Source organism: Dendrobates tinctorius, unplaced genomic scaffold, assembly GCF_039654945.1.
Source record: "Dendrobates tinctorius isolate UK_male_01 unplaced genomic scaffold, ASM3965494v1 ptg000187l, whole genome shotgun sequence".
Classification (NCBI taxonomy): domain Eukaryota; kingdom Metazoa; phylum Chordata; class Amphibia; order Anura; family Dendrobatidae; genus Dendrobates; species Dendrobates tinctorius.
This window is the reverse complement of record NW_027361854.1, coordinates 461,504-605,682: the sequence shown is the minus strand read 5'-3', so window position 1 is coordinate 605,682 and position 144,179 is coordinate 461,504. Positions and strand designations below refer to the sequence as shown.

General features: G+C 45.8%; 2 protein-coding genes across 12 annotated transcripts; both read left to right on the top strand.

Annotated features, from left to right (window-relative positions):
* The first annotated feature begins 28,570 nt into the window (after window positions 1–28,570).
* Window positions 28,571–82,621, top strand: IKZF4 (IKAROS family zinc finger 4). 11 transcript variants are annotated; one of them, XM_073552198.1, is made up of 8 exons: window positions 28,571–28,768; window positions 48,676–48,730; window positions 60,370–60,471; window positions 62,715–62,975; window positions 63,483–63,566; window positions 64,981–65,112; window positions 70,692–70,823; window positions 73,312–82,621. In XM_073552198.1, the coding sequence occupies exons 1-8, from the start codon at window positions 28,736–28,738 to the stop codon at window positions 74,013–74,015; spliced, it is 1,503 nt and encodes a 500-aa protein (XP_073408299.1). In that variant the 5' UTR covers window positions 28,571–28,735; the 3' UTR covers window positions 74,016–82,621. The 11 variants fall into 11 exon arrangements, with proteins under 11 accessions (XP_073408299.1, XP_073408297.1, XP_073408294.1 ...); XM_073552196.1 differs by having other exon boundaries at window positions 64,966–65,112; XM_073552193.1 differs by having other exon boundaries at window positions 63,483–63,650.
* Window positions 82,622–85,695: 3,074 nt separating this feature from the next.
* RPS26 (ribosomal protein S26) lies at window positions 85,696–90,475 on the top strand. The gene is made up of 4 exons (XM_073552189.1): window positions 85,696–85,848; window positions 86,390–86,567; window positions 86,647–86,777; window positions 90,332–90,475. The coding sequence occupies exons 1-4, from the start codon at window positions 85,801–85,803 to the stop codon at window positions 90,365–90,367; spliced, it is 393 nt and encodes a 130-aa protein (XP_073408290.1). The 5' UTR covers window positions 85,696–85,800; the 3' UTR covers window positions 90,368–90,475.
* Window positions 90,476–144,179: the final 53,704 nt, after the last annotated feature.

Genomic DNA, 144,179 nt, shown 5'->3' with positions numbered 1-144,179 from the left:
AAAATAATGTCCAACACTTCTGATAGCAAAATTAACCCTGAAGTCACTAGACTTCTCCCACTATATCAGCACTCTGAAATATTCTGAGACAGAGCAAAAAGAGACCAAACTAGTAAGGGACAAAAAGCAAATTGACAAAATACTGATAAATAAGAGTGGAAATTCAGCACAGCCCCCAGCCGGGGCTGGCTGGCCACACAAAAAACTGAATAGACCAACAAAATCAAGTATGAACATTAGCAGAAAAAGTTAGCTTTAGATGACTGGAACAGAGCTGAAAACCAAGAACTGACAAGCCAGAAGGAATCACCAGCAACTGAATAGGGCGTCGGCTGTCTTAAATCCAATCTGAGACTCCTGAGGTCCAATCGTCATCCTCATTCTCAGGTGGCAGATCTTCATCAATCAAATCAGCCTCACTACCTCCTGTTACCACCAGAGGGAGTCTGGAAGGAGAACTCACAACTGGTGAACCAGAGAATGAGCTCAAAACACAGGGGCTAATTAATGTATATATTTATTAGGTGGGAAAATGGCTATTTGTAGTTGGTGGGGGCGCAGTGGTGGATTATAATTTATATTTGGAATGGCAGATTCCATAATAACTAATTATATATTAATGGTGCGTGCACGCCTGTATTCAGATGTGTAGTGTAGAAGAAATGGAAAAAATGGGGAATGTGCTCTGGAAGCCGGGCTCTAGGTAACTTTATTTTATGCAGAGACAAGTCCTGGCTGGAAGAAATTATGGCGGTCTGCGCTGCATGAAAAAGACAAGCAAAGATGATGGACTTCAGGTAGAGATGTCACTGGTGAGTCAGTGTGTTACCTGTACAGAGACACTATACACTCTATTACCTATTCTCTGTACACTATATACAGAGCTCCTGTATATAAAGTCACTGGTGATCACTGTATTACCTGTACACTATATATTATATACAGCGCTCCTGTGTATAATCTCAATGGTGATCACTGTATTATCTGTACACTGACATTATATACAGAGCTCCTGTGTATAGTGGCATTAGTTTTGTGTTTTTTATTAATGATTAGTATTGTAGTATTCGGTCACTATGTGGTGGTAATATGTGATCTGGTCATGGAATGGAGGTCTTTGTTCCTTGTATGTGGTATTATTTGGTCACTATGTGGTGGTAATATATGGTCTGGTCATGGTGTGACAGTTTTTGTCCCCTGTATGTGGTATTAATGATCATTCTAAAAAATATATATGACTAATTCCATTAAAGAAAAATAAATGAAAATAGACCTAAAAAGAGTTTTGGATATTTTAAGAAATGTTTAATAGGTTAGAGTAGGGTCCCGCCAAAAGAGTCTACCTTGTCGAGGTGGCTGCTTAAAAATTCTTTTGGCCTAAACAAAAGTTGCTGGCTATGTATGTGATCTGGTGTCTGCTGGGAACTGTTAATATCAGATTGGTGAGAACTTGGTGCAGAAGATGAGTTTTTGCAAGAGCGAGCGGTAGGACTGTGGAAGGTTTTGTTGTGTGGAGGCGGAGCTGGGGTGGAGACTGGGTGGGATCTTAAGGGGGCATGAAAATTTTGCGAGTATGGGGCCCTGAAATTCCTAGTGGCAGCCCTGTGGCCCAGACCGACACAACAACTCCTTCCAGCCACGACTCGGCTGCAGAGATTACAATAAAGACTCATTTCACTTCTCATATTTTCAGCACCGTCCCCATCTATTCCCAACCTGCACAAACTCCTCATCCTGCTGATACCCCAATAACTGAACTGCTGCTGCCGTATGTGTCCCTATTACTGCACCTGCTGTGTGGTTCTCTGTGCCCTCTAGATGGAAAACAACCTCTAGAATATAGTAATGCCGGTTCAAGTGCCCTAGAAAACAGTGCCCACATTTTGCCTCCTAGAAAGTAATATTGCCCTCTATGTGCCCCTTTGACAGTCACAGTTTCCGGAGTTCCCCTATAATGTCCCGAGTCTCCCCCATGTACAGCTCCCCTATATACAGTATGATGCTCTCTTATACACAGCATAATGGGGGAACGGTTAAGGGAAGACCACACAATTTTAAAGTCTGTATTCAGTGAAGACCGACTTTCCCATTTTCTCTAGTTAAGAGGAGGAGCTCTGCCTCTGGCTCCTTCCTCCAGTCGATATAGAATTGTATCAACAGCAGCCACCATCTCCAATCTCAGTAATGGGAAAGTCGGTTTTCACTGAATATACATTTTACCTCAGAATTTAGACTTTTGCTAATGATTGTTACTTTTTAAGAGTATCTGCAATGTAAACTCAAGTTTATTCCTAGGCAGAAGTATAGTGTATTAACTTTTTGCTGTGTCAATAGTCTGCAGTTGCCTGGAGCAAAATACAAACCTACTAAATATGTTGTGTACACTCTATTTCTAGTAATAATTCTGCCATCTAGAGTTTTCTCACTGCACGTAAAAGCCTGTTAGACCTGCGGGCAGCAGCGTATATTAACTATGTCCTTTGGATGGAAGGGGCCTGCATTGATGGCAGATATGTGGCACAAGAGCGCCTCTTTGGTGGATGACCCAAGGACGTCCTTTATTAAGTGGTTGGATTTTGTAGTTTTAGTTAAAGAAGCACTGCTCCCATTCAGGGCTACATTATATTCTATGGGGGGGCTGTATTATATTTATTATATTCTATGGGGGGTGATTGCACCATACTCACTGATGGGGCTACATTATACTTTATGAGGAGGCTACATTGTATTCTATGGGGGGTGCATTATATTCTATGGGGGCTAGATTATATTGTATGGGGATTATATTATATTTTATTGGGGCTACATTATACTATATGAGGAGGGCTATATTGTGTTCTATGGAGGCGCTACATTATACTATATAAGGGGCTGCATTATATTCTGTGGGGGCTGCATTATACTCTATGAGTGGGCTGCCATATATTCTAAGGAGGGGCTGCAATATACTATATGAGGTGGGCTGCATTATATTCTATGGGAGGGTTACATTATATTCTGTGGGGTGGCTGCATTATGCTCTAAGGGTTGGCTGCATTATACTGTAAGAGAGGGGGCTAATTATATTCTATGGGGGTTACATTATATTGAATGGCGGGGCTGCATTATACTCTGTGATGTGGCTGCATTATGCTCTATGGGGTGGCTGCATTATACTATATGTGGGCTGCATTATACTGAATCAAGGACTATGGGGAATGCATTATACTATATGAAGAACTATGGGGTGCTTTATACTATGGGAAGTGAATTGTACTACATGGATGACTGGCGGTGCATTATACTATATGGAGCACTATGAGGAGTGTATTATACTATATGGAGGACTGAGCAGTGTATTTTATTATTTGGAGGACTATGAGGAGTGTATTATATTAAATGGAGGACTGAGTAGTGTATTATACTATATGGAGGACTGAGTGTATTTTAATATATGGAGGGCTATGAGGAGTGTATTATACTATATGGAGGACTATGGGGAGTGTATTATATTATATGGAGGACTATGGGGCACATTATATTATATGAAGGACTATGGGGAGTGTATTATACTATATGGAGGACTGAGGAGTGTATTATACTATATGGAGGACTATGGGGCACATTATATTATATGGAGGACTATGGGGTGTAAACTGTAGATGTGCTGCTGATAACATGATACTGTATGGGGACAGATTGATCCATTAGTGATCGTTCTGTCCCCACCGTTCTTTCTCAGACGGTGGAAAGAGGTCGGGAAACAAATGTTGAACGACTTCAATATTGTCGATCACACTCATTTAGCGGCCTGAACTCAGCGCATGTAAATACAATTGAAATGTTTCTGTGTGATGTGCAATATGTTAGCATTTGGGGCCCCATTTTAAACTTTGCCTAGGACCCCACTTTGCCAAAAACCGGCCCTGGTGATAACTCTGGAACGCTTCAACAAACCCCTGTGATTTTGAGAATGTTTTTATTGTGGCACATTGTAATTTATGATAATGGTAAATTTAGGTTGATATGTTTTGTGATTATTTATAAAAAAAAGATCAGAAATTTGACAAAAATGTAAAAAAAATTGCAACATTCAAACTTTGAATGATTATCCCTTTAATTCTAATAGTCATACCACACATAATAAATAACATTTCCCACATGTCTGCTTTACATCAGCACCATTTTTAAAATGCTAATTTATTTTGTTAGCCGTTTAGGAATTTTAAAAATTTTGCAGTAATTTTTATTTTTTTCAAGGAAATTTACAAAATATATTTTTGTGAAGGACCTATCCAGGTTTGAAGTGACTTTGGGGTTGCTATATATTCAAAAACCCCAAAAGTGATACCATTTTAAAAACAGCACCCCCTGACATATTGAAAACTTCTGTCAGATAGTTTATTAACCCTTCAGGTTATTTTCAAGAATTAATGCAAAGTGGTATAGCAGGAATGAAAAAGTGTTTTTTTTACCGCCTAAATGTCGCTAACTTCTGAACTGACCGCTAAAGCGGGAGACTCTAAGGCTGAGTGCAGACGGACTTTTTGGCCCTGCGGATTTTTCCGCGCAGAATTGATTAAATCCGCAGGTCAAATGACCTGCATTTTTCCTGCGGATTTCTTCCATTTTTCCTGCGGTTTTTGTGCGGTTTTCCACTGCGGATTTGGTGACAGGGGAGATGGAAAACCGCACAAAAGAAGCAACATGCTGCGCATTTTGTACCGCAGGAAAACTGCACAGAAAAACCTGCAGCGTCTGCACAGCTTTCAATACTACTGTACATAACAATGCGGATATGCGTTTCTACGCGGAAAAATCTGCTGCGGATCCGCCTGAAAATGTTCAGGTTTACTTCACCATGTTGATATAGTCTTAAAGGCCTACTACAAAAGTGTTAGTGGCCTTAGCTGGAATTTTTATGACTAGAATTTTATACAAAAAATTAGCAGTTTACCCTTTGCTTCAATGGGGGCTTAAAGATGTGAATCTTTGGTTGAATTTAATGCTACCGACAAAGTAGAGCAGATGTTTGCATCTGACGTACGTTTTGCCATAGCTTCATCAGGGCCCAGATACTATTTTACTATGTTTACTGCATGTAGAGTTATATAAGGCTCTGGCAAAATTAAGAGACTACCACATCAAAGCCCTGTCATGGGCAGCCCATTCTCCAGACCTGAACCCCACTGAAAACCTCTGGAATGTAATCAAGAGGATGATGGATGGTTACAAGTAGAGTTGAGCGAAACGGGTGGAAAAATTTCAAAAGTCGGGTTTCATGAAACGAAACCCGACCCTAGGATGAGGTCGGCCACGAGGTCGGCGACTTACGCGCCAAAGTCGCATTTCAAAAGTTTGTTTTGCGCTCTTTTTCAGCCAATCAGGATCCACGGACACTGTGGGCAACGTGATGACATAGGCAGGGGTCACCACCATCTTTCAGAAGGGCATGCCAAGGATTGGCTTGCTTTGGTGGGCGTCACAGGGGTTATAAAAGGGCGTGCACGCTGACCGCCATCTTACTTCTGCCGATCTTAGCATAGGGAGAGGTTACTGATTCTGTAGGGAGAGCGTTAGGCAGGGAAGAAGAAAAAAAAACTGCTTCTGCTGCTAGCGATTTTGCCTGTACAACACACCAGTCACTGTGTGTGCAGTGCAAGGGGAGGCTATATTGTGGTGGATCAGCGGTGTTGGTTGTTAGGCTGCCTTCTAAGGCTTCCTGACAGCTGCATTGCTGTTTACCCACTGCTCTGCAAACTGCTTTTTTAAAAGCAATCCCAATTTTTTTTTTTTGTCCTGCTGAGGTACTGAGCGTGCATTTATTCACACCATACAGCGGTGTACGCTCCTCACACAGTACCGTGTAACGGCTGTTATCACAGCCACAATGAAGCTATCTGTGTGTCACTGTGGAAGGATAAGTGGAGGACTTGTTCCGTTCTTACAGACCTACACTCTAGGGAGATTCCTATTCTGCCTAATTCTACATACCCCTTGTAGTTTGTGATACATTAGCCAATTTCTGCCTGTGACATAGCGCTCTGATATTCAGTGGGCCTCACACAATCCAAAAGTGTCCAGTGTCCACTAGTGTCTGCAGAAATTCAAAATCTCCGTTATCCTCTAGTGACATTTTTCACACCTGTGCCATCGAGCATGTGACATAGCGCTCTGATATTCAGTAGGCCTCACACAATCCAGAAGTGTCCAGTGTCCACTAGTGTGTGCAGAAATTCAAAATCTCCCTTATCCTGTAGTCACTTTTTTCACACCTGTGCCATCGAGCCTGTGACATAGCGCTCTGATATTCAGTGGGCCTCACACAATCCAAAAGTGTCCAGTGTCCACTAGTGTGTGCAGAAATTCAAAATCTCCCTTATCCTGTAGTCACTTTTTTCACACCTGTGCCATCAAGCCTGTGACATAGCGCTCTGATATTCAGTTGGCCTCACACAATCCAAAAGTGTCCAGTGTCCACTAGTGTGTGCAGAAATTCAAAATCTCCCTTATCCTGTAGTCACTTTTTTCACACCTGTGCCATCGAGCCTGTGACATAGCGCTCTGATATTCAGTGGGCCTCACACAATCCAAAAGTGTCCAGTGTCCACTAGTGTGTGCAGAAATTCAAAATCTCCCTTATCCTGTAGTCACTTTTTTCACACCTGTGCCATCGAGCCTGTGACATAGCGCTCTGATATTCAGTGGGCCTCACACAATCCAAAAGTGTCCAGTGTCCACTAGTGTGTGCAGAAATTCAAAATCTCCCTTATCCTGTAGTCACTTTTTTCACACCTGTGCCATCGAGCCTGTGACATAGCGCTCTGATATTCAGTGGGCCTCACACAATCCAAAAGTGTCCAGTGTCCACTAGTGTGTGCAGAAATTCAAAATCTCCCTTATCCTGTAGTCACTTTTTTCACACCTGTGCCATCGAGCCTGTGACATAGCGCTCTGATATTCAGTGGGCCTCACACAATCCAAAAGTGTCCAGTGTCCACTAGTGTCTGCAGAAATTCAAAATCTCTGTTATCCTCTAGTGACATTTTTCACACCTGTGCCACCGAGCCTGTGACATAGCGCTCTGATATTCAGTGGGCCTCACACAATCCAAAAGTGTCCATTGTCCACTAGTGTCTGCAGAAATTCAAAATCTCCCTTATCCTCTAGTGACATTTTTCACACCTGTGCCATCGAGCCTGTGACATAGCGCTCTGATATTCAGTGGGCCTCACACAATCCAAAAGTGTCCAGTGTCCACTAGTGTGTGCAGAAATTCAAAATCTCCGTTATCCTCTAGTGACATTTTTCACACCTGTGCCATCGAGCCTGTGACATAGCGCTCTGATATTCAGTGGGCCTCACACAATCCAAAAGTGTCCAGTGTCCACTAGTGTGTGCAGAAATTCAAAATCTCCCTTATCCTGTAGTCACTTTTTTCACACCTGTGCCATTGAGCCTGTGACATAGCGCTCTGATATTCAGTGGGCCTCACACAATCCAAAAGTGTCCAGTGTCCACTAGTGTGTGCAGAAATTCAAAATCTCCGTTATCCTCTAGTGACATTTTTCACACTTGTGCCATCGAGCCTGTGACATAGCGCTCTGATATTCAGTGGGCCTCACACAATCCAAAAGTGTCCAGTGTCCACTAGTGTGTGCAGTTATTCAAAATCTCCCTTATCCTGTAGTCACTTTTTTCACACCTGTGCCATCGAGCCTGTGACATAGCACTCTGATATTCAGTGGGCCTCACACAATCCAAAAGTGTCCAGTGTCCACAAGTGTCTGCAGAAATTCAAAATCTCCCCTGTCCTATAGACACCTTGTACCTTGTTTTTCATTACTATATAGTTTGTTGGATTTTGTCTACATTTCTACCAAAAATGAGGAAGGCTGGTGGAAGAGGCCGTGGAATTGGGCGGGGGTTGGCAGCTGGTAATGATGGTGTTGGTGGTGGATCTGATGGTAATGGCAAAAGCAAAATAGGACCGAATGCAGGAGGTGTTGAGCCTGCGTCATCGTCTGGCTCCACAAGGCCTCGAAGGCTTAGTTTTCTAGGAGTTGGCAAACCGCTTTTAAAGCCAGAGCTTCAGGAAAAAGTTTTGTCTTACATTGCTGACTCAGCCTCCAGCTCTATCGCCTCCTCTTCTGAAGTTGTAAAAAATAAAAGCACTGAGTCGTCATTGGAGGCTCATGTTCATGAACCACACCTTTCCTTGTGTCCTTCACCCCAACCAAGATTGAAGGATGACGCAGGCCATACCACAGATTTTTCCATGGAGCTGTTTTCACATACCATGCCTGGATTATCAAGTGAAATGGTGAATTACCCAGGCCAAGATGAATCTGACATGGAGTGCACTGATGCACAGCCGCTGATAGATGATTCTGCTGGTACATTCACTCAGAGCACTACATTATCCTCGCAGTGTACAGAGCCAGATTCTGACCCTGATGAGACTCAGGTGCCCCTTCCTGCACACTATACCACCATACACGGTGACACAGAGGAAGGTGCACATGACATTGAAGAGGAGGTGATGGATGACCCAGTTGTTGACCCAGATTGGCATCCATTGGGGGAAGAGGGTGCTGCTTCCAATAGCTCAGATGAGAAGCATCCACAGCAGACATCGACATCGCAACAGCTGTTATCTGGCAGGCCCGGAGCACTCCAAAGACAGGTTCTAAAAATCAAAAGAGTTGCTGGACAGCTTGTCCAGAGGGTCAAAAGATCACAGCGTGCTAGGCTGCAAAATGTCTGCCAAAGTAGGAAGAGTGCAGTGTGGCACTTTTTTGAACAAAATCCTCATGATCAGGCCAAGCTTATCTGTAAGAAGTGCGCAAAGACCTTTAGCCGAGGGAAAAATCTGAAAAATTTGAATACCAGTTGCATGCTTAGAAATTTAACCAGCATTCACTTGCAAGCGTGGACACAACACCAAACCTCAAGTGCCACATGTGCAACTGATCACAAAGAAGGTAGTCAGCAACGCTACATTGTTTCCCCCACTGTAAGCCCACCGGTTAGCACAGCAGCAAATGTTGAGGTGTCGTTGCAAGGCCACAGCAGTCAGGGAATCCCACTGTTATATCAACGAAATACTGAATCTAGGCCATCAGAAAGAACACCAACTCCATCACCATCATCAACCCTCTCTCAGTCCGCCCTGTCCACCGCTACTTCCACCATATGCAGCTCTCAAGTCCAGCTCATCCTCCCAGACACTATGAGTAGGTCAAGAAAGTACTCAGTTTCTCATCCTCGTACACTGGGATTGAACGCCCACATTGCCAAACTAATCTCGTTTGAGATGATGCCCTATCGGTTGGTGGAAAGCGCAGCTTTCTGCGAACTCATGGCCTATGCAGTACCACGCTATGACCTACCCAGTCACCACTTCTCTCGCAAAGCCATCCCAGCCCTCCACCATCATGTAAAAGACCGCATTGTCCATGCACTCAAGCAGTCAGTGAGTGGAAAGGTGCACCTCACAACTGATGCATGGTCCAGTGGGCATGGCCAGGGCCGTTACGTGTCCATCACTGCGCACTGGGTTAATGTGGTGGATGCAGGGTCCACAAGGGACAGCGGTGGTGGGACAGTGCTGCCTAGCCCACGGTATAGGAAACATTTGGCTGTAGGCGTTCGACCCTCCTCCTCCTCCAGAAGCGAAAGCTCGTCCACAGAGCGCAGTCGTACGAGCACTCCATCTGCAGCTGCCACTGTTGCACACGAGGTGTCCCCCTATCGAGCAGCTAGTGGAAAGCGTCAGCAGGCTGTGTTGCAGATGATGTGTTTGGGCAACAGACACACCGCCGAGGTGCTGGCCGAGTACTTGAAGCGACAAACTGAGTCATGGCTGGGCAGTGTACATCTTGAGGCAGGCAAGGTAGTTAGTGATAACGGCCGTAATTTTGTGGCAGCCATAGCCCTTTCAAAACTCAGCCACATACCTTGCTTGGCTCACACCTTGAACCTGGTGGTGCAGTGCTTCCTCAAAAATTATCTGGAGTTAACAGCCCTGCTCCAGAAGGTGCGAAGACTGTACGCGCACATCCGCCGGTCGCCTGTACACTCCGTTCGTATGCAGAAGCTGCAGCGATTGCTCCACCTTCCCAACCACCGCCTCATTATCGACATTGCAACAAGGTGGAACTCCACCCTGCACATGGTGGAGCGGCTGTGCGAGCAGAGGCAGGCCATAATGCATTTGTGGGAGGATACACGGCCAGGCACTTTGAGAGCAGACATGGAGTTGACAGGTGTGCAGTGGTCGAAGCTGAAAGACCTCTGTAAAGTCCTTCAGTGTTTTGAGGAATGCACACGGCTGGTAAGCGCAGACGACGCCATCCTAAGCATGAGCATCCCACTTATGCGTCTGCTCATGCAAACTTTGACGCACCTTAAGGAGCAGGCGTCTGCAGCCAATGTTGATGAGGAGGAAGAGGAGGAGGGAGTCCTTGATGACTTTCAGCCATTGTCTGCTCAGGGACCTCTCCTGGACGAGGTGGAGGAAGATGATGATGGGGATGATTACTTAGGGGAGGAGGATGCATCTCGTGGGGCAAGTGAAAATGTTGGCGTGGCAAGATCTGGTACAGGGTTTGTGCGTGACTGGAGGGATGTGGATTTGCCAGAAAGTGCTCCTCCAACCAGCACTCGCAGTGCATCATTGACACCGGGAACATTGGCCCACATGTCAGATTATGCCTTGCAGATCCTAAAAAGGGACCCCCGCATTGCCAAAATGATGAACGATGACGACTACTGATTGGCCAGCATCCTGGATCCACGCTATAAAGGCAAATTACAAAACATCATGCCACAGGAGAACCTTGACCTAATATTGGCTAATAAACAAGCAACTCTGGTAAATCGGTTGCTTGAGGCATTCCCAGCACACAGCAGCGGTGATGGTTCTCACACGAGCCGTACGGGCCGGGGGCAGTTTGGCAGAGGTGTTCATGGTGCACACAGCAGAAGTGGCATTGGAGACAGGGGTTTCATGACAATGTTGTGGACTGATTTTCCAAGTACCGCTCACACAACTGGTAATACTGCATCGATGGAAAGTGACAGGAGACAGCAGTTGTCAACTATGGTTACAAACTACTTTTCCTCCCATATCGATGTTCTCCCACACAGGTCATTCCCCTTTGACTATTGGGCCGCTAAACTGGACACCTGGCCTGAATTGGCACAATATGCCTTACAGGAGCTCGCTTGCCCAGCTGCAAGTGTGCTATCGGAAAGAGTCTTCAGTGCAGCTGGATCAATCCTGACAGAAAAAAGGACCCGTCTGTCAACCCAAAATGTGGATGATCTAACCTTCATTAAAATGAACCATGCATGGGTTTCCAAGGATTTTGTCCCACCTTCCCCTGATGACACATAGGGTGACAGAAAAATGGCTTGCTTTGGTCCACCTCTTCCTGGGACTTGACCTATTTCGCCTTTTGCATCAGCTGAATGTCCAACATCAACATATGCCACTTTCTAAAACTCCCTGTGCTGCCTCCCTCCCCCATGGCCGGGGTCACCACCTAGCGCACGACACCGTGCGAGTGCCGTTGCCCTGGACAGGTGGGTAGGCCGACTCTTGGGCGCGGGCACTGGCACAGGGTCCCTCATAGTGCAATCAAGTGTCTCTGACGGTGGTGGTGCACACCCGCCGTCAGACACACCGCCGTACTATGAGGGGCCCAGTGCCAGTACCGACGCCCACGAGTGGGCCCCCCTTGCTTGGGCAGGGCCCCAGCATTTGCAATCTTTACCTCTCCCTGCTCCTCCGCTGTGTAGTCTGAGCCGTCAAATCCATACTGTGCCTGACACCGTCTGAGCCTGCCTCCTGATGTATAGACATATATTTTGAATGTGTACGCTATCCATACATGTTATCCGGGGATACGGTACCCTTTCTCACCTTTGTGCAATCCATACTGGGCCTAACACCGTCTGAGCCTGCCTCCTGATGTATAGACATATATTTTGAATGTGTACGCTATCCATACATGTTATCCGGGGATACGGTACCCTTTCTCACCTTTGTGCAATCACGTGCAAGCCATACTGGGCCTAACACCGTCTGAGCCTGCCTCCTGATGTATAGACATATATTTTGAATGTGTACGCTATCCATACATGTTATCCGGGGATACGGTACCCTTTCTCACCTTTGTGCAATCACGTGCAAGCCATACTGGGCCTAACACCGTCTGAGCCTGCCTCCTGATGTATAGACATATTTTGAATGTGTACGCTATCCATACATGTTATCCGGGGATACGGTACCCTTTCTCACCTTTGTGCAATCACGTGCAAGCCATACTGGGCGTGAGAACGGCTGGCGAGCTGTTAAGCAAGCTACAGCACCTGTGGTTTGCACACGTAAGTTTTTCATTTTTTCAGGAATGACGGTTAGGCCTAATTCCAGAACTGCGGTTGACCTGCACTTACTGGGAAATCATCGTTCGCGGGTAATAATTGTAATCAGTGATCCCCATCACTAACGTTGTTCAGCAGGTTATCTGCACCTGTAAGCGACAAACGCTGGCCTTTTCAGTGTAGCGCACATGCAGCCATGGACATGTAAGGGCATGACACACCAGTTATTGGCCAATCTCATGTGCCAGAGCCTCACGTGTCCCTCTAGTAAGCCGGACTCGGACCGCGGGGCATGACGGAGTCTCGTTCGTTAACAGAATTAAGCTTGCAATGTGTGCATCTGTTCTGTAGCTGGCATGGTTGAGGTTTCCCAGGTGGAGTCGAATTTAACCGTAGGCTCCACTCCTGGTGGTGCCCTTCTGGACATTCCGTTAAGGTTCAGCTTTGCAACCATACTGCCCATGTAAAACAAACACTTTGCCTTCATGAACGCTGTTTGGAGGGTCATGACTCATGGGAATAACGCCGCCCAATCAGTTAACCTGCTAGAGAGATCCTTCGTTGCTCCCAAGCATGACATCACACTCCCTAGGAGGAAGGTAATGCCACTGTGGCGACCATACTCCTGGGGGCGACACAAGTGCACTGATGCCCAGCCACTGCTCGATGAATCTGCTGGTACATTGACCCAGACCACTACATTCCCCTCGCACGCTACACGGCCTGAATCTGACCCTGATGAAACTCAGGTTACCCTTCCCATATACAGTTCCATCTTACACGGTGACAAAGAGGAAGCTGCAGATGAAAGTGCAGGTTCGGCCCACCCGCCATCAGACACACCACCGTACTATCAGGGGCCCTGTGCCAGTGCCGTCGCCAACGAGTGGGCCCCCCCTGCTTGCTCAGGATCACAGCACTTGCATGGTTGAAATACTGTGCAGTGAGATGGAAGATGGGAACGACGAGGAGTCCAGACTAGTACAGGGATTCCCTAGCGAGGAGACTTATTTGATTGTTTTCAATGTTGGGACAGCAATTTTTGGGGAGCACTATACTCTGGAGAATGATAGATGGGGCCCACCATACACTGGAACATTCCAAAGGTGGACATCAGACACTGGAGCAGCATTTACAGGGCCCATTATACACTAGAGCATTAGAAATGGGGCCCATTATGTTTGGAGCATTATTTGGGCCCATAAGACAGTGGAGCTTCATCCATGGGGACCAACATATACTGTAGCATTATGTGGAGCTCATCATATACTGTTTCAAACATTATATGGGACCAATGATTCTGTATGGAGAAATAGATGGGCCTCGTCATGAGATGTAAAAAGTGAAGTATTTTTCATTGTACTATACCGCTATTTCTCTGCCGTATCGGAGCATGATGAGTTGTGGTATGTGTTAAAGGGGCGCTCTTTCGCCCAGGGCACATGAAAACCTGGAGCCAGCCCTACCCCCCCCACAACTTTAGCCAAATAACCCCCATTTTTCAGTGCGTAACTTGTATTATGAAGTTAATTAAGGTTGACAAGCTTAAGTAAGAAGAATTGATGCTTTTGGCATTCAAATGAGCACTGTAGGTGTGTTTCCTGTGCTCCTCTCACTGCCGACTTTTATGCCCCATTGACTTACATTGGGTTTCGTGTTTCGGGACGACCCCGACTTTTCCCTATAATCGGCCGATCTTGCTCGACCCGACTTTTGGAAAAGTCGGGTTTCACGAAACGAAACTCGACCCTAAAAAACCAAAAGTCGCTCAACTCTAGTTACAAGCCATCAAACAAAGAAGAACTGCTTAAATTTTTTGCGCCACAAGCAGTGTGAAAGACTGGTGGCAAGCATGCCAAGACGCATGAAAGCTGTTTTTAAAATTCATGGTTATTCCACAAAATATTGATTTCTGAACTCTTCCTGAGTTAAAACATTAGTATTGTTGTTTGTAAATGATTATGAACTTGTTTTCTTTGCGTTATTTGAGGTCTGAAAGCACTGTTTGTGTTTTTTTTTTTTCCTTACATTTTGACCATTTCTCCTTTTCAGAAAAAAAACAACAACATTTATTGCTTGGAAATTCGGAGACATGTTGTCAGAAGTTTGTAGACTAAAACAACAATTTACATTTTTCTCAAAAATATACCTATAAAGAGAAAAATCAGACAAACTGAACATTTGGAAGTGCTCTCTAAATTTTTGCCAGAGCTGTATATATTTTTCATTATCAATCCAAATAAGTTTTTATGCGCAAAGCACTTTTTTAAAAACATAACTACCTCTGTAAGTGGTGAAACTGTGATATTGCAGAATTAAATGTATATATGACGAACATTTATTATATTTAGGGAAGTCATCATCCCCCTAGTCTACTATCATATCTATTTTAGTTTGTCCTCTAGCACTATATCAATTGTTGCATTTTGGAGCCATTTTTTAGATATATTTTGAATCATTGGATTAATGTAACCGTAACCACACATTTCTTTATTGCTATCTATAAGACCATCTCCACGGACAGCTTTTAAATGCTTTTATATGTTACTAATAAAATGATGTCTTTGAATTATTTATGGTATGTGTGGTCTTTCTTTATAGGTTTAATAGCTGAATAATTGACTACAACCAGGATTTTTGGTTTACCTCTGGCTCAGTGATTTTGGACAAATTGTGCAAGTTTTCAAAAGTAATTATAACCTAAAACCAGAAAAGGCTTCAAAACACAGAACAGGAACAAATCAGGTGAAACTGTTTTCAACTTGTTTAAACTATCAAAGGTGTGAGTCCAAAAATGATGTAAAACACACATGGTTTCGCCATGCAGCAAAATCCTAATGCCACATAAGTACAATGAAAAAAATCAGAGTAAGGTTATGTTCAGTATTTTACATCAGTATGTGTAAGCCAAAACCAGTAGTGGAACAATCATAGGAGAAGTATAATAGAAACATGTCACCACTTCTGGATTTATCACCCACTCCTGGTTTTGGCTTACACATACTGAGGTAAAATACTGAACGTGTGACCATGATTTTACGGTATTATTGACAATTCGTTTGCATTCAAAGTTTTTTGTATGCACTGGAAATAATTTCTGCACATATGCTGAATGTGCCAGGGAGTCGGGACCGTTCATCTTTCATACATGTGGCTGGTATGCATGCAGGGCAGTTTCTAGGGAATTTTGCCAACAGGACGAACATCGAAAAAGCGCCCCCCCCGCCGAACATTAACATGCTGAATACTTTAGATAAACGTGTCCTCATGTCACTGTTATTAGCGGCAGCAGGTGTAGGTTGATAGGAGTAATAGTCCCAAAAGCCTCCACTTGCTGTCATTGTTCTCACCTTAATATAATGCTCATCATTCTCCCCTGCTCGCGCCGATCGCCGGCAGAGCAGGGGAGAATGATGAGAGCCGTCTTCAGCACCCGCTGCCGGGGAACAGTGCTTACTGTAGCGCTTCTTCCCCAGCGGCCTCCTGTGTTGTACTGATGTGGCACACGGGCAGCACACGGTTGCCACACGTGTGCCGCAAGTATTACACACTCAGTCACGGATATCTCTGGTACCGGTTTTTCCGGTACCAGAAATATCAGGACGTGTGAAACCGGCCTCACACACAGTGACTCACAGACCCTGCACTATCAATGTGCAAATTGCAAAGATTGCAGTGTGTGAACAATGTATGTAAGACATCCATCTCTATTCTAGGAAACAATGGTTTTCATTTGGGATGATAACGTATGAAAATAATGAGAGTGGCTCCCGTCCTCACCGAACATCTGTGAGCCGGTAATGGTCCATCATCATCTATAGGAGCCGGCACAGACTTCTGTGTGCAGCCTCCGACCCTCTCCTGTGCCATTACATCACTCACCCCCCCACCAACCAGGACATGACAAGTGACATCAGCAAAGCCTCCCAAAATCACTGGGGCAGGCACTGGGGTATATACACATCACTGGGGCAGGCACTGGGGTATATACAGATCCCTGGGGCAGACACTGGGGTATATACAGATCCCTGGGGCAGACACTGGGGTATATACACATCCCTGGGGCAGACACTGGGGTATATACACATCACCGGGGTATATACACATCACCGGGGCAGACACCGGGGTATATACACATCACCGGGGCAGACACCGGGGTATATACACATCACCGGGGCAGACACCGGGGTATATACACATCACCGGGGCAGACACCGGGGTATATACACATCACCGGGGCAGACACCGGGGTATATACACATCACTGGGGCAGACACCGGGGTATATACACATCACTGAGGCAGACATTGGGGTGTTTACATCACTGAGGCAGACATTGGGGTGTTTACATCACTGAGGCAGACACTGGGGTATATACACATCATTGGGGAAGACACTGGGATACATAAAGATCACTGGGGTATACACACATCCCTGGGGCAGACACTGGGGTATATACACATCAATGGGGCAGACACTGGGGTATATACAGACACTGGGGTATATACACATCACTGGGGCAGACACTGGGGTATATACACATCACTGGGGCAGACAATGGGGTATATACAGACACTGGGGCAGACACTGAGGTATATACAGACATTGGGGCAGACACTGAGGTATATACACATCACTGGGGCATATACAGACACTGGGGTATATACACATCACTGGGGCCGGGACTGTGCATACAGTAACAGATGCTCCATGTCTGGACTCACCCAGATCCTGATGAGGGGAAGATGAAAGGACGCAGAGCAGATTCCATAGACAATACAGGCACAGAGCAGACTCCATAGAGACAACGGGAGAGAGCACAAACTCCGCCCACAGAAAAACTTCCTTGCCGGAGTCAGACATGTGACACAGCAGGGGTTACAGGGAGAGTCGGCACCACGTTATCTGACAAGGGGCCGCTCTGCCGCCCCCTGTCTTCAGGAAGCACTGCCGCCTGAGGCAAATAGCTCAACTTGGCTCATGATAGGTGCGGCCCTGCAGGCGCCCCCTGGCTTGGGTGGCGCCCCGGGCGATCGCACCCCCGTCCCTCCCTAAAAATGGCCTTGTATGCATGAACAGATGCTGGAATACTTTGCAGACGTCTGCTGGAGGTATAGCACTGGGAGGAAAAGAAAAATTTAGTTTAGAAAAAGAGACCATTTCCCATGTGGAAATGTGCTCAGTGCTCTGTGTGTGACGGGGACGGGCTAACTGGCACTCTTCATTAGCTGGGCATCAGCTTCATAGATCATTCTACAATCCCTCCTGTCTAGGCTTATCTGACATATCTGATGCCTTCTGTGTAATCCACTGCAATGGCATCGATCATGCCAATATGGAAGCGGTTGCTTCCGAGGTCACAGTACACTTACCTGCTAAAGAAAGGCCCAGCAGACACTTAAAAGTAATATGCATAACACACAACGCCAGGTGAAGAAAAAAGGTGACATAGTGCCGCCCTGCACAGTAACATCACCTCCTTTTGGTTCCCCCCATGGAAAACAGTATTCTATAAAGTAAATTATATTACATCAGTAATATAAGTAATATAGTAAGTTCCCTAAATGACCCCTACAGTTATTATGTCGGTTTCCTTGCCACCATAAACTAATATGGGTCCCTCATTTTTGCCTCCATACAGTAATTAAGTCCCTCAACCTGGGCCCTTTAATTAATAATGAACCCCATCTTGGGCCCCTATGTTCCTGGTGCTGACCCCTATGTCCCTTGTGCTAGCCCTTATGTCACTTGTACTGACCCCTTTGTCCCTGGTCCTGGCTCTAAGTCCCTTGTACTAGCCCCAAGTCCCTTGTACTGGCCCCATATCATGCGGCATCCACAGAAGACGACAAAAAAAAAAAAGATTTTTCTTACCTGCCTGTGCTCCCAATGCCACGCGGCATCCTCTCTCTTCAGAATCGGCGTGGTGGTGTTAAAATGGCTGACGCCAGTGCGTCCGTCAGGTCACTTTTATGCACCACTTGCGACGGGCGCCCTGACATCAGTCGCCAGTCTCTGATAAATTGGCGGCCATGTTAACTCTTGCAGTGCAGACTGTCAGCACTGCAATACATTTCAACTGAATGTATGCCCTCGTTGCACCCGAGAATTGTTCAATGTCCCGGTGCTCCAGTCCGACCCTGATTGTACACATGTATCTGTTTGGACTTAAAGGGATTTTTCACTACTCAGACAACACCTTCTCTTAATCGCTAAATTTTCCAGCATATTAAAACCAGCCGATACTCACCTCCGGTGACAGTCCACTGACATCGGCGCCTGTTCTCCCGTGAGATTGTTATGCCGCAAGAGCCCTACAGCAAATAAGCTGCCGGTTCACTCTCACGTCCCTCAGATGCAATGGACATTTGTAGGAGGTGAGAGATCAGCAGCAGCTCTCTCTTCTTTAGGTGTCAGTTTTGTACAAAGGAAGTGTGGGTAAAGCAGCTGCTGATTGGCTGCAGGGCTCCTGTGACATAATGTTATCTATGCCCCACAGCTTATGTCGCTGGCACCTGAGGCAAGTGTAGGCTGTTGGGACAATATAGCAATTGAGAAGAGGTTGTCCAAGTCGTGGAAAACCCCTTTAAGGACTCACACTCATCAGTGTAAATAAAATCTGTCCGATGTTGTTCCTGAAAAGTAGGACGAGCGTCATACGACTGTCATGCCAGTACAATGCGATTTTTCTCACCTAGCATCCGTATGACATGCATATGCAACCCATATGCAATGCGTTTTTAACATCATCTGTTACAGCAATTCTCTGTTATTTTAAATCTAGTTGTCTATGTAATAAAACAATCTTAAATACAGATATAGATAGATGTCAGTGAGATTTATAATTAATGCTTTGCGTGTGTAGATTATTGTACATGTGCTTAGCTAATTGATAAGGACAATACCCAAGCCCATTTCCTTCACAGAGGAATTGGCCACACTTAAAATATCAATAGAACATACTGATCCTTGTAGAAATTAAACTACATCCAGATCAAAAAAGTGTGATAGAAACACTAGTTAAAAATACCCAATTTTTATTTCAACATATAAATATAAAACAAGGTGCCTCATACCATAGAAAAATCAGAGTTTAGCGGATGCACACGTTTAGGACACATAGAAACAATAAATAACATATTTCATTAAATATATATCTGTCAGAATTTTATATATATGATAATCACAATAAGCCGGATTACTTACCGGTAATGCTCTTTTAAAGAGTCCACGACAGCACCCACTGGAGGTATCGGATCCGCCCCATTTGGAACAGGAAACCCTACAGGAAAGATAAAAGGGGCGGTCCGCCTTTCCTCCTCAGTTTTGCATTTCAGAGTACCAGGAGGACCGCCAAGGATTAGGCATTGTTTTTGTATATCTAAATTTTACTTATCCATCTTTAGCAGATATACTTTATTATCGATATCTTTATCAGGGAGGGAAGTGAGCGGGTGCTGTCGTGGACTCTTTAAAAGAGCATTACCGGTAAGTAATCCGGCTTTTTACCCTTCGCCACGACAGCACCCACTGGAGAGATTCCAGAGACCATCACCTGGGTGGGACCACCGTGCCAAGGACCGTCCTGCCAAAGCTTAGGTCAGAAGTTGATTTAGTGATTATAGAAGGTGGAAGGGGATGACCAAATTGCCGCCTTACATATGGTTTCAATTGGAACGTCTCCCCTCTCGGCCCAGGAGGTCGCCATTGCTCTAGTGGAATGCGTTCTGATGCCTTCCAGAGGATTTTCATTTTTTGCGGAGTAGGCTAAACGAATGGCATCCCTGATCCATCGGGAAATGGTGCTCTTCGTGACTCCGTACCCTTTTTTATAGCCCTGAAAAGAAACGAACAGAGCCCTACACTGCCTCCAGCTTCTAGACCTCTCAATATACTTTAGGACAGTTCTTCTGACGTCCAAAGTGTGGAATTTCTGCTCCTCTGGAGTGGAGGGATCTTCAAAGAAGGTTGGGAGGAGTATCTCTTGAGATCTATGGTATTTTGTTGATACCTTAGGCAGGTACGAGGGGTCTGGCTTTAATATTAATCTATCTTGGTATACTTGAAAAAAGGGTGGATCTATGGACAGGGCCTGGATATCACCCACTCTCCTAGCAGATGTCAGTGCTACCAAGAGGGCAGTCTTGAGTGACAAGTATTTGAGGGATATCGTGTCTATCGGCTCAAAGGGTTCCTCCGTCAGGGCCTCTAAGACCAGATTTAAGTCCCATGCGGGGATTGTAGGTATGTGGACTGGAGTTGTTCGTTCGCAGGCTGTGATAAATCGTGATATCCACTTATTTCCTGCTATATTATGGCAGTACAGTGCCCCTAACGCGGACACCTGTACTTTCAGTGTGTTTACTGCCAGGCCCAAGTCCTTCCCTCTCTGTAGAAATTCTAAGATAGGAACTATCGGGACTTCTGCTGTATGGGGTGCTATATGAAACTGTAGGAATTTTTTCCATATTCTCATATAAATCTGGGTCGTGGACTCCTTCCTGCTCTGTAGGAGCGTAGCAATCAGTGTTTCAGAAAACCCTCTTGATCTTAGTAGCTGCCTTTCAAATTCCATGCCATCAAGTGTAAGCTGTCCACTTGGGGGTGGATGAAAGGGCCTTGGGAGAGTAGGTTGGGAATCGAAGGGAGGACCCAATGATCTGTCACTGACATAATTCGTAGCCACGAGAACCACGGCCTCTTGGGCCAGAATGGTGCTATCAGGATTACTCTCGCCCTGTCCTCTCTGATCTTCCAAATCACTTGTGGCAGGAGAATCAACGGAGGGAAGGCATATGCCAGCTTGAACTTCCATGAGGCTTGGAGGGCATCCACTATGTCTGGGTGATCTGATGGAGACAGGGAAGCAAACGTCTTTATCTGTCTGTTCTCCCTCGTGGCAAAGAGGTCCACCTGAGGTTGTCCCCATAAAGTTACTATATCCTTGAAGATTCGGCGGTTGAGGCACCACTCCCCTTGCCGAAGTGTGTGTCGGCTTAAGAAGTCCGCCTCTTGGTTGTTCTCTCCCTTGATATGAAGAGCCGAGAGGGACAACAAACAGCTTTCGGCTAAGCTTAAGATTCTTGCCGCAGAAGACATCAGAGTCTCTGATCGAGTACCTCCCTGTCTGTTTATGTAGGCCACTGTAGTGGTGTTGTCCGATAGGATCCTGACATGTTTCTGTTGGAGCTGTGGAAGGAAATGGTGTAGAGCATAGTATACCGCTGTCAGCTCTTTTAAATTGGACGAGTATTCCCCTTCCTCTCTATTCCACCTTCCTTGACAAAAGCTATTCCCCATATGGGCTCCCCAGCCATGGGGGCTAGCATCGGTGGTTAGGATGCAGGATGGTACTATGACCCATGGGACTCCTGAGGATAGATGGTCATCATCTAGCCACCACTTTAGAGAAGTCAAGACCTCCTGAGTTAAGGTTATCTTGCTCTCGAGGTGACCACCATGTCGCCTGTCCTCTTGGAGGATCTGATGCTGAAGTGTGCGGACATGATAATGGGCCCACCGGACTGCTGGGGCACAGGAATTTAGCGACCCCAATAGCGACATTGCCCCTCTCAGAGACATGCGTGGTCTATCTACACCACTGCGACCCTTAGGTATTTTTGGTATCTATCATGGATAGGAAGATGATAGTAAGCATCTTTTAAGTCAATTCCTGCCATTACACAGTTTGGAAAGAGAAGCTTTATGGTGGATCTGATTGATTCCATCTTAAACTTATATTCTTATAAACGTATTAAGCTTCCTTAAATTAATAATCGTTCTAAATGTACCGTCTGGTTTGGAAATTAAAAATAAAGGAGAGTAGAATCCTCTACCTTCCTGTCCCACTGGGACCTCCACTAAAACCCCCTTAGATAGTAGGCTCCGAATTTCTTATTCGAGGGTCTTTTGTTGAACTAAAGAGTTAAGGCGGGTTATGATAAAGAAATCATTAGGGGTTTGAAGGAATTCTATTTTCATTCCCTCTTTAATTATACCTAAGATCCATTGGCTCGAAGTTATTTTTTGCCATTTTGAAAAAAAAAAAGTTTAATCTACCCCCTACTGGTGGGTCTGATTTTTTAATTTTTATTTTCCCTCCGGAATGTTGAACCCCTAAACATGCTACCCTTTTGTTTTTCTTCCTTTTGGGCCATCTATTTGATCTATCCGTTTGCCTCCTTCTTCCAAACGGTCGTCTTTTAAGGGTTCTCCTATAGAAAGGAATAGAAGAGTCAGGGAACGCCTTCTTCCTCTCCTTTGCTTTGGCGAGTATGTCGTCTAGGGCTTTCCCGAAGAGAAACTCACCCTCACATGGGGTTGCACAAATCTTAGATTTTGATTGTGCGTCCCCCTTCCAGCTCTTCATCCACAGTGCCCGCCTGGCGTTGTTCACAAGAGCTGCCGATCTTGCTGCCAGCCGCAGAGTGTCCGCCGAAGCATCAGCCATAAAGGCAGCTGCCCCTCTGATTAATGGAATAGTGGCCCGTAGCTTTTCTCTTGACACCTTCTGCTCGATTTATTGATCCAATTGGTCCAACCACACAAGCATAGATCTGGCGGTGCACGTGCTGGCTACTGCTGGCTTAAAAATACCCGTGGCAGATTCCCAAGACCTTTTCAATGATGACTCTGCCTTACGATCTAGCGGGTCTGCCAATAAGCCTGCGTCCTCTACCGGAATAGTAGATTGTTTTGAGGTAGAGGCTACAACGGCATCAACCTTTGGCACCTTGGTCCATTTTAACAGCTCGTCATCGCTAAAAGGATATTTCCTCTTTGAGGCCGATGGGAGAAAACTTCTTTGATCATGTTTTTCCCATTCTCTTTTTATTAGGGCCTTAACTGCCGGTATCACTGGGAACGTTCTCCTTTTCTTTTCCGCCAACCCCGCAAACATTATTTCTTGTGCGGTCTGGGCACCCCTTGGTTCCTCACACCCCATAGTGCTCCTCACAGATTTGACCAGGTTATCCACACTATCCAGGGGAAAACATGACCGTCCCTCCATGTCTGATGATGATGACGAGGATGTGAGTGAGGAGTCGGAGATTAACCCCTGTTCTTCCTCTGACTCTGAGCTGAGGGTCACCTGTTTTTTGCTTCTAGTCTCTGAGGGTGAGGGAGTACTGGCACGGTTGATAGCCTGTATTTCCTCCCTGATTATGGCTCGAATGTCTTTTGACGACACTGCGGACCCCTGCCTAGTCTCTCTGGTGCACTGCTTGCAGAGCTTTTTGGGGTAGGAGTCAGGGAGAGGTTCAGAGCATAATGCGCATTCCTTATGCTTAGATTTTTCTTTTTTCTTTGTCTGGAAAGTGGAGCCGAAAGGGGGTGGTAGGAAGAGGTCAGCTTAATAGGTAGAGTATATACTTTGCACACTCACCCAGTGAAGCATTATATTACCGGATCGGATGGCTGAGATCCCGTCCTAGGTCTTGACTCTCCTGTCTCGCTCCTGCGGCCGGTGTCTGTCCTAGCGTTGCGGTCCCTGGTGGAGTTGCTCCCCGCAGAGTCTCCTGCTGGAGCGTGCGCTTCCGTTGGGGACGACATGGCTCACCACCGCACAGCTGCGGCACTGTTTAAATAGATTGCTCGTCTTTTTTTTTTTTTTTTTCTGCCCCCGGAAGTCGCTCCTCCTCCCCGGGATCACTGCGCATGCGCAGTCGCGCTCTCAGCCACCCTGCCCCGGAAGTTCAATCATTACTTCCGGGGGTCAGGAGCCTCTGCACCGGCCGGCTACCGCGCCCCCGCTTCTGTATGCGGCCCGCGCTCTCCATGCCACCGCCCGTTTCTATTCGCGCCACTGGCGCACTTACCGCTCCTAGCAGCGGCGGTCTGCGCATCTTGGTGCCACCGACGCGCTCCTGGGTGAGACCGAGCGGCCCACCCCGGACCCGGCCATCACCCTCCATACACCAGACGAGGGGGGAGCCGTCTAACGGAGTCTCCCCTGACGCTGCCTCCGGACCACAGCCCCTGCCGTTCGCGTGGAGACCGCACGGGCGGCATGCATGGCCCAGGTATGCTTTCCTGAAGGAACGTGGCTCCGTTTGGAACAGGAAACCAAAACTGAGGAGGAAAGGCGGACCGCCCCTTTTATCTTTCCTGTAGGGTTTCCTGTTCCAAATGGGGCGGATCCGATACCTCCAGTGGGTGCTGTCGTGGCGAAGGGTAAAAATAGGAATATTTCCTTTTAGCGCTCAAAAAAGTTGTTGTAAAAAATATATCACTATAACCTCATATGGCACTGAATAGTTAGAGTAACATTTATATAAGGTATAATACTGCGAAAAAAACGCAGCGTTTCACACACATTTGCATAATTTTGCACGTGATTGAAGGCGCACTATTTAGCTACAATTGCAAATAAAAATTACCAGAAAAAATTATCCTCCTTTATTTTGTTATATATATTGCAACATGCCACATAGCCTCATTAATTATAATTTGCATGACATGCACTTAAATAAATGCTCCAATACAAAGACATAATACTGCGGTAAAAAGCATAGCTTAATGAATTGCATGCTTTGGACATGAGAAAGACGATTGCGAATACTGCTGTGTGCTTCACATGATACTGAACCCTATCACCGACATGGGGAGAGAGCGCATAAAGACGGCTGCAAATGCTGCCGTGTGCTATACATGAAACTGAACCCTATCATGGCTCACCAACAGATATATAACACTGTCATATCTCATAAATACGTTACCTGTTCCTAACTCTTGCTGCGTATAAATGCCAAATGGCCCGCTTAAACTCCTGGACCCCGACGCGCGTTTCACTGTCAATGCTTCCTCCAGGGGGTGTGTTTATGTGATGGACCATCACCATACTTGTATCACCCAATGACCAATCATGATAAGGGGGAGGGATTTGGCCATAATGACTCATCCATTCATATAGCCTTCACTAGCCTTGTGTGGCCCTTCTGCAGAGCCCTTTCCAGCTTCACTAGCCCTGTGTGGCCCCTCTGCAGAGCCCTTTCCAGCTTCACTAGCCCTGTGTGGCCCCTCTGCAGAGCCCTTTCCAGCTTCACTAGCCCTGTGTGGCCCCTCTGCAGAGAACTGTCCAGCTTCACTAGCCCTGTGTGGCCCCTCTGCAGAGAACTGTCCAGCTTCACTAGCCCTGTGTGGCACCTCTGCAGAGCCCTTTCCAGCATCCCTAGCCCTGTGTGGCCCCTCTACAGAACCCTTTCCAGCATCCCTAGCCCTGTGTGGCCCCTCTACAGAGCCCTTTCCAGCTTCCCTAGCCCTGTGTGGCTCCTCTGCAGAGCCCTTTCCAGCTTCACTAGCCCTGTGTGGCACCTCTGCAGAGAACTGTCCAACTTCACTAGCCCTGTGTGGCACCTCTGCAGAGCCCTTTCCAGCATCCCTAGCCCTGTGTGGCCCCTCTACAGAGCCCTTTCCAGCATCCCTAGCCCTGTGTGGCCCCTCTACAGAGCCCTTTCCAGCATCCCTAGCCCTGTGTGGCCCCTCTACAGAGCCCTTTCCTGCTTCCCTAGCCCTGTGTGGCCCCTCTACAGAGCCCTTTCCTGCTTCCCTAGCCCTGTGTGGCCCCTCTGCAGAGCCCTTTCCAGCTTCACTAGCCCTGTGTGGCCCTTCTGCAAAGCCCTTTCCAGCTTCCCTAGCCCTGTGTGGCCCCTCTGCAGAGCCCTTTCCAGCTTCACTAGCCCTGTGTGGCCCTTCTGCAGAGCCCTTTCCAGCTTCACTAGCCCTGTGTGGCCCCTCTGCAGAGCCCTTTCCAGCTTCCCTAGCCCTGTGTGGCCCCTCTGCAGAGCCCTTTCCAGCATCCCTAGCCCTGTGTGGCCCCTCTACAGAGCCCTTTCCAGCTTCCCTAGCCCTGTGTGGCCCTTCTGCAGAGCCCTTTCCAGCTTCACTAGCCCTGTGTGGCCCCTCTGCAGAGCCCTTTCCAGCTTCCCTAGCCCTGTGTGGCTCCTCTGCAGAGCCCTTTCCAGCTTCCCTAGCCCTGTGTGGCCCCTCTGCAGAGCGCTTTCCAGCTTCCCTAGCCTTGTATGGCCCCTCTGCAGAGCCCTTTCCAGCATCCCTAGCCCTGTGTGGCCCCTCTACAGAGCCTTTTCCAGCTTCACTAGCCCTGTGTGGCCCCTCTACAGAGCCCTTTCCAGCTTCACTAGCCCTGTGTGGCCCCTCTACAGAGCCCTTTCCAGCTTCACTAGCCCTGTGTGGCCCCTCTACAGAGCCCTTTCCAGCTTCACTAGCCCTGTGTGGCCCCTCTGCAGAGCCCTTTCCAGCTTCCCTAGCCCTGTGTGGCCCCTCTACAGAGCCCTTTCCAGCTTCACTAGCCCTGTGTGGCCCCTCTACAGAGCGCTTTCCAGCTTCCCTAGCCCTGTGTGGCCCCTCTACAGAGCGCTTTCCAGCTTCACTAGCCCTGTGTGGCCCCTCTACAGAGCGCTTTCCAGCTTCACTAGCCCTGTGTGGCCCCTCTACAGAGCCCTTTCCAGCTTCCCTAGTCCTGTGTGGCCCCTCACAGAGCCCTTTCCAGCTTCACTAGCCCTGTGTGGCCCCTCTGCAGAGCCGTTTCCAGCATCCCTAGCCCTGTGTGGCCCTTCTGCAGAGCCCTTTCCAGCTTCACTAGCCCTGTGTGGCCCCTCTGCAGAGGCCTTTCCAGCATCCCTAGCCCTGTGTGGCCCTTCTGCAGAGCCCTTTCCAGCTTCCCTAGCCCTGTGTGGCCCCTCTGCAGAGCCCTTTCCAGCATCCCTAGCCCTGTGTGGCTCCTCTGCAGAGCCCTTTCCAGCATCCCTAGCCCTGTGTGGCCCTTCTGCAGAGCCCTTTCCAGCATCCCTAGCCCTGTGTGGCTCCTCTGCAGAGCCCTTTCCAGCATCCCTAGCCCTGTGTGGCCCCTCTGCAGAGCGCTTTCCAGCTTCCCTAGCCTTGTATGGCCCCTCTGCAGAGCCCTTTCCAGCATCCCTAGCCCTGTGTGGCCCCTCTACAGAGCCTTTTCCAGCTTCACTAGCCCTGTGTGGCCCCTCTACAGAGCCCTTTCCAGCTTCACTAGCCCTGTGTGGCCCCTCTACAGAGCCCTTTCCAGCTTCCCTAGCCCTGTGTGGCCCCTCTACAGAGCCCTTTCCAGCTTCACTAGCCCTGTGTGGCCCCTCTACAGAGCGCTTTCCAGCTTCACTAGCCCTGTGTGGCCCCTCTACAGAGCCCTTTCCAGCTTCCCTAGTCCTGTGTGGCCCCTCACAGAGCCCTTTCCAGCTTCACTAGCCCTGTGTGGCCCCTCTGCAGAGCCGTTTCCAGCATCCCTAGCCCTGTGTGGCCCCTCTGCCGAGCCCTTTCCAGCTTCACTAGCCCTGTGTGGCCCCTCTGCAGAGGCCTTTCCAGCATCCCTAGCCCTGTGTGGCCCTTCTGCAGAGAACTGTCCAGCATCCCTAGCCCTGTGTGGCCCCTCTGCAGAGCCCTTTCCAGCTTCACTAGCCCTGTGTGGCCCCTCTACAGAGCCCTTTCCAGCTTCACTAGCCCTGTGTGGCCCCTCTACAGAGCCCTTTCCAGCTTCCCTAGCCCTGTGTGGCCCCTCTACAGAGCCCTTTCCAGCTTCACTAGCCCTGTGTGGCCCCTCTACAGAGCCCTTTCCAGCTTCACTAGCCCTGTGTGGCCCCTCTACAGAGCCCTTTCCAGCTTCCCTAGCCCTGTGTGGCCCCTCTACAGAGCCCTTTCCAGCTTCACTAGCCCTGTGTGGCCCCTCTACAGAGCGCTTTCCAGCTTCACTAGCCCTGTGTGGCCCCTCTACAGAGCCCTTTCCAGCTTCCCTAGTCCTGTGTGGCCCCTCACAGAGCCCTTTCCAGCTTCACTAGCCCTGTGTGGCCCCTCTGCAGAGCCGTTTCCAGCATCCCTAGCCCTGTGTGGCCCCTCTGCCGAGCCCTTTCCAGCTTCACTAGCCCTGTGTGGCCCCTCTGCAGAGGCCTTTCCAGCATCCCTAGCCCTGTGTGGCCCTTCTGCAGAGCCCTTTCCAGCATCCCTAGCCCTGTGTGGCCCCTCTGCAGAGCCCTTTCCAGCTTCACTAGCCCTGTGTGGCCCCTCTACAGAGCCTCGTTCAGCTTCACTGTCCGGCCTCACTAGTTATGTGCAGCTCGGAGCCGCCAAACACGACCAGACCACCACCTGCGGCCGCGCGCTATTTCACGCGGATCTGCCGCTCGATCAGTTCCACGCTCGTCTGCTCCTGTCTGACCAGCAGTTTTTGCTCTGCGCTCGTCTTCCTTCCCTGTCGCCTGGCAGCTGCCCCGGAAGTTGTCGCCGGGGCCGGTTCAGCTCCGGTAAAGTCGCCGCCGGACACCGCGGGCCCCGTAGCGGGCGGCACGAAGACTCCACGGCTCAGCGTTGGTAGAGTAACAGAGCGTGAATGAAGCTCCTGGAAAAGGAGAAGCCCCGGAAGGTGAGCGGAGCGCACGGGCAGCCAAGACATCAGTCTATCGATTAACCCATTCGCTGTGTGTGACTGCTGAGCCGGCCCTCGGCGTGCGATCTGGGATCGGTGGTAGTCGGCAGCTGTGCTGTTGTGTCTGTGGCAGTCCTGGATGGTGCGGTGCCATGATGTCTGACCTTATACTGGGGGCACCTAGCAGGCAGCAATCTGTGGCCCTGAGCCTGTCCTCACATGACCCGCACACACCAGCGCCCCCTCTACAGACGGCACAGGGTGGTACTGCAGGGAGTGAGGCGGCTGCTGCCCCTCTTGGAGCATTGGGCTCTGTCCTCTCTTAGTTCTGTGGTGTCGGCGTCTGATGAGACGTTCTGCATGTTTGACAGAGAATAGAACCCCTGGCAGCGCCTGCCGCCATCCATCCGGCCCAATCTGCCATTACACATACGTCATAGAGGTGGGCAGTGTTCTGGCTGGGACCCCATTATAGAATACATGTTCACTTTTGCCCCTTTACTCTGTGCTAGCACATGATCCCCGGTGGGGGGAGAAGTCGGCTCTGTGGCAACTTATTTTAGAAAGGGGTCGTCTCCATGCTGTACACGCCATCTGGGCAACGCTGCACCCATGCCTGCACCCAGGGGTCCCCGCAGGCTCATTCTGTATGCCGAAATCTGTCCGACACTTATCAGTGTTTTTCATCAGAGTTTGGGCAATGTTCCCCCATCTTTTCTTGGATGAAAATAAAAATAATAATGGCGGTTTCTCAAGCTTCCCGTGCCAGTCAGTGAAAATCGGACAACAGACAGCTGTCATCCGAGTGCTGTAGGATCTTTATTTTTTTTCACGGACCCATAGATTTGTATTGGAGAGTTTGATTCGAGACTGGGATCAAAATTGAACATATCTCCGACTCTGTGACCCCTTGGTCTGCAGAAGTACCCGATGTACCAAACATCAGCGCACCCCTAGTGTGTGGAGGACTTGTAGCTTGCACGGACATCGGCCTGGACCCTCAGACTTCTGCATAGATGGTCCCATAAGACTCATCATGGAATCATCATGCTTGGAACAAGGTATTTAGGTACGATGCCTATCCGTGAAAAACTCCTCACTCGTATGAGGAGACACTGTCTCCTGTACGAGCCCTCCACCCAGAAGGTGCATTCCCACCTTGGGCTACGATCACACATCTGTGTGCTCTTTTTTTATTTGGCAGCACACGGACGCGGAGATTCATTGATGCATACACACCTTTGTCTCCAGTCCGCAAGACTCAGAGCATGAACTCTTCTTATCCGTTTTGCTTCTCAGACTCGGCCATTAGTCTATGAAGAGATGTAAAATTAATTAAAGGGAACCTTTCACCAAGAAATAATGTGATTATTCTGCAGGTTACCAGCGTTATGATGCTTTCTGGCGCCTGCGCGCAGCCAAATGATTCTGGGAGAAAATAATCTTTATTCTCTCCGCCACCGGCCCTGACTGACACTGGCTCTACGTTGCAGCTCAGCCGTCAGTCAGGGCCGGGGGCACAGTTACAGCGGCAACTCTGTATTCTCAGAGCAGTGACTGAACTGGCGCTGCCCCGACCCCTATGACTGAATATCGAATGCTGGCGGGGAGAATAAAGATAATTTTCGGCTGCGTGCAGACGCCAGACAGCATAATAACACCATTAACCTGCAGATTAACAGCATTATTTCTGGTGACAGGTTCCCTTTAAACACGGCAGAGTTACTGTGTTCCATTTGTGTTTCACACTTTTTTTTTCTCATTCCGTATTAGAGTCAATGGATGTATAAAGTTCGGGCAGTCAATCTATTTCAGTTTTTAAACACATATGGGAAAAAAAACCAAACAGATGCAACTTGAAGACATGAAGTGACACATTAGAGAAATATGGTCAGTTTCTCACAAATGTGTGACTGCAGCCTTAGAAGTTATCTATCCATAGCTTAGTGATCTGTGGGGGTCTGACAGGTGTAGCCCCCACTGATCCAGAGAGCAGAGGTCGCACTACATATTTTTCAGAGGAGTAAAAATACTCCTCCCAATATTTTTGAGAAGTATTTTTCACCACGGAGGAGTATGCAATTTGTATGAATTAAAATTGGCCATAATCTAGACAAAAAAAGGGAGAATGCAAAATGCTATCAGGATTTCTCTAGCATAACTATGCCCCGCACCCCACTATGCGTATACTGCACCCCCATCTCCATAATAGTGCTGACCACCGTACGAGTAACACCCACGTCACATGCCGCCAATAACGCACAGCCAGCAAGCCCTGCCCCCGGCTGCCATTGGCCGCGGAGAGGCCGACTGATGCTACACACGCTGAGATGCACAGAGAGAGCGCGCCGCGATGACATCAGTCGCGCGGGTCACGTGTCCGTACGGTCGCTGCTGCACGCTACCACCCGCTGAGACAAGCACAGAGTAGGGAGTGCCACGATGACGTAGTCGCGCGGGTCACGTGTCCGTACGGCCGCTGCTGCACGCTACCACCCGCTGAGACAAGCACAGAGTAGGGAGTGCCACGATGACGTAGTCGCGCGGGTCACGTGTCCGTACGGCCGCTGCTGCACGCTACCACCCGCTGAGAGACAAGCACAGAGGGCATGCCGCGATGACGTGAGTCACTCCGCAACATCTGATACTGCCCTTTCCCCAGCTCCGTTCAACTCGCTGCCACTGTAGCTTTGAACGATGCGTCCCGTGGACGTATTGTACTAATCTGAAGGCGTTTTTTCGCCTGCCTGTGCGTCATAGACGCCCAGACAGGCGTTAATGTGACCTCTGCCAGAGAGTGAGCTCTGCACTACTGCTCCATTCATCGTCTAAGTACTGCACTTGGTTTTTATGTGTTGGGTTATTTGTGCTGCGTTCCCATTGAACAGCAAACTATCTATCCTATGGATCGGTGATAACTTGTACATGTGAGAGGAAACCTTTAATGATCTTTGTACAGTTAGGATTGTTTTGGCCAATTTATTCATGCTGACCAAACCACAGCATGGTTCAGAGCCTGGCTGCACTCAGGTACACTTTCTCTGTAACACCCTGACGTTTTTGAGAAAATACTTTGTAAAGATCCGTCCAAGTGCAGACCATAGCCGGAGAAAGTCTAGTCCGGTCCCTCCCTCTTCTTGCTTCTCCCAATGCTGCTTTAGGTGATTGACAGGTCTCTCACTGTTCACACCTGCGGGGGAAACCTGTCAGTCACCTCTAGCTCCACTGCGAAGAGATCATTAAGGAATATATTTTCTGAAACGCTGCAATCATGCAGCCAGACCCTGATTCTTGCTTGCTGCCTGTGGTTTGGCCGGCATGACTCGGGTGACAGGTTCCCTTTAAGCAGGAATATCCATTTTAGTTTTGATGACTTGATGTCTGATATGTGGAACTCCCTCCAATCCTGAAGAAGAATTTTGTTATTTTTACCTCTTCACAAAACCTTTTGTACATATATGGCTCAATGATGGCAGAGCCAGTACCATCATCTGCGGAAATGCAGAAAAATGTGAGTAAGACAGACCTTCTTTTACCTTTGCAGTCCCTTTTCCCCCTACTGATTATCGTTAACAAAAAAATTATGGGAAATGAGTATCCCTTTTAATAGTCTCACTGCCTTACTGATGCTGCTGGCCTTCGGCAAGGGTAATGACTACGGCCACAAATCTCTGTGCTACCATGGTCTTCCCTGCTGCTTTATCTACACTTGCTCCAAAAAATTGTATTGATTTATTTATTTTTTTTGCAAACTCACAGTCCACGAAAAACTACGGCCATTAGAACTGCTTTATAGATTGCATTTGGTACGCGTTTGATCCTTGGACACATATAAGAAACACTGACTACTGAATGAGGCCTTACTCAGGGAAAAGAGCATGTAACTGAAATGGGATCTTTGTCATAACTTGGTCTTTGACAGGGAACCCCATTGTGCGTTTTCTTTTACATCACCACGATGCACATTACATACTTTTTTTTTTTTTTTGTGGGGTTGCAGTTATGCGTTTTCACTGTTTTGTTGTTGTTTCAATTATTATTATTTATTATAGTGGCATTTATTCCATGGAGCTTTACATGTGAGGACGGGTATACGTAATAACGAGTACAGTAATCTTAAACAATAAAAGTCACAACTGGCACAGGAGGAGAGAGGACCCTGCCCACGAGGGCTCACAATCTACAAGGGATGGGTGAGGATACCGTAGGTGAGGGTAGAGCTGGTCGTGCAGCGGTTTGGTGGATCGGTTGTTACTGCAGGTTGTAGGTTTGTCGCTAGAGATGGGTCTTCAGGTTCCTTTTGAAGGTTTCGATGGTAGGCGAGAGTCTGATATGTTGGGTGGAGAGTTCCAGAGGATGGGAGATGCACGGGAGAAATCTAATATGCGATTGTGGGAAGAGGGGAGTAGAGAAGGAGATCTTGTGAGGATCGGAGGTTGCGTGCAGGTAAGTAATGGGAGACTAGGTCACAGATGTATGGAGAACTCAGGTTGTGGATGGCTTTGTAAGCCATGATTAGGGTTTTGAACTGGAGTGTCTAGGTAATGGGGAGCCAGTGAAGGGAATAGCAGGGGGATAAGTGGATTAGTTGGGCATCAGAGTTTAGAATAGATTGGAAGGGTGTGAGAGTGTTAGAAGGGAGGCCACAAAAAAGGAGGTTGCAGTAGTCAAGGCGGGAGATGAGTGCATGGACTATGGTTTATTGTTTGAGGAATGTACGGATCCGGGAAATATTTCTGAGTTGAAGTCGGCAGGAAGTGGAAAGGGCTTTTATGTGTGGTTTAAAGGAGAGGATTACCCCAAGGCACTGAGCTTGTGGGACTGGGGAAAGTGAGCAGCCATTTACTTTAATGGATAGGTCCATTGGGGGGGGAGGTTGAGTGGGATGAGGGAAAGATAATGAATGTAATGAATGCTATTTTGTCCATATTAAGTTTGTTCTATTTGTTTAGCAGAGAAGAAGGATGAAATAGCGGACAGACATTGTGGGATTCTGGTTAGTAGAGAGGTGTTATTGGGTCCAGAGAGGTAAATCTGTGTGTCATCAGCATAGAGGTGGTACTGAAAGCTGTGAGATTCTGTCATCTGCCCCAGGCCGAAGGTGTAAATGGAGAAGAGCAGGGGTCCTAGAACTGAACTTTGGGGGACACCGACAGATAGGGGGCGAGGTGAGGAGGTGGTAGACACTTAATAGCCCGTCTGTTAGGTAGAAGATCCAACATAGGGTCAAGTCTGTGATGCTAAGGCCTCTTTCACACTTCAGTTTTTTGCATCAGTTCAAATCCGCCAAAAAGTCAGACAAGCGGATCCGTTCTCAACTGATGTGAACGGATGGCACAGGATCAGTTTTCAGACGGATCCTGAAAATGAGGAAATTTAAAGGAACCGCTGGCGAGAGAGAGAGAGACTGAAGTACCGTATATACTCGAATATAAGCCGAGATTTTCAGCCCATTTTTTTGGGCTGAAAGTCCCCCTCTCGGCTTATATTCGAGTCATATACACCGGGGGGTCAGAGGGGGAGGGGGGCGGGGGTGTCAGGTCATACTTACCCGTCCTGACGCTGTGTCTTGAGCCCCCAGCTTCTCCCCGTGCTCTCTCTTCCTGCCTTCAGCGGTCACGTGGTGCCGCTCATTAAAACTCATGAATATGCGCATATCATGAGTTTTAATGAGCGGCACCACGTGACAGCTGAAGGCAGGAAGAGAGAGCACGGGGAGAAGCTGGGGCCTCAAGACACAGCATCAGGACGGGTAAGTATAGCGATACTCACCTGTCCTGCGTCCATGGCTGCTTGCTGCTGTCTGTCATCGGTCAGTGACTTCAGACAGCAGAGGGCGCGGTGACGTGGTTAGTGCGCGCCGCGCCCCCTGCAGTCTGAACGTCACTGACTGATGACGTGGCAGATAGCGGTGAGCAGCCATGGACGCAGGACAGGTGAGTATCTGACACCCAGCGACGGAGAGGTGAGTATGTCATTTTTTTTATTTTTACATGCTGCAGCAGCGGCAGCACATGGGGAAATAATCTTAAGGAGCTTCTAATGGGGGCAGCACATGGGGAAATAATCTTAAGGAGCTTCTAATGGGGGCAGTATATGGGGGAACAATATGGAGCTTCTAATGGGGGCAGCATATGGGGGAACAATATGGAGCTTCTAATGGGGGCAGCATATGGGGGAACAATATGGAGCTTCTAATGGGGGCAGTATATGGGGGAACAATATGGAGCTTCTAATGGGGGCAGCATATGGGGGAACAATATGGAGCTTCTAATGGGGGCAGTATATGGGGGAACAATATGGAGCTTCTAATGGGGGCAGTATATGGGGGAACAATATGGAGCTTCTAATGGGGGCAGCATATGGGGGAACAATATGGAGCTTCTAATGGGGGCAGTATATGGGGGAATAATCTATGGAGCATTTCCCACCCTAGGCTTATACTCGAGTCAATAAGTTTTCCCAGTTTTTTGTGGCAAAATTAGGGGGGTCGGCTTATACTCGGGTCGGCTTATTCTCGAGTATATCATAGAATCATAGAATCGTAGAGTTGGAAGGGACCTCCTGGGCCATCTGGTCCAACCCCCTGCTCAAAGCAGGATTCGCTAAATCATCCCAGTCAGATGTCTGTCCAGCCTCTGTTTGAAGACTTCCATTGAAGGAGAACTCACCACTTCTCGTGGCAGCCTGTTCCACTCATTGATCACTCTAACTGTCAAAAAGTTTTTTCTAATATCTAATCTGTGTCTCCTCCCATTCAGTTTCATCCCATTGCTTCTAGTCTTTCGGTAATAGGGATTGGTCCACTGTGTCAAAGACAGAGAACAGATCCAGGAGGAGGAGGACAGAGTAGTGTGGCTTTGGCGGTTAGTAGTTCATTGATGACTTTAGTCAGTGCAGCTTCAGTGGAGTGATGTGGTCAAAAGAGGGAGTGGGAGGACAGTTCAAAATGAACGTGTTGTTCTATTCAATAAGTGGCATTTAACCCCTTAGTGACCAGGCCAATTTTTACAGTTCTGACCACTGTCACTTTATGATATAACTCTGGAACGCTTCAGCGTATCCCACTGATTGAGATTGTGTTTTTTCGTGATATGTTGTAATTCATGGTAGTGGTAAAACGTCTTTGATATGACTTGTGTTTATGAAAAAAACGGAAATTTGGCAAAAATGTTGAAAATTTAGCAATTTTCAAACGTTTAATTTCCAGGTCATCAATCCTGACAGCATGGAGGACCTCCTCCTTATCCTAACTTGGACAGGAAACAACGAGAGGTTAAAAGGACCCTCCCATCTTCACCCCTCAGTGTTGTTCCCGTCCCAGTGAGGATAGGAACGACGAGAGAAGAGCTCCGGCGTATCACTGGCTGGACCTGGCAGACCCAGCGTGGATCGGGTGGTCCAGCCTCTTCCTTCCTGCTGTCAAGTGGTCGGTGGCCGACACACCCCAATGGGGGGGTCCCTCAGCCTACCTGGTGAGCACTGCTCCTGGGTGGTCAGGCACTTCTTCCGTCCGGGAGGCTCTCTGCTCCGGAGTCTGCCTCTGGCATGCTGAATCCCCTGTGGGCGCGCTTCCGGCGACGTCATCTCTGCGGGCTAGACAGATAACTTCTGCGTCATGGCCAGTATGTGTTCCACGATGGAACGCAGGAAGAAATCCAGTGAAGCAGTGATCCGAACAAAGCCATGGATATGGGTATCGTATAAATAGGGTCCTAGATGTCTATAGGCTGCCCTACTGTATGCTTGGACATGGAGAAAGCCTCAGCTTTGGCAGATATCTGTGAACAGAGCCAGGGGCACGAGGGAACACCCGCCTCGGCAACACCCAAAATGGATGGCAAGGAAGGGAAGGGTAGAAGATGTTCTATCTATAACGTCAAGCTACTGGACACCTGGCAGAAGCATCTGTGCGAACCCTGCACCTCAAAAGTCATCAGAGAAGAGCAGTTGTCTCTACTATCGGATGTGAGATTCATAATTAGAGATGAGGTCCAGGTCTTGATCTCAAGGCTGGTCCAAATGCATGCTTTGCAGCGTAAGTCCCAGGGTGGTCCCTGTCCCAAGAGGCCAAGGGAGATAGTTGTCCTTTGAGGAAGACATATTTTCAGGCGAGTCTGACCAGGAAGAAGGGGAGATGTCTGCCGACCCGCTAGAGGGAGGGAAGAAATACCTTTTTTCCTCTAAAGACACTGACGAACTCCTCCGAGCAGTAAGAAGCACTGTGCAGGTGGAGAAAACCCAGAAGCCTCTCTCCGTACAGGCAAAGATGTTTGGTGGTTTGAAGTCCCAAAGGAAAGAAGTCTTCCCGGTCAACAGCCACATCCATTCAATGATCATGGAGGAGTGGTTATTCCCAGAGACTTCAATCTTCGCCTGTCCTTTGAACCGGTGGACATCAAAGACTGGGAAGACATCCCCAAGACCGATGTTCCCTTAGCCAAGGTGGTGAAGAGGACCTCGATCCCCTTCGAGGACACTTCCAACCTGAAAGACCGAGTCGATAGATCAAAAGGAGGATGGTCTTCTGAAGAGAACCTGGGAGACGTCGGCGGCCATAATTCGTGCCAACATTGCGGCGACCTCGGTGGATCGATCCATGGATGTATGGGTCGACGACCTGGAAGAACACTTAAGATCAAAATCCCCAGGGATCAATTCTGAAATCCCTTCCCCTTCTAAAGCTAGCAACCGGATTCATGGTTGACGCATCAGCAGAATCGGTTAGATTAGCAGCCAGGAATGGGTCTTTATTTAATGCTGCCCGAAGAGCTATTTTGCTAAAAACTTGGTCGGGGGATAAACAATCCAAAAACAAGCTGTGTTCCATTCCTTTCTCGGGCAGTAGTGTTTGTTTGGGCCTGCACTAGATGATATCCTTGAAAAGGCGTCAGACAAAAAGAAAGGATTCCCCAAGGAGAAATCAAAGAAGTATCAGCCCTTTCATAGATCCCCAACCAGAGGTCAGGCTATAAGGGAAAGGGAAAGAGAGGTAGGGGTAAGGACTCCATGTTCAGTTCAGGGAGATAGTGACGCTGTGAGAGTGGGGGAATGGCTAGAGTGGTACCTTGGAAGTTGGCAGGAGATCTCAGAGAATCAGTGGGTGTTGGGAATAATCTCTTCGGGTTACAGAACAGTTTACCCAGACAGACCCTGCTAGCAAAGTTCCTAATAACAAACTCCCACCTCCAGTCGTCCGTTTCCCCCATGTGGCTAGATGTCCAGGATCTCCTAAAGATCGGAGCAATAGTCCCAATAGCCGAAGCAAGAAAAATGCGCGTGCCACTACTCCAGTCTTTTTTTCGGTAAAGAAACCTCCGGAAGAGAGCAGGACAATAATAAACCTATAACCCCCAAGTCACTGGCTAAATTACAAAAGATTCAACATGGAATTTATCAGTTCTACAATCCCCCTAATAGACAAAAACGCGGTGATGTGTGCCCTAGACTTAAAAAATGCATACGACCATGTTCCCATCCATGATTCCTTCCACCGATACTTAAGTTCTCGCTCTGAGGGTCCAGAGGAGAGTCCATCACTACCAGTTCTGTTCTTTTCCCTTTGGCCTAGCCTCAGCACCTGGAGTGTCCACCAAGCTAGTGGCGGAAGTGGTCGCCTACCCAAGGAAACGGGATATCATCATAGTCCTCTACCTAGATGGCTTCCTGATAATAGCCCGCTCCAAGGAACAACTCATGAAGCATTGCTGGACCTCGGTCTCCGTGTTACAGAAACTAGGATGGGTCATAAACTGGAAGAAGTCGGAACGCTTTCCAGAATACAGGAAGAGGTTCTTGGGGGTTCTCCTAGACTCCCACCTAAGAACGTCTTTTTTGCTAGTAGAGAAGCAGACCGCTAAAAGGAACAGAATCCACCAATTCGCAGGAAGCTGTTGCTCCATCAGAGAGGCAATGAGGATCCTGGGACTAATGACCTCATCTCTCCCCTGTGTTTGGGGGAGTCAGTTCCACTCTCGGAGGCTCCAGGGGGCCATTCTATCTGCATGGGACAAACGTCAACTGTTCCTGGACACTGTGATACCCCGATCCGTCTCGATGAAGGAATCTCTTTTGCTGGTGGACCATTATGGAAAACCTCCAGGCGGGAGTTCCCTGGGTGTTTTCCCCCTGTACTGTAGTCACCACTGAAGCAAGTCAGCTAGGCTGAGGTGGCCATAAGGAAGGAAGATACTTCCAGGGATCATGGAGCCCAGAGATTGGAGCCAGGCCCTCAAACTTCAGAGAACTGTACGCAGTATGGAATGTACTACTCCAGGTCCAGTCTGCTGTCAGGGGCAGGCCTGTAAAAATCCTGTCCGACAACAAGAAGACAGTGGCGTTCCTACACCATCAAGGGGGTCCAAGACATCCTGCCCTACAACATCTGGGAGGGAAGATCTTTTAATGGGCAGAAAAGACGGTGCTATCCGTTTCAGCAGTTCACTTAGAAGGATCCAGGAACCAGGTAGCAGACTTCTTGAGCAGGCAGAAATTTCCTCCGACAGAGTGGGAGCTGAATGAAGAAGTGTTCGGCATGCTGTGTCAGCGCTGGGGAGTTCCACGGATAGATCTCTTCGCATCCAGAGAAAATACGAAGGTCAGGGAATTTTTCTCTCTAAACCTCCTAGACGATCCGGCAGGTGTCGACACACTATCCCAATCATGGGGAGGGAAACTGTCCTATGCGTTTCCCCCTCTTCCTCTGATTCCGAGAGTACGGAGGAAAGTGCAGGAAGAGAGGGCAAAGATCACCTTGGTGGTACCTTTCTGGCTGAGAAGGAGTTGGTTCCCTCTGCTGAGGAAGATGTCAGTGGAAGATCCAAGAAGAAAAGACCTCCTCTATCAGGGCCCAGTGTTCCACCACAATCCAGACAGTCTACAGCTTTCAGAATGGATGCTGAGAAGCACGTCCTGAAATTAAGGGGGTTTTCCGACGAAGTGATCTCTACCCTTCAAGCAAGCAGGAAACTCGTAACCTCTGCTATATATAACAGCGCTTCTGTCTTGACTGCAGGGATTCGTCGGTGGAATCAACTCGCTCAGACATTCCCAAGATCCTTGATTTCATGCATACGGGCTTCAACAAAGGCCTTAGATCAAGTACCCTGAGAGTATAAAGTTCAGCTCTAAGTGTATTCTTCGACTCTTCTCTATCAGCCCACCCCTAGATAGCTAAGTTCTCCAGAGCAGTACAAAGACTGAGAGGAAATCTGACCCACCTTTGGATCTGAACCTAATGCACTTTGTAAGCATCCATACGAACAAGTTGGCAGCATGGACATTAGCACGCTTTCGTTTAAAATGGCTTTCCTAGTAGTGATTACTTCAGCCAAAAGGGTAGGAGAATTACAGGCCCTGTCTATCGATGACCCTTATCTACAAATATTTGCGGACTGATTAGTCTTGAAGCTTGACCCGGCGTTTCTCCCCAAATTGGTGTCAACCCCGAATATGAACCAGGAAATCGTACTGCCCTAATGCCAGCACCCTAGAAATCCCAAGGAACAGTTCTTTCACTCTCTAGATGTTAGGCAGATGGGTCTCCACTACCTGGAAGCAATCAGTGACTGGACAGGACACAAAGTTATTTGTGTTGTATTAGAGATAAAATACGGGTAAAAAGGGGCAAAAATCCACAATAGCACGGTTGATCAGATCCATGATTGGTCTGGCCTACGAGGCTGATGGAAAACCTCCTCCTGAGACACTAAGAGCCCATTCAACTAGAGCCATAGCCACCTTATGAGCAGAAAGGGGAGGACATCAGTGGATCAGATATGTGGGGCCGCAACATGGTCCAATCTGAGTACCTCCTTGAGACATTACAAACTAAATGTAGTCTCAGGGCAAGTGGCCTTCGGTAGGAAGGTTCTTCATGCAGTGGACCTACCCAAGTTCACCATACTTTGGTATTCTCCATAGGTGCTGACAAGATTGAGGACCTGAAAAATGATAATTAGACCTACCGATAATTGTGTTTCCAGGAAATCCATCCTGACAGCATGTCTAGTTCCCTCCCTTCTGAGAAATTCTATACGAGTGGCTGCTGATAAGTCTTTGGCTTTACCCAGAAAGAAACGAGATACTTAGATGAAACTTTACATTAATTCCACATACTCTCCACTGATGTCAGCACACTTCTTACATCGGTATTCCAAGTTCTGCAAGCATTGCAAAAAGGATTTCGGTTGTGCCTCAAACCAGGCATCAGTAACAGCCATGGCATCAGAAATGGTGTGAAATTTGGTACCCTTGAGGTGTTTCTTCAGGTTTGGAAACAGATGATAGTTGGATGGAGCTAGATCTGGTGAATAAGGTGGGTGGTCAACCAGCTGGAAGCCCAGCTCCGCCACTTTTGCCTAGGTCACTTGTGCATTGTGAGTGGAGGCATTGTCTTGCAGGAACAAGATTCCTTTGGACAGCTTGCTGCGCCTTTTGGCCTTCAGAGCTGCCTTCAATTGGTCCAAAAAGTCAATGTAATACCTTTCATTGATGGTGGAACCCTTATGATAAGCTATGTTGCTTTCCCCATGTGCAGGACTTTGCAGTAGCATAGATATCCATGGTTATGACTATTCATATAGTGACAGCTGTTACTGGTCGTAATTATGAATACCTAAGCTACTGCAATGCCTTGCACATGGGGTAAGTGACATAGTGAAGCAGAAGAACTATACTACATTTCTGATTGAAGGGATTTGCTAACATTATTATTATTACACCTACTACATATTGAGATAGGATCTTGGAGATGGGAATACCCCTGTAAGGCTGCGTTTTCGCGGCGTTTTTGCCGCGAAAACGCAAAAAAAAAACAGCATCCCATGCAATCCTATGGGATTCCGCAATGCTGTGCTAATGCTGCGGATTTTCCCGCGGCGGAATCTCATCGTGGAAAAATATGCAGCATGCTCATTAATTTTGCGGAATCACGGCGATTCTGCACCCATAGGATTGCATTGTTCTGCTTACTTTCCGCATGTGGCTGTGCCCACCATGCAAAAAGTAAGCAGAACATTTGCGGATGGTACCCACGGTCTGGAGGAGAGGAGACTGTCCTCCGGGCTCTGGGTACCATTTCCCTGTAAAAAATAGAATTAAAATAAAAAAATCATCATATTCTCACCTTCTGATGTCCCGCGCAGCATCACCAGGCTTCAGCGATGCTGCCGGCAGGTCCCGTTCCCAGTGATGCATTGCGGCAATGACCTTTGACGTCGCGGTCTCGCGATACCGTAGCGGTCTCGTGAGACTGCGACGTCATCAAAGGTCATTGCCGCAATGCATCACTGGGAACGGGACCTGCCGGCAGCACTGCGATTTTCGGGAACGCTGCACGAGACATTGGAAGGTGAGAAAAACACCATTTTTTTAATTATTAGATCTTTTTACTACTAATGCTGCATAGGCGGCCTCAATAGTAAAAAGCTGGTCACACTCGTCAAACACTATGTTTGACAAGTGTGACCAACCTGTCAATCAGTTCTTTAAGCGATGCTACAGATCGCTTGGAAAACGCTAGCATTCTGCAGACTAATTACGCTTGCAAATCGCTAGTTTTTCCACGGGAAAATCGCAGGAATTTAAAATGCGGTTTTCCGTGGAATGGAATTCCCGCGGTAACTTCGCTGTTTTTTTTATGAGCCTAAGCTTATAAAAAGGGAAGTTTTGTGAAAGAAACAGGTAGCTAGTGCATTAACTTTCTTGCTCTCAGTCCTTCCAGTTACAGACTGTGCCATTACACATTAGAGATGTATGTTGTGTTTAGTGATTCACTATTTGTGTCATCATCCTCTTTCAAAGGCCGGTTCTACACATCTGGTGTTTTCCCCTTTCAGAAAATACCACTACATGAGCACAGATTAAATAAGAAAGTGAGTGGTTGATGCGATTTTCTGGATGTGGGTGAAACCACTTTAAGTCAACCTCAACCCCTACCCTACCTCATATCGAAACCATAATAATCTTATTAATATTACTTGCACTCACTCATCTCCATCTTTTAATTGTGCCCTCTGGAATCCACGGTCTGCTTGTAACAAGCTTCCTTTCCTACACAACTACTTTCTGAACAACTCTCTTAATCTGTTGGCCCTCACTGAAACCTGGATTCAGGATTCTGACACTGTCTCTCCTGCTGCCATTTCCTATGGTGGCTTACAATTCTCTCATTCCCCGAGACCCACAAACAGACATGGTGGTGGAGTCGGCATACTCCTGTCCCCACAATGCACTTTCCAGGTCATCCCCCCAGTTCCATCACTCTTATTCCCTTCTTTTGAGGTCCACACCATCAGGCTCTTTCGTCCCCTTTCCCTCAGAGTAGCGGTCATATAGCGGCCCCCAGGCTCACCCACCCACTTCCTTGACCACTTTTCAGCCTGGCTGCCGCACTTCATGTCCTCGGAACTTCCAACCTTTATCCTGGGAGACTTCAACATCCCCATTAACAGCCCTATTTCCACATCTGCATCCCAGCTTCTATCACTAACCACCTCTCTAGGCCTCTCGCAGCTTTCAACCTCTGAGACACACAAGGATGGTAACACCCTTGATCTGGTCTTTGTCTGGCTCTGCTCAATCTCCCACCTAAATAACTCACCGCTTCCACTCACTGACCACAACATTCTCTCCTTCACACTCACAAATCCTCGCCCACCCCAGCTCACTCCTACCTACCACACAGTCAGAAATCTACAAGCCATTAACCCTCAGACACTTTCAGACTCCCTACACTCATCACTGTCCCCAATCTCCTCTTTTTCCTGTCCTAATCTGGCTGTTCATCACTACAATGACACTCTTAGAAGCACCCTTGACCAAGTAGCTCCCCTCACCCTCAGAACCTCCAAGCACAGAGTTAAACAGCCCTGGCTCACATCGCAAACTCAACTTCTCCAGCGATGCTCTAGGAGTGCTGAACGTCTATGGCGAAAAACCCGCACACCAGAAGACTTCATCCACTTCAAATTTATGTTAAAAACCTATAATGCTGCCCTTAACCTCGCCAAACAGACCTACTTCACCACCCTGATCTCCTCACTAGCCAACAACCCCAAGAAACTTTTTGACACTTTTTACTCCCTCCTCAGGCCAAAAGCACAAGCCCCTTTCACAGACATTTGTGCTGATGACCTGGCCTCCCACTTTACCGAAAAAATAGATAATATCCGTCAGGAAATCTGCTCCCAGCCACCAACTGCTGTAACTCCCATGCCTTCCTGCATCTCCCCTGGCTCACTTTCCACATTTGATCCCATCACAGAAGAAGTCTCCAGACTCCTCTCTTCTTCTCGTCCGACTACATGCACTACCGACCCCATTCCCTCACATCAGTCTCTCTCTCCAGTCGTCACAACCCACCTAACTACAATCTTTATTCTCTCACTCTCCTCGGGCATTTTCCCATCCTCCTTCAAACACGCCATCATTACTCCATTACTAAAGAAACCCGCTCTCGACCCATCCTGCACAAATAACTACAGACCAGTCTCCAATCTCCCCTTCATCTCTAAACTTTTGGAGCGCCTAGTTTACTCCCGCCTTACCCGTTACCTCTCCACTCACTCCCTTCTAGACCCTTCACAGTCCGGCTTCCGCCCCCTCCATTCGACTGAAACTGCACTGATCAAAGTGACCAATGACCTGACAGCAAAACTTAATGGTGACCACTCTCTGCTCATTCTTCTTGACCTATCTGCTGCTTTCGATACTGTTGACCACAATCTCCTACTCTCTAGGCTCCAGTCACTAGGCATTAAGGACACTGCTCTCTCCTGGTTCTCTTCCTATCTCTCTGACTGCTCCTTCAGTGTTTTGTTCTCTGGCTCCACTTCATCTCCTCTTCCTCTTGCTGTTGGGGTACCTCAGGGCTCAGTCCTTGGCCCCCTTCTCTTCTCTCTCTACACAGCCCCAATTGGACAGACCATCAGCAGATTTGGCTTTCAGTACCATCTTTATGCTGATGACACACAACTATACACGTCATTCCCCGACCTTACCCCCTCTGTACTACAGAACGCCAGTGACTGTCTTTCCGCAGTCTCCAGTATCATGTCCACTCTCTTTCTGAAACTCAACCTCTCCAAAACTGAACTTCTTCTGCTCCCGCCATCTACTAACCTCCCTTAGGCTAGTTTCACACTTGCTTTTTTTTGCAGCGCGTTTTTCCCGCAAAAAAACGCATTGAAAAAACGCATACATAAGCATACAACTGCTGCGTTTTTTTCAAGCATTTTTATGAGCATGCATGAAAAAAACGCAGCGTTTTTATGCGTTTGTATGCGTTTTTAGCGCGTTTTTACCGCATTTGCGTTTTTTTCCAACATTTTTAGGTGGCCCCTCACACTACCCAAACCATGACTTTACTAACCCTAACCCTGACCCTAACCCTAACCCTGACCCTAACCCTTAACAAAACCATACTTAACCCTAACCATGACCCTAACCCTAATCCTAACCATGACCCTAACCCTTAACCAAACCATACTTAACCCTAATCCTGACCCTAACCCTGACCCTAATCCTTAACAAAACCATACTTAACCCTGACCCTAACCCTAACCCTGACCCTAACCCTAACCCTTAACCAAACCATACTTAACCCTAATCCTGACCCTAACCCTGACCCTAATCCTTAACAAAACCATACTTAACCCTGACCCTAACCCTTAACCAAACCATACTTAACCCTAATCCTGACCCTAACCCTGACCCTAATCCTTAACAAAACCATACTTAACCCTAACCCTGACCCTAACCCTGACCCTAACCCTTAACAAAACCATACTTAACCCTAATCCTGACCCTAACCCTGACCCTAACCCTTAACCAAACCATACTTAACCCTAACCCTGACCCAAAACCCAACCCTAACCCTGACCCTGACCCTAACCCTAACCCTAAACCCCCTTAACTAACCCTAACTCTAACTCAAACCCCTAAATTCCATGGTTAAAAAAAAAAAAACGCATATGCAAAAAAACGCTTACATGAGCATGCCAGTGCGCAAAAATGCGCATCCATAGGCTATAATGGCCATTTTTAGCGCAAAACATGCGCATATGTGCGCATGCGCTTTTTTGCAGGGCCAAAAAATGCAACATGATGCGTCTGGAAAATCCAATCGCACACCCCAAAAAAACGCAGCGCATGAAAATCGCATACTTGCGCTTACAAGCGCGCAGGTATGCGCACCCATGTTAAATATAGGGGAAAAAACGCATGCGCAGGTTAGCGTTTTTTTCCAGCGCTAAAAAACGCAAATGTGAAACCAGCCTTAATCGGACATTTCCCTCTCCGTGGGTGGTACCACAATAACACCCCGGCAGCAGGCGCGCTGTCTAGGCGTTATGTTTGACACCAATCTCTACTTCACATCCCATATACAATCTGTTTCCCACTCTTGCCGCTTACACCTGAAGAACATCTCTAGAATCCGCCCTTTTCTCACCATGGAAACAACAAAAACCCTCACTGTAGCAATGATCCACTCCCGCTTGGATTACTGCAACGCTCTATTAATTGGCCTCCCCGTCACTCGACTATTCCCTCTTCAGTCCATACTTAATGCAGCAGCCAGGGTTGTCCATCTGGCTAATCGGTACTCGGACGTGTCCTCTCTTCGTCAGTCATTACACTGGCTGCCCATTCATTATAGGATCCAATTCAAAGTACTTGTTCTCACCCACAAAGCTCTCCACGGTGCGGCACCCCCCTACATCTCCTCCCTCATTTTTATCTATCAGCCTAGCTGATCGCTGCGCTCTGCAAACGACTTTCGACTAACCTCTGCACTAATCCGTACTTCCCACTCCCGACTCCAAGACTTCTCCCGTGCTGCTGCTATCCTCTGGAATGCTCTACCCCAAGAAATTAGGACTAACCACAATTTGCATAGTTTTAGGCGCTCCCTCAAAACACATTTGTTCAGAGTGGCTTATCACGTTCACTAATCAAAGTCATTCTATGTGTAAGTGTGCGTGTGTAGCCCATTCACTATATCCATCCATCCTTCACTCCCTCAAGATGGCTGGACCTTCATTGTAAATATACAATTGTAAATACACACCTGTACTTTGTATCTCCCTCACCTCATTGTAGATTGTAAGCTCTCACGAGCAGGGTCGTCTTATTTTGCTTTAATTATTGTATTGTTAACGTTGTTACTTATGGCTTCTGTTTTGAAACTGTTAAACTGTAAAGCGCTGCGGAATATGTTGGCGCTATATAAATAAAGATTATTATTATTAAGTATTCCTTGTTTAATGCATTTTTGATTCTTAACATGTCATGTCAACGAAATATCGCTATTGGTGACATGACACTGACATTAATCCAAATTAGCTCTTGCCAAGAGATGATAAATGACTGCCACCACCAGAACGATCCAATAAGTAAATACAAACCAAAGAGCCTTAAGACAGGCATCATACGAGCCCTGCGGCCGATCAGCGGCCGCTTCCCTCACCGCCTTCGGACGTATCACATACATCTGGAGGAAGTAAGAGAACAGTAGCATTCACTTTCTCCTGGTGTAAGCTATTTGTCTGAAGGCAGTGAGATGAGAGTGAAGCAGCCACTGATTTGCTGTAGTGAACAACCCCTTTTAGAGGAAATATCTGTTAATGTTGCTGACTCCTTTTCATGTCAACTTCTGCTTTGGATATCGCAGAGATTTCACATGTTGCAGTACAAAGAGTGACGTGTATTAAAGAACTTGGACAACCCCGTCTCATTCCCCAAGCTTGGCCCCGATAAAATAAAAAAGCCTATTCTTACCTCGCCTGCTGGCGCCATTCCAGTGGTGTCGGCACTCGTTCTCTCCAGGGCTCCTGTGCGGGTCTATGACACATGAGCTTTGTCGTACAATCAGCGCTGGCGTCACTGTCCCCGCCTTCTGTCGGATTGAACATGAAGAGGAAGTCTGAGACCAGCTGCAACCCGGACTTCCTCTTCGTGTTTGATTTGATCAGGCTCCTGGGTCACGTGTCACAACAACCGCGCCAGAGCCCTGGGCAGGGCTGTGGAGTCGGTAAACCAAACCTCTGACTCCATCTCCTCAATTTCCATGACACCGACATGGGCTCAGACTCCATAACTCCGACACCACAGCCCTGCTAGGGCTGTGGAGTCGGTAATCCAAACATCCGACTCCTCAGTTTCCATGACACCAACTCCACCAAAATGGGCTCCGACTCCGACTCCACAGCCCTGGCCTTGGGATCGCGAGTGCTGACACCGCTTGAACGGTGCCAGCACGGGAGGGGAGTATGAGCTTTTTTATTTTATCGGGGCCAAACATTTACATCAAGAAGAGGTTGTCCTGTCTCTGAAGAGAAATCTGAAGTCACTGTATGTTACTGCAGCCTGAAAAACCATGACAGTGTGCGACGTGCAGTGCATGCTGTCGCGATTCTGCATTGTTCCTGATGCGGGTGGCCTGTCACATGGCCGCATAGATTCATATCCGATATGAATATATCATCATTCAGATCCGACTTTTCTCAATAGAAGAGAAATGAGAGGAGTGTAGGAATCTAGTCGGCATGTGAGCGCAAGTATGCAAATCGCACATGGAATACAGGGGAATCATGACAGTGTGCGCGTGCAGTGACTGCAGACATTTCTTCTGGGAACAGACAATCTCTTTAATGCCGGAACACATCTGCAGCTGTTGTGATGCAAGTTGACAGTAGGGAACCACGAGGTAGTGATGAGTTCTCACACTATATCCCGGTAGTGACAGGTTACTCTGTCTGCATTGGATGGGTCAGTGCTATTCAGCCTCACAATAAGGCTAGGGCTACAAGACCGCATTACTCGTGGCCTAACGGGATGGCACGCAGCTTCAACCTCCAATATGAATTCTTTCTGCACAAAACTTCTTCTTTTTCTTGTTTCAGAGATTTCAATCAAAAATGGAAATTGAAGACTATAATGGTCGATCTTATATGTCTGGTATGTGCAAATTATTTCTAACCAATATGTCCCGGGATTTTTGCTTTTATTTTTTCTAATCTTTGCCTTTAGAACCATAACTTTTTTTTTATTATTTCTGTCAATGGAAGTATATTGGGGAATATTTTAGAGTTGTATTTTTCAGTTGCCCGATTTTAGTATATAAAACATAAAGCTTTTATTATCTCATTGGGGAGAGAATGAGAAAAAGAGAATAATTATCGGTTTTCTTTTTTTTGTATGCTCTTCATAGTACAATATACAGTCATATGTAAAAGTTTGGGCACCCCTATTAATGTTAACCTTTTTTCTTTATAACAATTTTGGTTTTTGCAACAGGTATTTCAGTTTCATATATCTAATAATTGATGGACTCAGTTATATTTCTGGATTCAAATGAGGTTTATTGTACTAACAGAAAATGTGCAATCTGCATTTAAACAAAATTTGACCGGTGCAAAAGTATGGGCACCCTTATCATTTTCTTGATTTGAACACTCCTAACTACTTTTTACTGACTTTCTGAAGCACTAAATTGGTTTTGTAACCTCATTGAGCTTTGAACTTCATAGCCAGGTGTATCAAATCATGAGAAAAGGTATTTAAAGTGGCCACTTGCAAGTAGTTCTCCTATTTGATTCTCCTATGAAGAGTGGCATCATGGGCTCCTCAAAACAACTCTCAAATGATCTGAAAACAAAGATTATTCAACATAGCTTTTCAGGGGAAGGATACAAAAAGTTGTCTCAGAGATTTAACCTGTCAGTTTCCACTGTGAGGAACATAGTAAGGAAATGGAAGAACACAGGTACAGTTCTTGTTAAGCCCAGAAGTGGCAGGCCAAGAAAAATATCAGAAAGGCAGAGAAGAAGAATGGTGAGGTCAAGGACAATCCACAGACCACCTCCAAAGACCTGCAGCATCATCTTGCTGCAGATGGTGTCACTGTGCATCGGTCAACAATACTTTGCTTTTGTGTTACTTGTCGCTATCAATGTCTGATCCTTTCATTCCTAACATAAGGGCTCGCTCACACTGGCGTATAACACAGCCGAGCGCTGTCGATAGCGCGCGGCCCAACATTATTCTATGGGGCAGTGCAGGGCTGCGATTGTTGTGTTTTTTTTTTTTTGTTTTTTTTGTCTCGTGCCGATTCACGAGAAAACAAATGCAGCATTCTGTGGGTGCATCTGATCATGCACACCCATACAAATCTATGGGTGCGTGTTAACCATCGGACTGCACCTGGATGTCACCCCAGTGCATTTTGATTACTGCGGACACAGAGACAATGGAGAAGATGGAGAAATTAAGTTCTTTGTCGTCTTCACATCTGTCCTGTAATTCTGTGATGCGAAAGAATCTGATCACACTAAGGTGACCCTGGGATCAAACTCTGACAGAGACATTAGTATAATCAGTCCTATTCTCTCGCATGAGAGAATCAACGGCCGTGTAAGCGTACCCGGACACATGCATGATCTGGCCATCTGAGCGTGCAGAGGTATATATGGAGGTCAGGAGAGATGACTGAAGGAAGCACCAAAAAATAGATATAATGAATACATAAAAAAAAACAAGGTTAATTACCCTAGGTTTCATTATGCCAACACTAAAAATGGGAACAGCTTCCGGGGCGGAAACACAACATCCACAAACTGTTTCTCTGGGAATATTCTTTCCTTTTTCACTTCTAAGATTTGTTCCTGTTTTTTTTTTTTTTCACGAGAAAAAAATAAATTAAAATCTCTAAAGTTAGTAAAGATACGATCAGCAAAATGCTGATTTCCTGATTCAGTTCAAATTATTTTAACGGGTCTCCTAATTTGTTCCATTCAGATTAGTGCTTTTTTTCCATGATTATAAAGTGCATAGACACAGATATTCCCATCTCGGCCATCAATATATGGTATAGGGAAGGGTGTCATGCAAATCCTCAACTTATCCCTTAAAATACAAGCCCTCGTACAGCTATGCCAATCTAATATATAAAGCTCAAGTGTGTGTATGTCCGGGATTGGCATCCGCACCGTCGCAGCTACAGCCACAAAATTTGGCACAGTCACACGTCTGGACCCCGAGAGTGTCCTAAGCTATGTTGTGAGGCGAAATTTTAACCCCCGCGCGTTCCAATTCACCAAACAATTTTGCCCCTATCTACATAATGGAGGAAAAAGTGTGTGTATCAAGCCCCGCACCTCATTATGATGTCATAATGGTTGCCATGGCGACGCTGATGTCATCATACTTTAGGTTGCAAGCTCCGCCGCTCATTATGATGTCATAATGGTTGACTATGGGATGGAGGATGTGTGATGGGTATATGGGCACTGGACTATGGGATGGAGGATATGTATGATGGGTATATCGGCACGGGACTATGGGATGGAGGATGTGTGATGGGTATATGGGCACTGGACTATGGGATGGCGAATATGTACGATGGGTATGAGACTATGGGATGGAGGATGTGTGACGGGTATATGGGCATGGGACTATGTGATGGAGGATGTGTGATGGGTATACGGGCACTCGACTATGGGATGGAGGATGTGTATCATGGGTATATGGGCATGGGCCTATGGGATCGTGGATATGTATGATGGGTATATAGGCACGGGACTATGGGATGGAGGATAATTATAACTTGCTATAACTAACCACAGTTAGTTACTATGCCCGGGCAGCGCCGGGTTCTTCAGCTAGTGGGACAATAAAGCACAAATAACGAAAATTGTCCATGTCAGGAAGATCTGTCTATAGACTGTGTTTATGGGCCATCCCGTGTAGGTGCACAGACCAGAATACCCAATTTTTTTTTTTTAAACCAAAGATTTTTATTATATTCAAATGTCGTTATAATTACATTCAAGCAAAGCTTTCAAATCATCTCCATTACATATAGAAGAATACACGACATTCAATTTCCTCCCCGTCATAAAAAGAAAAGATAACCTAACCCGACCTCCTCCCTCCCCCCCCTTCCCAACTGCAATACAGACTTTCTCAATGTGATTGTCTCCACTGTAACCACATGGCCCAGAGTTTTTCAAAGTGAGCTTCCGTATGTCGCCTTCTATAAATTCTCTCCTCCAATCGGATTACGGTATTCACACGGATAACAAACTCCCCAGTCGTTGGGGGTTCAGCATCGATCCATTTTTGAGCTATCAGCTTACGGGCAATATATGAGTTTTGCTATGATGGACTTATAGGCATTCCCCACCAACACCTCCTTCACATACCCCAACACACACGTTACTGGGTCCCTTCCTATATCACATCGGTATATCTTCTCAACAAGCCCTATAACCTCCTCCCAGTATAATGAAAGTCTTGGACAAGACCAAAGCATATGGAGCATTCCCGCAGGTTCATACCCACATCTTGGACACTCCGCATTATCCCTCAAGCCCATTTTCCTAATAAGTTCTGGAGTCTTATATGTTCTATGTACAATATATATTTGCGATATCCTACCTGGCTCACTCAAAGAGAGTTTAGGTATATACTCTAAAATAGACTCCCATGTATCATCTACTATTTCCCCCACTTCTCTCTCCCATTTAGATTTTACTGTTAGAGGAAACCCAGTCAAGTAAGAATATAATAAATCTCTATAGATGGTAGATATAACACCTCTCGTACCCCCGGACGCACACACATAGTCCAATACCACATCCCTCTGCACCGTCATATTCATTATCTGTTTCTGCGCTTGAAATGCATGCCTGAGACCAAAATATCGAAATTCCCCACTACATGGGAGTCCAAACTCTTCTTTCAAAACAGTAAAAGACTTGATCTCAGACCCCTCCAATAGTTGCCACACATATTGCAAACCTCTCCTCTCCCAATCAATAAAGTCCTTCAGTTTGTATAGTTCAGAAAGGTTCACATTATCCCAGATAGGTGTATATGTCGTCAATTCCTCAACTCTTCTAAGAATTTTGATATGTTGCCATATTTTGTGCATTAGTCCAAATGTGGGCATGTCCTTCCCTAATCTCCCAAAGTTTCCTGCTTCTAGACTCTGTACCAATGTTCTCTTGTTGGTCAGTTGGGCCAAAACTCTCCCCATAACGCTCAAGTTCCCCTCCTCTCGCCAACCCCTAAAGTGCTGCCCCTGCGTTTCCACAAAGTATATCCATGGATTTGGCGCCGCCAACCCACCCTCTTCCTTCCCCCTTTGCAGTATTTCCAATTTAATTTTTGCTTGTTTTTTCCCCCAAATCAATTCTCTAAAAATGGTATTAATTTTGTAAAATTTTTTCTTGGGAATCCAAACCGGGGCATTATGGAGGACGTACATCAACTGAGGCATCAGAATCATTTTAATTAGATTTGTCCTCCCCACTATTGATAGTACTAGCTTACACCACGCTGTCATCTTAACTTTAAATTTAACTAGTAATGGGTCCAATTTAGTTCGAGAAATCTAGATATAGGCATAGATCCGATATTCCGAGGTATTTAAATTCCTTAACTACTTTCAAGTGTCTAACTACCCCCCCCACATCTTGATCTCCCAGCTCTCTATCAATCCCCATGATGCATGACTTGTCCCAATTACTTCTCAATCCGGAAAAGTATCCAAATTTCCCAATAAGGCCCATGACCTCAGTCAGTGCTTCTCCGCCGTCTTTTAAGAAAAGGAGTATATCATCCGCGTATAGGGCGATCTTTTCCTCCAATTCCCCATATCTAAAGCCTTGTATTTCTTTGGAGTTACGAATTTTAATCGCCAACGGTTCCATCGCTACAGCAAACAATAACGGCGACAATGGACATCCCTGGCGAGTTCCTCTGAACAACCCAAATGCCTCTGAAGTCTCCCCATTAATCCTAATATATCCTTTCGGGTCTACATACAGTAACTTAACCCAGGAGATAAATCTACGCCCAAATCCCATACATTTCAGTACTGCCCATAAATACTTCCACTCTACCCTATCAAATGCCTTTCGTGCATCCAGTGAGACCACCACCCTTTCCCCCCTATTATCTGCTGGAATTTGAATATTCAAAAAAAGTCTTCGCAGATTATTTTGTAAGAACCCTGATTGGTCTGGATGTATCAATTTGGGGACAACTCTAGACATTCTTATCGCCAACATTTTGGCTAGTATTTTAACATCTGATGTCAATAACGAGATTGGTCTATAGGATTCTACGGATGAGGCATCCTTCCCTTCCTTAGGAATCACCACGATTACAGCCTCCCTCATAGATCCTGGCAATACCCCTTTCTCTACTGCCACCTCAAGTACGTGCTTAAGTTTGGGTGCTACAATTTCTATTAATTCTTTGTACACTTCTCCTGGGATCCCGTCAGATCCAGGTGACCTGTCATTTGTTAATGATAGGATAGCCTTCTCTACCTCTTCCACAGTAAATAATTCTTCCAAGTTTTGTTTATCAATATCATCTAACTTAGGTAACTCTATCTCTTGTAAATATCTATCCATCTCCAGATCCGAGGCCCTCAATTCCGAGGTATACAGTTCAACATAATATTCCTTAAAACACTCCAATATCCCGGTGGTATCCTTATGGACTGCCCCATCTTTAGTGACAATTTCATATATTTGTGAGGGTTTTTTCTGTGCTGCAGTAATCACTGATAATAAATGTCCCACCTTTTCCCCCTCTTCATAGAACAATGCTTTTTGGAATGCCCTTTTCTTATCTATCCCTTGTAGGTATAACTTATTTACTTCCTCTTGTGCTTCTTTTAATGCGTTTTGGGTGTCGGCATTGGGTCTAACTATCATTTCTTCCTCTGCCCTACTAAGCCTATCTGCTGCCTCCTGATTCACTTGCCTCGTTCGTGTCTTCTGTCTCGAGATATCTCGTATGAATAAACCCCGCAAGTAAGCTTTCATGGTATCCCATACAATAAGTGGATCCGCAGTACCTTCGTTTAACTGAAAAAACTCAACAATATCATTTTTAATAGTTCCCATGTTTAAACATTTGAGCCATTCCGGGTGAATTGTCCCCCCTGCTCTCTTCCCTTTCCCCATTCCCACTCTCAGACTAACCACAACTGCCCTGTTATCGGAGATAAGTCTCTGTAAGTATTCCACCGTCCCAACCATTCTGTCCATGCCCCTATTACCCAGTGCTAAGTCTATTCGTGATAAAGTGTGATACGAAGTCGAATAACACGAAAAGCATTTCTTCCCCTCATTGCGTACTCTCCATAAATCTATCATATCCATTTCGCTAACATATATCCCAAATGGAGTCATCTTGTTTTTCCTAGGGCAATTACCCCCATTACCCGCCCGGTCCCAAAACTCATTCATAACATTATTAACGTCTCCTAATATTAGCACTGGATAATCCCCTCTCCCTCCAATCCACTCAAAAATCTCCTGCAATTTCTTTTTCGAATATGGGGGTGGAATATAGAGGGCCACCACAATCATGCATATTCCAGAAATTCGACAGTGCAGAGACACAAACTGTCCGTCCTTATCTACGCAAGAATCAATTTCTTCATAATGAGTATGAGAGTGTATCAGTACAGATACTCCCCTTGCGTAAGCTGAATACATAGAGTGATAGGCCCGAGTGATCCATTTTTTCCCCTCCAACCAGTTTTCCTTTCCTTTAATCAAATGGGTTTCCAATAAACATGTAATAGCTGGATTATGCCTCCTAATTTCTGCCATAACTGCCGCTCTTTTATTTGGATCAGACACTCCCGTATGTTCCAACTTAGAATTTTTGCATCACCACTCATTATGTCCTAAAAATATAAAATATAGCCGAGCTCCTGTGGTCACTATTTTGTATTGCAGTATATGAACTACCCCATAACAAGGCCCCCCCTGCCTCCCTCCACTCCCCCCCCCCTCCCCTCTGTCCCAATCTAGCTGATTCTCTCTTTCCAACGAGAGAGGATACAGCCAGCCCCCAGTTATTGCAGACCCATATAAAGCCACTGAGTCTCCTTCCTCTATCGTCCATCACTCCCACCATCAAAAACAAGAATGCTCATCAATACTAATCAGGCCGCATAACATTTTCTAACAAGGATATTGCAAGAATCATCAAAAACGCCCGGGGATCAATACCCCTAAAAATAGTTCTGAAAAAACGAGGTACCTCAGGGCACCACATCAAAAAGAAAAAAGTATATACGTCCGAGAGTCACTACTTCATCCGTCTCCGTCTCTCTCTGCTCCCAACTTGGAACGATTGTTCTCCATCCATTTGACGGCTTCCTCTGGGGTCGGGAAGAACTGAACAGATCCCAACGCTGCTACTCTGTTTGGCAGGATACATCATAGAATACTTCACTCCCAGCGCTCTCATTCCTCTCTTGACCTCGCCAAATTTCATCCGCATTTTCTGGACCTCTGCTGAATAGTCCGGATATATTTCAATACGGCTTCCATTAAACGTGAGGTCCTGCAGCCTCCTGGCTTCCCGGAGGATAGTCTCTCTGTCCCTGCAATTTAGTATCCTGGCCAGCATAGTACGGGGAGGACTACCCGGTGGGAGGGGTCGTAGGGGGACACGGTGTGCTCTCTCCACTGCGAACACCCTGGAGAGCGTATCTCTGCCGATCTTGGATAAAATCCATTGCTCAATAAAGTCGGTGGGATCACTGCCCTCTACTTTTTCCGGAAAGCCCACAAATCTAAGGTTGTTCCTCCTTGATCTATTTTCTAAATCGTCCTGTTCTAAGTGCACTTCTGATATCTTTTGAGCATGCTGGGTCTGAGTTCTCTGCATTTTGTTTACAGAGTCCTCAGTGGTGCTCACCCTCTCTTCCACAGCACCCATCCTAGTATCCGTCTTGGTCAGTGCCTCCTTAATGCCAGTGATTTCTTCTTTGATCTTATCAACCCGGCTATTCAATCTAGTCAGTGTCTTTTTGCAAAACGACACCACCATAAAGACATCTTTCAGGGTTGGCTCTCTCTCAGGGGTCTCATCATCGGCTCCACTGTCTTCCTCCTCAGACATGCATTCAGGGGCAGCGACTTCCCCTCCCCCTCTTCTCCTGTTATCAGCGTCTCCTGTGGCTTCATCGCTCACCCCTTCCCCCTCCAGCACAGTACCTTCTCCGGTGTCCCCCTCCTCCTCCCTTGCAAAGCGCTGCAACTTCTGGAGGATTTGTGACCGTTTATCATAGCTCTCAGACTGTCTCCGCGCCTCCTCCACTTTCCCGGCGCCATCTTGTGCAGTCACGCTGCCGTCCTCCCCGATATCTTTCTGCCTCCTCCTTCCCATCTCAGCGCTTCTCTGTACTCCCGGCGTCTCCTCCCGACTCTTAAGCACTTACTGTGCCGATAGATGTGCCCAGATCAGTGCTAAAGCGGCCTGATGAAGGATATTACATAAAGCTGATGGCAGAGCTCCTTTGCCTAGCGTCTGCTCACATCAGCGCTAGGCCACGCCCAACATGACCAGAATACCCAATTAATCCCAGTATAAACCAAGAAGTTTTCAAAACATTTTGCACCTCAGTTTTTCTTAGAAAAAACTTTCTTAGAACGTTCTAAGAACTTTCTTAGCTGCCTGTGAATAGATTTCAATGGCAGCAAACTGGTAGCTTCCTAGTCATCTTCTCTGCTGAAAGTGGATTTAAGCCACTGTAAGGATACATACACGCAATGTGGAATCCACGGCAGAAATCGGTGTATATCCACCCACAGCAGATTCTGTGCGGGAACCACCTTAATAGTCTGTTATTGAAGAAGCTTTAAATGGACCCTGAAAAAGTCACATTCAGGATGAACATGGCCTGAGAAGTGTTTGGCCACGGACTGCCTCCTGTCTTTCCATAACACATGTTCAACCTTTATGTTTATGGGGCGATCAAGGGTACAGCGGTGGGCCAAATGAGTTTGCCTTTTTCTAGAGGATTGTGAAGGCTTGTTGGACAGTGTAAACCCTATTGGCCGTAATGTTTGTTTTTGTGAGAGAGAATCCTTTGGTATTTTTGGTAACATCAATATCTTGTATAGTACATGACCTAGTGCATACAAGTATAACCCACAGCATAGCATCACCGCAACATTATCACGTGCCATGCTGACATCAATCATCTGCAAAGCTCGGAGCAATTCTGAGTGAACTTCAATACCGTTAGTTAATGGCTGACAGGTAGGAAGAAAAGGCAAAAAAAAAAAGCGTCGGGGATTTTATTAGGTGGAAAATTAGTTCTGTGACTGTCCATTTCATTTCCATGAAGGTTGTAGAAATCCATACACATTCTGCAGGCACAACCCCATCCACACCGATTGAAATGGCTTTCAGTGTCATAAATTTATGTAACAAGTGTCTTGCATATAAAATATATGCTGGTGTAATATGGCACCAGCTAAGTTAATGATATTTTACAAATCTCATCTACATGTTAGGCCTGTTTCACACTTCCGTTTGTGTGGGTCAGTTAAAATCCGCCAAAATGGCTGAAAGCGGATCCTTAGCTAACTGATGTGAATGGATGCCACCGGACCGTTTATTTTTTACGGATACGCCGAATGAAGAATTTTAAAGGAACCGTAGCCCGGGGAGAGGAGAGAGAGAGATCCTGCAGCAAAAAAAACGTTGCAGGCATGTCGGCGGACGCAAAAAATTTGGCGGATCCACAAAAAAACGGATCCAACGGATGGCCATCCGTCAAGATCTGCCGGTAATGCAACTCAATGGGGAAAAAAACGGATCCGCCAAAAAATATGGCGGATCCGTTTTTTTCAAAAACCGGCGGATTTTGACTGATGGTCAAAAACGGATGTGTTAAACAGGCCTTATGGAAGTATTTGTACACCCAGATTGACCTGCTGTGTGGCTTTTAAAAGCAGCAATATGTCAAGTCTCTGTGCAGAATTAATTGAGAGTTTTACTCTTGCAATGTAAAGGGATGAAATTATCATCAAAATTGCAAAAAAAATTCACCATTACCACGTGCACATTTCCATGTGGAAGATTATATTACAGAAAGGATAATTTGCATCAAATCTCTAGTATGTGCAGCTGGCCTAAGTGGTCATTATCTTGTGCTTGTATATGTCTTGTAAGACTGACTGTCTAGTGCACAGGTTTTGTTCCAAATGTCTGGTGCTCTGCCAGGCCTCACTCCTACCATTACCTGTGTATTAAAAGGAGTCTGTGAGCAGGCTTTTGCTACCAAACCTGAGAGTAGCATGATGTAAAGAAAAGGACCCTGATTCCAACGATGTATTGCTAAGTTTACTGGGTGCAGCGGTTCTCACACAATCAGAGTTTATAGATTTAGCAATGCAGCAGAGCTGAGGAAGCTGCCCCTGCCCACACCAGGTTCTATATATACAACTAGCTGAAGAGCCCGGCGCTTCCCGGGCATAGTAACTAAATGTGGTTAGTTATAGCAAGTTATAATTATCCTCCATCCCATAGTCCCGTGCCCATATACCCATCATACATATCCACGATCCCATAGGCCCGTGCCCATATACCCATCATACACATCCTCCATCCCATAGTCGAGTGCCCATATACCCATCACACATCCTCCGTCCCATGCCCATATACCCATCATATATATTCGCCATCCCATAGTCCCATGCCCATACACCCATCACACATCCTCCATCCCATAGTCCCATGCCCATATACCCATCATATATATTCGCCATCCCATAGTCCCGTGCCCATACACCCATCACACATCCTCCATCCCATAGTCCCATGCCCATATACCCATCACACATCCTCCGTCCCATGCCCATATACCCATCATACATATTCGCCATCCCATATTCGAGTGCCCATATACCCATCACACATCCTTCATCTCATAGTGCCATGCCCATATACCCATCATACATATCCTCCATCCCATAGTCCCGTGCCCATATACCCATCATACATATCCGCCATCCCATAGTCCCATGCCCATATACCCGTCATACATATTCGCCATCCCATAGTCCCGTGCCCATATACCCGTCATACATATCCTCCATCCCATAGTCCAGTGCCCATATACCCATCACACATCCTCCATCCCATAGTCGAGTGCCCATATACCCATCACACATCCTCCATCCCATAGTCAAACATTATGACATCATAATGAGCGGCGGGGCTTGCAACCTATGATGACATCAGCATCGCCATGGCAACCATTATGACATCATAATGAGGGGCGGGGCTTGACACCCACACACACACACTTTTTCCCATTATGTAGATAGGGGCAAAATTGTTTTGGTGAATTGGAACGCGCGGGGTTAAAATTTCGCCTCACAACATGGCTTAGGACACTCTCGGGGTCCAGACGTGTGACACTGCCAAATTTTGTGGCTGTAGCTGCAACGGTGCGGATGCCAATCCCGGACATACACACACACATACACACACACACTTGAGCTTTATATATTAGATGTCCACAGACAGTGAGCTGCTTATCACAGAAGTGGGCGTGTCTTACTAGCATGCATGCACTGCTGTGTCCCAGCAAAGTTAATCTCCTGGTGCTAAAACAATCATTGCAAGCAAACAAAACCATGGAGCTCGATAAGCGAGGCATCCCTGAAATCAGTGTTTTAACCTTTAAAGCATGTGGTCTTCAGCTTACATAGCAAAAAGCTGCTGACAGATTCTCTACAACAATGTTTTTCTTGACACTGCAGTGGGAGACTCCTCTCTGGAAAAGGATTTCTCCGAAGCATTGATTGGACCCACTGTCAGCACACCAAACAGCAGACACTCGTCCCCAAGACGCTCACTTAGTGGTAAGTGTATTGTCTTAGCCATAATAATAAATTTTATTTTATATAGTGCCAACATATTCCACAGCACTTTACAATTAAGCAGTGACATGTACAGACAATAAATTCGATACAAGGTAAGACAGTGTAAACCGTTACATTAGAAGTGAGGACGCTGCTGGCATGCTTACAGTCTCCAAGGAATTAGTGGGGACCCAACAGGGGATCAGTGCCTGTTATATCGGGTCCGGAAATTAGAATAAATAGGGATATTCATATAAAGTTGCATGATCCGGTCGTCAGCCATTGTGTTTAAGTGTAGTTATCATGTGCATGGAGGGTGAGGAGACAGATGACTAGGAGGGAGCAGATTCTGAATAATGTTTAGAAGGAGGGAACAGGGGAGAGTTGGGGTAGTGAGATGTCTTGATAGGCTTGCTTAAAGAGATATGTTTTTAAAGGACACTTGAAAAAGCAAGGTATCAGTCAAATTGTCTGTGGGAGTGCATTCCAGAGAACTGACGCAGCACGGGAGTCTTGGAGACGGAGGTGAGAGGTTCGGATTATGGAGGATATTAGTCTTAGGTCCGTTTTAGAACAGAGGGCATGTGTAGAGCGATAGACAGAGATGAGGGAGGAGATATAGGTTGGTGTAGAACTATGGAGGGCTTTGTGGGCGAGAGATACAAGTTTATATTATATAGCCATAAGCCAAGTGATAAGGTAGGACAATCCTCACGTATTAGGCCTCTTTCACACTTCAGTTTTTTGCATCAGTCAAAATCCGCCAAAAGGACGGATGGCGGATCCGTTTTAGTACTGATGACAACGGATGCCACCCGTCCGTTGTTTTGACGGATCCGCAAAATGAACAATTTTAAAGGGGAGAGAGAGAGATTTCTTTTTGTCCGGGACCCAGAAAGAATTTCAGGTTCAATGAGTGTCTGGAGGATCCGCCAGAGAAAGAAACGTTGCAAGCTCCGTTTTCAAATATTTGAGGATGGTGACGGACAGGAACTTTTGGCGGATCCTCAAAAAAACGGATGCAACGGACGGCAATCCGCCATTAATGGAAGTCAATGGGGGAAAAAACGGATCCTCAAAAGAAAATTGAGGATCCGTTTTTTTTCAAAACCTGGCGGATTGTGACTGATTGTAAAAAACTGAAGTGTTAAAGAGGCCTTAGCTGGCAAATACTTTCCAGTTTCTGGCAACTGGAAGCTGCTGCATGTCAGTAAATGCATATGGTCTCAATTCTGACAAGATTTCCATCCACATATAACCTCATAATCTGTATCCGCAGCATTAATAATATACTCTTACCCATTATCTGAGGATTTAATACATTGACAATACTGTACATTTTGACTTTCCAGTTATTATTGACCCTAATTTTGCTACTGTAAACTACACTAGAAATATAATTCATGGTCCACGCTCTACTCTTCTTAACTAACCTCTTCCTGCTCCATGACATAGCATTACATGATCATCAGAGCGTAGCGCACAATGCAGATGCTGGCTGTGTGTGTGCTCTAATATCGTGTCATGTAAGGAGAAAATGGGGTACTACACAGATTGTGGAGACAACATGGCTGGCAGCTGTTTGGCATGCATGGCACGCTTCCTCTGATCCAACTCCGCTTGGCACAGGGGAAGGTATGACTTACACGGGAAACGTTTCTCTGCCACATTGTCTCCACAATCTCTGTTTGTAAACACAAATAAATCTTGTTTTAATGTGCCCCATTTTCTTCTTCATTACTATTAGACTATTTCCTGGTGAGCACCATTGTGACTGTGAATCAGCTGCTGAATCTAGTTCGTTTTATCAGTGAACGTGCCCTAAAAACACATTTCTTCAGACTGGTCTACATCTCTACAGATTTACCTAACTACCCTGGTTTTGTCATTATAACATTTTCTTCAAAACCAGGTTCCTCTGTCATCATCTGTTCTCACACCCTTTATGCATTTAGTAGCCCTCTGTGTCTGTACTTTGGCACATACTGGTTGGTTACCGGTATTCTATTGATGGCCAGTACAGTACAAGCCATTGTTACCACCCGCCTTTCGTGTCTCCCCATTTCCTCATAGATGGTAAGCTTGTGAGCAGGGCCCTCACGCCTCTTGGTATCTGTTGATTTATGTGACTATTATTGCTGTTTTTGTGCACACCGTGTGAATGGAGGCAGTGCGAGATCCCTGTTTTTCTACAACTAGTGGAGTACAATAATGTATATTTATTTTTGGTTTTGTCTTCACAGCAAACTCTATAAAAGTAGAAATGTACAGTGATGATGAATCTGGACGTCTTCTCAACCATGAAGACCGACTAAGTGAGAAAGATGATGGGGACATGCCTGACGACTCGCTGGTCGAGCCACTCGGGTACTGTGATGGCCCTGGCCAGGATCCTCACTCTCCAGGAGGCATCCGCCTCCCCAATGGCAAGCTGAAGTGTGACATTTGTGGGATGGTCTGCATTGGCCCGAATGTGCTGATGGTGCATAAAAGAAGCCACACGGGTGAGCCTGATTACATGGAATAAAGTCGCTGCCAGCTGGTTAGGAGCTTTTTTTTTCACATGTACTTTGCAATTTTTTTTTTGGAATAGTCATGCTGATATTGACACTAAATACATGACCATGGAAGTAATAAAAATAAAAAACTAAAATTGATATGTATTTATGAATGCAGATGATTACAGAAGCCATGTCTGGAGGACAGTCAGTGTCCATTCAGACTGACCTGCTCTGTATTCTTGTAAAGCACTGGTTATCATACAACCTGCCATGGTGTCGCTCTGCTTAGACTTGTATTTGCCAAGTTATCCAATATCCACGTGCCATGTGTTCTGCGCTGCATTGTCCTATCTTTGCAGCAGTCTGTACTCTGCTTTGAATAGTTGGCAGGCCTTGTAGAGAAGTAGGCAGAGACTGATGGGCCTTAGTTCCATGTGTCAATGAGATACTAACCAGCTTGCTGTTGTGTTGCAGCACTCAGCGGGGACTTTATGTTTGATGCTGTTTCAGGTGAGCGGCCATTTCACTGTAACCAGTGTGGTGCCTCCTTTACCCAGAAGGGGAACCTCTTGCGGCACATCAAACTGCATTCGGGTGAGAAGCCTTTCAAGTGCCCCTTCTGTAACTACGCTTGCCGTCGGCGGGATGCATTAACAGGTCACCTGCGCACACACGCTGGTGAGTGTGGCTGAACTATTGACTACACACTATCCTGAATTTCTTGACACTCCACTATCACATTGGTTCTAGCATCCAGAGGTGTTCACAGTGTGTGCCATCATATTAGCCACAATTTCTGTTCATATGGCTGGTGTATGATAGATTGGTATAATTTATTATAACTGGATGTGTGATTTTCTTAACATTACATGTGTTTTCTGCACTAAATGGTTTTTAAAGGGGTTTTTTCTCCCTCCCAATTTTTTTTTCCAGCAAAAATGTATATTTAGTTTACAGATCAAGAATAATTAATCATATTTACCATTTACAAGGTTAGAAAATCCATCGACGATGTTTACTTGCCTATTATGGCATTTTTTTTTATCGCTTCATTGGGGGACACAGGTAACCATGGGTGTATGCTGCTGTCTCTAGGAGGCTGATACTAGGCTAGCTCCTCCTCAGCAGTATACACCCACCGACTGGCACAGAGCTGGTCAGTTTAAGCTTAGTGTCAGTAGGAGGCGGACCTGGATCTGATCCCAGATCCATCTTTGGTATTGGTAGACCACCCTATCAATATTTATTTATTTTGCCATACTTGTCAGAGAGGGACCAGAAGCTTCACAGTAGCACAGCATCATCTCATGAGCAAGCAAGTATGATTTGTTTTACATCTGACTCCATTTAAGGCCTAGGGTAGACAAGACTCACTGGGGAACAAACCTTTACAGCTGCCAGAGGGAGAAGGACACTGGCTGAGAAATAACTGTAGTCATGCGACGCTGCCCTGTGGCCTATCCACAGTAGCACAGATCAAAAGTGGTGCTGAAGTGAACACAAAAATGGGTGGTAAAACCTATACAAAGTTTAGTAGAATAGGTTTTGGGTGTAGAAACATGCAAAGAATAATTGTACTAGCCTTTCGGAACATTTGTACTTTGTCATGGGATTCCTCTTTAATTGTGGCCACCCCAAAACACTTGTGAAGGTCTCTTTAGTCCGATCACAATTCCTGTTGGTTTACGTGTAGGGCCGTTGTGGCACTGTGATACCTCTGTATGCTAGGAATTGTCTCTCCTTCCTATTTTACTATGTTCTTGATTAGAGATGCATGCCAATGGGAATCTTGCATTTTCACATTATAATCTGTGTTATTTCTTTTTTTCCCAGCATTTTCATTTTATATAATATTACATAACTTTACAAGCCTTAAATCTGTTTTTTCTTTCTAAAATGAAGCCTTTCCTACTTACTCTTTCCCTCTCTACTTAAAGCTTATAGGACACATATCTCTGTTTTATGGGCAGGCTCTATTTTTCATTTTTTCCAGTCTCCTCCCCCACAGTCGGCAAGCCCTACAAGTGCAACTACTGCGGCCGCAGCTACAAGCAGCAGAATACACTGGAGGAACACAAGGAGCGCTGCCACAACTACTTACAGAGCCTCAGCAATGAAGGCCACCTCTCTGCACATCCAGGTGAGTCATGATTTATCACTTAGCAGGATGGGTGGTAAATGTAGGAATATATGTGTTCCAAGCAGAGGGACCCCCAGCAATAATAGAAATGGAGGGATCACAGAGTCCCGTGTGAACGGAATAGTAGTAGTGCGCCTGCGTGACCACCACTTCCGTAGATTGTAGTCATACGTGCACACTATTGCCTTACTTAGACTGTTGCGCTCCTAGTCAGTGGGCCCTTTGCAATTATAAATTTATCACGTTTTGTAGAAAGATGATAAATGTTGTTGCTGAGAGAACACCTTAAAATGGTACTTTATTTAATGCAGTATTATTTATCTAAAATGGCTACAAAGCAGCTGGTTTTTGTAGGGACAAAACTTTTGAACGGTACTAATGAATATAAGGCTAGTTTCACATTAGCGTTTTTTTGCGCAGCGCATCGTGCGCATAAAAAAACGCAAAGAAAAACGCAAAACAAACGCGCGTTTTTTTAACGTCATGCACACGCTGATGCGTCAAAAAAACGCAGCGTTGCTTGCGTTTTACATGCGTTTTTGCATGCGTTTGCGTTTTTTTATGCACATACGTTTTTAGGTGTGACATTTTTTCCATTGTCTAGAGAACATTCTAGACTTGTTTCACTCAAAAACGCATGCGCAAAAAAACGCAACCGTGCGAAAGACCATGCGCACGCATGCGTTCCCATAGGCTTCAATGTGTTGTTTTTGCGCATTCCGTGCGCAAGCGTGCACATGCGTTTTTTTGCCGAGACAGGGTGCACCAAAAAATGCAACATGTTGCGTCTGGCGCGCCTGGCGCAAAAGACAAAAAAAACGCATGCGCACGAAAACGCAAGTGTGCGCAAGACCATGCGCACGTCATGTTAAACATAGGTGCGCAGTGCGCATGCGCACGGGTGCGCACGATGCGCTGTGCACAAAAGCGCAAATGTGAAACCAGCCTAAGACGGATGTGCAATGCCAGCCCATCGTGCCACGTCCTGGCAGATACCTGCAGCATAATCAGCATTGCGCTTGTTATGATGCGGAATCGCCCCCTTACCTCGGTCACTTTAAAATGCTTTACCCAGCAATCCTAGTTAGTGCGGGAAGCTTACAGTCATCCTAAAGGCCACCATACACATTAGACTAATGTTGGCTGAACTCGCCATTAGCCGTACTCTAATGTACATGGGGCATCGGGTAATTGACTGTTGGTAGAGGTGTCCGATTTTGGACTGTTGGCCACTTTGTTCTCCCTGCCGGCAGAGATGTCTGCGGCTTCTCATAGAGAACACGAGCGTTCCTGTGAATGGCGGACAGCTGAGATGGCTGTTGGACCAAACGATGTTTCTAATGTGTATGGCCGGCTTAAGTATACACCCTTTAGCCAGGGGGGTCTCCTTGATGAAACCTGGTTTACCTCAGTCACATCCTTATCAACAATGAAAGGCTCGGTCTACTCAGGGCCTTGATATCAATTATCGATATTAAACGTACTTTGAAACCCTTTGCATTTAGTAGGATCTTTTCTGGTGTCTAATTAAAACTATATATATGTATTTAGTGTTCTTCAAACAGGTTTGGTTTTGTTTTCCTCTCATATAAGAATTTAATATGCGCCATGAGATTTATTGAAATCCATTCAGGAATATATTTCTCTTAAAGAAGTGTGCTTGTCTTGTGTGTTCAGGAGCGCCCACCCCGTCTGCCTCCCGGATCACTAGTCTGCACGGTGCGCTCCCTGATTCGGCTAGTGGAGGCCACTTTGCTTCTGCAGTAGTCCAGGGGCAATGAAGCTCCAGAAGGGCACTTGTCATTTGTATAGCAAACAGCAAGTAAGCGCACGCTCTTCGCCTAGGAGTCCGGACACTGAGAACGCAGGGTGACCGTAAACTAGAATTACAAATCTCTCAACTTGTGAGAACAAAGATCATTTTTAATAAGAAGCGAAACGCAACTTTCTTGTATTTTACCAGCAATTTGCAACTTCAGCTACCACCGAACATCAGACAGCCCATTTAAATGTCATTGCGCCAGTATAAACAGAAATGTTTTTTCCTTAAGGCTGTGTGCCCACGATGCGTTTTGTAAGCGTTTCCGCAGCGTTTGTGCCGGCTCAGACGCTGCAGCAACGCTTAAAAGATGCATCAAATTAATTAGTATGCGTTTTTGGCTTTTTGTGCCAATGCATGCATTTTTAACTGCTCAGGAATCGCTTAGCGGCTAAAAACGCAGCATGCTCATTAACTCCCGCATTGCTGAGCGGTTTTAGCCATCCCCAATGTTCCCAGAAATCGCGTGTCAAAAAACGCGTCAAAAAAGCATCATAAGTCGTTCAAAAAACGTGCGGAAAAAGACGCGCGATTTCTGGGAAGGGCATCCTTTTCCTGAGCGTTTAAAAATGCTAGCGTGGGCACATAGCCTAAATTATTAATTTTTTTTATTTACATGATGTTTGTAGCAGGAGAACAAAAGTCAAGTTTCAAACACGTTGCCTATAAATGTTCATGGTCAGTAATGCCAACATTATGCATTCACCAGTACATTAAATGCTGAAAAGGCATTTGCCAAGAATGACATGGTTTCCTGTAAGAGCCATTTAGAGTCCTTGTGTAAATTTTAGTGCACAACTGACTGTTGGTGGTTTTATGTGAGCAACAAGGCAATTTATTTCTACACCGTTTTAATACATTAAAGGGAATCTGGCAGCGAGATTTTACCCCCACACAAAGTATATATGTATATGTGCATGGAACTCGTCCAGCAAAATCTTTACATGGCCAGTCCGTTCCTCTCTTACTCCTCTATTACTGAGAAATTCGGCATTTAAATTAATATGCAGATGAGGCTGAATGACCATGGTATATCTGAATCCTCTGTCACTCCAGCTCTATTCCGGAGTGACAGACGTAAGATGTACAGCTTCCTTCGCATATCAGTTCAAACACTGATTTCTCAGGAGGAACAGACTGATTATGTAAAGGTATTGATTGTCTTTGAAAAGGTATTGATTGTCTTTTATGTGTATGGTTCATTTGAAGATTACAAAATACGTGACAAGGCTTTTATTCATTTTTGGCTTTACTTATTCTGTATCCCTACAAAAGTTCTGGATTTTCTGTTGGTAACATTATTTTCAGCCTAGATTTTCTGCATCGCAAGTCATCAGACTTCCATAGTGAGAGTTCCTGGGAGTATTTAGCTCTTACATTCTGGGACTTTTGGGGGGTTTGTTTGGTTCTAGGACTAAGCAATTACCCAAAAGGTAGTTGCTAATCACCTGCTTGTTTTGCCCTGCGCCACTCTCGTCCGGCTCGGAGCAGTAACGGGCAACTCTTCCTGGCCATTCTCCTGTTTCCGACGAAGCCCGTCTGCAGAGCAGATTCTTCTCTTCTGGTCTGCTGTGTCGACAGGGCATCGCTGCTGATGTCAAGCTGATTGACATCATGATATCGGGAGTGACATCACTTCGACAGAGCAGAAGAGAGAGAGCTCCTTTGTTTACTTGTGGTCAATTGAAGTCAGAGAATCCTTTCCTGAGCCGGAACACATTGTTCCAGGTCAGTACAGGCGCGTAGTTAGAACCTCACTGCTGGTAAGTTCTTAGCCCCATAGTTCCTGATAAACCCTTATAACGTAGCAGTAGACAGCATTACCAGACTGAGAGCCAGCATTCTGTCATTTGTCTATTGACAGGCATTTTACTACTTACAGAGTGAATGACGGAGAGGCAGATCATCATCCATAAATAAAAATCCGCTCTACATATCAGCATAGCCCACTGCCTCCAGACATCCGCCTGATTGCTGCAAGTGTGCTGCATTACCACAGACCCCAATAACAGAATATAGGCTGCCATAAAGACTGTATTCTGCTGGCAATACAAGCAGGGAGGTTGTGGGAAAATCGCCTTTCACAATATTCATATTCCTTTTGGGTGTAAAAGGAACTGTCTTAACCCTGACATTATAATACACAGTTTTTATTGAAGGTCCCTAAAATAATCCTTAAAGAAAAACTGTCACCATGAAAAGACAGTTCAGTGTGCAGGAAGCAAGTTATAGAACAGGGGGAACTAAGCAGATTCATATATATAGTTTCGTGAGAAAAGATTTAAACCTCTTTTTCAGACCAGTGGGTGGTCCGATCAGTGACTGACAGCTTTTATTTGTATAACTGTGCATACAGAGATAGCTGTTGGTCACTGATCGGACCGGCCACTGGACTGAAAATCCCAGAAATCAGGGATTTAAATTAAGTCACAGGTTATCCTGAATCCTTTACTAGAAAACTATGAATCTACTTAGCTCCCCTTGCTCTATATGATGCTGCCTGCATTTTCATGGTGGTAGGTTCCCTTTAAAGAGGACCTGTCAACAGCCATGCCCCCTTTTGTTCACACACCATAAAAAATTTGCACCAAATAAAAAATCCCATAACTCTGGAACCGTTTTGTGAATTTAATAAAACAAGAACAAGGCATACTTAAGGGAGCATCAGCAATAAAATAACAAAAACTGACCACTTTAGTTCTGTTGACAGGTCCCCGTTAAATGCTATGGGCCCCTTTTGCATTAAAAAAATATTAGTGGTAAGTTTCAGCCTGAAATTTTCATTCCTTTTATTCATTTTCAGATCCCTGATATGCAGGTTCATATTTTTCTCTTGAGAGATTGGGTCTTCCAGTAATATAGGTTGGATACATGCTCTGTCTATCCAGACTGCTGCTGCCTACACTAGCACAGCTTCAGTTCTGCACTTATTTCCTCTTCTTGTGCTTTCCTCCTTATCTATAGCTGCTGTTCTCTGTCCTCCATGAGACGGTAGATTGCTTTCCTTCCTAGCCACAGTGAAACTTGTGTACAACCGCCTCGCGCTCCCTTGAGCTTCCTGTGATAGGAAGGGGGAGTAGAGAAGTGTCAGAAACGGGAGCTCTGACGGATTCATAACACTTTTTTAGAGCATTCAGCTGGATACAGGACTTGCAGACACTCAACAGCATCAGTCGTAGAAAATTTTTAATTTGAAAAAAAAAAAATGTAGCAAGTTTCATAAAGGCAAAATTAGGACGCAAAGGAACAATAAAAATGTGCAGATAGCCTTTAAAGCTGCATAGTCTGGATGCATGCATAGTCCATGTGATCTGTATCCTGACTGGCCACCAATGGGATATAAAGGTCCTTGCGAATTGTTAGTACAAACTTCCCCTTGAGAAAGCACTTTACAAAGAAGCGAAACGCGCGTTGGGGTTTATAGGATCCAGCCTGGTGCCTCCAACTCCCTATCTACACTGGTAAGCGCTGCTCTACATAACTTTTTACATGTTATGACTTGCTATTTTGCTATGGAGTTGGTTATTTCCCTGTTTTTGGGTTTCTCTTGCACATTCTGAGTGCATTTTTGCAGCCACTATGCAACATGGTATTGTTTCCATAGTCTGGGGCTTTACAGCAATACTGTTGCCCTGTAGCCCATATTACCGCATTCATGTCCCAGGACCTAAAGAAATCATTTGCCTGTATTTGGGCAATTGATACCTCACACTAGATAGCACCAACAATTGGCCCAATCTCTTCTCTCCTTTCCCTTCAGGTGAGGAGATACGAGACCTGGATCTGGGACCAGATGCCCTGATGCACCACTCCTCTGACCCGCCGTCTTTTATGGATCGGCTGGCGAGCAACCTCACAAAGCGCAAGCGCTCTACACCTCAGAAATTTGCGGGTAAGAGCACATGTAAATTGTGCAGGAGAGGATGCTGCTCGTGATGCTGACCATGTCTGACTTGGTATGGCCATCTGGTGGCAAGTCATTTAGGTAGCCCCCCAAAAATCCCATGTTTTTCTGCTCTAGGCTGAGAAGCTGATTAGTATTGTGGTCCCGGTACTATGTCTTGTGACATTTCCAAAACTTTATTTTACTTAGTAAATTTCACTTTAACATTTTGTAAACTACAGTGAATCCTAATGTTTGCTGCTTCATTCTAACACCACTATGACATTCGAGCAGTGTAATAACCCCATACAGAGAGGGGATGTATCACAAAGACAATAAAATGTCCAGTTAGGGAAGAAAAGTTCATTTTGTTTGCTATTTGTCCTATTGTCCCTTTTTTTTTTTTTTTTTTTTTCAAATTTTACTGTGTTCAAGACAAGATCATACACTACCAACTTGTAAATGCGCCTTAAATAAATCATCCAGAACTGTAACTGAGCACATTGTACAATTTGATATCTCTGCTGATATTCAGCTTTGAACAAGGAAACAATGAACGATCAAAAAATCCCAAGAAAATATAGAAAATGCAAAATCACTTTATTAAATATTACAGGGCATTTGGAAGCACAATAAGGGACAACAATCCAGGCCAAGATGCACATGTAGGGAACAAAAAGGACACAGACAGGTAGGGAAGAATTGAATGTAAATAACATTCAATGACCGGCTACAAACGTATGCTCATATGCATATTGCACTACCCAAAACTGGCCTATAAAAGTTAAAGAGAACAGGCATCTTATTCTAAATACAATAAGCTTATGCTGAGATGAAAGTGTTAAGTGATTACCTGTTCAGACCAGAGACAACCCACCCAGTGCCTGACTGCAGCTAACACTTTTTCAGCTGTCTCACAGGCAGCCAGTTTTTGTGACGTTACAGCGCTATTGCTAGCGATATCGCTATGTCTGATACTTACCTCCGACTTCTCCCCCGCTGGTTATCGCTGATCGCGCGAGAATGTCCTGGGCCGTTTCTCATCGTCAGCTTCCTGCTATGGAGATGAGCGACACGTGGACGCAGGCGGGAGGACGTCTTCATCTCCTCGTCTGACAGGTAAGTAGCGACCCCCGTCCCCAGCAATGTCGCTGGTGAGATCTGCCTGTGTGGCAGCTCACTAGCGACCACTTAGCGATGCACCAGCAATCCTGACCGCGTCATATTGCTGATCGGGATCGCTGGTACATCGCTAAGTGTGACAGTACCTTTAGTTCTTCTCCTCTCACAGAGCTGTCTTCTCTGTTGCACTGTCTCTCCCCCACAATGACTGTGTGAGATGAAAGCTACAGAAAAGTTAGTTAGTAAAAGACTACAGAAAAGGTAGTCAGGCGCAGCTCTGCAGCAGAGATGACAGCAGTAGAAGAGAGGTTCAGCTGCAAATGATTTTGTGATTAGATAAAGTTCAGCTCTGCTGTGTTGTAATCAACTCTGCAGTAAAGGGGGTTTTACACATAGCGATATGTGTCACTGAATTTGTGACGTTATAGCGATATTGCCAGCGATATCGCTATGTGTGATACTTACCTCTGACCGGCTCCCCCGCTGTCCATCGCTGATCGCGCGAGATTGGGCGGCTCCATTTCTCGTCGTCTGCTTCCTGCTATGATGACGAGCGACGCGTGGAGGCGGGCGGGAGGACGCAGGATCGCTGTGTGTGAAAGGTAAATATCGTCTGCTGCGTCACTGCTGCTGCTTCGCTGTGAGATCTGCCTGTGTGGCAGCTCACTAGCAATCAGTTAGCGATGCACCAGCGATCCTGACCGGGTCGGATCGCTGGTGCATCGCTAAATGTAAAAGGGCCTTAAGATCAGGAGAGCAGACAGTTGATCATTATGTCTCACACTGGTAACGCTTCCATTCATTTAAAAGAAGCTTAGGAGGCAGATTCCCGTGCTGATCTGTGTCTAGCCCACAATCTAAATTCCCTATCAGTATGTCTTTGAAGTGTGGGAGGAAACCGGAGAACCCAGAGGTAACCCACGCAAACACGGGGAGAACGTACAATCTCCTTGGTGAGAATTAAACCCAGCACTGCAAGGCTGCAGTGCTAACCACTAAGCCACTGTGCTGCCCAGGATTGAAGTTATTGAGGTATCATTTTATTCAACTTTCTATGACAACCTTGCCCATATATTCAGCTTAGGGAGGATGATTCTACTGACAGGTTCCCCTTAAGTGCCAATTTCATTAGATAATGTATACAATTGAGCTTTCAGGCTACTTACCAGGATATTTTGAGATTATATTACAGATTGCTTTTCCAGTGATGATCGGCTGTCCATTTTCTCACCACCTTTCTCAAAATAGCAATATGACTTACAAGCTTATACAACATACAAACCTAAATGTGTATTTGGCTGGTTTACTTGCGATTTTATTTTCTTGCCCCCAGTTGGTAATGTATCTTATCCTATGTATTTTCTTGTCTTTCCAGGGGAGAAACAGGTGCGACTTAGCCTTGCTGATCTTCCATATGACATGAACTCTAGTTTTGAGAAGGACATAGAGATGGTTCCTCACCACCCTCTTGACCCATCATATGGAAATCCATTAGCTTTCGTTGGAGGTCCTTTGCGCTTGCCACCCACAAACTGCATCTCAGAAATAACTCCAGTCATTAGCTCAGTGTACACTCAGCTACAGCCTATGTCAGGACGGCCAGACATGCCAGGAAACCGTGAAGCAGCAGAGGGCCATGAAGACATCCCAGATGTGACACAGATTCATTACAGAGGACGGACTGAGCATGGAGCTTCTCCTACTAATGGCTGCCAGGACTCAACCACAGACACCGAAAGCAACCATGAAGAGAGAGGCTCTCAAGCCACCAGCAGCCGGCAGAGCCCGGCTTATGCCAAAGAGGACCAGAGGCCACCTGAACCAGGTGTAGTAAATCCTTCCCGCTCTGGACCTGGCACTGCCAAGGAAACCCTGCGGGTACTGGGAGAGGATGGTGAGCAAGTGAAGGTATTCAAGTGTGAACACTGCCGTGTCCTCTTCCTGGACCATGTCATGTTCACTATCCACATGGGATGCCATGGCTTCAGAGACCCTTTTGAGTGCAATATATGTGGCTATCACAGTCAGGACCGGTACGAGTTCTCATCCCATATTGTAAGAGGAGAGCACAAAATTTAATAGTGGAGTATGGGGAACTGAACTTGCCCTCCATTCCCTTCACTAAAAGAGGAAAGCTCAGAGATGTGTCACACCATGAAGCTGGTCGATGGTCGCCATCTGATTTTTCTAGATTCGTTTCCTTTTACAAGGTTTTATTTGGTGAAGAAAATGGGTGGAACCCAGAAATTTAAAGCACTTTTTTAAATGTTTCTTTTTTTCTTGTTCATTTCATAATTTAATTTAGCACTACTGTAATTTGTGATTGGAGATGAAAAATTTATGTTCTCCTTGACCAACAAATGCAAATCTAGTGCTGGATGTGTCACTGTGTGAAGACTTACGGTCTGAAGCAAGAGTAGTAAAGCACTACTGGGGCTTGATGTTTGGGGAACATAGATAACTTTGGCAAATGCACTTACAGCGCCTTGTTGCCTTTGGGGGGGGGGGGGGTACCCTTAGCATTGCCGGTGGTCAACACGAGCTAGTGGCATATAGTAACCAGCCACCACCTGCCACCCCACGTATGAGCGAACTAAAACTCTTAGTAGCTGTTACGGGTATTGGGAGTTGTAGTTAAGATCACCTTTTCTAGCTCTTGGTATTTCTTTTATAGTATGGTCTTCTACTGGTAAACTGAACATCTTTGAAGACCTAATGCTTCTCATGTCAATGGGCAACTGTAGCACCTTAATAAGACTATTTGGTTATTGAAAATAATAGAAGTCGCCCTCAACGCCCCTTACAGAATGAATTCCCCTTTTATTTTTTTCCTTCATTCTGATTTTTTTCCCTACTCTTTGCACTGACTGACGGACTATTTTAAAGGGTTTTGAACAGACGGAAAGAAACAAATTTGCTATCAAATGTAAGTTGTCCAATCTTTGCGTTGTAGTCTTATTGTTAATCTTCCTGTATACTTTCCTTGTGTATTTATTTTGTCCCTTTCCTGCTAGTCTTGGCTGCAGTCTTGTATCTAGCAGAGCAAGTTTATTGCTATGTTCTCTCCCCTATTGTATTCTTATGGTTTACTTTTTTGACCACCTTGTTTGTAGGTAAATTGTTCTGTACCAGACTATAAGTCCCATGCACTTTCCTTTTGTACTTTATGAACCTGGTTTGTTCTGCACATAATTACTCACATATATGAATTAATAACTTAAAATAGTCACTCACTGTAGACAAATGGGGAAAAAAAACAATTCTTACCCCGTAAATATTGTAATATTTCATGTCATACGAGTGCAAATCCACGGTTTGCAGCTCACCTGCACCTGACTACAAGGCCACGTTCGGGTGGGACCTGTATAATAAGGGTCAAGAAAATAAATGAATCGCTTCAGGATAAAGTAGGTAAACGTTTTGCCAAACAAAACCATGAAGGAAAGGTTTTCTGCTATAACCTGACAACATCCAATCACAATTTTGCCTCTTAAAGCTAAATTTCACCTGTACATGGGACTCCAGAAGCCTTGACTCCCAAAAAACTAATTACAAAATGGCAATATTTTTGCTTAAAAGAGTACATGTCACTTGATTTATTGTGCCCGAACCACGGGTAGCATGAATCATCAGCAGGGCTGGTTTACAACAAATGGAAGTCTGCATTCTGCCAAATGATTTAAAGGGCAAGTACAGAGATGGTCGCCTTTCTCATCCCATCTAGGTGTGTACAGGAGGTGCTTTAGTAGGCCTCGAGGTGGGTTTTATTTATGCTGTCCTCTTTATATTATTTTGGTTTGATAATGGCGCTAAAGGTGGAATTTCTATTTAACCAATGAGACACCAACTCCCTTATGGCCAAATCAGCCTGTGCTGGAAATATTTAACTTGTCCATGTCTCAGGATATGTTTATGGTCTGCCATTGGCAAGGGATATGCTGCATAAAGTGTCTATCGGCTTGTCTGACGAGCTGTGCAAAAAGGTTGTAGAAATACACAAGCACACACGTATTTCACAGAAAGCTGGATTCCAGAAGTTCAGTTTGTATATTCCCACTACTACCAGTCAATCTATTTATGATCATATCGTATAAGTGCCTTCAGCACTCTGGCAATCGAGTTAGAGAACCATTTAGCACGGGCCAGTTTTCTACTTTATTGATACATAGAAGAAATTTGCTAAAACAGGACAGTGTTGTCTATTGTGAGGAGGAGTTTCTCTTTGAAGTGAACCTGTCGGCCTATTTTTACATAGGGAAGTAGTGGTACCTCTGTGAAGGTGCATGTTCCCCAATAAAAATTATCCCTTTTTTTGTTGAGATCCGATATGCCAAGTCAAGAGAAATCAAGCGTAGGAGCCATATGCAAATCAGATGGAAGTGCATTGTGGGCGTGTCAGTGTAGCTGGAGTAATCTGCTCAAGTGCGCTGACATGCCCCCAGTGCACCTCCATTTTGATTTGCATATGGCATCTATGCTAGATGTCTTTATGACTGGCCTATCGGATCTCCAACCATGCAGTAGTGTATCAAGCCTGGTGCCTGAAAAATCGAAAAATAAAAGTGGAGGAGCCCTTAGATGAAATTTGCACTACACATTTTAAGAAAATTCCCATTTTCCAATTATTTCCTGTGACTTCCTACCTATAGTTTCTCTGTACTGCTCTACAGCGTCACATACTTGTGCGAGAAGCTTGTTTTACCCATCATTTATTGTGTCTTGATAGCTTTAAAGTGTTCCCAGGTAACATGGGCTTCATACCGACATATGGTTTACGCATCAATGATCCGGAATCGGTAAAAAAAACTGTTGTAAAATATAAAACTATGTTTTCAAACCATTTTTTGATTCTTCGTTAATGATCTCTTATTGGATCTGTCATCACGTACCATGGCTGACACTAGTGGAAGTCTTGTTTGGTTTGTCCTGCCGTTATCTTTCCTTTCAGTATGTTATGTCACTGGAGTCTTGTGTATTTTATACTTTGTGATACATGCTGTTACCTAATCTCCAGCCGCTAAGTGATCTCTATGGTGCAAACAACCAATCCCTCCCAAGAGTAAATCCAATTCCTTTCCCTGGGTTCAGTCCCAGATTTAAAACCAAAGGATGTTTTTACATTTTTTGTAATAAATTAAACAACACAGAACACCTCTGGAATAATCGTTTGTATCTCTTGTAAATGGCAGTCAGTTGACCTGACTTTTTTCTGTTCTTTAGTAATGACGCAAAATGACGTTCCCGTTAGCTTCTAGAGTCCAGCTACGTGGAGGGGGGAGTTTCCAATAGCAAAAGGTCATTAGATCGCACTTTAACGTTTAAAGCGCACCTGTCTTTACAAAAACCACAGCTCAGACGCAGCGGTGTATTATACACAGTAGTTTCCAACCTGCATATTTGCTTGGTTTTCCTTGCCTGCTTAAAAAAAAGGATGGAAACTGATGCAGTGTTCTGTGGTTTAATGCTGTACACAGTCAGTATAAGGCTCATTCAGGCGTCCATGTTTCTGATATAAGTGCTATTTGTGTTTTTCATGAATAACACTTGTACCCATGATAGTCTATGGATCCGTAAAAAAAATTCAGACAGCACTCGAATGCCATCTGTGTGAAAACTATGAAAAAACTGCCCAAACTCTGATAAAGCACACTGATGAAACTTGGGCCGCCTTTATTTTCTCCGTACAGCAAAAACCGGTCATGTCTGAATAAGCCCTAAGCCAGTCTGTTTTCCCATTTTTGCTATTCCTTGCCTGTTACAGAATGAAGATTCCCATTGAGAGACAAGCTGTAGTTTTATTTCCCCCCTCCCTATCTTCTGTCTACCGCATTACTTACTGCTGACAGATTTTAGAGTATAAGGCCGCTTTCACACTTCAGGCTTTCGGTATCCATCATGGTGCAGTGAAAAACCGGACTGCCGGATCCGGCGCCTGTTACGACCAGATCCAGCTTTTTCCCCGTGCTGTTTCATTGCTGCTGAATTGCGCCGGATGGCAATGCGGCGCGTCCGGTTTTTGCCGGATCCGGAGAAAATAGCCGGTCCGGCGTCGGGGAAAAAACGTTGCATGCAACGTTTTTTCCCAACGCCGGACCGGTTTTTCGCACTGCGCATGCCCGGAAACCTTCTCTGCAAGGAATATATCCGGCAGAAAGAAGGATCCGGTGTCTGCGTTTGCGGCCGGATCCGGCAGTCCGGTTTTTCGCCGCACCATGCCGGATACCGAAAGCCTGAAGTGTGAAAGCGGCCTAAGTCTGTCAGTGATGATGGGAGACTACTGAATGGTAAGGTACGCTTTACGTTGAAGTGTAATTCTAATTTCAGACAACATTTCACTATTTAGAGCTACGCAAAAAGTGAGGAAAACGTTGCAGATATTTTGCTTTACTGATTTTGTGTTTTATTTTTTCCTCATTCATTTATCTAGCTGCTAACCAAAAAAACTCTTGGAAACTATTGTTTTAGTTTCATCACCCAGTCACATCTGTAAATCAGCAGGTTAGTGTAAAAAGAAAAAAAAAAGTAGCGATTAATCTTTTTTTAGAGATTTTCTTTGCAAATTCCACTCTGAAATGTGCAGCAAAAGACAGTACAATTCATTTGAACGGGCTTCCGCTGCTGATCATCCCCTAAGGCCATATTCACACAGAGTTTTTTGAGGCATTCAAAAACACTTTTTCAAATCAAAACCACTTCAGGAAACCGTCCTTTTATTGGAAGGTTTGTGAGAAGTTTTTTTTCTCTTCCCAAAGAGGTGTGGAGCGGACTCCTTCAGGACCTGCTTCACATAAGACATAACGTGTAGACGTGTAGTTATTTTTGGTAACAAGCATTGAAATGGATTTCATATTGTAATTAATAGGAAGAGCGTTTTCAAACGTTTTGATGGGTATTTCGAAGTGGATTTGTTCCCAAAAATGTCTTCCAAAAAACTCCATCTGGATATAGCATAACACAAAGCTCCCTGATAACTGGAAACAATTTAAAGTGTGAATTCAGACATGGGCATATTTGCCTGTCTGCTAACTTTTCCTGTCGTTTTTAATAGTGGGAATTTGTTGGAAAGTTACGTTTTAATACTGTTTAAATAGCAAAAAAAAATGGTTCACTGCTTCTTATTGTAAATCATTATATTGACATAATATGAGGGGAGTAAAATTGCCAAAAAGTCTGTGCTTCGAGGAGTGTTCTCCATTTATGTACGGTCACTGTATTGTTACCACATTACACACTACAATGGAGCCTTCATGAATAAGTGCCAGCTCCTGGACCTTATAGGAGAGGGTAGAGCGCAGTAGCTTTACATGCTCAGTGTAGAAGATCTCCGCTTCCTGCTGATTTTGCTCATTGTTAATGACATTTGGCCTGGGGCAGCATGGCAACTTTGGCCGTAACACAGGTCACAGGGCGAAAGATCGCTTTGCGGCTCTGCTACATTACAGCGTAATGAAGGTGAATGGGGTCACACCACAGCAAGCAAGTTGCGAAAAGTCAGATTCAGTCTGGATTATTGCCATTTGCTTCTCTTGGTACTCTATGGGTCACAATGCAACTCCATTCCACCACGTAGCATTCTTGGGCTGTGTCACAGGTCATACAGCCAAAGTCGCTGTGTAGCCTCCATCCATAGGGTGGTTACAGACAGCATTATTTGGGCCAAATAACCTGTGTTTAATAACCCTTAACTTTAAATGTTGCAAATAACCATTTATCAACTATCAAAAGCATATGTGTTAATGTGTGCATTGGTGAGGGTCCACCTGCTGGGACGCCCATTGATCCTGAGAGTTAAGTGCCAGTAACACTAAGCGAGATCGCTAGCGATATCGCTAAAGCGTCACCGATTTTGTGACGCAGCAGCAATATTGCTAGCGATATCGCTATGTGTGATACCTCCGACCGGCTCCCCCGCTGGCTATCCCTGATCGCGCGAGAACGTCCTGGGCCGTTTCTCATCGGCTGCTTCCTGCTGGCGCCGGCGAACGACGCGTGGACGCGGGCGGGAGGACGTCTTCATCGCTGCGTCTGACAGGTAAGTAACGACCGCTGACCGCTCACTGTTTGGCAGCTCACTAGCGACCATTTAGCGATGCACCAGCGATCTTGACCACGTCATATCGTCGGGATTGCTGGTGCATCGCTAAATGTGACGGTACCTTAAGTCTCTGTAATGCTGGGTCCTAATGGAGAAATGACCGTCCATGTCTGCTACCGCTCCATTCTGAAGAAGCCACTTTTGGGATTAGTGGATAGATGATACTTTTTCATGATTTTCTGAACACACGATATTGCTATATTATTAATAGTGAGGTGATAACAGTGGCCATCCACCTTCAATTACTGTTAACAGAAAACGTCCCAACTTTCTCCTATATAGACATGCTCAGTCAGCATGTCCGCTTATGTCCTGTGAACACTAAAGATAAAGCATGTTGAAACCCAACGTAGCCGTAAAGTCTTCCCCTTACATCTGCCATTAGGCATTGAGACTCTCTGCAATCCATGTAAGATAGTGGACCGACCATTCTAAAATTAAAGGGTTTGCATTCATAAATGTTTAAAAAGTAAGTTGGGGTGTTTTGATTTATTCTCCGGTTTTGATTCATTCTCCAATCAAGAGTTCCCACCAGTTGGCACAGACCCATGGGGCTTGAGCTTAAGTCAGCTAAAATAATTGCTGGCTTCAGCATTAGTATGCTGTCCTGAACATTATCTTTTTTTAATGTAGCTGTAGATCCTCCAATAGATGTCTTCCATCCGTTCAATCACAACTTCAACCAGCAGTTTCCCTCAGCTGTGTTAATACTATTTCTGTAGCCAGTACTGTATCTCGGATGATTCAGCTTAGGGCTGATTCAAGCTCTAACATTACTTGTAGGATAATCCACTAGTCATGCACATTTTTATCTGTAGCAGTACCACACTATCCTAAATTAATACTTCTGTCAAGCCAATCTTTTTAAAGTCAGGTCTTAGGGGTGGTTTTCTGGTTCATTTTGAGGACAGGACCAATCATCGGGTGACGGATTGTACTGTTGGCTGCTGTAAGTGAAAGCTTGTCTTCTGCAGAAGGATGTCAGGAGCAAAAATCGTGAGTCTGAAGTTGACTCAAGTTCTTTGTTTTTGTAATATATCTGGATTTGTCAAAGAAAATATAGATAAATCTATAAGGCTAAGTTCACACTTGCGTACCGGGGCTCTGCGGACGGCTGCGTACTTTCTCCCTGAAGCAACAAGTTGCTTTCCCGTGCGGTCGGCGGGCGCGTCAAAATGACGCATCCGCATGTCCTGCGTATCCAATGTTAAAGATGGGTACACAGGATGCATGAAGAAGTAGGCGGACCTAAACGGATGTGTGGAAGTGGGCGGAGCTTCAGGGAGGAAGTACACAGCCGTCTGCAGAGCCCCGGTACGCAAGTGTGAACTTAGTCTAAGTGCTGCTTTAGGATAAAATTTCAGGGCTTAGATTAAACGAGAAGTCTACAGTTGTTAAAAAAACACAAAGTTCAGGTGCTTTCAGAGGCTGTTACAGGAGATTTTGATGTTTCCTTAAAATCATATTGGATCTTAAAGGAGTTGCCTACTACTTTGATATTAACTATTTTTAGGATACGTCCTCATTGTCAGATCAGCGGTTGTCCGACACTTGGCATCTACACAGATCTGTTATTTGCTCTGGCCCGATGTAAATTGTAGGAAGTGCAACAGCACAGCTCTGTACTCTGTCTAGTGACCGCTGCCAGGATCTGCAGCTTGGCTACATGGAGCTGAGCTACAGTTCTTGCCAACGGCCACTAAAGGTACACCAAGCTGTGCTGTTCCTTTCAGTACACGGTTTACATCTGTCAAGATTCATGGCAGGGAGCCAAAACTCCACTGATGTTATCTATTCTAAGGGCGCATTCATTCATGCAGATCGGTCTGAGATTGAACCCGCAATGCATGGACTGACTGTGGGTCTCCTGACAGCGTGACTGCTTCATAGCCGCAATGCACAGACTGGCTCTGGTTCTACCGACCCAAGCATGACAACTTCATAGAAATATATGAAGCTGTGATGAGCTGTTCAGGAGATCCGTGGCCATTGTGGTGTGATCTCGGACTGATTTGCACCAACTTCTGAATGCACCTGAAGTATGAGGACTGAAGACCTCTAAATGGAAGTTTTACAATCCTACCTTTGGCTGCATATAGTTTATTCTGAGTGTATTTTCATCTATTCAAATACGGTTTTGTTTTTCTAGTTGGTCAGGTGCCTTTGCCAACACTTTATTCTTTAAAAAAAAATACTAAGGGACAAATAAAATGTAACTTAATGTAAAAGGGCTTTTTAAGGGGCAACTAAGAGAATCTAAAATGCTGAACTCAAAATCAAGAGTGACTACATATGCCTAATAGAATAACATTTCCCAAATTGTCCTTCCTTTGTTCCAACCATTTCAGAAGCAAGTGCAATATTTCCAATTTCCCTTCTTATTCCAGCCACTGGGTTCTCTTTGATTTTTACTTTCTTCCCTTTTGTTTGTGAGGATAATCTTGCTTAAAAAATAAAAATAAAAGTTGCTGCAAAGCATTTTTTCTATCTGTAATATAGTGTAAGTAAACATTTGTGTAATGGAGATACTGTATGTTTTGTATTGTTCTGGCTGAAGATCTGTTATAAATAAAACATAAGTAATTTATTATGTTCTGTTTCTTTACTCTTTTGTATTTTACTGTAGAATGTAGTGTTGCATATAAACATGCAGATTTCTGCCTATTAATGCACCATTAACGAGCGCTCATTTACCAGACTGCTTACACAGAACACTGACAGGCGCAGGCCGTCATTAATACCATAGCTGTCTCCATATATTGTGAATATCCGCAGCACATTCCCTATTTATACTGGTGATGTACTTAACATACAGAGTATTGGACTGCAAAGGGCCCATATAATGTTTGTGCACAGGGGCCTTCTTCCATCTGTGTCTGGTCCTGCACCGAGGAACAAACGGGAACAAGTGTGACCATCAGGATCTGTAAGCCAAAACCAGGAGTGGGTGATAAATCCAGAAGTGGTGACGGGTTTCTGTTATACTTTTCCTCTGACTTTTCCACTCCTCGTTTTGGCTTACAGATACTGATGTAAAATACTGAACGTGTGAACGTGAACTTGGCTGCCGCAGAAGAGGTTAATAACTAAAAGCAAACATAATGGGGTGATTTTACCTTTGCCAGGCTAACGCTTAGCATAAACCTAGATGTGCAAGTCAAAAGATGCGTCAAACCTTTCACGGTGAGGCACGCCATCATAGGCACGTGAGACTCAGGCTAAGTTCACATTAGTATTCGGGGGCTTTGTGGAGGGCTGCGTATTTCCTCCGTTAAACTCCGCCTACTTTTGCATGCATCCTGCGTACCTATCTTTAACATTGGGTACTCTGGACATGCGGATGCGTTGTTTTGACGCACCCGCCAACCGCATGGAACAACGCATCCACATGTCCTGCGTGAAGATGGGAGGAGCCGGACCTGGACCACCCTGGGGTGAGTATAATATAACTTGTTTTTCTTCTCTTTCAGGTTACATCGGGGGCTTATCTACAGCATTACAGAATGCTGTATGTAGATAAGCCCCTGATGGCGGTGGCCGCATCTTATATACGAAAAGATAGGTGACAGATTCCCTTTAATGTTCACTCCTCTTAAAATTGGCGCATCTTACCCCAGCGCTCCCCACTCCTCAATACAGAACTCCAGGCTTAAAGGGAATCTGTCACCTACTTTTGGCAGGCAATTTAAATGAGGTCGGTCTGGTCCGATGGGCGGTGTGTTGTGAAATCTCTTAATCCGACTTTTGAGGAAAGGCTCTCTCTGGTGGATACTGCTGGTAGTGGAGCTGGTCAACATGATGTTAACCCAACAGCTGCAGAATATAATTGGAGGAGTGGGGGTAGTGACTGGGACTACATAAGTGAGCAGACTTCTCTCAGTGGCTGCCGGTGATACTCCTTTCTTTGCTTATTGAGGATTTCTGGCTCCTGCATTTTTCAGCTAAGTGTCATTTGCTAAACCCTTTGCATCTGATTTTGCCTTGCTGTCAGGGGTCAGCTTTCTCCCCCAGGGGCTGCTGGCTCCTGCCCTGTATTTTTGTATCTTATGTTTGTTTGCTCAGTCACCTGCTGTATTAGCCTGCTGCTAGCCGCCAGTTCACACCTGAGTGCTGATATAGTGGGGGCGAGGTTTGTGTTTGTGTTTGCAAACCTCAGTGTTTTTGTACATCAGTCGTGTTGGAATTATTAGGTTTCTTGTGTGATTGCAGACAGTGCCTTTTCTGCCCTGTCCTATCTAGTCAGTGTGGGCCCCATCATTTGCTCAGTCTATTTTACTGCCTGCGTTTGTGTTTCATCTTGTCTAACCGACAATATATGTTTGGGGGCTGTGTATTCCTTTGGGCATCTGCTCCAGGGCAGTTTAGATTTCACCTGTTTTTAGGCTTAGTTAGTCCTCCGGCTGTAACGAAGCGTCTAGGGCAACGTAGGAACGCTCCACGGCTACTGCTAGTTGTGTTATAAGATCGGGGGGCTGCAATCCGCTGAGCGACCAACCTCTCTGGTGTTCTGGTGGCATAGCCTATTGCGCGCTCCTCGGTGACCCATTCATAACAGCGGTGTTTGCGATCTTTGCCGCCTCCCCATCCTTGGCCGTCGGCCGCAGTTTTTTTATGAATAGGTGTAGGCCATTTTTCGCGCGTGCGCTAAGCATTCTTGGCTTGTGCACGCGCAGTATGCTTTGCCCAACTGTGGGCAAAGCCGAAAAGCCTGATTGTGCATGCGCCGGTTAACTAAGCCCCGGAAGTATTTTGCTGTGTTCCAGGGCCTAGTTAACTGGCGCATGCGCAGTCAGGCTTTTCGGCTTTGCCCGCAGTTGAGCAAAGCATACTGCGTATGCACGAGCCAAGAATGCTTAGCACATGCGTGAAAAACGGCGGACACCTACACCTATTCATGAAAAAACTGCGGACGGCGGCCAAGGATGGGGAGGTGGCAAAGACCGGACCGCCCTCATTTAAATTGCCCACCAAAAGTAGGTGACAGATTCCCTTTAATATATTGGCCCTTACTGCTTACACCCAGATTGTACGGACTTCATAAAAAAAAAAAAAAAGTGAGTGGCGTTAAATAGCCGAAGTCACCGTTAATGACTAACGGGCCGTGCTAAAACATATAAATAAATCTGTGATTTTAATAACTGGAGCAAAACCCTTAATCTGTCTCTAATGTATTCTATGAGCACAAATCAACGCTGGAGCCGGTTTCCTGAGATGACACAGACCCGAGGTGTGAACGAGGCTGTATGGCGGCACAGGCCAAGCCCCAGGACTCACTGTAGTTTGTACCAAAATTTCAATACAATTTGGGCGTCATTGTCAAAAGAACCACAAAGCGACTAAGGAGACAACTCGTGTCAAAACGCGTCAAAGGTTGTCGCGTCGGCTGCACAGGATTAGCGAATTAACAACAGTTACATATATGCCCAGTAGGAAAGTCTGGAAAATACCAACTATAATGACTATATAGTGACTGTGGAGTGTACAGGGCTTCAGTCACACTGGTTACACTGTGCGACATTTATTTCCCAAGGCACCGCTGCTCTTCACAACACTCAGCCTTTACCTCACAGTACGCAGGCGCAAACCCATGAAAGATCAGCTTACTTCTCGCTAGATCAGTTGATACATCCGCGAAGCTCAGAATATAGTACCACAGACCAGAACCTGATTCTTCCACTTCGATGGGCGGGGTTTATAATGCGTGACAAATCACAGCACATCTCAGCGCAGTACATCACGTCCGCCGCGGAGGGATCGGCTTTATAAGGCATGCACAGCGGCTTCCGGTCCTCTTTTCAGCCTTCCAAATACAAGATGGTGAGGCAGCGCGGCGGTGTCCGGCATGGCTGGGAGCCGCGTGTTTGTGTGTTTAGCCGCCGGTCGTGTTATCCGTCCGCTTTATCCGTTGTGTGTTGCGTTCTCCGTTCCTGTCTCGTCTCCTCCCAGAGCCGCTGCCCGCACGCTGACGTCTTATAGAGGCCGCGGCCACGTTCCCACCCTCCCGTCCTAGCTCCGTGCTCCGGCCGCAGTGCTCATATATACAGCTGTATGCCTCCATGTGGAGGTGCACTGGATTAACCTCTACCACGCCGGAGCGGGTCAGCCCCTTCTCTGGGGTCCTGTCTGCCGCCCTCCATGTTTCCTGCGGTGCATTAGATATCTGGGCCTGACCTGCTCTGAAGCCACACGATGAGCGATCAGTAACCCTTTAGCCCCAACTTTCTACCATCTGAGCTATTGCACCTTATTTTGCCGGCGAGACCTCTGGCAGGCGCGTGTCAGCCGAACGAGACGCCGCCCGCCGGTCCTAGCAGCTTTTTATTTCCCCTCTATATAACTTTTTTTTTTTCCCACACAGACCAAGAAAAGGAGGAATAACGGTCGCGCCAAGAAGGGCCGCGGACATGTCCAGCCAATCCGCTGCACAAACTGTGCCCGCTGCGTGCCCAAGGACAAAGCCATCAAGAAGTTTGTGATCAGGAATATCGTGGAAGCCGCGGCTGTCAGGGACATCTCCGATGCCAGTGTCTTTGACTGTAAGTTTCTGGGAGATTCCTAAACATTGATGTTTTATACAATGAGAGTCAGACTGATAGGATTTCCCCTTTCTTCCAGCCTATGCTCTGCCCAAATTGTACGTGAAGCTGCACTACTGCGTCAGCTGCGCCATTCACAGCAAGGTGGTCAGAAACCGTTCCCGTGAAGCTCGTAAGGATCGTACGCCACCTCCAAGGTTCAGGCCTGCGGTATGTTTTTCTAATAAGTCTGAATCTGTCAAGAACTTTAGCAGTGAAAGGGGTTATCCAGCGCCACTCACTACATCACAACCCCACACACCTGCCAAGATGCATGCACGTGTCCCAGCCTAGTGAATGGGACACATGCTCGGCAGCTTTGTGGCATTGTACTGTTATCACCCACTGTAATAACCAATTGTTATCTGTAAGGTGTAATGGGGCTTGTTGCTTGTGAGTAAACGTTTTCATAGGTTTCATTAGCTATAGAAAAATCTTTATTAACCTCTCTGGTTCAAGGCTGGCTTTCTATCGCTACCCACAGTCAACACCGGCAGATTTACAGTGATTGGCTGCAGTGTTTTCATCGTGAAGTCAGCAATGCTAACAAAGGCCTAGGTAGTGACATAAAGCTGGCAGTGGACCCTGAAGGGTAATGCTGGGTTCACATCGCTTTAGGTGGCATCCGTTACTAAGCGGCACTAACGCTTTGTAACGGATGTGTTAACACACCCATTGCCAGCCATTATAGTAACACATCCTAACGCATGTCAAATTCGGTATGCGTTAGCAATGTTCCGTTTACTTTGTGACGCACCCTCGAGCGCGGTCTACCGCGTTTTCGAGTACGTTAGGTCTAATGCACTGCGAACAGATGCGTTCGCTGTGCGTAGACCTCCAATACTAGCGCATGCCGATGCAAGGGTGCCTTGTGTTAGTGAATTCGTTAACAAGATTGACGAAAAAGTTGTTTTTGGACATCTGCCTTAGCGCATCCGTTAACAGCTCCGTTAAATGGATAGCACTAACGTGATGTGAACCTAGCCTAAATAATTGACAAGGACCGATAGGTGGAATAATACAATCTGCTTCGGGAAAACGTATATCGATTAGCAGTCATTTAAATGCCTTTTTTCACAGGCAGACCAAAGCAAGCGATGCACAATGAGAGATCTATACTAGATTGCTCAATACACATATGTGGCCAAGATTCTTGAGCTGCAAGTCCTGTTCACACTGGACAATGCACTGCTGAGAACAGTGATCTTATACCCTGCGCAGAAGATCACGTCACCTGATGAAAGAGCATGTTTCGCAAAAACGCTCCTTCATTCGTTGACAGTCGGGTCTGTTTTTTAACAACATTTATTCACAATTATATTGCAGTGTAGTTTCCTAGATGTTTGTTTTTGTTTTTATTTTTTACCTCTGCAAATGGAGGAGCATTGTTATTGGCAAACAAAAGTACAACTGTCAGTGGATGAGAACCAATATAGCTGCATTTCCTGTTGTCCTTTTTGCAGAAATTTTCATAGCACTAAACCTGCGTATATGATCTTGCACGCCAGTTAAATGAAAATATGGCCAAAGTCTTGTCTGGGATCCTGGCACCCTATAAAAAGTCTTTGTGCTGATAGTGTTTTTTTTTTTTTTTTGTTTGTTTTTTCTTCTACTTTTGTAACGTTGCTGTTGTCTCTAATAGTTAGAATATGTTATAATGTCAAGTAAAGTCTCCTAGTATGTTAGACTGCATACACATAAGGGCTGCAATTTATATAGACATTCAGTGGACTGTTCCATAGGCTCCTATTATAATTGCATGCAAGTGTAGAAATTTTCACTTTCTTTGTATGGACTACACTATTCCAAATCACAAAACTAAAGTCCTATGGGAACACTTGGCATATAGTACAATATAGGAATGCTCCAAACCTGACTGCCTGTAGCACTGAGCAAAAGTTGATTAATGCTTAGTAAGCACTTAACCACATATTGTATACGACATTGTTTGCAGTACATACTGAATGTATGTGAAATAATTGGTTTAACGTTTTTCTTAAGATTATCTTTGTTTATAGCCAATTGTTCAGCAAATTGCGCTGGATTTAATCAGATATCTGCAGCACCATTCAAATATTTCTTGTAAATTTGGCTGGAGACTTCACCGTACTGCATTATAAAGGGTGAAAATCTACAAAAAATGAGCATGCTGCAGACTAAAAAAAAAACACATGCTCTTGTGTTCTTGCAGATATTTTTTTTTCCAATAAACTCTTGTACTTTAAATTACGGCAGATTCTGCATCATAAATTCTGAACACATGGACATACCCCAAGGCTGGATTCACACATCTGTCGTGTATAGCCTGTGCTCAGATCACAATACCTGGCGTAGCTTGTAAGGTAGTTGGTTCAGACACGCAGTAGATCCAAGCACAGACGTATGCTAATGATAGGTGACTAAAGGCCCTTTTACATTTAGCGATGCACCAGCGATCCAACCAGCGATCCGACCCGGTCAGGATCGCTGGTGCATCGCTAAATGATCGCTAGTGAGCTTTCATACAGAAAGATCTCACAGCGATGCAGCAGCGACGCAGCGCACGATACTTACCATTCACACACAGCGATCCTGCGTCCTCCCGCCCGCGTCCAGCGTCGCTCGTCGTCACAGCAGGAAGTCTCAGCAGGAAGCGCCCGACGAGAAATGGAGCCGGACATTCTCGCGCGATCAGCGATGGACAGCGGGGGAGCCGGTCGCTGGTAAGTATCACACATAGCGATATCGCTAGCAATATCGCTATAACGTCACAAAACCAGTGACGTTTTAGCGATATTGCTAGCGATATCGCTTAGTGTAAAACCCCCTTAAGACTAGATGCACTTGTCTGCTCCTTTCTTCCGGAATACTGCAGCCTTGTACATTATTCCATTCAGTAAGTCAACAAGAATCTGCTTCAGATACATCCGAACAATCCATTATTGCTCTGTTTAAAAATAAATGAATGATCTTGGTGTGATCAGAACTTCATTTTGTCACTGTGCTATAGACCTTTATCATTGCAGTAGTGAATTTCATGCTATTTAGTATTTATAGTAAACGCCACGTGTGGCACGGCCATCCACATAGTATTGCTGGTAATATTGGCCGATTAGGCTGTATGTCTTTTGGGTATGTACAAGGTTAGGTGCTGATTACAGGACTTTCGGCGTACAGTGCCTGATCTGTGGGCAACGTTGGGTTCAGGACACTGGGCAAATTAATATACTGAGTTCTTTAAATTCATATGGAAGAACTATTGAGTTTTGGATGCGGGCTACTGAGCTTGTCCCAAGTCTGGCTTCCTTCCCTTAGTTTGTGTAAGTGTATGGAGGGCTTGCCGTGAAAGCCTAGGATCAGTGGGTATTGCAGGGTCTTCATTGGTCCTCAAATTGATGCAGTTTGCAGGGTTATTGATCTAATGGTGAGTGCGGCGCAGACATCAAAATGAGCCACCTTTTTAAGATTGTAGCTTATGACCAGGGCAGATGGCAAGTCATGTAATCTCATTAAAAGTATGCTTTTCACTAATACATTTCAAGCTGTGACCTCACCTGGTTAAGTAGGAATTGGTTGTTACATATTATTCAGATCAAACTACAATTTAGTTGATGCAGCACAGGATTAACCCTGACAGCCTCATCCAGTCAGGTGTTCTGCTATATTGAGTGACATGACATTTTTTTTTTTTTGTTTGTTTTGAAATGTTTCTCCTAAAGTTTTTTCTTGTCTTTTGTCCTTTTTAGGGTGCACCTCCAAGAGCTCCTCCAAAACCAATGTAGGAAGACTGGCTAAGATGTATCATGTCCAATAAACTGTCCAAAAAAAAAAAAAAAAGTTGATCTGTGTCAATTTCTTAAGTTTATAAATCTGTGAATGTACCCTTTCTAGTTCACATTGCCTTTATCAAATCACCGATTTGAGAGTTAAAGAAAAAAGCCACTATTTTGCTCCGACTTTAAAGGGGTTTTTTGCTGGGCTGTGTACGTCCTGTTTGGTCGTATACCTCCCACTGTCATCAATGTGGTAGCAGTGGGGATGCGTTGGTTGCTGCTGTCAGTCACATTCTTGTCCCCACTAGGATAGGAACCTCAGTAAGCCCAAGGGTATTTTGTCTGTTGCATGGTTCTTACAAACAATAAAAATATCTGACCCTCTCGGCATATAGAAAACTATACAACAAGCATTCCAATAATCACTAATTTTATTTCTATAGTGCCAACATATTCCACAGCACTTTACATTATTATAGAGGGGCCTTCTAAAGACAGTAGACATTACAGCATACCAATAAACACCTAGATCAACAGATACCAAGAGGAACGAGGGCCCTGCGTGCAAGCTTACAATCTATGAGGAAATAGGGGAGACCCAAAAGGTAGATGGTAACAATTGCTTTCATTGTTCTGACCAGCCATAATGTAAGAAATCTGGTGTTCATGTAATGCTGTATGAACTGGTTACCAACCAGAATATGTAAAAGTACAGACACAGAAGGCTATTAAATGCATAAAAAACGATTATTTAAGGGGTCTGGTTATGAAAAATTTTGAATGGGCATCACAGTGGTAGTTAGGTTAATATGTTGAGACAGTAGGCCAGTCTGAACAAATGTTTTTAGGGCACGCTTAACAGTGGGGATTGGGGATTAATCAAATTATCCTGAGTAGTGCATTCCAGAGAATTTGCGCAGCATGTGAGAAGTCTTGGAGATGGGAGTCTGAGGTTCTGATTACTGAGGATGTTAACATTACGTTAGCAGAACGGAGGGCTATGGGCTGCTCCACTGTAATGTATTGACAAACATGAAAAAGACCTGATAAAAGGATCAATTTTTATTTCATAGTTAATTTCGCCAGAGGGCCACAATATTTAAGATGTCATTCTAGAGCAGAAAAGTATAATAGGCACATTATATTTGGAATATAATTACTAGATCCAAAGAAAAAAATGGTCAAATCACTTAAAATATATATTTGATCTAATTATCATGGACTTCCCCACTGCATCTAGTAATTTCTTTACATATGGAACTTGTGTCTATACTATAGCCCTATGATCTGATATAATGTAACTATTTTAGCCTTATGGCAGTTTTACCTGTGTGAAATAAAATATTTTTTTTGGTCAGTATGCCAAAATAAGTAAAGATGGTAAATCTGCTAGGGATTCAGATTGTTTAGGCTTCCTGTTAGCATGTTTGTAATTGAATCTTATTAATGCATGCTTCTAGTTCTAAGTGGTGGTGATTGATTTATTGCACTAAAAGTACTAAGCCCCCCAATTCTTACTGCTATTGGCTGAATGATGGTTAAGATCATTTGGTGAGACCGCTCTCTCTCCAGCTTCCCCCATACACGGGAGCACTCTTCTGAGCTGTCCTGTGTTGAGAGTGGCTGTCAGACCTCTCTGGCAGCAGCTTGTATGTGAACGCCAGCTCTCTGACTTTTTAGTGCCTGCTCAGAAGCGGAATCCTCATCTGTCGACCGATGGCCGAGTTATTTCGCCATCTGCCACTTTTAACAGCCACGCATGGCTATAGCCAGAAACCGGTCCTAGAATGGTTTTAGACCTGGACCTATTGAAAGCTTTTTCTGCTGTCACCTGGAGATGGCTTATACTACGGACTGGAAAATTCAGTCCTGGCACTTGAAAACACACTCATGTGGTCTGATTGGGGGTCTCACCCATAGGTGTATATGGTACAGGTTCTCACCAGTGGTGTTCTTGATAATTGTCATTAATTTTTCCATTTGGCCTTGATCGCCATGATCACTACTTACATCCATAACTCTCCCTGCTAAATGTAACACACATCTTTGGCTGGCTGCTTTTCCAGGCCTCCTCGTGCATTCCACCACATCCCTTAATAAAGTATTATGGTTACCACAGTCCCCATTCTAGTATGATGGTCCAACACAACCAACCATATACACTGATGTTCACCACAGCACATTTAAGCTTTCTATCTTTGCAGCCTCTTGTCGACTTTTCTATCCTGTCTATAGTAAGAAGAAGAATGGCTACCTGTAAGGACATGCACACTCCAAAATATTGAAGAAATCATAACTACTGAACAGAAAACAGCAAAGATATAAAAACATTTAAAATTCTATACACAAAGGCCTCCCAGATGTAAAACCCGCACTTATGCAGTTGAAATATGAGTTGGATCCTATATACGCAAAAATGAAACCTGTGGATTTAAATAGGTATGCATTGCACAGACCTGTGGATATCTTGAGAACAAAGCTCCAATTAAGAGAGGCAAGAATGGCCACCTCCTAGAAAGGTGTATAACGAGATCAAGGGCCAAATAAGGCCTCTGTCCAATTTACCCTAGGGGAGATAAGCCATAAGCAGAAATGGTCGCTGTAACAAGCCCCTTTTAGGGTAAAGAGAGGATGCTCAGAGAGATGACTGAGCGAGGCTGGAGAGCCATCAGCAAGTCTTGTGCCCTGTGATAACACAGAGACACTCGGCATGTCTCAAAGGGTATACCTGCATAAGATCATGTGTGGAGAAAGCAGTTTCAAAGCCACAGGAATTGTCAGAGACGAGGGCGGAGATGGAATAAAGCCGCTCGACAGGTCTGGGAGCCGACTCCATGCGTATCGCCGTGTCTTGCACGACTTCGTCAGGGGAATGGTGGATTGCATGAACCTGTCCCATTAGCCTTTCTTCTTTCTACCTGATGTGGCACCTCCTTTGATACAGATTTTTTGCCCATTTTTTATCTGGTGCGCACCTTCGTGGGATGCAGTGATGTCATTACACCACCTGATGTTCCCTGCATGGCACCAACCTCCAGCAGGTCGGAAGTAGCCTGTATTCTGTTGGATTAAGTCATGGAGCACAGAGTCAGTGCCTATGTACTCTGCCTCAGCTGTTCAAAGTACCGGTGTCCTGAGGATCCTGATACTGTTAACAGTGTGCTAAACCATGCTGCGCACTGCTAAGGCTGGCCCATCTGGCATTTGATTGGATTGCCCACTAGCCAGTACAGCCCTGCTGTGACGCTATAGCCAGGTCATAGCAGAAAGTCAGGGGAGGACTACTGATTGTTTGACCAATAGGGGCAGTGTACAAGGTGACCTCTTCTAATGCATCCCATGACCCTATTTGCTTTGGTGGCAGCTGCCTGACACTGGGCACTCCAATTTAGCTTCTTATTGACTAAGATGCCTAAGTCTTTTTCCATGTCTGATTTCCCCAGCAGTTTCCCGTTTAGTAAGTAATTATAGCATCTGTTTCTCCTTCCCATGTGCATAACCTTACACTTATCTGTGTTAAACCTCATTTGCCATTTTTCAGCCCAATTCTCCAATTTACTCAAATCTGTCTGTAGTTGCAAACTGTCCTCCTTTGTGTTATCTACTTTACATAGTTTTGTATCATCTGCAAATACTGATATTTTACTGTGTAAGCCATCCACTAGAGCATTAATAAATACAGTCATATGTTAAAGTTTGGGCACCCCTATTAATGTTAACCTTTTTTCTTTATAACAATTTTGGTTTTTGCAACAGCTATTTCAGCTTCATATATCTAATAACTGATGGACTCAGTTATATTTCTGAATTCAAATGAGGTTTATTGTACTAACAGAAAATGTGCAATCTGCATTTAAACAAAATTTGACCGGTGCAAAAGTATGGGCACCCTTAACATTTTCTTGATTGGAACACTCCTAACTACTTTTTACTGACTTCCTGAAGCACTAAATTGGTTTTGTAACCTCATTGAGCTTTGAACTTCATAGCCAGGTGTATCAAATCATGAGAAAAGGTATTTAAGGTGGCCACTTGCAAGTAGTTCTCCTATTTGATTCTCCTATGAAGAGTGGCATCATGGGCTCCTCAAAACAACTCTCAAATGATCTGAAAACAAAGATTATTCAACATAGATTTTCAGGGGAAGGATACAAAAAGTTGTCTCAGAGATTTAACCTGTCAGTTTCCACTGTGAGGAACATAGTAAGGAAATGGAAGAACACAGGTACAGTTCTTGTTAAGCCCAGAAGTGGCAGGACAAGAAAAATATCAGAAAGGCAGAGAAGAAGAATGGTGAGAACAGTCAAGGACAATCCACAGACCACCTCCAAAGACCTGCAGCATCATCTTGCTGCAGATGGTGTCACTGTGCATCGGTCAACAATACAGCGCACTTTGCACAAGGAGAAGCTGTATGGGAGAGTGATGCGAAAGAAGCCGTTTCTGGAAGCACGCCATAAACAGAGTCGCCTGAGGTATGCAAAAGCACATTTGGACAAGCCAGTTACATTTTGGAAGAAGGTCCTGTGGACTGATGAAACAAAGATTGAGTTGTTTGGTCATACAAAAAGGCGTTATGCATGGAGGCTAAAAAACAGCATTCCAAGAAAAATACTTGCTACCCACAGTAAAATTTGGTGGAGGTTCCATCATGCTTTGGGGCTGTGTGGCCAATGCCGGCATGGGGAATTTTGTTAAAGTTGAGGGTCACATGGATTCAACTCAGTATCAGCAGATTCTTGACAATAATGTGCAAGAATCAGTGACGAAGTTGAAGTTACGCAGGGGATGGATATTTCAGCAAGACAATGTTCCAAAACACCACTCCAAATCTACTCAGGCATTCATGCAGAGGAACAAATGCAATGTTCTGGAATGGCCATCCCAGACCTGAATATCATTGAACATCTGTGGGATGATTTGAAGCGGGATGTCCATGCTCGGCGACCATCAAACTTAACTGAACTGGAATTGTTTTGTAAACAGGAATGGTCACAAATACCTTCATCCAGGAACTCATTAATAGCTACAGGAAGCGACTAGAGGGTGTTATTTTTGCAAAAGGAGGATCTACGAAAAATTAATGTCACTTTTATGTTGAGGTGCCCATACTTTTGCACCGGTCAAATTTTGTTTAAATGCAGATTGCACATTTTCTGTTAGTACAATAAACCTCATTTGAATCCAGAAATATAACTGAGTCCATCAGTTATTAGATATATGAAACTGAAATAGCTGTTGCAAAAACCAAAATTGTTATAAAGAAAAAAGGTTAACATTAATAGGGGTGCCCAAACTTTAACATATGACTGTATATTAAATAGTAGGGGGCCCAATACAGAACCCTGTGGTACCCCACTAGTAACCCTGGCCCAATCTGAGTATGCCCCATTAATAACCACTCTTTGTTTTCTATCACTAAGCCAGCTACCTACATACACACATTTTCCCCTAGCCCAAGCTTTCTCATCTTACTTACCAATCTTTTATGTGGGACAGTGTCAAATGCTTTAGAGAAGTCGAGATAAATGACATCCAATGATTCTCCTTGGTCCATTTGAGAGCTTACATCCTCATAGAAGCTGATCAGGTTAGTTTGACAGGAGCGATCCTTCATAAATCCATGTTGATGTGGAGTTATTTATTAACATTGAGATATTCCATAATGGTATCCCTTAGAAACCCTTCAAAAATTTTACCCACAACAGATGTTAAGCTTACCGGCCTATAGTTTCCAGGTTCCCTTTTACACCCCTTTTTGAATATTGGTATATGGCTCTGCAACTGTAACATGCAGCCATTTTTCCATCTGGAAAGTACATCGCAGCTCAAGTGCATTATGAATTATGACGGCACCATCAGCTCCTCAGCCTAGCGGCCCAGGATGGTTGTGTTAATATTTCTAGCATGTTATCACTAGGTGGCGATATAGACACGTGATCACAGAATTGACGTTGTGCTTTAACTACAGTGTAATATTGCTGGTGAGGAGCACTTTCTGTAGAAGTAGTTAGGAAGACACATACAGTGGCATGTAAAAGTATGGGCATCCCTGGTCAAAATTACTGTTAATGTGAACAGTTAAGCAAGTTGAAGATGAAATGATCTCTAAAAGGCCGAACGTTAAAAATGACACATTTCCTTTGTGTTTTAGGCAGACCAATATATATATATATATATATTTTCATCTTTTATATTTTAAAACTTACAAAAAGGAAAATGGGCCAAAGTTTGGGCACCCTGCATGGTTAGTACCAAGTAGCACCCCCTTTTGAAAGTATCACAACTTGTGAATGCTTTTTGTAGCGAGCCGAGTATTTCAATTCTTGTTTGAGGAATTTTCATCCATTTTTCCTTGGAACATTCTTCCAGTTAGGGATTCCTGGGTCGTCTTGTACGCTCTGCTATTTTGAGGTCTTGCCACAGATTTTCAATGATGATCACATCAGGGGGCTGTGAGGGCCATTGTAAAACCTACAGCTTTTGACGTCTATTGTGGATTTTACCGTGTGTTTAGTATCATTATCCATTTGTAGAAGCCATTCTCTTTTCAACTTCAGCTTTTTTACAGATGCTGTTATGTTTGCATCAAGAATTTGTTGAAATTTCAGTGAATCCATTCTTCCCTCTACCCGTGAAGTGTTCCTCATGCCATTGGCTGCACCACAACCCCAATGCATGAATGATCCACCCTCATGCTTCATGGTTGGCAAAATGTTCTTTTCCTGAAATTCTGTGCCTTTTTTTCTGCACACATACTATTGATCCTTGTGGCCGAAGAGTTTTATTTTAACCTTATCGGTCCACAGGACTTGTTTCCAAAACTCATCATGTTTGTTTAGATTTTCTTTTGCACACTTCTGACTTTGAATTTTATGGTGAGGACACAGGAGAGGTTTTCTTCTGATGACTCTTCCATGAAGGCCATATTTGTGCAGGTGTCCCTGAACAGTAGAACAATGTACCGCAACTCCCGAGTCTAAATCTTTCTGAAGGTCTTTTGCAGTCAAGCAGGGGTTCTGATTTACCTCTCTAGCAATCCTGCAAGCAGCTCTCACTGAAATTTTGCTTGGTCTCCCAGACCTTAGCTGACCTCCACTGTTCCTGTTAACTTCCATTTCTTAATTACATTTTAAACTGAGGAATGGGCAACTTGAAAACACTTTGCTATCTTCATATAGCCTTCTCCTGCTTTGTTAGCCTTCGCCATTTTCAGTTTCAGAGTGTTGAGCAGCTATTTGGAAGGACCTATGGCTGCTGCTTTTTGTCACAAGGTTAAAGGAGACTGGGTTTTTATAAAGCTGGCTTTTCCTAATAATGGCAAGTAACAAGCCATAACCCTAACAAGCTAAGTAATGTCTGAAACTTAGGTCAAAGTTATCTGAGCACACAAATCTGCAAGGGTGCCCAAACATTTGCATATGCCCATTTTCCTTTTTGTAATTTTAAAAATGTAAAAAATGACTTTTTTTTTTTTTTTTGCCTAAAATAAAAGGGATATGTGTCATCTTCAACTTTAGGACTTTTAGAGATCATTTTATCTTCAACTGCTTAACTGTTTACAATAACAGTAATTTTGACCAAGGGTGCCCAAACTTTAACAGGCCACTGAAATTCATATAATATACATACACATTTAATTTGTTTAAGCTCCGCGTTTTGTTGATGAGATTTTGCAATACCTCATCCACAATTTTGGTAATATAAGACACACTGGATTTTGCGCCTAGAATATTTGCTGCATTTCCAACCCTTGTAGATCTACAATAAGTGACAGCAATTTTTGGACTTTGAAAGTACTGTAAATAAGGCTCAAAACCAGAAGCAAGACTCCCGTGGGCACTGTAATTAAAGGGAATCTTTCACCACATTTGACCTTTCTAAACTATTTTTATGGGCATACGGGTTATAGACTACTGAAAAAAGTCCTCACTATATGCCTCATATCAGATGTCTTGTTGATAAATTGTCTTTTATCACTACGGCTTCTTCCAGGCTCTGTGGGAGGACGCTGCCTGGACGATAACTCTGCCTCCAGAGATTATTATACATGAAGAAGTTACCAGTGTGAGATGTGATGGCCGCTCTCCTGATCTCACTGCAGAGCTGTATGTGATTATACCTGACACATCTGCAGGTTCCTCTCAGCTTCAGCTTCCATCCCACAGACAGCTGCAATATTGTTGCAATACAGCAGAGCTCAAGAGCTACAAACAATGTGTTTGCAAGAAGATAAATTCCATTTCTCCTGTTCTGTGTTAGTTGTTTGTCTCACTCACTGGTAACTCCCCTTCATTTATAATAATCTCTGGAGGCAGAGTTATCTTCCAGTTAGCGTCCTCCCCAGAGCCTGGAAGAGATCATTTACATATAAGAAAAATATGGATTTCTCTGGAATAAAACATCAGATTGCAGATAAAGGGGTACTATTTTATTCAGCTTACTATGACCTGCATGCCCATATAGACGGTTTAGGAGAGTTGATCATACTGACAGATTCCCTTTAAGGTGGGTGCCAGCTCCAGGATTCTCCTTTGTCATGTTAATGGAGCAGCAGTGGAGGTGTAATCATTTCAAGAGAATACTGGTTGTCAAGCCTGGCTGTAAAAAAAAACAATTATTTTTAATCTCTGCTAGTAAACTGACACCCGTGTGAGGACGTGTGCATTGCATAGTAATTATCAAAGGTGGGAAAGGAAGGGTGTTTCATAATAGCTAATAGAAAGAAACACAAGATGAATTACATGACTGTGGATGGAGTGAACTTGTAAAATAATTATATTGTTTTCAAGGATACACACATAACTGAATCTAGGGTTCTTCCATTCATGTGACCTCAACAACTGCAGTTAGGTCTATGATGAGATTTGGTGATGCCCCAGACATAAATTGGCATAAGAAGCCTGGTTGTGCTTGTACTCCTCGGTATCAAACACTCAGTCTTTAGTTTAATGGGGAGATAAGTGCTAAAATTGAATGTCACTCTGCATTTTGTACCACTTACAAATCATCACTACCCCCTTCTCAACGTCTGAAGGACTGTAGGCCACTCTTCATTGACTTTGTGTTGTTTTTGCTGACCTGTAGATATGGTTACCAGTTCCGACCGACCGTAGGTCTCCCAGACTGTCTCTCCTGCCATAGAACTGAGCTTCTCTACTATCAAACACCCTGAAACGTGGCTGTAAATTGGAGTGTCAGGTTTGGCTTTTTATCCTAATTGATGAGGCCTTGGTACAGGGTTAATATAGATATTTAGAATTGCTACATCCAATAGGTGGCGCTGGAGTGCTAGTCCTCTTCCTCTCTGAAATACCAAGACTGATATTACCACCATATGTGACTATAAAGTGGTGAACACCAGTCCTGCCGAAAATGCAAGTGATTAGCGTTCAGTCATAGATGGTGGTGGAAAAATGCAGGAAAAAAGTCAGCTCAACCATTCAAAAGCCCAAAGCACGAGACACAGCGCTGTAGCAGGAAAATGAATCGATGGCAGAAAAATCCGGCTTTATAGATCTTCTAAAATCATGGATTTCTCTCTGTGTCTGTCTCTCTTTCACTGTGTCTGTCCCTCTCTCTTACTGTGTCTGTCTCTTTCTCTGTGTCTGTCCCTCTATTTCTCTGTGTTTGTCTCTTTCTCTGTGTCTGTCTCTCTGTGTCTGTCTCTCTTTCACTGTGTTTGTCCCTCTCACTGTGTCTGTCTCTCTGTGTCTGTCTCTCTTTCACTGTGTTTGTCCCTCTCACTGTGTCTGTCTCTCTGTGTCTGTCTCTCTTTCTCTGTCTCTCTTTCACTGTGTTTGTCCCTCTCACTGTGTCTGTCTCTCTGTGTCTGTCTCTCTCTTTCTCTGTGTCTGTCTCTCTTTCACTGTGTTTGTCCCTCTCACTGTGTCTGTCTCTCTGTGTCTGTCTCTCTCTTTCTCTGTGTCTGTCTCTCTCTCTGTGTCTGACCCTCTCTATGAAGAGTAACATGTTTGTGCTTTGGGGCAGCCTGTGGGCAGGTCTTTCCTTGGTATCTCTGGCTTAGAGCAGGAAGATAAGACTATGCCTACAGTCCTGCTCCAGATCATGGGCATCTCATTAACTGAACACTTCTAAGGGTGAGTGCACACGCTGTGGATTCACCTGCGGATTTTTCAGTGCGGATCCACAGGTAAAACCGCAGGTAAAGTGACCTGCGGTTTTCCTGCCGATTGGCCAGCGGTTTTCCCCTGCGGTTTGACACCTGGACAATGGAATAGGTGTCATACCGCAGTGGAATCCGCAGAAAGAATTGACATGCTGCAGATTTCAAACTGCAGCTTTTCCACAAGGAAAAATCCGCAGCATGTGCACTATGGATTTGAAATACCATTGACTAACATGGTACTGTACTATGTCTGCGGAACTGCTGCGGATCCGCAGCGTGTGCACATACCCTAACACTGAGTACACAAGAACCACAAGATGGATTTCTTCACCCCAGGCATCATTTTAATCACTTTAACAGCGACAACATGACAGTGTCTGTAGGTTACTTAGCAAAATCCTGCTGACACGTTCCCTTTAATGTGGGATTATATAAACAGTTGAATTATACTATGTTGTAGGACCATACTGTATACCAGGAACTGAGCTTCGATCCCACTCTCAAATTTCAAATCAAGCTAGAACCTCTTCTTAAAGAGGGTGTTACAAAAGATGCTGTAACACAGAAACTATCGAAGGATTTAATTGTCCAATTTCCTATTACCCCGTTATATCATTACCTTCCAAAAGTGCACAAGAATGAAACCCCTCCCCCCCTTGTGCCCCATAGTGGCTAGTATTGGGAGTTTGGGAGAGAAGCTATACTATATTCTGAGTGATCTCCTCTTCCCAGCTCTCAACTTCGCTGGTCGTGAAGAGCCATACCAGCCCCACTGTGTACCATCCCTTACGGCACCATAGTGTAGTAAATTCTACCACCTCTCAGGGTTGCAAACTTTGCAGCTATGGGGGAAGGTACTTCTTCTTTACCATACTGCGGTTCACGTATACCTGATTCTTAGTCCCCTTTTCCTCCAGGAACCCAAACCCCTGTTCCATGTTAAATTCTAGGACACTCCCCTTAGTCTGTGCATCCTCTGTGGCAAAACATTCGCACCTTCCAACCAGGCTCTTAAATAGATATCAGCCCACCTTCTCTCTTCAACCACACCTTTCATAGTGGCTGATCATCACCGCCACAGACTTATTGGTGGAGACCAAGGGGGATCATCCACAGGCGATGAGTCGAGCCACATTCTCATCCAGTTTTTTCCACCTCTGGTGCTTCTGCTCCCACTGCCGTCAATCCAGGATCCACCCCTTTAGGTTCTTCTCCTACATCAGGAACGCTGCACTCTGCACAGGGCACTGTCCCATTGTAACTGGGGGCTGAGCAACCTCTCCCGCAAGAGACACCACTGGCCCAACTGCCCTGAGGTGTGTCTCTTCAGGCCCACACACCTGACTAGCAGGAACTGGAGCCTACAGGAGAATAACACATAAAATATAGTACATTGTCCATACATTGAAAGTAACAGGAATTTTCAGAGGTGCACCTTCACCCTCTCCACCCTCAGAAATGCTTTGTTTGGGTGAGTGTTCCCGTTTTCTCTATAAGGCCGGGATCACACACAGCGAGATACGGCCGGGTCTCGCAGGTTAAAACCAAGCTCTGGCGCCGGCACTCCGGAGCGGAGCGTGCAGCCGCAAAGCAATACATGGAGCTGCACGCTGCGCTCCAGAGTGCCGGTGCCAGAGCTTTGTTTGAACCTGCGAGACTCGGCCGTATCTCGCTGTAGTGTGACTCCTGCCTAAAAGAGCTGCTGCCAACAGATTGAATTCCAACATAATCTGTTAGTAGATGGTTTACGAATCCCGCCGAAAATAGAGGGTAGAGCTGAATTTCATCTAATGTATATGGGGCCTTTGTTCCTAGGCAGTGCTCAGCAATGATAGAAACAATTATATACATCCAGTGAACTATATGTTGCAGAAAAAGAAGATTTTTGCAACAGTGGTGAGTGCCACATTACTTTTTCTTTTGTATGATGTCTGAGAAAATAAGGAAAAAGCAGCCATAACTACTGATGGCCAAGTTGTTAGGCATCAGATTCCTGCAGCTGCACAGCAGGAATCCAGAGCCATACATCCAGCGGTCTCCCATTCCTTTCCGACCGCTCAGGACCTGCACAGCAATCTTGGTGATCCAGGCACCCTGCTCAGACCAGCTCTCTGGGTCTGGATGTTGCTGTCACCTCTGGACCAGCAATGGTAGCGCAACCTGCTTTGCAGGAAACCACTCCAGAGGCGAAGTCCTCTCGCCGCGCTACTGGGCATGCCCACGAGACGATCTCCCAGTGGAGATCGGGGGTCACGTGCTCAGGTCCTTGTCCTGATCTGATTGGCCCATCTCAGAGGTCTGGAAGGTCCCGGAAGCGCATGGCTATAAAAGGCCCGCATGGCCGCTCGGCCAAGCGCTAGTATAGACAATACGTGCTATGTGTGAATGGTGACGAATGTATGATTCTGGTGACTGACTCATTTGAAACCCCTTCCCTCTGTTATTATGCATGTGGTTAGGGAATTAGTTTAGTAGTCAGCGCCAGTCAGTGGCAAGCCATACGCCACGGTACATACCACACCGCTACACTAGCGTCCGATAGTGTTATGCCTCACAGCACTGTCGTACAGCGGCAGAAGTTACCGCCACGCTGCAGTTAGCAGCACTTACCAGGTGTCCGCGGTAGCGATGCCGCACGCATGGTAGGTCAAGACGGGCACCGACCTCTGCCTTGGGCCGTGTCCTGTGACCGTATACCGTGTGTGCAAGCCAGCTGAGACCTGTGAAGCTAACAGGCTCGGCGTTTATGCTTTACTTATACTAAAGCGCCTCTGTGTGTTTAACAGAGTCCGCTCTGCGCACCTCGGGTGACGTTTAACCTGAGCGCAGTATACCGCCATATAGTGAGTCTGCCATTACTCAGCAGCGGTTGTTACACCTACTGCACGGTGGACCCCGGGCGGCGAACGCACTTCCTATTTATATTTAGTGCGTTCCGCCGTCCCTAACATTATACTAGCGCCAGGGTCTGGCTAGTAATGGCAGACCTGCAGCAGCTGCAGCGGTACATTCGGCAGCTGGAGAGCAGGTTGGCGGCTATCGAGAGCTCCACCTCAGCTGTGAATGCTACGGCAGCCGCTGCTCAGACAGTCGCAGAGGCTGTCTCATGCGTGCCCACACTCACGCCTATGCCGACAATATCTCGCCTCCCGCTCCCCGACAAGTTTTCGGGTGACAGTGCCACCTGTAGGGGATTCGTGAGTCAGTTCTCTATCCAGCTTGAGTTACTGGCTGCACGGTTCCCTACAGGGCAGGCTAAGGTGGGGTTTATTGTTTCTCTTTTATCTGGCAAGGCATTAGAGTGGGCTACGCCATTGTGGGAGCGTGATGATCCCGTGGTTCAGGGGGCTGCTCAGTTCCTCGCGGCTCTGAAGCAGGTATTTTTGGGACCGCGGATCACGCACGACAACTCTCTCTCCAGTTATTGGCCCTAACACAGGGGTCTCTCTCGGTCACCCATTATGCCGTCCGATTTCGGACATTGGCTTCCGAACTAGAGTGCCCCGATAAAGCACTCATCCCTGTTTTTGGAGAGGGTTAGCAGAGCATTTCAAAGATGCTCTAGCAACCAGAGAGGTCCCAACAAGTCTGGAGGAAGTGATTGCCATCTCCACGCGCATTGATCTCCGATTTACGGAGCGCGGGCTGGAACGTGCGCAATCCAGACGAAGGGTTAATTTGACTCCCACCTTCACCGAGCCGCTAAGATCTCCCGCTCAGGAGCTTACATCCTCCGAACCTATGCTGGTGTCTCGCGCCGGCTCCAAGCCACGTCCGGTGCGAGGCTCCGCACGTTGTTACCAGTGCCGGCAGTTTGGTCACTCGGCTAGCACGTGTCCTCTGCGGTCGGAAAAATGATCACGTCCAGTGGTCGTAGGTGGTGGTCAGACAAATATGAAACCCTTTTCTCCCAAACCGGTATTCCGAGGCACATTAGTTAGTGGGGCCTCCAACTGGGAGGTAGAGGTTACCATGGATTCCGGGGCTGAGGGGAACTTTATGTCCTCGACCTTCGCCCAGAAACACGCTATTCCACTGGTGTTACTGCCTCAACCTCTGACCATCAGGGTGGTTAATGGTGCACCTTTACCATCTCAGGTGACCCACCAGACAGCCCCACTCGGGCTCTCAATCTCACCCTCTCATCTTGAGATTCTGTCCTTGTTCGTTTTGCCAGATGGCATCGACCAGGTGCTTCTTGGAGTTCCCTGGCTCCGTTGTCACTCCCCTCATATTGATTGGGCTTCAGGGAATATACTGGGTTGGAGCAAGGACTGTGAGGGAAGGTGCCTGAAGGGCAGTGTTCAGGTAGCTTCTACTGAAGTGCCCACGGATCTCTCCGCGCTTCCTAAACCTTACCACCAGTACGCGGGCGTCTTCTCTAAAAAATCTGCGGAGACGCTCCCGCCGCACCATCCTTACGATTACCCGATTGATCTTCTGCCAGGCACGGAACATCCTAGAGGCTGTGTTTATCCGCTGTCACTCCCTGAGACAGAGGCTATGTCTCAATATATCTGGGAGAACCTGGCCAGAGGTTTTATCAGAAAGTCGGTGTCGCCGGCTGGTGCAGGGTTCTTCTTCGTGCAGAAGAAGAGCGGAGAGTTACATCCCTGCATTGACTACAGAGGTCTCAACGCCATAACAGTTAAAAACAAATACTCTCTCCCGTTGATCTCTGAGCTATTTGACAGGTTGCGAGGGGCCCGGATATTTACAAAATTAGATCTACGGGGGGCGTACAACCTGATCCGCATTCGCGAAGGAGACGAGTGGAAGACAGCCTTTAATACCAGGGATGGCCACTATGAGTATCTGGTCATGCCCTTCGGCCTTTGTAATGCGCCTGTTGTCTTCCAGGATTTCGTCAACGACGTCTTCTGCGATGTGCTCTCCACCTCGGTGGTGGTCTATCTGGATGACATCCTCATCTCGCCAGATTTGACCTCCCACCGGAAAGACGTCTGCAGGGTCTTCGACCGTCTGCGGGCGAACTCTCTTTTCGCTCCTTCGTTCCTGGGCTACATCATCTCGGCCCAGGGGTTGGCTATGGATCCGGCCAAACTGCAAGCGGTAATGGACTGGCAGGAACCACACTCGCTCAAAGCGGTGCAGCGCTTCCTAGGGTTCGTCAACTATTACCGCCAGTTCATACCTCACTTCTCCACACTGGTAGCTCCTTTGGTTGCTCTCACAAAGAAAGGAGCTAATCCTAAAGCTTGGTCTGAACAGGTCTCCAAGGCATTCTCATCTCTAAAATCCCATTTTGCTGGCGCTCCCATCTTACACCGTCCCGATGTGGATAAACCGTTTATCCTGGAGGTGGATGCCTCTTCCGTCGGTGCAGGAGCAGTCCTTTTCCAGAAGGATGCTCAAGGTCGGAAGCATCCCTGCTTCTTTTCTAAGACCTTCTCACCGGCGGAGAAGAATTACTCCATTGGGGACAGGGAGCTGCTAGCAAAGAAGTTGGCCTTTTCCGAGTGGAGACATCTCCTGGAGGGAGCCCGGTTTCCCTTCCAGGTGTATACGGACCATAAAAATCTGGTCTATTTACAAACAGCCCAGCGCTTGAACTCTCGTCAAACTAGGTGGTCGCTCTTCTTCTCCCGCTTCCGCTTCACCTTGCACTATCTCTCTGGAGAGAAGAACGTCCGTGCGGATGCTCTCTCGCACTCGGTGGTCTCAGCGGGGGAAGGGGAGGCTGAGCCGTGGTTAATTCTCCCTCCGGAGAGCTTTACGACCGTGGCTCCAGTTGCTCTCGAGTCAGTGCCACCGGGCAAGACCTTTGTGCCTCCTCGGCTACGGCCGGAGGTTCTTGCCTGGGCACACGCGTCCAGGGTGGGTGGTCACTTTGGCAATATGCGGACCACAGAACTCCTGGCAAGGTCATACTGGTGGCCGCACATGGCTCGAGACACTAAGGAATACATACAAGCATGCGTCTCGTGTGCACGGAACAGGTCCTGTAGACAGAGGCCGGCTGGGTTATTGTACCCTTTGCCGGTGGCGGATAGACCTTGGGAGATGGTTGGCATGGATTTTGTGGTTGGCCTGCCCAAGTCTGGTGGCAGTATGGTCATCTGGGTGGTCACCGACCATTTTTCTAAAATGGTGCATCTGGTGCCACTCGCACGGTTGCCTTCCGCTCGTGGTCTTGCCACACTGTTCATAAAACATGTATTCCGTCTACATGGCATGCCGGACAAAATTGTCAGTGATCGAGATCCCCAGTTCGCGTCCCGGCTTTGGAGAGAGCTCTGCAGCCTACTCAGCATTGAGTTAAACCTGTCCTCTGCTTACCATCCCGAGACGAACGGCTTGGTTGAGAGAGACAACCAAACCTTGGTCACGTACCTGCGGCATTTCGTCTCTGCCAGGCAGGATGACTGGGCATCCTTGCTACCATGGGCTGAATTTGCCCTGAATAATGCAGTGGCTGATTCCACTGGTCAGACACCGTTCCTTCTAAATTACGGCCAGCGTCCGCGCGTCCCTGTCCCGATGCCAGTGTCCTCCGCTGACTCCAAGGTGGACCACTGTACACACTGGATATGGTGGAAGATGAAACCGGCAAGGTATCATATAAATGTAATATATGCAGCAACACACAAAATAAATAAAATAACCTTTATTAAAATATGGGTGTACACATTAAACAAATAAAAAAGGCATCCCAAATATATACATGGTATTATAATATAATGAGCTTTAAAATAGAGCTTTTTTTATATAGAGCTTTTTTAATAACCATGTAAAATTGGCTCAATAATGGGCAGGTAAGAAAATTTATAATAATTATATACTTGTTAATGCCCCCAAAAAGAATTTTTTATATATAGTGCAATGTGAAACAAAAAATGATGTTGGCAAAGGCCAACAATAAAAATAAAGTGCACAGATGATATGGGCAATAAATGCCAGTACGTGGTAAGGAGAAACCGCCACTCAATGAACAAAAAACACACAATGGGAGAAAGAATGGGGAACCAAGAATAAAACAATTACCTGGTGAGCCAGTAAATGGTGCTTGGTAACGCGCCCCGAGTCCTCCAAGTTCGCGCCGTGATACATCGGACCTTTTAAGGTTCTCGAGCGAATCAGCTTGGTGGTCTACCGCCTGGCTCTTCCTCCACATTTAGCCATTTCTGACGTTTTCCATGTGTCCCTTCTCAAACCTGTTCACATAGCCTGCTTCTCTGAGTCATCTGCCGGGTCATCAGACTTGTCTTTGGACGAGTATGAGGTTAACGCCATTGTGGGACGCAAGATTGTGCGTGGCAAAAAGTTTTATTTGGTGGACTGGAAGGGTCTTGGTCCAGAGGCCTGGACCTGGGAGCCAGTGGAGAACATCCACACTCCGCTCCTGATCGCAGCGAGGCTCGGGGGCAATGTTAGACGTCAGATTCCTGCAGCTGCACAGCAGGAATCCAGAGCTATACATCCAGTGGTCGGTCTCCCATTCCTTTCCGACCGCTCAGGGACCTGCACAGCAATCTCGGCAATCCAGGTGCCCTGCTCAGACCAGCTCTCTGGATCTGGATGTTGCTGTCACCTCTGGACCAGCAATGGTAGTGCAACCTGCTTTGCAGGAAACCACTCCAGAGGCAAAGTCCTCTCGCCGCGCTACTGGGCATGCCCACGAGACGTGCTCAGGTCCTTGTCCTGATCTGATTGGCCCATCTCAGAGGTCTGGAAGGTCCCGGAAGCGCATGGCTATAAAAGGCCCGCATGGCCGCTCGGCCAAGCGCTAGTATAGACAATACGTGCTATGTGTGAATGGTGACGGATGTATGATTCTGGTGACTGACTCATTTGAAACCCCTTCCCTCTGTTATTACGCATGTGGTTAGGGAATTAATTTAGTAGTCAGCGCCAGTCAGTGGCAAGCCATACGCCACGGTACATACCACACCGCTACACTAGCGTCCGATAGTGTTATGCCTCACGGCACTGTCGTACAGTGGCAGTAGTTACCGCCACGCTGCAGTTAGCAGCACCTACCAGGCATCCGCGGTAGCGACGCCGCACGCATGGTAGGTCAAGACGGGCACCGACCTCTGCCTTGGGCCATGTCCTGTGACCGTATACCGTGTGTGCAAGCCAGCTGAGACCTGTGAAGCTAACAGGCTCGGCGTTTATGCTTTACTTATACTAAAGCGCCTCTGTGTGTTTAACAGAGTCCGCTCTGCACACCTCGGGGGACGTTTAACCCGAGCGCAGTATACCGCCATATAGCGAGTCTGCCATTACTCAGCAGCGGTTGTTACACCTACTGCACGGTGGACCCCGGACGGCGAACGCACTTCCTATTATTTATATTTAGTGCGTTCCGCTGTCCCTAACACAAGTTCAGTGGAGATTACTGTGTATATATGAATAATTTTTTTTATTTATTCATAGCCCTATTCTAAGGAAAAAATGGCTTGTTGAAAACTTCTTGCCGTTGACTGTTGGGCATCAGTTTGAGATTGCCAGGTAACAAGCGTTCGTCAAGCTCTGCTTCTCCTGGTTGGATGGTTTCCATGAATTGTGATGAGCTTAGTAAATAATGTCACTTACATTCCTGATTTCTTTCCCAGCAAAAGTTATCTATTAATGTTCCGGTACCTATGTATAAAGGTACTGTCACACTTAGCGATGCACCAGCGATCCCGACCAGCGATATGACGCGGTCAGGATCGCTGGTACATCGCTAAGTGGTCGCTAGTGAGCTGCCACACAGGCAGATCTCACCAGCGACATCGCTGGGGACGGGGATCGCTACTTACCTGTCACACCAGGCGATCCTGCGTCCTCCCGCCCGGCTCCACGCATCGCTCGTCTCTCACAGCAGGAAGCGCCACAGGAAGTTGACGACAAGAAACAGTCCTGAACGTTCTCGCGCGATCAGCGATAACCAGCGGGGGAGCGGGTCGTAGGTAAGTATCAGACACAGAGATATCGCTAGCAATATCGCTATAACGTCACTAGTTATAGCGATATTGCTAGCGATATCTCTTAGTGTGACATGCCCTTTAGACCGCACAGCATACCAGAGAGTTTCAGTATGTCACTTCTCCTGGGTAGTATCACCTGCAATGGAGAAAAATGCTCAACAAGATTATGTCAATTGTTTGAGTCACGGTTTCTACGTTCTTGCTCTATAGATAGACACCATATAGCAAACAATCCACACCGGGAAGGAAGCACAACATTATCTTCCTAACTTATACAGGTTCCATACTTAGAGGGTGTCTTACAAATTAGTTATTTGTTAAATTAAATATTTATAGACCACCATGAAGGTAACTGCAGGTTTGTAAAAATATGTGAATCTTGATACAAAGAAATGCCACAAATAATTATTGTTAAAAATACCCTAATAAAAAGCCCAGTAATGGCATTATGGTCATATTTAGAGGTCCAACAACAGCATAATACAATATACCGTACCTCCCAATAAAATAATAAATAAATAAGTGTGTGCAAAATACAAGAAACTACACAAAACATCTAATAATACCTTATGAATATATGGCAGTATGTCGTTGCAAATTACTCTAATATGGATGCACCTCTATATAAACCATAAATTGTAAAAACTATATATTCCCCACCAATTACCAATAAATATATTGAATCGTATGAGAAGTTACATGCACCAAAATTAATCACATTGCGTCCATTCAAATTATATTAAATCTAATATATAAAGCTCAATTGTGTGTGTGTGTGTATGTATGTATGTATGTATGTATGTATGTATGTATGTATGTATGTGTGTGTGTGTGTATGTCCGGGATTGGCAACCGCACCGTCGCAGCTACAGCCACAAAATTTGGCACAGTCACACGTCTGGACCCCGAGAATGTCCTAGGCTATGTTGTGAGGCGAAATTTTAACCCCGCGCGCTCCAATTCACCAAACAATTTTGCCCCTATCTACATAATGGGGAAAAAGTGTGTGTGTATCAAGCCCCGCCCCTCATTATGATGTCATAATGGTTGCCATGGCGACACTGATGTCATCATAGGTTGCAAGCCCCGCCGCTCATTATGATGTCATAATAGTTGACCATGGGATGTACGGGGTGTGATGGGTATATGGGTACTGGACTATGGGATGGAGGATATGTATGACGGGTATATGGGCACGGGACTATGGGATGGAGGATGTGTGATGGGTATATGGGCACTGGACTATGGGATGGAGGATATGTATGACGGGTATATGGGCACGGGACTATGGGATGGCGGATATGTATGATGGGTATATGAGCACGGGACTATGGGATGGAGGATATGTATGATGGGTATATGGGCATGGGACTATGAGATGAAGGATGTGTAATGGGTATATGGGCACTCGACTATGGGATGGCGAATATGTATGATGGGTATATGGGCATGGGACTATGAGATGAAGGATGTGTAATGGGTATATGGGCACTCGACTATGGGATGGCGAATATGTATGATGGGTATATGGGCATGGGACTATGGGATGGAGAATATGTATAATGGGTATATGGGCATGGGACTACGGGATGGAGAATATGTATGATGGATATATGGGCATGGGACTATGGGATGGAGGATGTGTGATCGGTATATGGGCACTCGACTATGGGATGGAGGATGTGTGATGGGTATATGGGCACTCGACTATGGGATGGAGGATGTGTATGATGGGTATATGGGCACGGGATTATGGAATGGAGGATATGTATGATGGGTATATGGGCATGGGACTATGAGATGAAGGATGTGTGATGGGTATATGGGCACTTGACTATGGAATGGCGAATATGTATGATGGGTACATGGGCATGGGACTATGGGATGGAGGATGTGTGATGATGGGTATATGGGCATGAGACTATGGGATGGAGGATGTGTGATGGGTATATGGGCAATCGACTATGGGATGGAGGATATGTATGATTGGTATATGGGCACGGGCCTATGGGATCGTGGATATGTATGATGGGTATATAGGCACGGGACTATTATAATTTGCTATAACTAACCACAGTTAGTTACTATGCCCAGGCAGCGCCGGGCTGTTCAGCTAGTCTAATATATAAAGCTGAATGTATGTATGTGTGTGTGAATGTCCGGGATTGGCATCCGCACCGTCGCAGCTACAGCCACACAATTTGGCACAGTCACACGTCTCTACCCCGAGAGTGTCCTAGGCTATGTTGTGAGGCGAAATTTTAACCCCACGTGTTCCAATTCACCAAACAATTTTGCCCCTATCTACATAATGGGGAAAAAGTGTGTGTGTATCAAGCCCCCCCACCACCAGCAATACGGAAGTCACTCTGCACCTGCGCACACAACCCGAATACTTACTGGCACCAGATATGAAGTGGGTAGGTGTCGGAATATGTTTGGTGCAACAACTCCATTCCTGCTATGAGTGTTTAGTTGCTAGAGTTGTATGCTGTTTATAAAGTTAGAACAAAAAAAACTCCCAGAGGCTCACACAGGGATATCATGTGACTGTATTTCCTGTGTCTGTGTATGAGAGAAGCAGCCTGCTGTAGATGCTGTACAGATAGAGACACAGAAATTATGTATTAGAACAAAACCGTTGGCACAACCCTGGTAACCGGAGGTGGTGCACAAGTAGGATCCCAATCCGTGAACTTCAATTTATATAGACTTGGCATACACCAAAAAGATTCTGATGCAGAAAGGTGGTTTTAATGAATTGCAGTACATACATACAGACGTTTCGATCTAGGACCTTCATCAATGTACAATAAGTTGTACTGTGAGCTCTTAGTGACTGGGCTTTAAGGGAGATACCAAGGGCCACCCTTGGATTCGCGGTGGATACTGCGTCCACTTGTTATATAGAACCACGTGGGATGGCCGCAGGTGCCTCCTTGCAGTATTGGTATCTCCCTTAAAGCCCAGTCACTAAGAGCTCACAGTACAACTTATTGTACATTGATGAAGGTCCTAGACCGAAACGTCTGTATGTATGTACTGCAATTCATTAAAACCACCTTTCTGCATCAGAATCTTTTTGGTGTGTGCCAAGTCTATATAAACAGAAATTATGTCAAGGATTTTCTGTCGGACACTCACAGCATGGCACAGGTTCAACTCTTCCTGGTTCCTGATCGTCCTAAAGATCTCCACCGACTCTTAGACCACGTTCACACGTTGAGTATTTGGTGAGCTTTTTACCTCATTGTCTCTAAGCTGAAATCAAAAGTGGAACAATCAGAGGAAAAGGATAATAGAAACATGTCACTACTTCTGTATTTATCACCCACTCCTGGTTTTGACTTACAAATACTGAGGTAAGAAACTGACCAAATACTGAACGTACTGCGTCCCAAACATTCCACAACTGCTGCCCACTTTCCTGTCTGTTTTGCAAACCCGCTGTCACATATCTCCAGCCCAACATCAATTACCAAAGAGTGGGGACACAGTTTTTTTTTGTACAAAAACAGATTTGTAGGTAAAACTAGCAAAACAATAGTATAAATCGCATACCAGTTCCACAGGGATATAGGAGAGATAAAGAATAAAACACCACAAAATCTACAAAAGTGCAAGAATGGGGAAAGTCGGGACGAGATCTCTACTTTCATTACACACAGACAACTTTAAAATGCTAATGACTCAATAGTGAACTGTTTGAGTGAGACGATTGTGTTGCTTCCCCTTGTACTGCATCCAAATGTAACCTACTTACAATGTTCAGATGCTTCACATCTGGAGATATGGATATATGGTATTTCCAGCTATGCTGCCATGCTGTGCTAAACAGCACTTTGCAGGCTGTATTTTAAAGCTGGCGGCATTTACTAAGCATTGCTTTTTATCATGAATGTGCACAAGGACCCACTTGTCTGCAGACTCCTTTGAAGTCCTATGTCAGCCCCTTCTGCTGGGACTTTTGTTGCCTATGTGTCTGGAAGAGTAGCCTTTAATGCATTGCTACTAAACAAATCAGCATGTTGACATTAAACCGGCATTTATATACAGAGATGTATAGTGCATAAAGCAATAACCAGAAGAATAGGAACAAAGCCTGCACTGTGTGTTCGGTATTGGAATATACGTATTAAACACCAAGTATTATTACATGTCCTTTTCTATTATAAAATGGCATTTTTCAAGGTTGATTAGAAGCTGAAGAAAAATTCTGGTAATTCCCATTGTAATGTTTTTCAGCGCCCCTGTATGCATGCAGCCAGCACTAGATTAAGAATTTGGGTATTTATATATTGTGTGTACACATTCAGCTCAGATGGGGATAAAGCTGTTACGGCCGTAAGGGGCCCCAGGCAGGGAATATTGCAGCCGGGCACCAGCTTAGCGGGATCATTCTCAGGAAGGATATGGGGTCTATGACCGGGGCGGGAACTGCGGAGATGGTATTCCCGGCATCTTTCCCAATTGGAACCGGATGGGGGGCTGATAGGGTGCTGGTGACGTTAGTGGCTTGGATGGGAATTGTCTAAGGAGACGGCAAGGATTGCCAGGAAGAAAGAGAGAAAGAGTACAGAAAGAGTTGAGTCTGCCCGGAAGGCAGGGAAAGTGCAGGATATGTAGCTCTGTGTGAATTGTGCTGCCAAGCTGATGAGTGCCCTTTTGATAAGTAAAGTTGAACTGTTTGAAAAAGACTGTGACTCCGAGGTGTTATGTGAAACTTGGAAACATGGAGCCGGAGTGCCAGAACTGGAAGGAACTCTGACAGTAACCGTAAGTGTTCTGCTGCGCACGCTGCTAAAGGGACATTGTGTTTTATCTGTGGGGTGCCAGGGTGTGGGAACTGTAAAACCCATTGCCACCACTACCACCCTGACCGCCTTACACAGGTGTGGAGAGTGTCCCAAGATAGAAGTACACTTTACCTTTTGGAAAACTCACAGATGTCCTGTGTGTGCAGCACAAATCGGCAGAGCCTGACCGGGCTAGGGGATGCTCTACTCGAAAAATGTTGATGACAGCATTTGTGTGATGGGAGCAACACTGTGACTGAGAACAGGAGACCACCTACCTAAGGTGCATGTTAAATGCTTTTTTTTGGAGTGTACACATACATTGTTTGGATTCTGATTCCCGCACTGAAATACAGGGATATGTCAGAGGGCATGACTGAATCCTGTTTTTAGGCTCTTGGACAGATCTAGTCAGACTTGGACTGACCCACAGGAGAACAGGGGAATCCTCCGATGGGCTACTGTGCAAGAGTGGGGCACCACCCTCTTATATGAGCAGTACTTGGTACTATATACTTGAGTCACTACGTACAGATAAAGGCAGCATCTTATTCATGTAACATTCTACCCAGTTTATTGTTATATAAATTTGTGATTGAGGATACTGTCACATTTGCATGTAGCAAAAAAAAATGGGGCCCTGAAGTTGGTTACTGGTGGGCCCTAGGAATCTCAGTCCGATACTGGATCTAGAGCATAGTCACATACAATGCTCTAGATCTATCCCAGGTATAAGGGTATTATTCCTCAATATCTGGGATAGATCACAAGGGTTGCATACAGTAACATTGGTAGAAAAGTAGAAAACACTCCCTTTTTCTTCATGTCATAACATTACAGCGCAGCTCTCTTCTTCTCTAATATCAGTGAGACCTCATTCTGACATCAGTGTGTCACATATGTTCTATCTGTATTTTTCACAGATACAACACATGCCCATTATATTCTATGGTGCTATTCACATGTCTGTGTTTTTCGGCAGCACGGATGAAAAGTACCACTACAAGTCTATGGGTCCATGAAAAACACGTTCAGCTGTCCATGTTTAGCATTGAAAATAATAGGAAAAGCTTTGTAATTTATTTATTTATCCATCCATGAAAAACAGTGTTGAAAAACTGACCAAACACGGATGATACTGGTACCATGTTTTGCATACGTGAAAAACACTGACGCCTGAATGAGTCCTAGGCGAGGAGAATGAGGAGATCTCAGCGCGATGTGACATGTCCGTCTGCTCTGACCTTCCCTGGGGGCACTTGCTTTTTTTCCTATGGATAACGCTACCTTTTTATCGGTTTGAAGAACATCATAGATGGCAAAGTTAAATGCCAAAGAAGAATCTCTGCTGACGCCTCATTGCTTGAAGGGCAAATTTGCATACCAACTTCAAAACCTTATAACTAACGGAGAAGAACAAAATGTTTCATTAGTCCTATTGTGCCTATTTTTACTGATATATACAGTTTTAAAAAAACATATCATGAAAGGTCCTTTTAAAGGAAACATGTCAGCACAAATGAGAAACCTAGAGGTTATGTTTTCAGGATTTCCTTAGTATTGTACATGTGATGGAAGTATTGCCTGTGCAGGTACCGCAATTATCACCTGGGCAATACTAAGGAAATCCTGAAAACATGACCTGATGGTGGCTCTTGAGGACTGGAGTGGGAAACACTGCTTTAGGGTACCGTTACACCTAGCGATGCACCAGCGATCCCGACCAGCGATATGACGCAGTCAGGATCACTGGTGCATCGCTAGGTGGTCGTTAGTGAGCTGCCACACAGGCAGATCTCACCAGCGACATCGCAGGGTCGGGGGTTGCTACTTACCAGTCAGACAGACGATCCTGCGTCCTCCCGCCCGGCTCCACGCGTCGCTCGTCGGCGCCACAGGAAGCCCAGCAGGAAGTGGCCGATGAGGAATGGTCCAGGAGCTTCTCGCGCGATCAGCGATAATCAGCAGGGGAGCTGGCCGGAGGTAAGTATCACATGCAGCGATATCGCTAGCAATATCGCTGCAACGTTACAAAATCGGTGACTTTACAGCGATATTGCTAGCGATATCGCTATGTGTAACGGGGGCTTTAGAGTACAGGCCCTTTTACATTTAGCGATGCACGAGCGATCCGACCCAGTCAGGATCGCTGGTGCATTGCTAAATGGTCGCTAGTGAGCTTTCACACAGAAAGATCTCACAGTGATGCAGCAGCGACGCAGCGCACGATACTCACCTTTCACATACAGCGATCCTGACGTCCTCCCGCCCGCATCCAGCGTCGCTCGTCGGCACCAGCAGGAAGCCCAGCAGGAAGCGCCCGACGAGAAATGGAGCCGCCCGATCTCGCGCGATCAGCGATGGACAGCGGGGGAGCCGGTCGGAGGTAAGTATCACACATAGCGATATCGCTAGCGATATCGCTATAACGTCACAAAACCAGTGACGTTTTAGCGATATTGCTAGCGATATCACTATGTGTAAAACCCCCTTAACAATTGGTATAGAATAAACACTAATAACCTATATCATTTGACAAAGACAATGAAAATGCGACTACAAAATCAAAGAAAGTGTGAAAAAAGTGTAAGCTTTGACATTCCTATTTATCTTATATTGTGAGCATGGAAATATATTTACGAAGCACATTCACTATATTATACCATTCAAGTCTAGTTCAAAAGCCTACTGTATCTTTGTGCACGACTACTCCTCGGGCTCTGCTTAGGTCTGGTTGTTAATTCTCATTACCTTTGTCTTTCCCAGACCCTTCAGTCCTGCCGGCCTCATTCTTTAGCTAGAGATTCATCAGTCACTGCTATTACTAGACTGGACACCAGTGTGGGGCCATTTCATCCATTCTGAAGAGTTTGGCAGGAGCTCCAAAACCTGCAGGGGGGATAGGAGCGTGAAACATAGAACAAAACCTCGTAGGGAAGCTCCTGATGCTTGTCCTCTGGCAGCCATGGACAGGGGAGCCTCTGTTCTAGTAGTCTCTAAAAGCATATTTTAAGAGTATTGAGCTGTCAGAATAAGTAATTATGTGGATGGCGAAGCATTTGTCACCACAAAACCATTATAAAAGTCTAATTTTCATGCTCACTGCTCTATGACTCAAACAATTCTGTTTGTTTGCAAGGAAAACTGCTGCGTGGGACCATTCACTATTGCTAATGAGTTCATCGGCTCTTCTGGTTAGACCATGTTGAAAATTTATATTGTGTAAATGGACGGTCTGAGTTTGGACAATACTTTTCAGACTTTGGTCTCCAGTGTAAACCACATTATCTGATTACATACATATATGTCATTATCCCTGTGGCTATGGTGAGGGAAAAGGGTGAGGAGATCCTGATGATTCTGAAGTCATTCCTTGACCTACTAATGTATAAGATTCCTAGCAGACAAAACAGGGTTTTGCATTTTATAACTATTGTCTAGTATCTGCCTATACTTCAACCCCTTGGCTTTGCACTGGTTGGCTCAGGTAACAAATTGACATATGCGGTATTGGATTTCATTGAGTGATGGACTGGGTAAATGTTAAAAGGGGGGATTGTTTGGCAAACGTAGGTAGGAAAAGTAACAATAAGTTCAGAATCCCAAAATATACAGTGCCTTGCGAAAGTATTCGACCCCCTGGAACTTTTCAACCTTTTCCCACATATCATGCTTCAAACCTAAAGATACCAAATGTAAATTTTTGGTGAAGAATCAACAAGAGGGACACAATTGTGAAGTTGAACGAAATTTATTGGTTATTTTAAATTTTTGTGGAAATTCTAAAACTGAAAAGAGGGGCGTGCAATATTATTCGGCCCCTTTAACTTAATACTTTGTTGCACCACCTTTTGCTGCGATTACAGCGGCAAGTTGCTTGGGGTATGTCTCTATCAGTTTTGTACATCGAGAGACTGAAATTTTTGCCCATTCTTCCTTGGCAAACAGCTCGAGCTCAGTGAGGTTGGATGGAAATCGTTGTTGAACAGCAGTTTTCAGCTCTTTCCACAGATTCTCGATTGGATTCAGGTCTGGACTCTGACTTGGCCATTCTAACACCTGGATACGTTTATTTGTGAACCATTCCATTATAGATTTTGCTTTATGTTTGGGATCATTGTCTTGTTGGAAGACAAATCTCCGTCCCAGTCTGCGCAAGGGACACATACGTCCTTCAGTCTCACCTGTGGTGGCAGATTTCTTTTTTGTAAAGAAAAAAGATGGCGGTTTACGTCCCTGTCTCGATTTTGGGGAGCTTAATCAGATTACTGTACGGAAAACGTACCCCCTTCCATTGATTCCCGATTTGTGCAACCAACTATCAGGGGCAAAATAGTTTTCCAAACTGGATCTTCGGGGGGCATATAATTTGATAAGGGTCCGAGAGGGGGATGAATGGAAAACTGCGTTCCTCAAGTCCGAGGGACTGTTTGAAAATTTAGTCATGCCGTTTGGTCTTACCAATGCCACCGCCATATTTCAGAATTTCAGCAACGTGGTATTCTCGGATCTTATTGGTCGCTTTGTTGTTATCTACTTAGATGATATTTTGATATACTCCTCCGACAGGCATTCTCATCTGGAACATGTACGAACTGTTCTCCAAAGACTGTGAGAAAATCATCTGTTTGCCAAATTGGAGAAATGTGTATTTTGTGTTCAAGAATTGTATTTTTTGGGATTAATTGTATCCTCTGAGGGTTTTCGCATGGACCCCAAGAAGGTGCAGGCCATTGCGGATTGGGTGCAACCCCGAGATCTTAAGGGTCTTCAGCGCTTCTTGGGGTTCGCCAATTATTACCGCAAATTTATCCGGGGGTTTTCGCAGGTGGTCAAACCACTCACGGATCTAACATGCAATGGTGCGTATGTGAGAAATTGGTCCTCGCTCGCAAAAGAGGCCTTTGCGACTCTGAAAAAAATGTTTTATGTCTGCTCCTGTGTTGATACAGCCTGATCCGTCCAAACCATTTGTGGTGGAGGTGGATGCCTCCGAGGTGGGGGTGGGGGCAGTGTTGTCCTAAGGGCCTGCCACTCTTACCAACCTCAGGCCATGTGCTTTCTTTTCCAGGAAGTTCTCTGCTGCTATAAGAAATTATGAAATTATAATGTAGGCAATAGAGAGTTTCTTGCGGTCAAGTTGGCGTTTGAGGAGTGGAGGCACTTTTTGGAGGGGGCCAGTCACCTGGTTACTGTGATCACTGATCACAAAAATTTGTCATACATTGAGTCTGCTAACTCAATGTATGACAAACGCCCAGACAGGCCCGTTGGTCGCTTTTTTTTTCTCGTTTCCAGTTTACTATTACATTCCATCCAGGGTCAAAGAATGTCAAGGCTGACGCCTTATCTCGCAGTTTTCATCCTGTCTCTGCCCCTGAGCCACCGTCCTCCATTCTGCACCCTGGGGTGGTGTTAGCAGGGATCTCGTCTGAATTGGAACGGGAAATTGAGGGGGCCCAGTCGCTGGCTCCTGCGGCCAAGCCAGGGGGCAAGTTGTTTGTCCCAGAGTAACTTCGCCTTAAACTCTTGCAAGAGTTCCATGAATCCAAGCTGTGTACTCACCCTGGTATATCTGCCACGTGACTGGCGGTGGCTAGGATCTTCTGGTGGCCTACCCTTGGTTCTGATTTAAAGAAATTCATTTCTGGTTGTGGGGTCTGCGCTTGTTCTAAAAGCTCTCATAGCCGGCCGGCGGGGGAGCTGATGCCCTTGGCAGTTCCCGAAAGACCATGGACCCACCTGTCCATGGATTTTATTACCAATCTTCCCTCTTCCAGGGGTAATACGGTGGTATGGGTAGTGGTGGACAGATTTTCAAAGCAGGCACATTTTGTACCCCTATCCGCATTACCTTTTGCTGAGACCTTATTCAGGTTGTTTGTGCAGCATGTGGTCCGCTTGCATGGGGTACCCCTGAATGTGGTGTCTGATCGTGGTGTGCAGTTTGTGGCTAAGTTTTGGCAGAACGCACAAATCAGTCTCTGGAACAGATCCTCAGATGTCTGACTTCTGCTAGACAGAATGACTGATGTGATATACTGCCATTGGCTGAATTTGCCTTCAATAGTCGGGTGAGTCAATCCACTGGTATGTCCCCTTTCTTGATCAACTATGGGTTCAGTCCTCATTTTGGTGAGTTTTCTCATCTAGATTCGGGGTGTCCCGGGGCTGAGGACTCTGTTCAGCGGTTAAAAGATACATGGGCAGAAGTCCAGTGGCGTATATCTAGGTCTCAAGGCAGGTATACGTTTTTCGCGGACAGGAAACGAACACCTGGTCCCATGTTTCAGGTTGGAGAGAAAGTTTGGCTCTCCATGCGAAACATTAAGTTAAAGATTCCATCAGCCAAGTTGGACCCCAAATTCATTGGCCCGTACAAGATTGTGAAAAAAATCAACCCAGTGGCGTACAGGCTGTGCCTTCCACCCTCTTTCAAGATCCCTAACATCTTCCATAGATCTCTACTGAAACCTTTTGAAGCAGTCCGGGGAGAATCCGAGTCTGCTGTTCCTCCGGTTTTGGTTGAGGGACATGTGGAATATGAGATTGGTCACATCGTAGATTCCAGGTTGGTACGGCGGTCAGTACAGTACCTAGTTCATTGGAAGGGGTAAGGGCCGGAGGACAGGTCCTGGGTGCCGGCCCGGTTGATGCATGCGGATCGCCTGGTTCGGGCATTCCATGCTAGATACCCGGGCAAGCCTGGGGGTCCAGAGGCCCCCCGTTGAGAGGGGGGTACTGTCATGATACCAGTGCTGGTGGACCTGCACTTCTGGGGTTAATGTTTTGATCTCAGTGCAGACTCTTACCTGCACACCTGGGACTTATTATGGTGGCCTCTCATTGGTTCTGGGAAAGCTTCTTATAGCCTCAGGAAGCTCCCATCCCTGTCAGTTATACTTTCGTCCTTGGCTTAGTGTGGTGACCCCTGAGTGTGTTTGTGCTGTGTTCTGGTTGCTTGATACTCTGTGTACGACTCGGTCTGTTCTCTGGATATTGCTTGTTGGATTCTGCTTGGTACGTTCTATGTCTGTTTGGTTTTGACCCCTGCTTGGCCCCGACTATCCGTTCTGTCTCATCCCTGGTACTTTTCTGCTATCTCTGTATGACCTCCGTTTTGCCTGACTCTGAGTATTTCTGTTTAGTGTCCTGCCATCTCTGGAAGCAGGATGCTAAGCCCCGCCCGGTGCAGTCACATGACCGTAGGTCCTTCACTGCTTGCTAAACTTCAGCGTCCCCAGGTCCTGTGTGTACTTTCCGGCTGTACCTGACCCCGGGCCCCCCTACAGTGCGGGTGAGTCCCTGCTCAGCGGAGGCTGCACGCTGGCGCTGACAGGACCCTGAAAATATCTAACCTGGTGAGAGACTAGGTACAATTATATTAGATTAGTTCCTTTCCCCACCAAACAGAACAGATGATGTCACTAGAGAAGACCATGGGGATCACACAATAATGTGTTTTTGAAATCCTGTAATCAAGTTAGCACATAAGGAGACCATTCAAATTAAAGATGAGAGTTTCTAAAAAAAAAGTCTCATAGGCGGAGCAGTTAGTTGACTTCATGTATATAACATACATTTTACCCTAGAAGTGGAAATTTCATGCAGAAGTTTCCTACAAACTGGAATAAATGTCTGTGTCTATATATACGAAATTGCCCAGGTAGGGTTCAAGGTTATTTAGGTATTGATAGTGACCACTGTAATTAAACAAAGTAATATACCTAGTCATGGGCATTTTTTTTGAGGGGGAGGGGTGGGGGAACAATAGAGGCAATAGATCCTGATTTCACCATTAATATGGTGGGCCAGTCCATCCCTCCAGTCACTTCTTTTAATCATTATTTCCCACATACACGTTACATTCTGTGCACAATTATTAGTCAAGTGAGTATTTTGACTATATCAACCTTTTTCTGCAGATTTTCCACCTCCACTTGAATGTGTCACGAAGAGACTTGTACTGTGGGCACTTACCTGATCTAGCCTATCCCTGTCCCCCGGATTCCCCCGGAAGATGGAGACACCATGGTCATGTACCTTGATATACTTTACTCCTATCTTAGCCCTTATCTGTTCCCTCCTCCACCCAGGGAGGTGTGAGGCCAAAGTGTATAGGATTACACTAACCAGATAGACAATAGTAAGACAAGTAGGGATGAAAGAAAACTACAATCATACAAATATACTGACAAACCAGCAGATTGGAACACAGGGGATGGATAGGTAGAAGAAACCAAATAGGTGAGGATAAGGATAAGCACTCTTACCAACTCCACATAACAATCTCCAGAACAACTCTCCAAACGCCTACTACAAACACAAACTACTCCTACAACACCAAACAAGGCAGAATGAACTATCACTGGCAAGATCAGAAGCAAGGAGGAGGATTCTTATACCTGTTGGGAGTATCAAACTCAGAACAGCTAATACCACCCAAGACACAACTTCAGGAGTCCAACTAAGCAGTTTAACCATTACAGCACCGAGTAAAGAAAGCCAGAATTGGTAATAAGACTGTAAGAGTGTTAGAGTGTTAGCGACTCCTGGAGTGGACCCTCTGGGTCGCGGCACCAACCCTCCCAGGGCGAGCTAGCCTAGTGAGGACCACCCCCTATACAGGGAGTGTCAGGAGCAAGCCCCAGGGGATACGATACCACGACTGCTGGCACCAGGCGGCCGGCTCACAGGAGATACGAGACTGTGTGACTGGACGGTGCAGGATACTAGGGAACACAGGAGAGTACACGGGAGTGCGCTGAGTAAAAGGTAGTGCTAGACGGGTACACGTGGGCACATAAGGCGTGTAGCAAGTAACAGAACACAGGAATAGAGTGAATGCCAGGAGGCACGGCGGAGCAAGAAACAAGGGACAGGATACGAGAGGATGTGCCAGGAGGCACAACTGAGCATGAAGCAACAAGGGTTCAGAGCAAGTGCTAGGAGCACCACAGAATAGCAGACAGAGCAGAGGACCTGAGAACAGCGCACAGCCAGGCTGGGACCCAGCTGACCCAGCCAGGAAGCACAACAATAATCAGGCACCTCCCCTAGGGGGAGGTCGTCTGATATAGCACATGACTACTACTGGTTCCGGGTCAGGACCTAGCCAGAAAGCACAAGACCACTAGTGGTTCCGGGTCGGGTCCTCCAATACCATAGAGAGGACCGAGCCCTATACAGCACTGACAGGAGCGCGCAAGCGCAAACATGGCATGGAGGGGGAGACCCGGGGACGAGAGTTGCGCGTGCGCACCCGACGGGGGCCCCTGAGGGACCGCCGTACCGGAAGGAGTGACGTCGGGGCCGAAGCCCCGCCTCCTGGAGAGCGCGGCATAACAGTACCCCCTCCTTTAAGCCCCCTCTCTCTAGAACTGGAAAATAGCACCTTGACACTAGGAGCGGGATCCAGACACTTCTTAACTGCATGAGGACCAATGAGATCCAGAGTCTCAATACGAGAAAATTCGGTCTCCTGCCATACCCTGGAGAACTCCACGGACAGAGAGTCGGAGGCAGGTATCCCCGAGACAGGTCGAACCGGCAGAGGCACACAGACATGCTTGGAGGCCGAAGTGGTGGTGCAGTCATTGGAAGTCAATTCATCCTTAGGAGGCGAGCTGTCGTAGGATGATTGCTTGGGAAGTCTCTTCTTGGCACACGATGGGCAAGCAGCCACGAAGTCTTTGACGTCCTGAGCAATAGATGGCCACCAGTAATCGTGGGATAAACGGGAGAGTGTCCTCTTGGCACCAACATGACCGGCAGCCGGAGAAGAATGTCCCCAGGATAACACACCTTTACGGTTACCTTTAGACACAAAGGTCTCCCCTGGACGCTGGGGCGTCAACTTGACGGAAGCCACGGTAATTACCTTGGGACGGTCACTTGACGGAGGTGGAGACTGACTCTCAGCCCCCCTGTTGATAATATCACAAGTCACAGACCGGTTGCTTGAAGGATGTGGAGACTGACTCTCAGCCTCCTTCTCGACAATGTCACAAGTCACAGACGGGATGCTTGACGGATGTGGAGACTGACTCTCAGCCTCCTTCTCGACAATGTCACAAGTCACAGACGGGATGCTTGACGGATGTGGAGACTGACTCTCAGCCTCCTTCTCGACAATGTCACAAGTCACAGACGGGATGCTTGACGGATGTGGAGACTGACTCTCAGCCTCCTTCTCGACAATGTCACAAGTCACAGACGGGATGGTGGACGGCGGACCTATAACCGTCGAAGACGAGCAAGCAGGGTTCTTAGGATGAATGAACAGCAGGCAACTCTTTTGACAGGACGGTCCCCAACGGAGAATATCACCAGATTGCCAGTCCAGGGTCGGCCCATGAATACGTAACCAAGGAAGGCCAAGAAGAAGGGTATGAGGCGAAGTCGGCAATACGTAGAAGGAGATCCGCTCCCGATGACATGTGCCAATCTGCAACTCAACTTCCTCAGTGACCTGGTTAACGGTGTCCTGCAAGGGCTTATCGTCGACCGGAACTACTGACCTAGGAGACTCCAGGGATCTGACAGGGATGCGAAACTTCTTAACTGCCTCGAGACTAATAAAGTTACCCACTGCGCCAGAGTCCACAATAGCTTTCACAGTAAAAGTCTCGAAACCAAAATTCAGGGAGACAGGCACGGTCAGGGGTAGAGAGGAATCACATACACTTGGGGAGACCTCACTTAACAGTCCCAGGCGGAGAGACTTCCCCGGTCTCTTGGGACATGAGCGTAGAAAGTGGGAGGCATCCCCACAATAGAAACAGAGCCCTTGTGCCTGCCTTTTCACACGACGCCGTTGAGCTATCTGGAGGCGATCCACCTGCATAGGCTCAGGTACCGGATCTGCCACAGATAACTCGGGTAACGGATGAGAAAAACTGCGAGTGGACGAAGAGAGGCGAGAGGACCCTCTCTCTCTGGCTGACTCGCGGGTGCGCTCCTGGAAGCGCAAATCAATGCGGGTCGCGAGAGAGATAAGATCCTCCAAATTGGTAGGGGTATCTCGGCCCGCCAGTTCGTCTTTGATCCGACCGGACAGACCACGCCAAAAGGCCCCTACGAGGGCATCATTATTCCAACCTAGCTCAGAGGACAAAGTGCGAAAACATATCGCGTATTGTCCAACCGATAGAGAACCTTGACGAAGATTAAAGAGGGACTCGGTGGTGGAAGCAAGGCGACCCGGCTCGTCGAACACCTTACGGAAAGTGTCCAAAAAGATGGAAAGCTGAGCGACGAGCGGGTCATCACGCTCCCAAAGGGGATTCACCCACGCAAGCGCCTTACCCTCTAAGTGAGAAACAATAAATGCTATTTTAGCACGATCGGTGGGGTAATGCTGCGGCAAAAACTCAAAATGCAAACGACACTGGTTCAAGAATCCGCGACACAACACAGGGTCACCACTATACCGGGGTGGCTTGCATAGGCGCGGAAGCGAGTGTGGAAGCATGGCCTGGGCAGATTGTATGGAAAGGAGCCGATTATCTACCGACGCTATATAGTTGAGAATCTGAGCCTGGGAGTCGCGTTGCTGCGCAAGTTCCTGCTGGAGACTAGCCAACTGGGCAGCATTCCCAGGCTCAGAAGACTGAGAGGCAGATAAACCGGACTCCATGGACTTGAGAAATGCCATAATCCTAATCTGGTTTTCCCGGAGGAACGTCAGCTCCTTTTGGACGGAAGCCGCAGTACCAGCGGGGTCCATGGCCTGATTATACTGTAAGAGTGTTAGAGTGTTAGCGACTCCTGGAGTGGACCCTCTGGGTCGCGGCACCAACCCTCCCAGGGCGAGCTAGCCTAGTGAGGACCATCCCCTATACAGGGAGTGTCAGGAGCAAGCCCCAGGGGATACGATACCACGACTGCTGGCACCAGGCGGCCGGCTCACAGGAGATACGAGACTGTGTGACTGGACGGTGCAGGATACTAGGGAACACAGGAGAGTACACGGGAGTGCGCTGAGTAAAAGGTAGTGCTAGACGGGTACACGTGGGCACATAAGGCGTGTAGCAAGTAACAGAACACAGGAATAGAGTGAATGCCAGGAGGCACGGCGGAGCAAGAAACAAGGGACAGGATACGAGAGGATGTGCCAGGAGGCACAACTGAGCATGAAGCAACAAGGGTTCAGAGCAAGTGCTAGGAGCACCACAGAATAGCAGACAGAGCAGAGGACCTGAGAACAGCGCACAGCCAGGCTGGGACACAGCTGACCCAGCCAGGAAGCACAACAATAATCAGGCACCTCCCCTAGGGGGAGGTCGTCTGATATAGCACATGACTACTACTGGTTCCGGGTCAGGACCTAGCCAGAAAGCACAAGACCACTAGTGGTTCCGGGTCGGGTCCTCCAATACCATAGAGAGGACCGAGCCCTATACAGCACTGACAGGAGCGCGCAAGCGCAAACGTGGCATGGAGGGGGAGACCCGGGGACGAGAGTTGCGCGTGCGCACCCGACGGGGGCCCCTGAGGGACCGCCGTACCGGAAGGAGTGACGTCGGGGCCGAAGCCCCGCCTCCTGGAGAGCGCGGCATAACAAAGACAGTGAAGCAGTTCTAACTATCGCAGGTGTATGTGTCACCAGATGCTGCAATCATCTGACCCCACTCTGTTGCGATATCCCCATGACAGAATGCTTATTGGATGAAGTAGATCAGGTGAAAGGTATTTATGTAATGAGGAGAGGGTACAGCCTAAGGATATCACCACACCTTATCAAGGTGTGCAGAATTATTAGGCAGCATGTTTTCCTCAGGCAAAGTAGGCCAAAATAGAGATTTATCTGACTCTCAAAAGTCAAATAATGTTAAAAGTCTTACAGTCGGATGCAGTACAATTGAATAGTTCCTAAGATGTTACGATGTGATCACAGAACTGGCAAAAGTTTTGTTGCAAATTGTCAACTGTGTATATATCGTGTTGAGAAAAAAAAGTGCACATTTGCTGCCAAAGATGTAAGAAGAATCAAACATAAAGATACCAGGTTGTCTTGAGTGTATCATGCCAACCTGGAAATTCTGGGGGTAGAAGATCACTGCATATTGTGTACCGCAGACCTTCCATTTAGACAGTGCATTTGGATCCCATATTAAGTTAATTTAGTTTCCTTTGGTGCTGAATAGGTTAATGACTCTTTCTATGCTGGTCAGAAACATGCAGCTCCATTTCAGCAACTTCTTATCTGGTCGTTACCTCTTTCTATAAAAAATGGCCAGACCGTCTCTGCCCTTCTGGTGAAAGCTCTGCTTCCTTGCTCGCAGGAGACATTGTGCTGTATAGGAGTTCGTTATTGCTATCGTAGATTTGTCTTCCTGTGCTGTGTGCTAAAGCTAAGTAGTTGATTGGAGTTGTAGTTGTGGTGTTCTGTAGTTTGCTGTTGTATGTGTGTGTGTTTATCCCCTAACCCCTTTCCCATTAAGTTTATTCCTCCCTGTCCCTATTGTTGGTTTGTGCTTTTGTATGATAGAGGTTTTCTGTTATCCCTGTTTTGTCTTTCTGCCTGGTTTGCTATTCACTTCTGTCCCATGCCACATGGGGTGGGGGAGGGGACAGATTAGGGTTTTTACAGCATAGTAAGGTTGGAGACTCGGGCTGTTCTGCCTTTAAGAATACCCCGGGACAGGGATAGTTAGGGTCCCAGCTCCAGGGACAGTTTGAGGCCAGTATTCCTTACTGAAGACCATCACAGCATGATGACACAGGAGCCTATTATCCGCCAATGCTGCAGAACTGCAACCTCCCTGGAGTGCCAAGAAGTACACGGTGTTCAGTGCTCAGAGGCATGGCCAAGGAAAGGGAGGGTGAAACCCGACCACCACTGAACAAAACACAAAATTTGGAATGTCAAGACTGGGCCAAGAAATATCTAAAGACAGGTTTGTCAAAGGTTTTAAGGACTTATGAGATGAGAATGAATGATTCTTGATGGTCCAAATGGATGGGCTTGTGGCTGGATCAGTAAGTGGCATCCACCTCCACTTTGAGTCAGATGCCAGAAAGATGGAGGTGGGGTACGGTTATGGGCTTGTATTATTAAGGATGAATTTGTTGGACCTTTATGGGTTCTCAATTGACTCAAAATGAAGTCCCAAACCTACTGCCAGTTTTTAGAAGACATTTTCTTCAAGCAGTGACAGTGGCGTATCTAGGCTTTCTGGCACCCGGGGCAAGAAATACAAGTACAAGTACATATGCGACTTGCACACTTAGCCATGTACCCACGAGCTGCTCTCCCTAATGCTCTCAATGTTCAGTAAAAAACTGAAAGCAGGAAGAGAAGCTCGTTGTCACAAGACCATAACTATAAAAATCGCATATGAGTGAAGTGTCTATGTGATGACTACTGGAACCTGCAGAGCTGATTCCTGAAATTGCAGGCTTCTGAATTATCACAACTAATGCACTGCACTCATTTAGGATTCTCCCTTGCCGATGTACAGTCATGCCAGCACAAGTATGTGTTTGTATACTTCTGGCCACATTCCGACAAGATGAGCCCGGCCTCGCTCTGTTCATTTTCATTGAGTGAGGCCATACATACCGGCATGAGAGAATCCTAACAGCGTTCAGTGAGCACTGTGAGAATTCAGAAGTCTGCAGTCACATAGAAAGACTGCAGACGCAGCACAAACCTGGACAACCCCTTTAATGTTCCTAACATAAATGAAAAAAAGAGAATTAGTCAGTATCACAAATAACATTTACATCCAGGTACCTTATAGATGACGTCGTCTCTGGAGTCGTTCTCCTTTCCTTCTTCTTGTCCAGACCCCATTATGAGTTTTCTCATCCACAGCTGTCTCTGCAGACTTCCATCTTCTCCGGTCTTCTGCAGCAAATCTCCACACAATCCCCTTAAAGATAGAAGTGTTATTATAATGCTCCTAATTAAAAATTTCTGCAATATACTGTCGCCTCACACTATTCCCCTCCCTCCTCATACTGTCTCCTCTAACATCGCTCTGTTCACCATACTGTCTCCTCATATATTTATCCAGTCACTCTCTATGCTGTCTGCTCACACATACACCTGACTCCCCCATACTGTGTCTGCACACATCCCATCAGGCTCGCTCCCCATACTGTGTCCACATACATTCACCCATTCGCTCCCCATACTGTCTGCACCCATCCCCCTTACTGTTTCCTCATACATGCCCTCATACATACATACTCTTCATTTTGTGTCCTCAAATCTCCCCACATACATTAAATTCCCCCATCCCCACTCTAAATTCCCACATCCCCAATCCCCCACACACATTAAGTACCCCCATCCCCACTCCAAATCCCCCCACACACATTAAATCCCCCATCCACACTCCAAATCCCTCACACACATTAAATAACCCCCCATCCCCACTCCAAATCCCCCCACACATTATGTACCCCCCACTCCATATCCCCCCACACATTATGTACCCCCCACACATTAACCCCCATCCCCACTCATTAACCCCATCCCCACTCATTAACCCCCCACTCATTAACCCCATCCCCACTCATTAACCCCCCACTCATTAACCCCCATCCCCACTCATTAACCCCCTCCACTCATTAACCCCCATCCCCACACCAAATCCCCCCGCACATTAACCCCCATCCCTACTCATTAACCCCCCCACTCATTATCCCCCATCCCCACACATTAACCCCCCACACATTAACCCCCATCCCCACTCATTTACCCCCCCACTCATTAACCCCCGCACTCATTAACACCCCCTCATCTCCCATCTTCAGTGGTTCTTCAGCTCCACAGTGGAGCATACTTACCACCAATGCTCGCTCGGGCACCGGGGAGTGGCGTCAGCAGCGTGATCACATGACCTGATCACGCTGCTGACGTCACTCTGACCCGGCGGTCAGAGCTTCAATTGTACTGGCGTCTGTAAAGTCTCCACTGCTTGGTTGCCAGAAAAGGCCTTAAAGATGAAAGAACATGGCCCTTTCCTCACTTGACCTAAACCCTACTAAGAACTTGATGACCCATCCTAAACAGAAGATTTATAGTAAAGGAAAACAGTACACATGTCTGAACACTGTTTGCGAGGCTGTGGTGGGTGCTGCCCAAAGAGTTGATTGTGAGCAGATTTAAAAACTGACTAAAACAATGGAAGGCTTATGACTGTAATTGAAAAGAAGGGCGGCTATATTGGTCAGTGATTTCTTTTTTAAGTGTCAGAAATGTATTTTGTACATTTTGAGTTGTTTGGTTAATATTCGCCTGAGCTGCTGCACCCCCGTCCTTCTGTCTCTTCCCCACTATCCCATAGAATGTAAGTCCGCAAGGACAGGGTCCTCACCCTCTGTACCAGTCCGTCATTGTAAATTTGTTTACTGTTAATGATATCTATAACTTTGTATGTAACGATATCTATAACTTTGTATGTAACCCCCCTTCCCATGTACAGCACCATGGAATTAATGGCGCTATATAAATAAATAATAATCTCACTTTAATTCCTTCACGACATGGCCATTTTCCTTTTTTTCCTGCCCTCTTCCAAGAGTCATAACTTTTTTATTTTTCTGTCAATATAGCCATATGATGGCTTGTTTTTTGCAGAACCACTTGTAGTTTTGAGTTACACCATTCATTTTACCACATAGTGTATTGTTGTGAACTCATTTTCTGGTCTGCCTCTGGTTTCTCGTGAGGGAGCTGATCAGAGGAGTTGTGAGTTGTCTTTCCGGGCTCCCTCTGGTGGTGGCAGGAGGTAATGAAGCTGATCTAATTAACAGAGACCTGAAGATGAGGATTGGACATCTGGAGTCTTAGACTGGATTTAAGACAGCCGACTCCCTATTTCCATGCTGGTGATTTTTTCCTCCCTCCTGAGGTCTAAGTTTCCATCTCAGTTCCTGCCTTCTCAAACTAAGTTGTTCTATGCTTATGTTCACATTTGATTTGGTCTATTCAGATTTTTGTGTGGTCAACCAGCCCCGGCTGGGGCTGTGCTGAATTTCCACTCATGTCATTGTATGTGCTAGTTTGCTTTTTGTCCCTTATTAGATTGGGCTATTTTTGCTCTGTTCTCAGAATATGCCATAGTGCTGATATAGTGGGAGAAGTCTAGTGACTTCCAGGTATTTTTTGCTATCAGAAGTGTTGGACATTTTTACAGGGTTTTTTGGCATGATTGCAGACAGTATCTTTCCTTTCCTTTCTAGTTAGCGTGTGCCCCATCGTTTGATCAGCCTATTTTGCTACCTGTGTTTGTGCTTTCATCTTGTCTCACCGCCAATACATGTGTGGGGGCTGTCTAATCCTTTGGGGACTGCTCTGGGGCAGTTTAGATTTCCCCTTTTCTTGCTTTAGGCTTATTTAGTCCTCCGGCTGTGACGAGGCGACTAGAATTATCGTAGGTACGCTCCACGGCAGCTGCTAGTTGTGTGGTTAGGATCAGGGGTCTGCAATCCACGTAGTTACCAACCTCTCTGGTTGTTAGGCGTCGGATTTCCGGCGCTGCACAGCGGGAATCCAGAGCCTTGCCTTCGACGGTCTCCCATTCCTCCCCAGCCGCAGAGGAGCTTGCTCAGCAAACTCGTCGGGCCTGGCGCTCTGTCCAGACCAGCTCCATGGGTTTGCTTGCTGCTGCCACCCCTGGTTCAGCTTTGGCAATGCATGCTGCTCAGCAGCAAGATCCTCCAGGGACTAAGTCCTCATGTCGGGCCACTGAGCATGCCTGTGGAGTGATCTCCCATTGGAGATCAAAGGTCATGTGCTCAGGTCCTGCTCGTGTTCGGATTGGCCCATCCGAGAAGCAAGGAGGATCACGGACGCCTGCGGCTATAAAAGGTTCGCATGGCCACTCGGCCATGCGCTAAGATAGACTCAAATAGTTTGGTGTGTATGATGATGGATGCATGTATCTGGTGTCTGACTCATTATGAAACCCCTATCCTTTGATACGTCTGTTGTTAGGGTTTAGAGACTGAGTCAGCGCCTGCTAGTGGCTAGCCTGTAGGCCACAGTGCATACCGGCCGTCTGCACACTTGCACACGCCATTTATTTGATCCCTGTTGGTATCGCAGTCGCGGTGCTGGGCGCTAGCGGTCTAGAGGGACTTCAGTCCTGCTGTCTAAGGGCTGAGTTCTGTGACGTTACGCTAGCGCTTACTCTGCCGAGCTCTGTGAGCGAAAACAGGCTACGGCATCTATTATTTGCGGTAGTGCGGCTCTAAGTCATAAGAGTTCGCCTTGGTACACCTTTGGTGAGGTTAACCCCGTGTGTGCCGTTATTGCACCGCCATATCGCGTCCGCCATTACCGAGCAGCAGTTAACACCTCTGCATGGTGGACCTCGGGCTGCGAACGCACCTAAACACCATCTTATTATTCGGTGTGTTCCGCCAGCCCTTAACACTGGTTTTCTGTGACTTGGCTTGGTCTTGTTTTCTTCCTCGGTGACCCATTCATAACAGAATCACCAGCCATACCACAGATTCTAGGGTACTCAAAAGCAGGAAAGAATTGTTTAAAAAAAAAAAGTGTCAGAATTTTTTTTTATATGTATTTTTTCCTCTTTTTCTTTTGGACCGTAGGAGGATTTTTTTCTGTAATGGAGATTAAGCAATTGTCTGATCGTGTGGAGCAGCTCGCTTCTGAAGTGCGGGGAATTTCCGCCTATCTCACTCAGTCACATGCTGTTGAACCAAAAATCCCTACTCCTGATGTGTTTTCTGGGGAACGGTCTAAATTTTTGAATTTTAAGAATAATTGTAAATTATTTTTTGCCTTGAAGCCTAACTCATCGGGGAGCTCTGTGCAGCAGGTTAAAATTGTCATCTCCTTGCTGCGCGGCGATCCCCAGGATTGGGCCTTTTCTCTGACACCTGGAAATCCTATTCTGACTAATGTGAACGCATTTTTTCAAGCCTTGGGGTTGTTGTATGATGAACCTAATGCTGTTGATCAAGCTGAGAAAGCCCTGTTGGCGCATTGAACCAGGGTCAGGATTCTGCAGAGTTATACTGTCAAAAATTCCGAAAGTGGGTGGTCCTTACTACATGGAATGATGGTGCATTGGATGCTCTCTTTCGGAAGGGTTTATCAGAGACCGTAAAAGATGTTATGGTGGGATTTCCTGTTCCCTCTGGTCTTGATGATTCTATGTCATTAGCCATTCAAGTTGATCGGCGTTTACATGAACGTAAAACTACACGAGAGGCGTTGCCACCTTTTGAACAAACGTCTGAACCTATGCAATGTGATAGGGTTTTGTATAGGGCGCCACGTCAGGAGTTTAAAAGGCGTAATAAGCTGTGTTTTTTTCTGTGGAGACGCCTCTCATACTATTTCTGTTTGCCCTAAACGAGAGAAACGTTTTGCACACACATTTGCTGTGGGCAGTGTACAACCTAAGTTTCTTTTGGCAATTACTGTGATCTGCTCCTTATCCACATTTTCCGCTAAGGCTTTTGTAGATTCAGGAGCAGCTTTGAATCTGATGGATTTGGACTTTGCTAAAAGTTGTGGATTTCCTATACCTCTGCGGACGCCTATTCCTTTGAGGGGTATTGATGCTACTCCTTTGGCGGAGAATAAACCTCAGTTTTGGACCCAGATGATAATGCGAGTTGCCACAGACCACCACAATTTGCATGATACTATTGTTCTGGGTTTTCCCTGGTTGCAAACTCATAATCCAGTTTTGGATTGAAAATCTGTGTCTGTGGTGAGTTGGGGCTGTCAGTGTGTTCTTAGGGACACTCCTGTTTTCTCCACCTCTCCTCAGTCTCATGATAATCCTGATTATTTGGCTGATTTTTCTGATGTATTTAGTGAGAGTAAGTCTGCGTCTTTGCCTCCACATAGGAGTTATGACTGTGCAATTGAGTTGATGCCTGGGTGTAAATTTCCAAAGGGTCGGCTTTTCAATTTATCAGTACCCGAACATGATGCTATGCGATCCTATATTAAGGAGTCATTGGAGAAGGGTCATATTAGACCATCCTCTTCACCCTTAGGTGCGGGGGGTTTTTTTGTGGCCAAGAAAGATAGTTCATTAAGACCTTGTATTGACTATCGTTCCCTTAACAAGATGACGGTTAAATATCAGTACCCGTTACCCCTGATGTCTGATTTATTCTCCAGAGTTAAAAGTGCCTGCTGGTTTACTAAGCTTGACCTCAGGGGGGCGTATAATCTTATTTGCATCAAGTACAGGGATGAATGGAAGATGGCGTTTAATACTCCGGAAGGACATTTTGAGTACCTGGTGATGCCTTTTGGGCTCACTAATGCCCCTTCTGTCCTCCAATCCTTTATGAATGATATTTTCCGGGACTTTGTGAATAAGTTTTTGAACATCTATTTGGATGATATTTTGATCTTTTCCAGTGATTTTGATTCTCATGTGGAACATGTCCTGACTGTGTTCCGGATTTTGAGGGAGAATTCCCTGTTTGTTAAGGGATCAAAATGCATTTTTGGTGTACAGAGGATTTCATTTTTGGGATTTATTTTGTCTCCGTCGACAATTGAAATGCACCCGGCCAAGGTACAGGCCATTTATGATTGGGTTCAGCCCACTTCTTTGAAGGCTCTCCAGAAGTTTTTGGGTTTTGCTAATTTCTATCGTAAATTTATAGGTAATTTTTCTGGTATTGTCAAACCACTGACTGATCTGAGCAAGAAGGGTGCTGATGTGCTGAATTGGTCTCCAGAGGCTGTCTCGGCATTTCAGGAGTTTAAGCGGAGATTCACTTCTGTTCCAGTTTTACGGCAACCTGATGTCTCACTTCCATTTCAGGTGGAGGTAGATGCTTCTGAGATTGGTGCAGGAGCTGTTTTGTCCCAAAAAGATCCTGTGACTTCTAAAATGAATCCCTGTGCCTTCTTTTCTCGAAAGTTCTCCCCATATGAACGCAACTATGATGTGGGGAATCGGGAATTGTTGGCCATGAAATGGGCATTTGAAGAGTGGAGACATTGGTTGGAGGGAGCTAGACATCAAGTTGTGGTCTTCACCGACCACAAGAATTTGATTTATCTGGAGTCGGCCAAATGCTTGAATCCTAGACAGGCTAGGTGGGCCTTGTTTTTCACACGTTTTAATTTTATGAAAATAGGGGGGGAAGCCAGCACTGCTTAAGGTTAGAACGCATAAATTAAAGTGCATATGCACATAATATCCAGCTGTATTCAAAAATGAGATATTTGGCAAAAAAATTGATCAATTCAATTGAGCCACCCCGCCGCGCCAAGGCAATCTCATGTGGGGGGTCCTACCCTACATTTATAATAAATACTGTGCCATTACGGCTTCCTAAGAGCATGACCACATCAAGTGCAATCTGTACCTGAACATTGCTGAATCGCTCCCATGAAGCCAGATGAAGCAATTGCAAATGAAGGCCAACCAGGTCTGAACACAGTCATATCAAGATTGACCTCCACACATTGCCCAACCAGGAAACATAGATGAAGGGCGATATTGGCCCGGACACAGGTGCACAATTAAATAAAGCTTGGGGCAGGGCGGGGCTGCCGTGTGTGTGCACAGCAGCCTAGATCCATCATAATGAACACAGAAAAATTTATAGCGGACATAGCCAAGCGTGCACGGCAGCAGTGGTTGTGAGCCACAAACCAACAACAAGAAAATAGGGGGGGAAGCCAGCACTGCTTAAGGTTAGAATGCATAAATTAAAGTGCATATGCACATAATATCCAGCTGTATTCAAAAATGAGATATTTGGCAAAAAAATTGATCAATTCAATTGAGCCACCCTGCCGCGCCAAGGCAATCTCATGTGGGGGGTCCTACTCTACATTTATAATAAATACTGTGCCATTACGGCCTCCTAAGAGCATGACCACATCAAGTGCAATCTGTACCTGAACATTGCTGAATCGCTCCCATGAAGCCAGATGAAGCAAGTGCAGATGAAGGCCAACCAGGTCTGAACACAGACATATCAAGATTGACCTCCACACATTGCCCAACCAGGAAACATAGATGAAGGGCGATATTGGCCCGGACACAGGTGCACAATTAAATAAAGCTTGGGGCAGGGCGGGGCTGCCGTGTGTGTGCACAGCAGCCTAGATCCATCATAATGAACACAGAAAAATTTATAGCGGACATAGCCAAGCGTGCACGGCAGCAGTGGTGGTGAGCCACAAACCAACAACAAGAAAATAGGGGGGGAAGCCAGCACTGCTTAAGGTTAAACGTAGAGTAGGACCCCCACATGAGATTGCCTTGGCGCGGCGGGGTGGCTCAATTGAATTGATCAATTTTTTTGCTAAATATCTCATTTTGAATACAGTTAGATATTATGTGCATATGCACTTTATGTTATGCGTTCTAACCTTAGCAGCGCTGGCTTCTTTTTTCTTTTTTTGTATATTGGTATGTGGCTGACCACCACTGTTGCCGTGCGCGCTGGGTTATGTTCGCCATTTTTTCTGTGTTCACTGTGATGGATCTAGGCTGCTGTGCACACACACAGCAGCCCCGCCCTGCCCCAAGCTTTATTTAATTGTGCACCTGTATCTGAACCTGCGTTGCCCTTCATCTATGCTTGCTGGTCAGGCAATGTGTGGAAGCTAAACCTGACATGTCTGCATTCAGACCTGGTTGGCCTTCATCCGCACTTGCTTTTTCTGGCATCATGGGAGCGATCCAGAAATGCTCAGGTACGGATTGCACTTAAAGTGGTCTTGTTTTTAATGTATCTAGGAGGCCGTAATGGCACAGTGTTTATTAAAAACGTAGAGTAGGACCCCCCACATGAGATTGCCTTGGCGCGGCAGGGTGGCTCAATTGAATTGATCAATTTTTTTGCTAAATATCTCATTTTGAATACAGTTAGATATTATGTGCATATGCACTTTATGTTATGCGTTCTAACCTTAGCAGCACTGGCTTCTTTTTTCTTTTTCTGTATATTGGTATGTGGCTGACCACCACTGTTGCCGTGCGCGCTGGGTTATGTTCGCCATTTTTTCTGTGTTCACTGTGATGGATCTAGGCTGCTGTGCACACACACAGCAGCCCCGCCCTGCCCCAAGCTTTATTTAATTGTGCACCTGTATCTGAACCTGCGTTGCCCTTCATCTATGCTTGCTGGTCAGGCAATGTGTGGAAGCTAAACCTGACATGTCTGCATTCAGACCTGGTTGGCCTTCATCCGCACTTGCTTTTTCTGGCATCATGGGAGCGATCCAGAAATGCTCAGGTACGGATTGCACTTAAAGTGGTCTTGCTTTTAATGTATCTAGGAGGCCGTAATGGCACAGTGTTTATTAAAAACGTAGAGTAGGACCCCCCACATGAGATTGCCTTGGCGCGGCGGGGTGGCTCAATTGAATTGATCAATTTTTTTGCTAAATATCTCATTTTGAATACAGTTAGATATTATGTGCATATGCACTTTATGTTATGCGTTCTAACCTTAGCAGCGCTGGCTTCTTTTTTCTTTTTTTGTTTTAATTTTATGGTCTCTTTTCTTCTGGGCACTAAGAATGTTAAGGCAGACACCCTTTCTAGGAGTTTCTTTGCTGATTATCTTATTGTGACTGAGCCTACTACCATCCTAGGTGAGGGGGTAGTTCTTTCTGCCATTTCGCCCGATTTGAGACGCGCCCTGGAGGAATTTCAGGAGGATAAATCTAAGCGTTGTCCTATGGGAAAATTGTATGTTCCTGACTAGTGGAGGAAGAGAGTGATGTCTGAAGTTCATTGCTCCGCATTGGCTGGTCATCCAGGTATTTTTGAGTACCAGAGATTTGGTGAGTCGGTCTTTTTGGTGGCCTGCCTTATCTTGTGATGTCAGGAATTTTGTGCAGTCCTGTGGGACTTGTTCTCGGTCTAAACCCTGTTCTCGTTCTAGTGGGTTGTTGATGCCCCTGCCGGTGCCCAAGAGGCCATGGACCCATATCTCAATGGATTTTATTTCTGATCTTCCTGTCTCTCAGAGAATGACTGATCTGGGTGATTTGTGATAGATTTTCTAAGATGGTCCATCTTGTACCACTCCCAAAGTTGCCATCTTCCTCAGAGTCGGTGCCCTTGTTTTTACAACAGGTGGTTCTGTTGCATGGGATTCCTGAGAACATTGTGTCGGACAGAGGAGTCCAGTTTGTTTCCAGATTCTGGAAAGCCTTTTGTTCCAATCTGGGAATTCAGTTATCTTTCTCCTCTGTGTTTCATCCTCAGACCAATGGGCAGACTGAGAGAACAAACCAGACCTTGGAGTCCTATTTGATATGTTTTATACCTGCTGATCGGAATGACTGGGTCTCATTTTTGCCCTTGGCCGAAATCGCGCTAAACAATAGAGCTAGTTCTGCCACTTTGATGTTGCCCTTTTTCTGTAACTTTGGGTTTCATCCTCGATTTTCTACAGGGCAAGTGGAATCTTCAGCCTGCCCAGGTGTGGACACTATGGTAGAGAGAATGCAGCAGATTTGGGACCAAGTGGTGGATAAGTTGTCACTCTCTCAGGAAAAGGCCCAGCGGTTTTCCAACCGGCATAGGACCATTGGTCCCCGGTTTAAAGTGGGTGATATGGTTTGGTTGTCATCAAAGAATATCTCTTTGAAGGTTGTGTCTCCAAAGTTCAAGCCAAGATTTATTGGACCTTATAAGATTTTGGTGATTCTCAATCCTGTTTCTTTTCGATTGGCTATTTCAGTTACGTTTAAGATCCATATCGTATTTCACAAATCTCTGTTGAAGAGGTTTGTTGAGCCAGTAGTTCCTATGGCGGCACCTCCTGACCCTGTATTGGTTAAAGGCAATGTGGAATATGAGGTAGAGAAAATATTGGATTCTCGTTTGGCTAGATGAAGACTCCAGTATTTGGTCAAATGGAAGGGTTATGGCCAGGAGGATAATTCTTGGATCTCTGCCTCTGACATTCATGCCAATAGATTGGTTTGTGCTTTTCACCAGGCCCATCCTGATCGGTCTGGTGGTGTGGATGAGGGTTCGGTGACCCCTCCTCAAGGGGGGGTACTGTTGTGAACTCATTTTCTGGTCTGCCTCTGGTTTCTGGCGAGGGAGCTGGTTGTGCTGACAGAGGAGTTGTGAGTTCTCTTTCCGGGCTCCCTCTGGTGGTGGCAGGAGGTAATGAAGCTGATCTAATTAGCAAAGACCTGCCACCTGATAATGAGGATGAGGATTGGACATCTGGAGTCTTAGACTGGATTTAAGACAGCCGACTCCCTATTTCCATGCTGGTGATTTTTTCCTGCCTCCTGAGGTCTTAGTTTCCAGCTTAGTTCCTGCCTTCTCAAGCTAAGTTGTTCTCTGCTTATGTTCACATTTGATTTGGTTTGGTCTATTCAGTTTTTTGTGTGGTCAGCCAGCCCCGGCTGGGGCTGTGCTGAATTTCCACTCTTATGTCATTGTATGTGCTAGTTTGCTTTTTGTCCCTTATTAGATTGGCCTCTTTTTGCTCTGTTCTCAGAATATGACAGAGTGCTGATATAGTGGAAGAAGTCTAGTGACTTCCGGGTATTTTTTGCAATCAGAAGTGTTGGACATTTTTGCAGGGTTTTTTGGCATGATTGCAGACAGTATCTTTCCTTTCCTGTCCTTTCTAGGTAGTGTGGGCCCCATCGTTTGCTCAGCCTATTTTCCTACCTGATTGTGCTTTCATCTTGTCTCACCGTCAATACATGTGTGGGGGCTGTCTATTCCTTTGGGGTCTGCTCTGGGGCAGTTTAGATTTCCCCTTTTCTTGCTTTAGGCTTATTTATTCCTCCGGCTGTGACGAGTCTAGAATCATCATAGGTACGCTCCACGGCTGCTGTTAGTTGTGTGGTTAGGATCAGGGGTCTGCAATCCGCGTAGTTACCAACCTCTCTGGTTTTCTGTGACTTGGCTTGGTCTTGTTTTCCTCCTCGGTGACCCATTCATAACAGTGTATTGGGAAACAGAAAAAACGTGCTTTGAAATTGCAAAAAAAAAGTTGAATTTCACAATTGTTTTTTGAGTTTTCTATTTACTATGTTTACTATATGGCAGGGGTGCATAATATTTTTTGCCCCAAGGGCCACATTGACACATTCAGCCAATCCCAAGGGCCGCAAAAAATTTACAGGGGTACTTGCATGAATACGTCAACAGAACCACCATCAGTACATTAATAAGTTATCAGAACCAAGCTTTGAGTAGTTTAGGAGAATTTGGAGAGATTCTGCTCATTTTCTGCTCAAAAAAATAAGTGTGAACATATGCTAACTTTCACTGAATTTTTGGAGCTGAAACTGAGCAGAAATTTGCCTCCTCAAAATCTCAAAACTCTAACTTTTGAGGATTTTTAAGTTTTAACATAGCCATGAAGCACATTGTGGATTATTACATGTGTGCAAGATCAGAACCACTGCCAGTACATGAATGCAGTTCAAGAAGCACTGTCAGTACATGAATGCAGTTCTAGAACCACCGTAAGTAGTTTAATCTAGCACCAGAACCACCGTTGTCACTATGTGAATACAGCTCCAGAACCACCATCAGTACAGGAATGCAATGCCAGAACCATGGTCAGTAATTGTATTGAGCAACAGAATCATCAGCAGTACATGAATTCAGCACCAGAACCACCGTCAGTAGATGAATCCAGCACCAGAACCACTGTCAGTAGATGAATTCAGCACCAGAACCACCATCAGTAGATTAATTCAGCACCAGAACCACCATCAGTAGATGAATTCAGCAACAGAACCACAGTTGAATCCAGCACCAGAATCACCATCAGTAGGTGAATCCAGCTCCAGAATCACATCAGTACATGAATAAATCACCAAACTTAGTACAGCCCCATATACAATTGTATCACATGAACCTACGACTCCCAATGCGTCATTATCAATGGTAGGGTGATGATGGGAGTTGTCACCAACCATTATCTGACTGTGGACCATACAGGAACCACAGAACTGATGAGACACAGGCAGTATCATAAATAAACATTTACAGTGAGGAAAATAAGTATTTGATACACTGCCAAATTTGTGAGTTTTTCCACCTACAGCTAATGGAGAGGTCTGTGATTTTTATCGTAGGTACACTTCAACTGTGAGAGACAGAATCTAAAAATAAATTCAGAAAAGCACATTGCATGATTTTGACATAATTTGCATTTTATTGCATGAAATAAGTATTTGATACAATAGAAAACAGAATTTAATGTTTAGAAATCTAACGGTCACTACTCCATGCTAATTCTCTTGGATCTCTCTGCAGCATTCGACACGGTGGATCATCAGCTCCTCCTCACTATGCTCAGCTCCATCGGCATCAAGGACATCGTTCTCTGCGCATTGGGGTCTGTTCCTGAACGGCAGCACGCTCCTTGGCTGACATGATGGGTAGGATATGAAATTTATTACTTACATACTGGGCAAGTGTGCAATATTGTGGTGGATGGTTTCTCTCACCACACTGTGTAGGAGTATTATACTCCCTTTTCTAACAAGGTTCTAGTGTACTATAGAGACCTTTTCTGCCACTTTTTATATGTGTCTTTTTTGCATCATGCCTTTATTATAATGAAGTGACTTTTTATCTACATTTACCCGCTGTCGCCATTGACACTGCCGCACAGGATTCTCATCTTGTTCCTGGCTACCTTTGACACTCGTTCATGTACTCTATATTTTAAAACTTCCGTGTCTATTGTACTGCTCCCATTATAATGCCTTTCAATAAAGATGTGTATTTGCATGTAGCTCTGGACTCAGTTTTCTCCGCTTTTTCTAATTCTCTTTGAGTCGTCCTACTCCTTACTTATTTGGGGTTTATATGTGCACTGGCATAATATGAATGAATATATTTTCTGAGGGTATTTGTTTTTTCCAAAAAATTAAAATAGTACAGCGGCTTACTCCTCAAGAATGGATGGATGTGCAATGAGGCACTGGAATAACAGCTACGCGTTTCGACCCTACATGGGTCTTTATCACAGCTCATCAGCTTTAGCAGTGGTCAACTGTGTCGAAGGCAGAGTAAATGTCTAGAAGGAGGAGTATAGAGTATTGTCTGTTATTGGTGGAATTGAAGTAGCAGAGCTATTGGGCCTATTTTTTGTTGCCGTGAAAAATAGCCTCATTTGGCCCTTTTTACAAATTTTTGTGTTGAAAATTTTGAACCCCTAAGGGCTTCACAGAAGTTTACAACGTACAACCATACAATTTAAAAAAATATATATATTTTTTCAACAAAAAAGAACTTTTCAACATCATTTTCTACTTATAATCAATAGTTACAGGACCCCGAAAGTTATTGTGCAATTTGTTTTGAGTACAACGATACCACAAATGTGGGGGTACACCACTGTTCGGACACATGGCAGAGCTTGGAAGGGAAGGCGCACCATTTGAGTGTATCAACGTAGAATAGGCTGTAATTGACATCAGACGCCATGTTTCGTTTGGAGAGCACCTTATGTGCCTAAACAGTGGAAGCCCCCCAAGTATAATTCCAAGCCTAACCCAAACGCCCCTAACCCTAAAATTTTAACAGTTATATAATTTTTAACATAACTAAGGGGGTGATAAAAGCGGTGTTCTCCTTGGGATCAGTACAATTACTGCGATATCTCATCTATTTTTTTTTGGAGCGCACTTCCAAAGGGGGTATATTTTATAAGGGGGTAGGTTAAGGGGTTAATTAATGGGACAGTCTAATAGGGCGGGTAGTTACGAACGCGTCAATACAAAATGTGTATTTTTTTTTTTCATTTTAAAAATATGCTGTTATTAGGGAGGTTTTTTATGGGTTTTTTTTATTATTATTACATTGTCCCAGAGAGGGGTTCATCACTGGCATGTGTCAGATCGCCGATCTCGCACGTCACACAGCGATGTGTCAGATCAGCGATGTGACAGGCGCAGCACAAGGCTTCCTCATGCCTCTGCCATTTATATATCAGAAGTACTGATAGATGCTAACTTATGACGGCAATTTCTAACAACACTCACCACGATGGGATGCGCTCTGTGAGCGTATGCTGGCGATGCGGTCACTCGATCTGTACCGCAGATCTGCCAGCTTTTTTCAGATTTGAGTGCTGGAGCGCTGAACACCGAATCTTCGTGCCAGGCCACGCTTAATCCTACGCAGCACAGCCTGCTTGTGCAGAACAGGATTCTCATACTGTTTTGCACATTGGTAATCCCTTGCATCCATCTGTTCTATCAGGTCACGCACCTCTGCGTCCCCCCATGGTGATGCACGTCGCCTAGCCACCATTTTAATGCCTCTGCAAACAGGCTAGGCCGCAAGAACGTTGTAAGACACGCCCACGATGCATCAGCTCCACCCAGTGTTATTGACGTGCGGCAGTGGGTCGCCCTCCCAGGGCTGTGGGGTACTCGGTACCGGGCCCGATGAGCTTCAATGGGAGATGTCACGGCAGTGGGGACCCGGCCCGTGGCCCTGGGCGCCCATTGTAAAACAGTGGGAAGTGTTCAGTGTGCTTATGATGATTAGAATGAATGAGTCGTGAAGCCACCTGTGGTATTCGGCAATGAAGATGTTAAGCCGACACTGCAGACAGATCCTCTGGGACAGTTGGTGTGGTGCAGCAATGATGGTGTAGCCCTCCACATGCAGGGCTGTAGTCCCAGGGCAGTGAGATGAAGTGACACGTAGATGGTGTAGTGTCGGGCGCAGGGGAGGTAGCAGTGCCGGGCAGGTTGACGCAAGAATAAGTGGAGGACACCAGGGCATGTAGTTCCAAAGCTTTACCCACAGTCTGCTGTGGCACAAGAGCCCGCATCCGTGCCGTGTCCTCCGGGTCAGGAGCTCAGCCAACTTCCAGGCAAGATGAAGTACTCCTTTCCAACACTCCGCCAACTTATGTGCATTTTCTGAACGTCTCCCTCTTAGCACCTTTAGTGAAGTACTCACAGTACTGAGTTACACTGGAGTTCCTCCTGTCAGATGCTCCTATGAATTCTACTTGTATGG

Bases quoted from the DNA above. Each gene is read 5' to 3' on its own strand.
- IKZF4 (XM_073552190.1), top strand. From the start codon at position 28,736: ATGAAGCTCCTGGAAAAGGAGAAGCCCCGGAAG. The intron at 60,472-62,714 runs GTAAGTGTATTG...TTGTCTTCACAG, and splicing joins CCCAAGACGCTCACTTAGTG to CAAACTCTATAAAAGTAGAA. The intron at 65,113-70,691 runs GTGAGTCATGAT...CTTTCCCTTCAG, and splicing joins CCACCTCTCTGCACATCCAG to GTGAGGAGATACGAGACCTG.
- RPS26 (XM_073552189.1), top strand. From the start codon at position 85,801: ATGCACAGCGGCTTCCGGTCCTCTTTTCAGCCTTCCAAATACAAGATG. The intron at 85,849-86,389 runs GTGAGGCAGCGC...TTTCCCACACAG, and splicing joins AGCCTTCCAAATACAAGATG to ACCAAGAAAAGGAGGAATAA. The intron at 86,568-86,646 runs GTAAGTTTCTGG...CCTTTCTTCCAG, and splicing joins CGATGCCAGTGTCTTTGACT to CCTATGCTCTGCCCAAATTG.